The 144,179-nt window shown below is 41.7% G+C and overlaps 2 protein-coding genes across 3 annotated transcripts; one reads left to right on the forward strand and one right to left on the reverse strand.

Moving 5' to 3' along the window:
- Positions 1-27,182: 27,182 nt before the first annotated feature.
- Positions 27,183-107,227, reverse strand: LOC109402639 (chondroitin sulfate synthase 1-like). 2 transcript variants are annotated; one of them, XM_029854820.2, is made up of 9 exons: positions 106,003-107,227; positions 61,705-62,230; positions 37,503-37,691; positions 37,129-37,443; positions 36,955-37,067; positions 29,072-29,384; positions 28,849-28,994; positions 28,391-28,703; positions 27,183-28,335 (listed from the first exon to the last, which is right to left on the reverse strand). In XM_029854820.2, exons 2-9 carry the CDS (start codon positions 61,838-61,840, stop codon positions 27,290-27,292), a joined length of 2,571 nt encoding a protein of 856 aa, XP_029710680.1. In that variant the 5' UTR covers positions 61,841-62,230; positions 106,003-107,227; the 3' UTR covers positions 27,183-27,289. The 2 variants fall into 2 exon arrangements, with proteins under 2 accessions (XP_029710680.1, XP_029710679.1); XM_029854819.2 differs by having other exon boundaries at positions 28,849-29,006; positions 106,003-107,224.
- Positions 107,228-138,124: 30,897 nt separating this feature from the next.
- LOC134284838 (perlucin-like) lies at positions 138,125-138,880 on the forward strand. Its single transcript, XM_062844182.1, has 2 exons — positions 138,125-138,245; positions 138,469-138,880. Exons 1-2 carry the CDS (start codon positions 138,229-138,231, stop codon positions 138,821-138,823), a joined length of 372 nt encoding a protein of 123 aa, XP_062700166.1. The 5' UTR covers positions 138,125-138,228; the 3' UTR covers positions 138,824-138,880.
- Positions 138,881-144,179: the final 5,299 nt, after the last annotated feature.

The raw sequence follows: 144,179 nt of genomic DNA on the forward strand, positions 1-144,179 counted from the left end.
GTATTCGTAACCGCCACCGTAGGAGAAAAAGACACGACAGGCGAAGATTAGCTGTCGACATGTTTGTTAATTTGCATATTAAAGTTTCTCTGTTTCCTAGACGGACGACGGTGGTGGGTTGTACTCGCATAATTTCACTTTAATCTCGCTTCCTAATGATGACATGCAACAGCTCGAGCTCAAGCTCTCCGGATCGTCGGAGTACGACTTGCTACGCGGGGAATGAGTAAAACTTGTTTAACGGTTTGTTTTTGCAAATGTGCTGGAAAATCGCTCGCAACCAGCTAGAGACTCAGAAGACCCACCTCTACTAGGTAGAGAACTAATCGACCGAGTTGTGAAAGCTGCAGCAAGGTGATTTATCTTCCTTTGTTTGGTTTCGTGGATCGCTGTGCTGATATGCGAGAAGGAAGAGGGCTGCGAAAGGGGTGAGTTTTCCAGTTTCTTTCGGCTGGTCCTCCCCCATCCCAGCAGGAAATGCTGGACCACGCCACCGCAAGCTAAGGCAGTTGCAGTTTCCGGTTGCGGTGCGATGAAGCGGTGATTCGACTTTCTTCTGCATCAACACGCCTGGGGTGATGATTAGCAAAATCGGAAGCAGTGCTTCCGGAAATAGTTGGTGAGTTTCGTTGAAACTAAGTAAATTAATCAATTGCAAACTGGCAACACAGCATGTGCTAAATTATGCATCAAAATAATCTAGTCGATGAAACAAGTCCATTGTTGGGTTTGGCCGGGTGTGTGAAAAACTAGGCGTCGTAGCTCCAGTTGGCTGGAAGATAATTTTATGATTTATGGCCTGTGTCAATATGTCATCATAGTTTTACGGTGATTTACGAGCAGCACACTCTCTGTATGCGTCCATTCGACCGTCATATGAACTGTGACCAATGTTAGCTCCGAGTAGTGTGCACTTGTGCATGTAGAAAAGTAATAATGAGGATTTTTTCCGAAAACCTGGAAATCCCAAGATGACGCTCAATAATTCATCGTAATTTACTAATGGTAATTGGCTGTGCAAATAATTTAAATTTATGAACTTGAGCATGTCCACCATAATTTACCACTCTTGAAAAGCACAAAAACCGGACTCCGTTTTCACAGCATCGGTTCAAGTGCTTTCATTGTTTTTCATTTGACAGGCGGCGACTCCCCTCCGACGTTCGATGATAGCACGATACAAGCAAGCAAGGGTTGATGAAGCTGGACGAACGAATTTCATTTCACCAAACGCGCGCGCTAATGGATCTATTATTCCAGGAAGGTTTAATTAATTTCGCAAACCCACCAGCAGCATTTTCCATGGAACTGGATTCAGATGAGACGATGGACTGGACATCCATATACGGAAAGGGCGAGCAATGGTCAAGCTGAATCGGTAGAAGGGGACGAATCGACAGGTTCATGGTTCGACATGTCACACATCTCACAGCGAGATTGGAATCTGGTGAAGGAAAAAAAAAGTATGGTTCTATGGTAGGAGGAAAACGCGAATCGTCAACTACGCGGTCCAAGCTGTGAAGAATGGTCATTTTCATTTTGATGAAATACAGCAATCGCCGTATGGCCATGAGGGCATTGAGTGTTTGTTAATGGTCCACTCGTTGATTAATTAATCATGGCTGACAGAAGGGCAGCTCAGAAGACTTGGAGGATTGTAATTCTTTTTTTTTGCAAATCCCAGTGTCAAGCAATTCTGCAAAATTGCATTTTTGGCCGGTTTTTGACACCCCTTAGCGGACACTTACCTTAGCGGTCAAACTAAGGTCTGAGTGACCTCTGCTGTACATAGGACTCGTCTCCATTCCACTCGGTCCATGGCTGAGTGTCTCCAGTTTCGCACTCTGCAAATGGTTCGCAGATCGTCCTCCACTTGATAGACCCACCTAACTCGGCTCACGAGAACCATTATAGTCGGGTTGCTATCCGACATCTTGATGTGAACCGACCACCGTTGCCTCCCCCGATGGTTGGTTCTCTCAGCAGCAGAGGCAGCTCGTGGTTCATTCGCCTTCTACAAGTCCCGTCTTCCATCTGCACTCCGCCGTAGATGGTACGCAACACCTTCCGTTCGAAAACTCCAAGGGCGCGTTCGCCCTCTGCACGTAGGGTCTGTGCTTCTTGCCCATAGAGGACTGCCGGTCTAATCAGCGTTTTGTAGATAGTTAACTTCGTGTGACGGCGAACTTTGTTCGATCGTAGTGTTCTGCGGAGTCCAAAGCTAGCTCGATTTCCTGCCAAAATGTGTCTCTGAATTTCTCTACTGATGTCGTTGCCGGCGCTCCCACCTTGGATCTGGCAGGGAGTGATGCAGCATTTCTTACTCAGCCGCTGGATGCCAGAACAGATGCTGTTTGAGCCGCACCTCCTTGGTGAACAGACGCTCGGGTCGTACCTCCTCAATCAAGCTGAAGTCAAAAGGACAACAGTGCCCAGGCTGCACTACCAGCTAAGCACATAACTCTGACGGTCTTTGTCATCGGTTGACCCGTGGAAGCATGAGGTAGGGACTTGTGAGGACCAGAGCTATGTTAAACTCTCTCCTGATCGACTCACCGTTTTGCATAGGTAAAGCTATTCAACCAATAATGCGCATAAGAATATATAATAATGACGGAAACTATTGCAACAGTGGGGTACCAGGAGATCTCAGGGGAATTTTCGAGGGTCTGAGAGGGTTTTCGGAGGGGTTTACGGGGGTTTCGGAGCTTCTCAGGTGCGTACCATGGGGAGCGAGGGGGCTTTGGGTCAAAAATGACTCTAATGCTAAAGGAGGGTTGAGGGGGGTTTTGGAGGCATTTCAGAAAGTTTCGGAGCATTTTCGGCGCGATTCAGAAGCGTTTACGGAAGCGTTACGAAGAGTTCTCGGGGGATTCGGAGCTTCTCAGGTGCGTCACATGAGGTGCGACGGGGCTTAAGGAGGATTTTGGAGGCATTTCAGAAAGCTACAGAGCATTTTCGGCGGGATTCAGATGCGTTACAGAAGCGTTACGGAGGAGTTTTTGGTGGTTTCGGAGCGTCTCAGGTACGTTACATGGGGTCCGAGGGGGTTTTGGAGCCTCTCAGGTGCGTTACATGGAGTGCTTAAGGATGAATTTAAAGGTAATTCATAAAATTTTAGAGCATTTTAGGATGGATTCAGAGGCTTTACGAAGAAGTTTGTGGACGTTTCGAACTGTCTCAGTTGCACTACATGGGTTCTGTGGGGGTTTCAGGGGTATCTTGGAAGCATTTCAGGAAGTTTCAGAAGATTTTCGGGAACCCCATCACATATCTTTTAAAACGCCCCTGAAATACTCTTTGGTTTGAAGGTATTCCTGAAACCTCTTGATACGCCCCTAACCTAAAATGCCTCAAACGCCCTCCGTAATCCCATTGAATCGCTCTTGAAAACATAATAATCAATTTGAAATGCCTCTTAAACCCTTTGGCTGCCTTTAATAGGGTCCATAAACCTCTAAAAACGCACCTGAAAACTCCTTAAAACACCCTGAAATGCTATCAAATCCTAAAACCTCTAGGAATGACTAGAAATGTTTCTGAAACACAATAAAACTTTTAAATTACTCTGACATTGACATTGAAATACCTTGAAACGCCCCTCATACCCCTTACAACACCATTTAAAGGCTCCTGAGATCCCTTGAATACCCAACAAACATTTTGTACAAGCGTTGAACAAATTGTTCTTAACCCTCTAATACCCAAATTTTAAATTTGGATCTAAATATCATTTTTCGTCATCTAAAATCGATTTAAACATGTTTTGGAAGATGATTCTTTTCAATTCTCGATTTCGTGAATTTCAGTTTTTGATTTTTTTAATTTTTATTTTTGAACATCCCCACACTTTTATATTTTTCCTGGAAGCCAATTTGGGGAACGGATTTTTTTAGATGAAAACATTTCGAGATTTTATGATTATTGCTGAAATATTATTATTTCAAATTTTTTTCACAGAAAATTTTATTTTCCGTATAATTTTAAGGAAAATAATTGTAGAGTGTATTCGATTCCCTTAAACTATTAAACAAGAATATAATGATTTGGGAAAAAAATAAAATATGTTAGTTGTAGCGATTTAATACAAAATAAACAACGACTTCCAAAAGGTGACTAAAACATCAATTTTTCAATGATTTTTAAAAAATGTAAATACGCTTTAAAATACACCGAAAACCATTTTGAGATATACAGAACAGTCCTAAATATCAGCCAAAAATATAAAAAAAAAAAGATTTTCCACGAAACAAAAATTACAAAAATGCTCAAACTATACCCCGTCTAAAGGCGGGATTGGGTATTAGAGGGTTAACCTTCCGTAACTCGCGCGGTTGACTACCTGCGTCAGCACCACGCTAATGCTGAGTACAAAAAGCGAGATTTTATCAACGTGTTGTACAAACTACAACAGCGCGATCGCGCGAGGGCTAAGCAAACTACAGCTTAAAAAACTGTTGTTCGGCTGCTTCTGTTTCTTGGGTAGCCCTTAAAGCCTCTTGAAACGTACCTGAAAGCCCCTTAATACTATTGAAATACCCCTGAGTTTCCCGTAATCTCATTGAAACGCCAACAAATATTGACAGATAGCTCTTGAAAGCCTCCTCTAATCCCCTGAAACAAGTCCATAACACGCACCTGGAGACCCTTGGAACCCCTTTTTGGGTTCTCTTCTCTGGGAGCTTTCTGAAAACCCCCTTAGCCCCACCTCAAATACCCAGGAGCAAGACCTCTTCTCGCGAAATAGATTCCTCATTGAAGCCCAATCTTAATTTATGCATACATTTCCGTTTTTTATGCCTTTTTTAATTTATGCACATTTTTTATTTATGCAGTCCTATCCATATGCATAAATAAGGGTTCCAGAGTAAATGTAAGGATGCTCCTAGGAAAAATTTCGTTGAGTGTTTTAAAATACTTTCAAAATGATTTGATCAAGTAATTCTTCTCCTTCTTCTTCTTCTCCTCCTCCTTCGTCTATGTGGCTCTACATTTCCACTGGAATTTGGCCTGCCTATTTTCAACTTAGCGTTCTTTGAGCATTTCCTCATTTGGCTTTCTTTGCCTGCCACTGCATGAATTTGTATATTGTAAGTACAAGTACAATGATACACTCTGCGCTGGAAAGTCTAGAAAGTACCCGACCGGAACTGCAACCGAACCCACTGACTGCGGATTGGCGATCCAAAGCCTTACCCACAAGGCTGACGGAAGGTCCCAAGTAATTCTTCAAATATTCATTCAGGATTTTTTTCAATAATCCTTTCAGGAAAATCTCGTAGGATTGATCTGGAAAATCAATCCCATGTTCTTTGAAAGTTCTTTGCAAAAAAATCTCCAAGGATTTTTCGGAAATTTCATCATGGTTTTTGGTTTTATGTTAACGAAAAAATCCGTTTCAATTTCTACTGAGAATAAGTACTCCTTCTACACATTCTCCTGAAATTTCTTCACGATGTCTTCTATGAGATTTTTCTGTTAGGAAACTTTTAAAAATTTCTTCAACGACTTCATCAACTATTCATCTAAAGATCCTCCATGAAATTCTCCAGGGATTCGTCAATGAGTTCCTCCAAAGATTTTTTAAGGATCTTTCCAAAGGTTCACCTAGGCGCTCTTTCAAGTATTTCTTAAGCAATTCTTCTGGTAATTGTTTTGGAAATTTCTCTGAGAATTCCTCCTAGTTTTTACAGAAATATTTCAAAATTCCTTTATAAATTTCATCAAGTATTCTTGTAGGATTTTTACTCAAGATTCCTTCAAGAGTTCCTCCAAACTTACCTTCAGAATCATATAAAAGATGTTTTTCCAAGGAGTCTTCAACGAGTACCTGGATGAAATTTATTAGAAACTGATTCAAATTTTTTTTCGGGAAATTTTCCAAAAATGCTTTCGGAACATCCCCCAAAAACTGCATATTCTCGGAAATATTTCTACGAGAATCTGTAGAAATTCTATGTGGATTGTTTCGCAATTCTCTAAAGAAACTTTTAATAAGTTATTCTTAGAATAGTTTTAATTTGGGAGTTGCTACAAAGATATTAAAAAAAACTTGGGAAGTTTCTCCAAAAATTCTCTCAAGAATTCGTCTAAAGATCCTTTAGGATTTCCTTTAATGATTCGTGTAAGGATTTTTCCAAAATTCCTTCAATAATAAGTTTGGACATTACAGCTAGGGAATCATCAAGGCTTCCTTCAAATATTACTTCAGCAATTGTTCCGGAATATGTTTGAGTATTAATTAAAAACCGTTTATAGTCCTTATAGGTTCCATACAATAATTCAAAGATTCCTGCAGATACTGCTATAAGGAAAACGAGTGAAAATTTTTGCTTCTGGCAAGATTTCTGTTTCTTTCCAGAATCATTACAAGTGTACTATTTAGATTTACACAATAATTTCTGCAAATACACCTTAAGAAGATTTTTAAGGGTATGTCAAATAATTTCTTCAAGAAATCCTTTAAGAATTTCTCTAATAATTATTATGGGAGTTCCTACTACGATTTCTACGAACATTTTATCACATTGTTTTTCTAGAAGTTTATCCACATATTCCGTTAAAAAGTCTTTTCAAGAATTTCCTCCCAAATATCCACAATGGTTCAGTAACTTCATCAACTATTTGCTGATATCACTAAGGATTCATCTATGGGTTCCTTCAAAAATTTTAAGACTTTTTTTTCAAGAATTTCACCACAAATTCCTCAAAGGAATTTCTTCAAGTATTTGTTTCGGAATTTCTTCAGTGCTTCTTCCAGTTCCTTATCCAAGCGTTCCTTCAGACGATCATTTGGAAATCCTTCCAAAGATTATTTCATGAATTTCGTCGAAGATTCCTGGAGGCATTGCTTAAGGAATTGTTTCCAGAATTACAAGAACTCCATATGAAATTGCTTCGACGGGTTTTCCAGGATCTGCTCCAAAGATTCTATCGTTCTGGAGCCGGATTGTTTTGCCTTCGCTGCCGCAACCTCATTGGCCTCGAACATGTTTCTAATGCTTGGCTTGGGTTGATGAAACAACAGTCTGGAGTGTCCCAACCAGTTTAGTTTGAACTACATTTACCGAATTCGAATCGCATATTGGAGACGGTTTTGCCTTTCTCGTACACCAAGGTGTACCGAAAGGCTATATGTTCACTCAAAAACCCAGGTTGATCCACCTAGTGGTGATAGTGCCTTTCTCGTCGAATATGTACTCAACATTTTTTCCGGCCATAAGCCGAAGTGTTCCTGAATCCTGAGAATACTCTAGAACGGAATAAATCTCATTTTCTTCTTTTGTCACAGTGCTCGTTGACTCGTCAATGAGGGGTGGAGTTGATAAATAATAAATGTATTTGATGAAAAAATTCTTTAAAAAATTAAGCAAAACCGCTTAAGGCGAAACTGGAAGCATTTCCTATTTTTTTTGGTTTTTGATTTTTTATAAAATAACGAAGCAATATTTTCAAAATCGGTTTTCGTGCACATGTTGAGTATGGATCAGGGTATATTCTGATTTGGTTACGCGTTTGTTTTTGTTTTTCGTTTTTGCAGAAACCATTTTTTGTGAAATTTTGTTCAAACACAGTTTCTGCAAAAACGAAAAACATTTTATACCGCGTAAAAAATCAGAAGATACCCTGATCCACACTCTAAATGTGCACGAAAACCGATTTTGAAAATATTGCTTCGTTATTTAATAGTACATCAAAAACCAAAAAATGAGGAAAGGCTTCCAGTTTCGCCTTAACTCATCGGTTTTGATAAAAAAAAACTTCTGGAAGACTCTAATTTCACTTTAAAATTGATAAATCTATTGGTTTATTTATTTGTGCACTTCTTCAAGATGTTGAATTCCGACCAAAATTCCCAAGGGGGACCCCTCTGGACTTAAGAGAAAATCAAAATTTGTGTCAGCCTTATTCAGAAAAGCATGAATTTTATCAAAGCCATAATTAAATTTGGAAACTTATTGATGGCTCATATTCCGACGCTATGTTAAACGTATAGGCCGAGCTGAAAAATATCAAATCTCTCAGTTGACTGCTTGACCACCTTCACTAGCACTGGATGCCGATCATTATCAAGACATTTCGGCAATTTTTTTTTTCTGCGCACTTTAGCCTATATTTTATTATCATTAGTTATAAGATTCATGTAAAATTTGACAAAAAAAAGTGCAAGCAAGCGAAATTTCCCCTATTAAAGCCCATTCAAATTTCTACCGTGTTACAGAGCGCGAGGACTCAACCAGTTGCATCAAAATTGATCGCAGTAATTTTAGACGCAGAAGGGGATTGGTGCTATAAAATTTAAATTTTTCCATACAACGTTGACCCATCCTACTATAGAATGACGCCTCAGGAATCTAAAATGATGTAATTTGACAAGATCGCTTAAATTTTTATCAAGATTTTGTTCTTTTACACATATTAATCGCTTGCATCGATTTTGTTCACCTGCGTAATTTCAGCAATGGATCCAACCCTGATTCTGCAACACTGCCGGTAATCTTAAGTGTGGTCAGAGACTATTTTCTTGCTGCTCGTGTAACTGGTTAACGAACATTTTTGATGATTTGATGTTTCGCATGCATGGGTTTAGTTTTGTTTTTTAATTGGTCACTTCCGACGGGACACCTGAAACCGGTTCCGGAACACAACCGGTTTAGATACGGTATGAAACTGTTTTATTGCTTACCGTTCATCTGGTTATCGAAAATCCCCGCTCTTCCATGTGTCACACGCATGGGCTTGGTTCACCTTTTTAATTGACCACTTCCAGCGGGACAGCTGGAACCGGTTTCGGAACACAACCGGTTGAGATATAGTCTGAAACTATTTTCCTGCTTACCGTTCATCTGGTTATCGAAAAAGCCGCTCTTTGATGTGTCGCATGCCTGGGTTTGGTTCACTTTTTTAATTGGCCACTTCCGACAGGACATCCGGAACCGGTTCCGGAACACAATCGGTTCAAACATGGTCTGAAATTATTTTCCTGCTTACCGTTCATCTGGTTATCGAAAAAGCCGCTCTTTGATGTGTCGCATGCCTGGGTTTGGTAAACATTTTTAATTGGCCACTTCCGGCAGGACATCCGGAACCGGTTCCGGAATACTACCGGTTCAAACATGGTCTGAAACTATTTTCTTGTTTACCATTCAACTGGTTATCGAAAAATCCGCTATTTGACGTGTCGCATGCATGGGTTATGTTCACTTTCTTATTTGGCCACTTCCGGCGGGACACCCGGCGCCGGTTCCGGAACACTACCGGTTCAGATATAGTCAGAGACTATTTTCCTTCATCCCGTTCATCAGATAATCGAAAATGCCGTGGTTTGATGGGTCACATGCATGGGTTTGTTGCATTTTCATATCTGGCCCCTTCCTGGGGTACCGGTCCGGAACACCTAAATGGCCATAACTCCGGAACGGCTGGACCGATCTGAACCATTGTCAATAGGAAACAATGGGACAATATACCCCGTCAAATGAACCATCGGTCGTTGAAATCGGTTCATATTTACTATCTAAAAATGAGGTGACCTTTTTGTACACATACACACATACACACGCACACACATACATACACACACATACATACACACAGACATCATCTCAAATCGTCGAGCTGAGTCGATTGGTATATAACACTTGACCCCTCCGGGGGCTCTATCAAATTTTCGTTTTTGGAGTGAACATATAGCCTTTCGGTACACCTTGGTGTACGAGAAAGGCAAAAACGAAAATTTGATAGAGCCCCCGGAGGGGTCAAGTGTTATATACCAATCGACTCAGCTCGACGAGTTGAGATGATGTCTGTGTGTATGTGTGTGTGTGCGTGTGTGTGTGTGTGTGTGTGTGTGTGTGTGTGTGTGTGTGTGTGTGTGTGTGTGTGTGTGTGTGTGTGTGCGTGTGTGTGTGTGTGTGTGTGTGTGTGTGTGTGTATGTGTGTGTGTATGTGTACAAAAAGGTCACCTCATTTTTAGATAGTAAATATGAACCGATTTCAACGACCGATGGTTCATTCGACGAGGTACATTGTCCCATTGTTTCCTATTGAAAATGGTTCAGAGAATAAGTTCAGAGAAATAGAGACGAATGCCCCTTCAGGGTAAAGTCTCTATAAACAAAAAAAAAAAAAAAAATGGTTCAGATCCGTCCAGCCGTTCCGGAGCTATGGCCATTTAGGTGTTCCGGACCGGTATCCCAGGAAGGGGCCATATATGAAAATGCAACAAACCCATGCATGCGATCCATCAAACCACGGCATTTTCGATTATCTGATTAACGAAAAGTAGGAAAATAGTCTCTGACTACATCTGAACCGGTGGTGTTCCGGAACCGGTTCCGGATGTCCCGCCGGAAGTGGCCAAATAAGAAAGTAAACCAAACCCATGCATGCGACACGTCAAATAGCGGCTTTTTCGATAACCAGTTGAATGGTAAGCAGGAAAAGAGTTTCAGACCATTTTTGAACGGGTGGTGTTCCGGAACCGGTTCCGGATGTCCTGTCGGAAGTGGCCAATTAAAAAAGTGAACCAAACCCAGGCATGCGACACATCAAAGAGCGGCTTTTTCGATACCCAGATGAACGGTAAGCAGGAAAATAGTTTCAGACCATGTTTGAACGGGTAGTGTTCTGGAACCGGTTCCGGATGTCCTGTTGGAAGTGGCCATTCAAAAAAAGTGAACCAAACCCAGGCATGCGACACATCAAAGAGCGGCTTTTTCGATAACCAGATGAACGGTAAGCTGGAAAATAGTTTCAGACCATGTTTGATCCGGTTGTGTTCCGGAATCGGTTCCGGATGTCCTGCCGGAAGTGGCCAATTAAAAAAGTGAACCAAACCCAGGCATGTGATACATCAAAGAGCAGCTTTTTCGTAAACCAGATGAACGGTAAGCAAGAAAATAGTTTCAGACCATATCTGAACTAATTGTATTCTGGAACCGGTTCCGGATGTCCTGCCGGAAGTGGCCAATTAAAAAGGTGAACCAAACCCAGGCATGTGACACATCGAAGAGCGGCTTTTTCGATAACCAGATGAACTGTAAGCAGGAAAATAGTTTCATACCGTATCTAAACCGGTTGTGTTCCGGAACCGGTTCCAGGTGTCCCGTCGGAAATGACCAATTAAAAAACTAAACCAAACCCATGCATGTGAAACATCAAATCATCAATAATGTTTGTTAATCAGATAAACGGGCAGCAAGAAAATAGTCTCTGACCACACTTAAGATTACCGGCAGTGTTGCAGAATCAGGATTGAATCCATTGCTGGAATTACGCAGGTGAACAAAATCGATGCAAGCGATTAATATGTGTAAAAGAACAAAATCTTGATAAAAATTTAAGCGATCTTGTCAAATTACACCATTTTAGATTCCTGAGGATTAACGTTGTAGGGAAAAATTTAAATTTTATAGAACCAATCCCATTTTACGTCTAAAATTACTGCGAACAATTTTGATGCAACTGGTTGAACCCACGCGCTCTGTAACACGGTTGAAATTTAAATGGGCTTTAATATGGGAAATTTCGCTTGGCTGCACTTTTTTTGTCAAATTTTACATGAATCTTATAACTAATGATAGTAAAATATAGGCTAAAGTGCGCAGAAAAAAATTGCCAAAATGTCTTGATAATGATCGGCATCCAGTGCTAGTGAAGGTGGTCAAGCAGTCAACTGAGAGATTTGATATTTTTCAGCTCAGTCTATACGTTTAACATAGCGTCGGAATATGAGCCATCAATAAGTTTCCATATTCTATTATGGCTTTGATAAAATTCTGCTTTTCTGAATAAGGCTGACACAAATTTAGATTTACTCTTAAGTCCAGAGGGGCCCCCCCTTGGAAATTTTGGTCGGAATTCAACATTTTGAAGAAGGGCACAAATAAATAAACCAATAAATTTTTCAATTTTAAAGTGAAATTAGAGTCTTCCAGAAGTTTTTTTTTTATCAAAACCGATGAGTTAAGCGGTTTGTTAATTTTTTTAAGAATTTTATTAAATAAATACATTTATTATTTATCAACTCCACCCCCCATTGACGAGTCAACGAGCACTTTGACAAAAAAAGAAAATGAGATTTATTCCGTTCTAGAGTATTCTCAGGATTCAGGAACACTTCGGCTTATGGCCGGTAAAAATGTTGAGTACATATTCGACGAGAAAGGCACTATCACCACTAGGTGGATTAATCTGGTGGAACTTGGCCTGCCTCTCTTCAACTAAGTATTTTTACATCACTTCCACAGTTATTAGTTGAAGGGCTTTCTTTGCCTGCCATTGCATGAATTTGTATATTGTGTGGCAAGAACAATGATACATAATGCCCAGGGAGTCGAGAAAAGTTTCCCGACTGGAACGGGAATCGAACCCGTCGTTTTTGAATTGGCGATCCATAGCCTTAACCACTAGGCTTACTAGAGACACCAGGTTTCCTGTCGCCATACTCTAACTCTCATATACACGTACGTCCCCAACCCCCATTTCGACGAAAATTTCAAAATTCAAATGGCTGGTTCTCAGTCATTTTTCAACGGATTTTAAAAATTTTTGCACCAATCGATCACAAATTCCTTCTAGTTTTAAGAACCGGAGTCCACTTTACGGAAGCGGCCATGGTTCCGGAATTATTCCGGGGAGTCGTGGGGTAACCTCTTTATCGCTCATGGTGGCCACATTGTAACGTTAGCTAAAACCTCACATGCAGCATATCAATCTTCATAATTTGGCAAAACATTAACTCTAAAAGGTATTTCGAGACTTTCTGGATGTATTGGTCTCCATCGGAGATACTCTGGGACCTTGTGCCCCCGGGGAAGTGGCCAGTTCATGATTTTTTCTGAACCCTGTCTTGCGACATATCATTCTTCATGGTTTTGCAAAGCAAGAACTTTATAATGCATTTCGAGACTTTCTGAAGGTAATGGCCACTATCGGAGATACTCCGGGAACCTGGTGCCCCCGGAGAAGTGGCCAGTTCGTGATTTTGCTGAACCCTGTCATGCGACATATCATTCTTCATGATTTTGCAAAACAAGAACTCTCGAAGATATTTTCCGACTTTCTGGAAATATTGGCCACTATCAGAGGGACTCCGGGAACCTGAGCCCCCGAGGAAGTGACCAGTTCATGTTTTTTTTCTGAACCCTGTATTGCGACATATCATTCTTCATGATTTTGCTGAACAAGAATTTTAGAATGCGTTTCGAGACTTTTGGACATATTGGCCACTATCGGAGGTATTCCGGGAACCTGGTGCCCCCGGGAAAGTGGCCAGTTCGTAATTTTTTTTCTAGACCCTTTCTTGCAACACATCATTTTTCATGATTTTGCAAAATATGAACTCTAGAATGCATTTCTAGACTTTCTAGAAATATTGGCCACAATTGAATGTACTGCGGGAACCTGGTGCCCCCGGTGAAGTGGCCAGTTCGTGTTTTTTTTCTGAATACTATCTTCCGACATATAATTTTTCATGATTTTGCAAAACAAGAACTCTAGGATGTATTTCTAAACTTTCTGGACATATTGGCCACTATCGGAGGTACTCCGGGAACCTGGTGCCCCCGAGGAAGTGGTCAAGTAGTGATTTATTTTCTGAATACTGTCTTGCGAGGTATCACCCTTCATGATTTTGCAAAACAAGAACTCTTGAAGATATTTCGAGACTTTTTGAACACTACTTGAGGAATTCCGGGAGCCTGCTGCCCCTGGGTAAATGGCCAGTTCATGATTTTTTTTTGCAGAACCCCGTTTTGCGACATATCATTCTTCATGATTATACAAAATAAGAACTCTGGGAGATATTTCAAGACTTTCTGGACATATTGGCAACTAAAAGAGGTACTCTCTCCGGAACGTGGTTTCCCCTGACCAGTGTTTTTTTTTCTGAAAACGTTCCTGCGACATATCACTTCATAGTTTTGTAAAACAAAAACTCTTGAGAACATTTCGAGACTTTTGGACTTATAGACCATTATTAGAGGTTCTTCGAGAACCTCGTGCGACATCAATCTTCATGATTTTGCAAAACAGAGCAATTTGGTCATATTGGTCACTGCCAGAGGTACACCAGCAACCTGATTCCCTTGGGGAAGTGGACTGTTTGTGTTTTTTTTCTGAACAAATATAGGGTCAGGGATTCTCGTAGGAGTTTCCCGGGAATACGTCCAGGACTTTTTCTTGACGTTTTCATATGATTCTAGAATGTCTTCTCCTGGTCATTCATAAATTTGCAAAACAAGAACTCTAGAAGACATTTCAAGACTTTTTGGTCGATCCGGGATTTTTTTTCTGAACCCTGTCTTGCGACACATTTCATGGGATTATTCTTTGAAACTTTTGGAGATTCCTCTAAAAGTGGTTTGGAGATTACATAAGGAGTTTCTTTTGGAATTGTCCAAACATGTTTCTGGGATTACACCTCAATGGATTTCGCTTTATTATCTTTTAGAATTCGTAAGAAGTATTTTTGTAGGGATTCCTCAAGGAATTACGTATGGGGCTATTTTACCATTTCTTATGGAATTCTTCAATTATATTCTTTGGAATGCTTCCAGAAATACTTTCTGGATTCCTAAACGGGTATTATGGTTTTTTTGTAGGTAGTCTATGTAATGTATGTAATCTATTGATTACTCTTTGGAAAGTACTCGGGGAACCTGTTTCCCCCAGGGAAGTAGTTCAGTTCATGTTTTTTTTTTGAACCCTGTATTGCGACATATCAATCTTCATGGTTTTGCAAAACAGGAACTCTAGAAGGTATTTCGAGACTTTCTAGACATATTGGCCACTATCGGAGATATTCCGGGAACCTGGTGTCCCCGTGGAAGTGACCAGTTCTTGATTTTTCTGAGCCCTATCGTGCGACATATCATCCTTCATGATTTTGAAAAACAAGAACTCTTGAAGATATTTTGAGACTTTCTAGACATATTGGCCACTATCAGAGGGACTCCGGGAACCTGGTGCCCCCGGAGAAGTGGCCAGATCGTGGTTTTTGTATGTCTTGCCACAGAATTGATTTTTGCATATCTTGACCACTATCAAAGGTATTCCAGGAACCTGGTGCCCCCGGGGAAGTGGCCTGTTTGTGATTATTTCTGAAGCCAGTCTGGCGACATATCAATAGAAGACATTTGGAGACTTTTTGGATATACTGGCCACCAGTAGAGGTACACCGAGAACCGGGGTCCCCCGGGGAAACCGCCAGTTCGTGATTTTTTTTTTCAGAACCCGGTCTTGCAACATTTCAATCTTCATAATTTTGCATAATAGGAACTCTAGAAGACATTTCAAGACTTTTTGGAAATATTGGCCACTATCAGAGTTACTTCTGGAACTTGGTTGCCCGAGGAAGTGGCCAATTTTTGATTCCCTCTGAAGCCTGTTTTGCGACATACATATCAATCTTCTTGATTTTGCAAAACAAGAACTGTAGGAAACTTTTGGAGACTTTTTGGATATACAGGCTACTATCAGAGGTGCTCAGAGAACCTGATTATTCCAAGGGAGCCACCAGTTCGTGATTTTGGTCTTGCAACATTTCAATCGTCATAATATTTATTGCAAAACAAGAACTCTAGAAGATATTTCAGGTATTTTTGTCATGTTAACCACAACCAGAAGATACTTCGAGATACTTTTTTGACCCCGGTTTTATGACATATCAATTTTTATCATTTTGCAAAACAACAACTGTTTGGACATATATCCTTCAGGAACCTGTTTTCTGATAAGAGGCCAATTTGTGAAAATTTTCTGATCCTTGTTTTTCGACACATCAATATTCATAATTTTTCCTCCTCTAGCGGTTTACAGATAACACAAATAATTCCTTAGGGAAAAGGTTTGTGGGATCATCTCGTTGGATTTCGCTCGATTATGTTCAGAATTTGTAGGAAGTATTTTTTTAGGGGTTCTTCAAAGAGTTTATCTTTAGGAATTCTTATGAAATTCTTCCAAGAAGTTCGTCAGACTACCTCCAGAAGTACTTTCAAGATACTTCGACGAATGGGATATTTACATGTAGTTTCTTGATATTTCCAGATATCCATTTTCAGATATTCAGATTTCCAGATATTATCCAAATTAGTTTTTTGTCTTCCCTACTGGGTTTCTCCAAGGATTAGGTCATTTTTTGGATTTCGGTGTGAAGTTCTTATTTGGACACCTAAAATAATGTTTGACATCTGTGAATTTTGCAGGAACTGCTTCAAGGATTGACCCAGGTGCCAATTTTTAAATTCCTCCACCCGGAATTGATATTTTTTTTTTCGAAGAACGAACTCTGGGTTTTACTTTCTGAAATTGCTCCAGGAGTTCCTTCTGAAATTCACCCAGATTATTATTTGGATATTCCTATAAGAGTTCCTCCGGCGATTTCTTCAAAAGCTCCTATGATAATTGTTCCTGGATTTTTTTTCTTCAATAATTCCTTTTGAAATTTCTCCATGAGTTCCCACAGAATTTCTGCTTGGGATTTTTTCATAAAAATTTAAATTCTATCCATTTTGAAGTTCCATCTGCGATTCATAGAAGATGTCCTTTTGGTATTCTTCCGAGGAATCTTTCTGAGATTCATCCATGGATTTCTCCAGGAGTTCCTTTTGAGGTTCCGCCAGGATTTTCTGTAAGGATTCCTAGTTTCTTCTGGAGTAGGAGTTCATCCTTGCCCATATTCTTGGATTTCTGCAAATGCTTCTGTTAAATTTCCTCCAAAATCGTCTCTGGAATTTCTCCAAGATTTCCTACTAGGTTTACACCACAAGCTTCTCCCGAGAATCCCAAACGATTCGATTCCATCCAGGTTCACTGACCTCTGATAGTCGCCAATATGTCTAAAAAAATACAAAATGCATTCTACAGTTTTTGTTGTGCAAAATGATAAAGATTGATATGTCGCAAAGGTCCAGAAAAAATCCCGAACTGACCACTTCCCTGGGGGAAACAGGTTCTCCGAGTACTTTCCCAGAGTAATCAATAGATTACATACATTACATAGATTACATACAAAAATCCCATAATACCCGTTTAGGAATCCAGAAAGTATTTCTGGAGGCATTCCAAAGAATAGAAGAATTCCATAAGAAATGGTTAAATAGCCCCATACGTAATTCCTTGAGCAGAGGTTCCCAAACTTTTTGCTATCGCGGCGCCTTTTGAAAAGTTCGAAAATGTCGCGGCGCACCAACAACTTTTAACAAAGATTTTTTATCATTTTAACTCTTTCAGTTCAAAATTTCAAATACAAATCGTAAAAAATCCGTCTATGTTATGTTTTCTTCAAATCTGAAATAAAGGTTCTTAAAATGAATTGTTTTAACGAAAATTACTTGAAGATTCACAGAACTTTACAAACAAAATATTTTGTAGGGATATTTTCAAAATGAAGCAATTTCCTGAAATTTGGAAAAAATGGATATAAAAATAGATTATCTAGAAACTGTCTGGACAACTGACAGCGATAAGTTTTTTTTTCGTTTTAGAATTGCTTTACGATAGTGATTTCAATAAAAATATTGTCCCAAAACGTTTGAAACAGCATGAAGGCCATGATTGACAGTAATAATTCTGGAAAGAACTTCAAAAAGTCCATTAAATATTTAATTTGAATAACATGCTAATGATAAATTCGAAAACCAAGCTGAATAATATATTGTTGTTTAATAATTTCTGAATCTCAAAGAACATTTTTAGAATCCCGCAATTCAAAAACTTGGTAAAAATCCAAAACTTTCATTAGTATATCGCAAGTTCTGTAAAACATTAGAAGACTATGGAATATTTATTTTTTAACGTGAAGATATGACAACGCCAAACCTCAAGTACAAATCTGAAGGTCTGAATGTTGATTTGCGCTGCAAAGTTAATCAATAAGCTATCACCAACAGGAAACTTATCGATCATTTTTTCAGCGCAAACCGAAGTTTTGGTTTTCTAATTTGTGCACTTGAAAATTCAAGGTTTCGTCAAATATTTACCTCAATTAAAATTTTGGAAGAGGAAAACTCCCTTTGCGTGACTTTCTTTTTCGAAGTCTTCCTCAAGAAGACAAGGATTTGGAATTGAATTATAAAAGGTTGGGAGGCGACACTTGTTACCACATCAGCAAGAAATATGGCAACCCGGCCGGCGAATACAAATGTGTGAGATATGCGAATTGTCAGAAGTGAGGCAGATGATGATTAGCTTGTCAAATCAAGTGTCGAATACCATTACTTGCAATTTGTAGAACGTTGTAGAACTGATTAAGTTGCGGTAGATGTTAATTCGTTTTACTGATGATTGTAATATTATAATCTTATACTCTAATACCCATAGTGCCCTGGAAGGTATGAATTGTGAATTAATTATATTTATGGTACATTAGAGTCGGCTTCTTTCACAGGAAATAAGTGCTTAAGAAACCGTAGTTTGTAGATTTGGCCACCCGTGGGAAAACTATTGAATTGAATTCACAGGTGAAATTATATTGTATAATTTGCATCACTTAATAGCTAATCGATTGTTTTAAATAGAAATCTGTTTGCGAACGGTCGCTTGAACACCAAAACGGCTGGGTCATTCACGTATGGTCCCACTGAATTGTAGGTTATATTAGTAGTACTCATAAGCATTACCCGAACTAATTGTTACTCCTTTTTAGCTTTGAAGCATACAATAAAGCAGCTTTCAATATCAGTGAAGTTACCTGGCTCGTTTAAGTTCTCGTTAGCAACAACACTAGTTTTACTAAATAAATCAAAAACATATAAAAGGTGTATCATGTTTTGAAAAATTAGAGTTTGATCTATTGGTTTTGATTCAAGATCCTGCGGCGCACCTGAAGAATGTTCGCGGCGCACAGTTTGGGAAGCACTGTCCTTGAGGAATCCCTACAAAAATACTTCTTACGAATTCTAAAAGATAATAAAGCGAAATCCATTGAGGTGTAATCCCAGAAACATGTTTGGACAATTCCAAAAGAAACTCCTTGTGTAATTTCCAAACCACTTTTAGAGGAATCTCCAAAAGTTTCAAAGAATAATCCCATGAAATGTGTCGCAAGACAGGGTTCAGAAACCCTGACCAGGAGAAGACATTCTAGAATCACATGAAAACGTCAAGAAAAAGTCCTGGACGTATTCCCGGGAAACTCCTATGAGAATCCCTGACCCTATATTTGTTCAGAAAAAAAAAACACAAACAGTCCACTTCCCCAAGGGAATCAGGTTGCTGGTGTACCTCTGGCAGTGACCAATATGACCAAATTGCTCTGTTTTGCAAAATCATGAAGATTGATGTCGCACGAGGTTCTCGAAGAACCTCTAATAATGGTCTATAAGTCCAAAAGTCTCAAAATGTTCTCAAGAGTTCTTGTTTTACAAAATCATGAAGTGATATGTCGCAGGAACGTTTTCAGAAAAAAAAACACTGGTCACGTTCCGGAGAGAGTACCTCTGTTAGTTGCCAATATGCCCAGAAAGTCTTGAAATATCTCCCAGAGTTCTTATTTTGCAAAATCTTGAAGAAATGATATGTCGCAAAACAGGGTTCTGAAAAAAAATAAATCATGAACTGGCCATTTCCCCGGGAGCACCAAGCTCCTGGAATTCCTCCAGTACTGGCCAATATGTTCAAAAAGTCTCGAAATATCTTCAAGAGTTCTTGTTTTGCAAAATCATGAAGAATGATATGTCGGAAGACAGTATTCAGAAAAAAAAACATGAACTGGCCACTTCACCGGGGGCACCCAGGTTCCCGCAATACATTTAATTGTGGCCAATATTTCTAGAAAGTCTAGATATGCATTCTAAAGTTCATGTCACCGCAAGAAAGGGTCTAGAAAAAAAATCACGAACTGGCCACTTTCCCGGGGCACCAGGTTCCCAGAATACCTCCGATAGTGGCCAATATGTCCAAAAGTCTCGAAACACATTCTAAAGTTCTTGTTTCGCAAACTCATGAAGAATGATATGTCGCAATACAGAGTTCAGAAAAAAAACATGAACTGGTCACTTCCTCGGGGGCTCAGGTTCCCAGAGTCCCTCTGATAGTGGCCAATATTTCCAGAAAGTCTCAAAATATCTTCGAGAGTTCTTGTTTTGCAAAATCATGAAGAATGATATGTCGGAAGACAGTATTCAGAAAAAAAAACATGAACTGGCTACTTCCCCGGGGGCACCAGGAGTGAGATTCCTAGTATCACCTATTCATACTGAACGATCGAAAAAACCGAAAATTGGAACAATGGCCCGGTGGAGTGAGTTTTACATCTTTCTTTACTAAAGCTACTAGTACACAGGGTCATATATTAAATGGAGATTAAATTGGACAAATTTTGTCAAAAAAGAAACTCTGGAGCAACATTTGAAAAGGGCCCAAGAGGTCTTGTGTCTTTTTTCGAAAACGCTCCGTAGGGCATAACAGCAGTCCGCCCACGCAAATGAACACCGTTATCCGAGAGATCGATGTTTGCTCTATCTGATAACGGTCTTAGTTTTTATGAATAAGCTGATGGGGGCTCAGGAGCGACGTGTGAAGTCATTGTTTACCAATGCTTGTATGCCCTTTTCAAATGTTGCTCCAGAACTAATGCTCAAACATCTTGTTCGACTCGATCGAATTTTCATTAGTGTCAAACTGATGTTGTTTCTTGAGTTCTTTCCTTGTCAAATATTTGACGCTGTGTACTACAGGCCTACGGTTATAGAACATGAATGAGAATATCTTGTTTCCCCATCTGTATGATTGGCACTAATTTTCTTAATAGTAACATCAATTGTCTGCTGTCGTTTATTTCAACAACAGAATAGCACCCACCGGTGACGACTGGTCGTTCAAACCGTTTACCATCGACAAGATCCGTACAACAGCGCTTTCAAAGCATAGTAGCGAGCACTTGAAACCACTAGTCTCACCACAAATAACACGCTGGAAAGAAATGGAAAGATAAACGAAAACAGATTGAATTGCTGCATCCAGCGAAGCATGAGAATGTTTTTCGCCTCTTTGAGCTGTTGGATATACCAGCAACTCGCTCTTCATTTGCATCAGTTTTATTCATTTAATTTTCCCATTGATTAACTGCCCTTCGCACATGGATGTACTCATAGTTCGCTTACGTACACGTTTAAGGATTATCACGGTCCACTTGGGTCATGAATTAAATTATCCACCATTGCATCACTGGAGAATCCAATGGCGAAGGAAATCCATTCACATCTTCCGAGATACTGTAAATGACCACATCTAAGCACCAACCAGACTTCATGGCAGATTATAACTGCAGCCCTGGGCACTTCTGGGGGACCCCGTGTGTTCTTCGATTGATTAACGCGCGCGCAGGTGGTTTGTAATTAATTTCCAGCCCCGTCAGCAACGCACAGCTCAGAGACCCTTTGGTCGGTTTGCATTCGCATAGCTTAGAAAATAAAACGCAGCAGCTGCAATTGAAAACCAATTAAGAGTACTTAGGAATACGCACTTTTTCCTGCCTTTGGTTCTTTGAAAGGATTTAGCGGCTCTTATCGTCGTTGATGATGGAAAGGATGCAAATCGTTTTGAGCTGTTGGTGCGTAGCCACGATGCTTGGTGTTTGAAAGGAGGGGGTAGAAGGCGAACTCATTAAGAAGTGTGTTTGCTGCGTGAATAGGGTGATTCTCGCAAAACAAGACATGATTTGTAACTTTTGTACATTTGTCCTGATTCAACAGAGTACGAAATTCAAGTAAGAGTTCTATGCTGATCTCCTTTCTGTTCTACTTTTCGATCGATATTCAAATCTTGACATTAATTGGTGTTCCACACTTCTGAACTTCAGGCTCTATGTTCTTCAGGTTATCAAATCTACTAATTTTCTGGAATTCTGATATTGTTTTTCCAACCATCTAATCCTCTTGTCCTTCTTGTCACTCTTGTATCTCTACCCAATCTTGTTTATCTTCTATATTTTGTCTCTGTGTCTCATTTATCTCTCTTGTCTCTTTACTGTATTTAGCCTGCCTTGTATTTCTTGTCTACTTTAACACCCTTGTCCGCCTCTCTCATTTGTAACATTTTCTGTCGTCTGTGTCGTCTCTGTCTTCTCAGTTTCCTCTGTCTTCTCTGTCTAGTATATCTTCTCTGTCTTCTTTGTCTTCTCTGTCTTCTCTGTCTTCTCTGTTTTCTCTGTCTTCTCTGTCTTCTCTGTCTTTTCTGTCTTTTCTGTCTTCTCTGTCTTCTCTGTCTTCTCTGTCTTCTCTGTCTTCTCTGTCTTTCTCTGTCTTCTCTGTCTTCTCTGTCTTCTCTGTCTTCTCTGTCTTCTCTGTCTTCTCTGTCTTCTCTGTCTTTTCTGTCTTTTCTGTCTTCTCTGTCTTCTCTGTCTTCTCTGTCTTCTCTGTCTTCTCTGTCTTCTCTGTCTTCTCTGTCTTCTCTGTCTTCTCTGTCTTCTCTGTCTTCTCTGTCTTCTCTGTCTTCTCTGTCTTCTCTGTCTTCTCTGTCTTCTCTGTCTTCTCTGTCTTCTCTGTCTTCTCTGTCTTCTCTGTCTTCTCTGTCTTCTCTGTCTTCTCTGTCTTCTCTGTCTTCTCTGTCTTCTCTGTCTTCTCTGTCTTCTCTGTCTTCTCTGTCTTCTCTGTCTTCTCTGTCTTCTCTGTCTTCTCTGTCTTCTCTGTCTTCTCTGTCTTCTCTGTCTTCTCTGTCTTCTCTGTCTTCTCTGTCTTCTCTGTCTTCTCTGTCTTCTCTGTCTTCTCTGTCTTCTCTGTCTTCTCTGTCTTCTCTGTCTTCTCTGTCTTCTCTGTCTTCTCTGTCTTCTCTGTCTTCTCTGTCTTCTCTGTCTTCTCTGTCTTCTCTGTCTTCTCTGTCTTCTCTGTCTTCTCTGTCTTCTCTGTCTTCTCTGTCTTCTCTGTCTTCTCTGTCTTCTCTGTCTTCTCTGTCTTCTCTGTCTTCTCTGTCTTCTCTGTCTTCTCTGTCTTCTCTGTCTTCTCTGTCTTCTCTGTCTTCTCTGTCTTCTCTGTCTTCTCTGTCTTCTCTGTCTTCTCTGTCTTCTCTGTCTTCTCTGTCTTCTCTGTCATCTCTGTCATCTCTGTCTTATCTGTTTTTTCTGTCTTCTCTGTCATCTTTGTCATCTCAGTCTTCTCTGTCTTCTTGTCTGTTTAACTGCTGATGTTTAATATAAGGCAACTTTTCTGCAACACCCTACTCTCGATCTTTCTGCCACCCTGTTTGCGTAGGTCCTTCAACGGTATTATTTCTTTTAATCCCCACGCATCGGCAAACACACCGACTCGGAGACAAAGAAATCGATATGCGTGCGTGGAAAACACTAGAAACAGGAGAATTATTAAACTGCACCAAGGCCCCCTACTGCATCCCTCGCAATTACTTCTGAGCTTACGCACAAATGCCCTGCTACCTCGCAGCTTCTTCTCCTTCCGCCTTGCACTGCACCAGGAGAGATTCGAGGTCGTTGCACTTTTCGATGCACTTTCTCCAGTGCGCATTTGTGCGATGGCATAAAGAGCCATCTCAACCTACCTCGAATCGAATCGAAAAGGGAAGAAGTTCAAGGAAAAGTCCCTCTTTATTCGCGGCAGCTAGAAGCAAGGCACGAACTCATTTGCCTAGAAGATTAAAAAATATAATTCTCTGCACATTGGAGGAGGAGAAACACGAGGGGGCCTCAATCAAAAGTCCCCTAGGATCTCCGCAAGGCACACAATCTCGACGGAGATGTGAGGGAATGTGCACATTTGCTCCAATTGCTGCGGATAAAAAAGGGTTCTCCCTCCTCACCACTCTCTATGAGGGGTCCTTTGTGCGAAGGGGTTAGCTCACTGCCGCCATCACCGAGCTGCACTCGGTTACTGGGTAAGTGGGGCAAAAATGGGAAACCGAGTGCTCGTCGGCATATTAATGTTTACATTTTTGTTGTGTTTCACCCGGGTCCATTGTTTGGAAGTGGATTGAGACTGTTGATGATGGTGATGGGTTCCGAGAGATGATTGCCGTTCGGAAATTGCCATCCGGACACCGTGCGTGTGTGTGTGTATGTGTGCCTCGTTGAAGTGCTTTGTTTCAACTTCGAGCCTTCAGCAGGACATCTTGATCTTGGGGCGATGCCGAACGATGACAAGGGTTTGCTTGATATGTACGTGTGACACAGTTTTTTCTCTGAGTTGGAAAGGAGCAGGGGATATGAATTAGAAACGATTCTTCACAAAGCATCAGAGGGGGAATGCAGGTGGATGATATTGAGAATACACGAAAATTTCGAATGCCTCAATTATTTGATGTATACAAAACTCCTCGTTACAAAATCTCGCTGCAATTTGAGGAAGAATCCATGTACAATTCAATGCCGAATCCTCTGGGAATTCGTTACAGAATCCCTCTGGGATTCGTTGCAGAATCCCTCTGGGATTCGTTGCAGAATCCCTCTGGGATTCGTTGCAGAATCCCTCTGGGATTCGTTGCAGAATCCCTCTGGGATTCGTTGCAGAATCCCTCTGGGATTCGTTGCAGAATCCCTCTGGGATTCGTTGCAGAATCCCTCTGGGATTCGTTGCAGAATCCCTCTGGGATTCGTTGCAGAATCCCTCTGGGATTCGTTGCAGAATCCCTCTGGGATTCGTTGCAGAATCCCTCTGGGATTCGTTGCAGAATCCCTCTGGGATTCGTTGCAGAATCCCTCTGGGATTCGTTGCAGAATCCCTCTGGGATTCGTTGCAGAATCCCTCTGGGATTCGTTGCAGAATCCCTCTGGGATTCGTTGCAGAATCCCTCTGGGATTCGTTGCAGAATCCCTCTGGGATTCGTTGCAGAATCCCTCTGGGATTCGTCGCAGAATCCCTCTGGGATTCGTTGCAGAATCCCTCTGGGATTCGTCGCAGAATCCCTCTGGGATTCGTCGCAGAATCCCTCTGGGATTCGTTGCAGAATCCCTCTGGGATTCGTTGCAGAATCCCTCTGGGATTCGTTGCAGAATCCCTCTGGGATTCGTTGCAGAATCCCTCTGGGATTCGTTGCAGAATCCCTCTGGGATTCGTTGCAGAATCCCTCTGGGATTCGTTGCAGAATCCCTCTGGGATTCGTTGCAGAATCCCTCTGGGATTCGTTGCAGAATCCCTCTGGGATTCGTTGCAGAATCCCTCTGGGATTCGTTGCAGAATCCCTCTGGGATTCGTTGCAGAATCCCTCTGGGATTCGTTGCAGAATCCCTCTGGGATTCGTTGCAGAATCCCTCTGGGATTCGTTGCAGAATCCCTCTGGGATTCGTTGCAGAATCCCTCTGGGATTCGTCGCAGAATCCCTCTGGGATTCGTCGCAGAATCCCTCTGGGATTCGTTGCAGAATCCCTCTGGGATTCGTTGCAGAATCCCTCTGGGATTCGTTGCAGAATCCCTCTGGGATTCGTTGCAGAATCCCTCTGGGATTCGTTGCAGAATCCCTCTGGGATTCGTTGCAGAATCCCTCTGGGATTCGTTGCAGAATCCCTCTGGGATTCGTTGCAGAATCCCTCTGGGATTCGTTGCAGAATCCCTCTGGGATTCGATGTAGAACCCCTCTGGGTTTCTATCTCTCGGGGATACGTGGCAGAATCTCTCACCACAATACGAATTCACCAGTTAATTTTCTGTGTAGCAACCATGTCATCACTTTAACTCTTCGACAAACTAGCAGCGTACTGCTGATTAAAGAACCGTATCCAGTTATCAGCAAACCTTGTAACCACCACCACCCCTCACTCTACTGTGCAATGCTCCCCAGGTCGGTCCGGAAAAAGTCACATCTCCGTTTCTTCCAGGACTGGTTTCCCCCCGTTCCAGGCAATAAACAAAAGTGGACAAACATTGCCGCATTCAACCGGGCAATTGATACCGGGTGATATGGTGCTTGGATACGGCTCCAGCAAAACGTATCAAGATTCATACGTTTTGTGTTTAATTTTGTTTCAGTGACGACGATGACAACATGGCAAATAGACGTAGATACTCACCCTCTTTCGCTCCGACTCGACTAATGATGCAAAGAAAGAATGAGCCTAGCTTTTTCATTATTTTCCTCATTCCCTCCAACCTTCTTCGGAAAAGAACTCCAAAGTGTTGATCCCAGATGATATGCTTTATGACGGATCCCGAATCTGCTTCTGGACAACCGCCTCGGTAAAAGGTCTCATAATGATAATTGATCCCGGAGTTCTTCATATGTAATTTCCGTCGTCGCTACTAGTTGTACTTGGAGCAATCAAGACTGACCAACGAACGAAGCAACGGCTGTTCCGAACCATAAAACGGTTACACATTTGTTCCTTCGCATCAAAGAGGATTGGAGGCGGCAGTTCAATAAACCAGAAGTGACGCCTTGATGGATTTACCTCGACCGGACTTGGACGGACGAAGATTGACCAACAACCTGGTCGCAGTCCACAGATGAGATTTATTGTCCAGGATTGACCTGGGGGACGGAGAGAAAAAGTGCACTTTGCTTTATTACTACACACAGGGAGCACCTTCTGCTGTGGCAGCAGCAACCCGGAGGCTAAGAGGTCTTTGTCTTTTATTGACGTGTCGTCCGGCGATGGTCGAAGGATGTCACCAGATGAGATTCGGGGCTTCCGTTCCACTTTGAGTTGGCCTGAAGTTCATCGACAGATTTTATGACGAATAACGACAAACAATTGATGGGTGGATTGGTTGGTCGGTCATCGTGTTGTCGTCGTCAGTGGCACCTGATGCCCTGCTCGGGTTGATTGACGTGCAATTGAAATAAATGTCCGTTACGGTTGAATGGGAAGTGGTGATGAAACTACACATGTGGGGGTGGTGACTGTCGATTGCAGAATATGTAAGAAGGTAACAATTTGTGATTTGAATGGTAAAGACAGCAATTGGTAGTTAGTTGAGTATGTAGAAGAAAGTGATATAGAAAAACATTGAATTTTACTTGATCATTGCAACAAACTTCATGCCTAACAATTAAGCCGATTTGGCAACAAAGTAACTCTATTTCTATGCAGAGCGCCATCTTCGACGGTCTTGAGGGATATTCGTTCGATCGTGCATCGATGCATGAAGTCATCTACCTCTACCTGGCTCCCTGCTGTTTCCTTTTCTCCTCACTCCTCGTGACCATGGAGAGCTACTGGAAGAGTGAGCGTCAAAGCTAGATGCTCTTACGCAGTGGAGGAATTCTCAATATAGTTCAATACAACGATCACCTTAAAAATACTTTAAAATTTATTAATTTCTACTATCTTACACGTAGATAATCCCACATCTATCTAGGCTTATTGACTAAAACTCCCCGATTCCCCCCCATCAAGCTATCGCTATCGGCTCCCCCGGGCCCTCCGCCCGAACAGCAGCAGCTCCCGGTCGTGGACGAAGCGCTCCTCCAGCGTCCGGAAGCTCCCGAGAGTATTGGCTTTCGTTCCGAGGCACATCTTGTACTGTGCTTCTTCGAGGTTTCTATCACAATTGATGGGATGGAAGATGTGCACCAGCGACGGGTCCGGCGCACGGAATACCACCAGCTCCTGCTGCAGCGGTTTGTGCGGATCCTGGAACGGATCCACGCGACCATCGGCCACATCCAGCAGCCGTTGGGTCCCTTTCAGATTGGCAGCGATTATAGTTTCGAGGAATTTCACGTCCTCCAGGCCCCACCCGGTGATGTCGGTGTTGAAGCCGTCGAGGTCGGGCCGGAGGATGTCGGATTTGTAGATGCCGGCTAGGCCGTAACCGAACTGCCGGAAGTATCCGTTGGTGTTGGTTATGGGGTAATTGGATGAGAAGTTTTGATCGTGGGTGGAGAGGAAGAGATGCTCCGTGGTTATGGGTTTCGAGCCTGGGTCTTGGTAGAGTCGGCCGAGCGACTCCGGGTGAGGATCGTACTCGCTGAATACGATCGGAAGGTAGACCTGGCGGTTGCGGATGACGTTGGCTCGTATCCGATCGAGCGTCCGTTGAGTAAAGATCATATCGACATCGATGAAGAACAAGATGTCGTCCTGCTTGCAGAACGGACTCTTGATGGCACGGTCGAGGGCTACTCCGCGTGAGAAGTTCCCTTGAAGTTGCAGATAGTTAATGCGGTTCTGCGGGTACCGGACGCGGAGATGATCGAGGAGGTTGGTTAGGAGAGACGAATCGGACGAATCAACGTAGAGCGAGACGAGAAGATCCGCCCGGAGGTCTTGCTTGAGGGCAACCTGCTCGAAGTTGCGGAGGAATCGCATGAAGGTTTCCGGTCGACCAGCGAGCGGAATAATGAAAACGATGCGATCCTTTGGCATCTCGATCATCGGAGGATTGCTGATGGCGAACGAGTCCGAGAGGCGTTCCCATCCGCTGTTGAGGAACGATCGCATGCGATCTACGGAAAAGAAATGTTAGAATCGTTATACAGAAAGCTTCGAATAGAATATTACCTAATCCAGTGCTGTTGTCGAACGGCCGGGTGCTTCCAACTGGTAGCCGACTGTCCAGGGTCACCGCAAGAGCCGGAACAACGTCCCTGGTGATCTCCCGAACCCGTATGTCCGTGAACGATCGCTGAATGTAGAGATGCCTTCGCACCGGAACGGTCATCTTCTTCCCGCGGTACTTCTTATACACCAGCAGTAAATCCAAGATCAGATCCTGTCCGTAGAGACTGTTGACGCGCATGTACCCATACAGCAGCTCTCGGAACTCGATCACTCGTCCCCGTTGGCGCGAGAAATTGTTGATGTGCTCCATGATCTGCGCGCGCGCATGCAATTATGAAACAGAGGAATCATAATTAGCTTGTTAAGTGCCTACTTGCGAGCTTGAGCCGATAGCCGTAACCGGTTCACTGAGTAAAGTGTGTTTAACAAGCAATTAATTGCCGCGGCTGTTTGCTTACCTCTCGAACGACATCGTTCAGTCCCTCCTTGAGTGACGATTCAATCTTGCGCTTCGGATTCGGATGCATCCCCGAGTAGAGGCTCTTGGCGATGAAATCCCACTCGATGATCTCGTCCAGGTGTGACGGCCGGTGCCGGTTGAGATCTGGCGTCGAACCTTGAAGTAGAATAGTCAATGTTGCGAGGGTGGAACGTCTCGAGATGTCGGTCGTCGTTACTCACCTAAGATGGAATGATCCCCCAGGTAGTCGGCGCTTGTTTCGTCCGACGGGAAGATCGGAACGCCCGGTGCGAGGTTTTTGTTGATCCGAGGGATCTGCAGCAGGGCCGTCATCTGGGCAATGTCCCTGTGCAGCATCAGGGACTGCTGACGGAGTTCCTGGGCCTTGAGCCCTAGAGTGTAGGCGTGCAGTCGGTACATGAAAGCGGGCTTCTTGACCGGATGCAGCGTAATGGCACTGTGGACTTCCTTGTTTTTGAGGTTGCCGGAAAAGGCACGGCTTCCGCTGCTGTTGTGGTGCAGAATGGATTGCATCTGGTGGAAGAAAGAGATCGATTAATGATCATTGTATTTTCATATCTGAGCACATAGATCCATTTCGATGATCTCTTTTTAAGTACATCCATTAGAGTAACATTACTTTAATGGAATTTGAGCAGCTGGGGAGTGTTATGTGAGCTTGGAGGAATGTTTGAAGGAAACGAATAGTATGAGAGCTCATAATAATTAGTTTTCATGCTCACACAGCCTCAAACAGCAATCTTTATCCAAGTTATAAGATAAATAAATTTTTATGGGTCTCCTAGAATTCCTTTAATCACCGAGGTTATCGGTATAACTAGTGATCTAGTAAACTTGATAGCTTCCCAAATTACTCTGAAACCCCTCGAAAACTTTTTAAATCTTCCCTTAAACTTCACAGAACCCCCTGTGACTTCCCAGTGTTCTCCTAAAGCATCTAGAAATGCCTCTAAAAACCAACGTAAAATCCTCTTGAAACTCCTTGTCCGTGCACAGAAAAGGCGACAAGGAAGTTTGGTCAAGGGCGGAGAGGCGCCTAGGATATGGAACATCGGCCATGAGAGGGGTTTAACCCCAAAAACCCTTCCTTTGTGCACGGGTTTTCTTCCTGTAGCCCATCCAAAACCCTCTCTTGAAACTCCTCTGCAATCCTCCTGATTTTTTTAAAGTACCACTGAGACTCCTCTGCCCGCCGCGTAAATCCTTCCTGAAACTAATTTAGTGATCTCCCTGAAACCCTTACTGAAGCCCCAATCAAACTTCCAGGGATCGCTCTGAAACCTTCCGAACTCCTGCAATCCTGCAATCCTCTTGAAACTGTCTGAAACCAAACTTCAAGCCTATTCGTCTAACCTTTCGTGAATCTGTTGACAACCCTCCGAAATTCACCAAAAGTCCATCTGAAACACTTCTCAAACCAAATAAAAGCCTCTTAAATCCCCCGAAAACTTCTATGGAACCCCCTGAAACCTTATAAAACTGCACTGAAGGCTCTCTGACACTTCTTGGAAACCCTTGAAAACAAGCAGATATCCAGAATTCCCCAGAAATCCCCCCGAGGCTCTTGTAAAACATCTTTAAGCCCCTTGAAGTTTTCTAAAATCTCCCTGAACCACCACGGAGTCTTCTCTGAAACACCGATTGTAACCTGAAGTCCGCTTAAAGATTCTCTGAATTCAACTTGGAGCCTCCTTGAAACCCTACCAAAACTCATTTGAAACCAATCAAACTCCCAGAAATGCACCCGAAATCCCTCGCAAATCCTTCTTAAACTTCACTGAAGTTCTTTGAAACCCCTGAAAAATATTAAAATAACCGTACTGAAACTCTACTGAAACCAGGGATGTTTTCGATCATATGACAATCGTTTGACTCATTTGTCCATAACTCAGTTCAGAAACCTAATATTGAAATGTAGTGTTCGGCAAAGTTGTAGATTAGTGTTTTTCCTACAATTATCACCAAGGACGCCATATTATAACTCTAATATTTACCGCGTAAAAGCGTTAGTACCACCTACTCATACTAAACGATCGGATTTTTCGATCGCTTTGTATGAGTAGGTGATACTAGCGCTCAAGCGCCGTATATATAAGAGTTAGAATATGGCGTCTTTGGTAAAATAATTGTAGCAAAACACTAATCTACAATTTTGCCGAACACCACATTTCAATATTAGGTTTCTGAATTGAGTTATGGACAAATGAGTCAAACGATTGCCAGGTGTTCGAAAACATCCTTGGGTTTCATATTGTAACATTTTAAATACCACCATGAAACTCCCTTGTTCCCTGGAACCATATACTGAACAATTGAGATTCTCTGTATTGATCCGAAACTCATTTGAAACACATCTATGGCTCTTGAAAATCCTCTAAAATCCTTTAGAACCTCTCATAAAACCCGCGAAAACCGCCTGAAATTCCTTGAGAGTTTCACTGAACCCCCTTGACACCTCCGAAAGCCTGCTTTACCCGTCAGAAACTCTTCTGAAATCGTTTTTAAACTTTTTAGAAACTCACAGAAACACCCCAGAGTCCATCTGAAACCCTCTAGGATCCCCAGAAAACCTATCTGAAATTCTCCCGAAACTTCTGCAAACACCTTTCAAACCAAACAGAGGCCTCTTATATCCCTCAGAAACTTCTCTATATCCTCTTGAAACCCCCTGCAGCCTTTTGAAACTCCAAGGCCCCTGATAAATCTTTGAAACCCTCTGAAACCTCTTTGCACCCTCTCGAAATCCCCCTGAAATTTCCCGAAAATCCTCCGGAAACTATCATAAAACTTTCTTTTGCATTAGGCCACTTTTTGACCCAAACCGTACACTATTTAAGTGAGCTGTTCCCAACGTAATTCAATAGTTAAACCCTTTAAATCCTCTTTGAAATTCTCTGTAACCTTCCTGAACCACGCATGAAACCTTTCAGAAACCAATCTGAAAACTCCTTGATAATCCTACTGACACTCACTTTACGGTACCAAACTCCTAGGAACTTCCCTGAAACACTCCGAAACCCCTTTATATGTTCACAGAACTCCCTTGAAATTCTTGAGAACCTTGTAATTCTGCTGAAAGCTACCTAAAATTCTCTGAAACTTCTCCGATACCACCTTTGCCCAAAACTCACTCGAACCCTCTTGAACCTCTTCTTCAACCCCTCATGGAACCCTGTAGAAAAAACTGTGAAACCTCTCCATAACTCCCTGATATCCCTCTGAAGGACCTGAAATCTTTTACGTTCCCGTGCAGCTCCCTTTTGAATCCTCTCTGGGGCTATCTATAAACAACGTAAGCCTTATTTTTGGTCATTTGAGAACAACCTACTCCACCCCCCCTCCCCTTTGGATAGGCTAAGGGATGGTCCCATTAAACCTATTCTTCCAAAAAGTTCCTGTAATCTGCCCTGCAATTCCCCAGAACTCCATTGAACCCCCTTGAAACCATTGGAAATCTTTTATATTCTCTTGAATTCCTTTTGAAAAGTAAACATGTTCACCAACTCCCATTTCAACCTCGTTAAACTCACTAAAACTCTCTGAGACACCTTTTTAATTTTTCCTGAAACCCCCTGCCACCCTCCTGATACACCTAAGATGAATTAGCCATAAACTGCGTGGACACATCCTGAAATCCATCGGAAACTTCACTGAACATTTTTAAACCCCCTTGAAATTATTTTTGAAATCTTTCTGACATTCTCATGGAGACTACTTAAAGCTGATGCAACCCCCTCAATACCCTTGAAACCTCACCAAAAACCTTCCGACCAACCCAACAAAACTCTGTGAAAATCCTTGAACTCCTCAGAAACTTCACTGAACCCCCTTAAAACACCCTGAAATTCCGTTGTGGATCTTTAAACCCTTCTGAAGACCTTCTTAAATACTTTCTGAAAGCCTCCTGAAATCATTTTGTAACCCCTTGATACTCTTGAAACCTCCTTTAATCCATCTTCAAGTGGTCCTGAAACCCTCTGGAAGTCTTCTGAAAGCCTCTTATACACCTCTAATATCCATACGAACTATTTTGAACTCTCTCTTAATTCTCTCGGAAACCACCCTGAAAACCCTCTGGAACCTCCCATGAACCCTCCCGGACGTCCGCTTAAGCTTCCTGAATTTCTCCGAGAAACTCGTTTGTAACTTCCCTTATACAATCATGAAATCTCCTTGAAGCATCTCTCAAACTTCCTGGAAACCCTACTAAATCCCCCAAAACAGCACTGTATTCACTTTAAACTTTCCAGAAACCCTTCTGAAATCTTGTTGAAACCTCCGGAAGCTCCCTAGAGCTTCTCCATGAAATCACCTGAATCCTCCTGAAATCCCTATAACATCCCTTGAAAGCTTTATATTTTATCAGAAATCAGCCCGAAACTTTCATTTACCTTCCCGATACCTCTCCGAAACCTCCCGTGAACCCTCCTGGAAGTTTGTCTAAGCCCCCTGAAACCAATATGCATTCCCCTTGACACTTCTCCAGAAACTCATCAGAAACTTCTCTGATACACTCATGAAATCCCATGGGACCACCTCCAGAGAACCACCAGAGAGGTTTTCAATGAGAACGCATTGGAAATTTCCCGGAATCCTGCAACCTCATGAAACTATTCTAAAATCTCCAGAAACCACTTCAAGCCATCCTGAAATCCTCTTTAAACGAGCTGAAGCTCCCGAAAGCTCCCTGAAACCTCTTGAAACCCCTGAAATCACTGACATTCCTCCTGAAACCCCTCGCTGAAACCCCTCAATGTCACTTTTATTAATTTCTCTGCTCTAACCCTAGTGATACACCCACGAGATGCCTAAAACTCTTTAGAAATACTCAATAAAATTTTGCTGGACCTCCTTGAAACAACATTAAACGTCATTGTGAGTCTCTTCAAGCTCAGAGGATGGACAGAGAAAACAGATAAGACATGAAAGACAGAGACGAAAGAGAAGACAGAGTAACCTTTCTAAATCCTACTGAGCATGAGCATGAGCATGATTGACCGCCCGCGGTTGCTCCTCTGTTATTGCAAGGACAACTGCATTTACACAAAGAACCAACAGATGATGCTTGGGATTAGCTTTCTCTTCATTGTGTAAATGCTGCAATCCCAATACTTTTCAATAAGCAATACCAGCGCCGGCCGCGTCCGAATGCAGGTCAATTGAGGATAGGGAAGGAAATGATGACGTGATTCTCGCTTAGGCCAATAACCGAGGAATTCTCTGCGTTACTACGAGAAATCACTAGGAGTTTGGACAGGGGAAATAGAGATGTGTTGAGGATTTCGTCGTACGAATGTAATGTTTTCATTCACGATCAATAATGCGCTCGCGAAGAAATACCCTTCTAAACCTTGGACGACGAACGAGATCTATTGTGCCTCCAAACTCACCCTACATAAGTTATTCATTCGCAACTAAGAAGAACACAATGCTAAACACCGACGCATCAGTAGTTTGCGTTTCCGCGCGAGATAATGCTGAACGCGATCGATTCACAAGTATTAACAAAATAACACGTGATAAATAAATCAGAAAGATCTTACCACATGGTTCGCCGTTTATCTTTTACCGACCCTCTTTTTTCCAAAAATTCATGCAACCTTTATTTGAGTCAAAACATTTATTCATTTGGGCTAAAATATTACAAATGTCGACACCGAAGATGACGAACCATTCAAATTTATGTGTACATGCAAAAAAATGAAAGAAAAATTTTTATTACCAACTAAATGTGCATTTGGAACTAGCGTCGACACATGACGTGACGAACTTTTCAATATTTGTTAGATAAATACACAAAAACCAGAGCAGAATTTTATACATCCTATAGCATTAATTATTGTGATAAAATGGAACGAGCTCACCAATAAACATCCTTCGAAGTGTCCAGTGCGTATGTGCTGCAGCATCTTCCACTAACTGGCCTCGAAATCACACTGAACCGCTACAACAACACACGGGTACGACGATGTGCACATTCAAACTGTCGACGACGACGCGGCCGATCCGGATGAAAAAAAAAAGCGGCACTTCCACTTTTCCTCCAAAAACACACTCAACCGCCCCGTACGAAGATGAGCACGCACGCCTCAAGCCCTACTTAAGCCCTGAAATCCCAAGAAACTCCTCCAAAGTCCCGCTAAATTCACAAATTATTAACCCTTGAAACCCCTCAGAAAATTACTGACCGTATACCTTCCTGCCTGCCTGCCTAAAACCCCCTGAAATAAATCTAGACATCCCTTTCAACCCCTCCTGATAGTCCTCTTATGGACTCATGAATTTCCATTGAAATACATTTCAAGACCCCTGGGACCCTCTAAAATCGCCCGAAAACTCTCACCGAATTTCACAGAATTCCCTTGAAACTACCTGAAGTTTCCATGTAGCGCTACTGAAACCCTTCTGAAATCTTCCTGATATAGCCTGGAGTTCTTCCAAAACCCCAAATATCTAACTCAATCCTCCTATAGCTCCCTGAAACGTTCTGAAGCTCCCCTAAAGCTTCTTGAACTCCACGGAACTCTCTAAAAAACAAGAAACTTCACTGAACCTTCTTAAAACTAAATTAAACGTCATTGTGGCTCTTTTTGTACTATTCTGGAACCTTTTTAAATCCTTCTGAAGCCTTTCAATAAGGTTTCAGGAGACCTTTCTTTAGCCCTTTTGAAGCCTTGCTGAAACATTTTCACTTGAATTTTCCATGCAACCCCCTTGAGGCGCTCATGAAATTCTCCTGATGTCTTCCTTATGCCCCATGAAACCTTCTGAAACGCCTTTAAAACTCCTTGAAATTCCTCCAAAATCGTTTTGTATTTCCTAAAGCCCTTCTGAATCTCTAAAGCTCTTCTGAAACTCTTTGTAAACCCTACTTAAAGCGTTCTGATTTTTTTTTTTTTGAATCATCTGGAACTCTCTGAAATTCCCTGAAAATGTCTTGAATGCTCCTGAACCCTTATAAAAACCATTCATAAGTCCTTTTGAAACCCTTCTATAATTCTCCTGAAACCTTTCTAAAACCCTTTTGAAACCCTTCTGATGTCTTCTTAAAGCCCCATTGTATTTCCAGAAACTACTCTGAAATACCATAAAATCTCTAAAAAGTTCCCATGATTTTCCACAAAAACCACCCTGAAATTCTTCAAAACCCTTTTGGAAACCTGCCTGAAGGCCCGTGAAATCACTATAGACACTCTTAGAAACCTCTCCTGATACTCCTCTTAAACACTCTAGAAATTCTTTTCAAGACCCCTGGGGCTTCTGAAGTCACCCAGTTACTCCCATGAAACTTCACAGAAATTCCTTGGAACTACCTGTAGTTCATTCGTAACCCTGCTGAATTCCTTTTGAATCCTTAGTGAAACCTTTTGAAAATCCCTTGGAGCTCCTCCAAAACCCCCTGAAACCATCTTAATTCTCCTGAAGCCCCTTGAAACCTTCTGGAACTCTCTGAAATGAACTCCTCTAAAATCACTTAAAACTTCTTCAAAATCTCCAGGAATAGAGGGCGCCTTAAACTAGTCTAAACCTCCTGAAATCTCCTTGAAAACTCTGAAACCTCCCGAGACCCATCCCACCCTGAGAGCTTACTCTGTCCCCCCACCCGCAAAATACTGTTACACTCCTTTGTATTCCCCCTTTGTCTAAACTTGGACTCCTTCCCATTGCACCCCCTTTCCTTGAATCCCCTTGAATCCTCTGATATTCCCAGAATATCGTCTGAAATGCCCTGAAACACCTTCGACCTCCTTTTATTTTGGTACCTCCTTTGGCCTCCCTTAAATACCCAGAACACCACTCTCAGCGTTTCCTTCAAATCTTTATAACCCCCTCCAAAATTCCTGCATCTCACCTTTTAATTACTCCTTGAAAACTCCCTGGACTCAACTAAACCACTCCCCTCCTCACATGAAGCATGCACCTCCCCGACACTCAACGTTACTTCCACCCATAACATCCACTAAAACCCTCCTCTTATAATTCCCTAGCAAACACTGATTCCATTTGAGTAAATAATTTATTTAAGTGAAAGGATTCAAATTTTGTGCTCATTACTTAGGTGGAGATTTTGATGTAAACTTACCTCATAGTTCCAGGTACACGGTATTCCCGCAAACTTTTGAACACATCGGCCGACTTCGACGTCTTCGTGGGTACTGTAGAGGTTCTTGAGGCAGGTTGGAATGTGAGGAGCCACTGAAACAAATCCCAATTAAAACTTTAAATCGTCTAGATTTCAACCCCCAGAAAAACTCACCTCTTCGCAGCGTTTCGCGACTCATGATCACTCCGGGTCCACCCATGCAGAAGTTCTCGTCGAACTCCAGCGACAGTAGGCCGAACTCCTCGCTGTTGCCGCGGCCGGCCTGCCCAATGAACTGCGGCTTGGCGCTGTCCACCGAGCGTAGGAACTTTTCCAGCTTGTCCGTCCGGATGAACACGTCGTCGTCGGCCCGGGCAAACCACTCGAACTTGTCGATGTAGTGCTCGTACATGTAGTGCAACATCATGAAGCTCTTCTTCTGGGGTGGGTATCGATCGTCTACGCCCTTGAGGGCTACCAGCGGGAGATCTGTAAGTATCGGAACACTGTAGATTGATGACCTTTGAACAATTTTCCAGCAGTCTCACCATCCGCAACGGATTCCTCCGAGCTGAAGAACGCGATCCGGCCGGGAATGGTCTTGCCCCAGGTATCGTACACCGCCCGGGCCCGGCTCTGGAGGAAATCTTTGGCAGTCATGACGCCCACAAACACCAGATTGCGCTGCGAGTTCTCCGGGGTCTCCGATGGATGCAGGCCGATGATTTCCAGGGCAGCTGCCGAGTGAGAGATGAGAAACAAAAAAAAAAAGATTCCATCATTAGCGCAGAAGAAGAGTGTGGGTTACTCGGCCAGCAACCAAATTCGCGCACGAAAGCGGGCGTGCGCGTGCCGGTTTGTTTGAGTTTTACTTTCTATGAAGTTATTTGCAATCCGTCGTTTGCGAATTGCTTACTAGGGTGGCCCAGGTTTAGTTGGGAAAGGCGGTATTCGATGAAAAACAATGGTTTAGAAGCGAATTTCTGATTATCATATACAAATTTTTAAGGTTTTGCCTTTCTGAGGATTGCAGTATATCTTGAGGCAGTGATGGCAGTTCCATCTTCGAAAAATTTGGCCAATTTTCAAGAGTTTGTCTGGGAACGTCTGAATCGGATTACAATTCCAGGCAAAAATTTTCCTGCATCTTTTGATTGATTTTTGCAAAATCTGAAAAAAATCAGATACTAAGTCGGAAAAGATGCCTCAGCCTTATTCCAAATGAAAAGGTTCAAAATTCCCGATTCAACCAATTTTGACCCACTCTACTGCTCACCTCCACGGGTTGGGGGTTCACAGCCGGTGGTACCGGAGGAGCGTGCGCTTGATTATTTGAAATTTGAACTTGCATTGCAGCGAATAGTCAGTAGCCCGGTAGGTAGTTAATGTATGTGCGGGTGTTGATTGCGATTTGCGAAGAAGCAAATCGCACAAAATCGGTTTATGGTTTATGGTACTGGGTACTAAGTAATATGTATAATGATAAACATGAACACTTGTGAGTGAGGTGGCCTTACCGATCCGGTTCAACACAGTTCTCCGGATAGATAGATCGGTAAACAGCACACACATCACGCAACTATTGACGACGGAAACCTTTTGCTAGGAATTCCGGCAGGTTCAAAGAAAATTATTGCTTAGAATAAATATTGACACTGGTATAGAGTAAATTGCTTGAATCATCCGTCAGTCAGTCGTCGTCCCAGCAGTTACCGGAGAAGGTCTGCTTCTAGGTAATGATTGGGAATCTGATGGGCGATAAGCTCGAGTACGAAACGTTAGGGTAGGTAATGCTATCTTGTAAGTGGCAGAGGTTGTCGAGGCCTGAAGCATACATAGATTATAACATCCAAGCTCCAGAACTGTTTATACGATTTTTCAAAACTCAGCCAATGTATGATAGCACATGATATGCTAATAAATCATGTTTTGGAACTTGGTTTTAAACTCGGACAACTAGGAGTCGCAAAGGATGCACGCATCACATCGGATAGAGTACTACATATTTTAAGTTACTATCGCATACAAACTCTATACAATTTTGTATAGAAGAATACAAACCATATATGAGTTGGTATATGAGTTGGTATGGTAAAAGGTATGATGCATCGCAAAAAAAAACAACACATTACTTATTTGCTTAAGGAGAAACTTCAGAAAATACAAACATGGCTGCCACAATGGACGACTTGGTCCCCTACTCACGTTTTCAAGAGCACCAATCTTGAAAATTTGTAAACAAATGTTCTCGATTCGTAAAAGCTGCCTCTTTTTGGATGTGAGCAAAGCCAGGAAAAACAAGTGCGGCTCTGCTCGATGCTTTGTTCGTCAGATTTGTGCCTCTAAAGTTTGTATGAAAAATTGCAATGGGATTTCTTGATGTTTCACCTTAAGCGGGCGAGTGAACTCACAAAGTGTACAATAAATTCGCTTTACAACAAACTGCGATGATCATACGACTTCACTCGACACTTTATCATATTATGACAGTTTAAATTGTACAGACGCAAGAATAAAAACGCAAGAATGTGAAGATTAATTCGTTAAATTATACATACAAACTCGCATAAGCGTAAGTCGTTTATGTTGTCATACTGCGATTTAATATGTGTACACAATGAAAAAGCTGCTGTTTGACAACGAATGCAGTGCCAAACAGCTCCGAGAAAGCTAACAGCCATCATTGTGGTCAATAAATAATCCTTTTGTTCTCGTAATCCTGATAATCAAAAATGAGTGGCGCAAGTTAGGAAGGTGTGGTGAACACAATGCGGAAAATTGCGCTCTATAGTGTTTAACTACAGATAGTTTGCCAAATTTGCACAGCGTTGGTAAGCCAAGCAAACCGTTAGGTGAGCTGCAATGGAATGTAATAATAATAACTCAGTCTGTGTTGGTACAGGGTGCGGCAGGATATGATGCGAACATATTTTTTCATTTTCAATCTTATTTTCATTCGTTTGACGTTAACCAATGAATGTTTAAACGTCCCATTATATCTATCAGGCTATTTGTTATGAGTTTTATGTGAAGTATTTATAATATTTGCCAAAAGCATACATTAGACAGCGCCTGAAGTAGGAGACAAGCAGCATTTACAAATTGAAAATCAAATTTTAATCAAAATTGCAGATTTGAAAAAAAATCCTGTCGCACCCTGTAGAAGTCAAACACTACTGTACAGCACAAAGTGCTGCTCCAAAGGTCATCAATTCGAAATTGAGGTGACAAAAATTGTTTTTTTGTGAATACTATTCAGTCGTATAAGACACAACCATGCATCGCCATAGTATACACTGTAAATCACATAGGGTATCGCTTCAAGTCATATAGTGTTATTGTTGTCCCACCAATGGACGCATATCGCCTCCACGTATAAGAAACTTTTGGAATATCTTATGCGATGTGCCATGTTCGTATAAGAGTGAATATAACACGATCCTAAACTTCATTATACGTATAAATAAGTTCTCTGGGATTACTTGGGAAGGGAAGACTCGGGGGATGCGGAAAGTACATCTCATGGTACTGCTAGAACATTGATAGGGGATTCCGAGGGCCTCAGGGGGGTTCTACAGAGGTTCGGAATATTCCAGGGTTTCATAGGGCATTGAGATGTTGTTCCATGGAGTTTCAACGCGTTTATGAAAGCTTTCTCAATGGTTTTTAAGGGGTTTTAGAGTAGTACATGAGATATCGGAAAAAGTTCTTAAGCCACCTAAGAATTTCCCACAAAAGTTCAACTCAATGGACGTAGTGGTTCAATTCCCCCAACACCAAGAACACCCTTGAAGCTCTCTGCAAGCTTCTGAAACCCATTCAATGTGGGGAATTATTTCGGGGGAATCATTTCAAGAATTCGTACTGGTTTGTCATCATATAATTTATATGATATTACATAGCTCCTGGAATCAAGCCTGCTGTCAGTTTAGTCTTTTGCAAATTATGAGAATTCTCGGTGCTTGTTTTTTCTCATTTGTGCATGTGTCAGAAAACTGTGTAGGTATTGTACAGACGGTCTGTCCGAAGAAATGCCAATACAATTTTTTATGAAATCTTTATAGGAGATCTTAAACATGCATTATGGAATTCCTGAAGCAAACCCTGCAAGAGTTTCTCGAGGAATCCTGGCAGTAATTCTTTGAAAAATTCCCGTAGGAATCACTGAAGACACTCTGACGGTCATCTCCTAGGGAATTTCTGAAATAACTTCTGATAAAGCATTTTTGTGGGAATCTCAAAGAGGAGTCTTAACTGGAGTTTCTGGAGAAATCAAGAAATCAAGAAGGAAGATTTTTATGAAATTCGGTAATTAAAAATAAAATCCAATCAAACTTTTCGAAAGATTTCTGGCGAATTTTAAATGATTGAAATACAATATTAATCTAATACACTGAAACCTCCTTTTATGCAGGATATTTTCATGTACTTTCAATTTATGCTCTTTTATTTATGACGTACAAAAAAAGAGAGAGCTACTCAGCACCAATATTTTGCACACACTGAACATGAACTCCCGCCTGAAATCGATTGAGAAGCGATACAATTGCGCCACTTTGCGACTCCCAGTCGGAAACCGTATGGTCCACCGACCGTATGATGTCATCCTAAAATTGGATGAAATATGAAATTGTGAAATTGGAATGCCAACCATAACTTTGTTTTCTATCAAAGGATAAACATTTTCATCCCTTCTCTTTTTACGTGTGGTTTTGGCGAAGTCAGGGTACCCCTTTTCAAAAAATTAACATGTCCAAGAAGAGACATGTAAAACTTAGAGATGAACCAGCCTAGGGCTGAAAATCTCTTTAAAAAAGACAAAAAAATGTAAAACTTAGATCGTCAAAAGCGGATGTCAGAGGCGTTACGTTCAGAGGTTTCGAGGGTCTCAGGTGCGGTAAATGTGGGCCGAGTGGGTTTCAGGGGGGTTTGGAAGCATTTCAGGATGTTTTAGAGGATGTTCAAAGACAGCTTTACTAAAATCTTTGAAACACCCCTGAAGTGCCTTGAAACACCTCTGGAACATCTATAACCCCGTTGAAACACTCTCGAAATCCTCATAGTTGAAATGTCCCAGAAAATCTCTTCGATTTAAGGATGTTCCTGAAACCCCGCATGATACGACCCTTACCTAAAAAACTTCGAAACGCCCCTGAAACCTCCGTTATACCTTCGATACGACATTGAAATCATGTTAATGCTCCTGAAACCCTCAAGGGGTTTCAGGGGCATTAACATGATCATAACGTCGATAAAAAAAATCTGGAAACCTTCCTGAGCAGCCTTCTCCCCTACGACATTCTTTGAAATAAATGCCTCTGTAAATCCTTGAATCGCCCCTGAAACCACTTTTAATACAGATACCCCTTAAATCGCACTTAAAGACCCTTGAAGCTTCCCAGAAACCATTAATACTATATATTTAAACGCCCTAAACACCCTAAAACGCCCCTGAAATTCCTTGCAACCCTTAATTGTTTGGCTCTCTGGGAACTTCCAGAAAACCCTCTTGGCCCCATCTTAAACGCCCAGGGTGAACTAAGTTTCCTCATAAGAACCTCTACTTAATCTATACACAAAATTCTGTCTTTTCAAATTTATGCACCCCAGCCAAGTGCATAAGAATTATTAACAACTAGCTGTCCCGGCAAACGTTGTCTTGCCAAGCTATGGTGGTTTGACAACTTTTGAGCTCATAACGTCACCGCACTCTAGATTGAGTTAATTTTGATCATGCTGAATTTGTTCCCGGCTCATATAAAATCAGTATTTTCACAATTTTCATACCTTTTTAAATGATTTTCGTAACTTTTATTGCATATAAACACAGCCACCATGAATACGAACCAAGCCATGCAAGAGTCATCCTGATCGGTCCACCCGTTCGTGAGTTTTGTTGCCTCAAAGGGACTTAAAACTCATTTTTATATATATAGATATATATATATATAGATTTTATTTGGATTAGTTTATAAATCAAGATTGTGGGAATTCCTTGTGCATTTTAAGAAAAAAAATCAAAGATTTTCCTGAATAGAAGATCAATGAATTTCTAGCAGGAATTTCAGACGACATTCACAAATTCCCGTCAAAAACAAATCCTAATAATTTCCAATGAGAATCCTCTATGATTGTGCCCCGAAAAATTCAGCCCTAGGAAACCGGCATTTTTTTACAGGGCCCGGGGGAATATCTCTGAAAAATATAGAGATAGCAAAAGGAAGATTACAGGGGCGTTTCAGGGGTTCTCAGGAGGTGAAGGCTGGTGAAGGGTGTTCCCAGGAGGTTCCAAAGCGCCTCAGGGGTCACTCAAGGGGTCCCAGGGATGTTTTTTGGGCTCCAGAGGCATTTTAATGAATCTCAAGAAATTTCTTTGACATTTCCAACTAAAATGTCCTTTAAAAAGAGATGACATACATAACACTCTAAAAAATCAGGAAAATAATTCAGGGTTCCAATCAATAATTCCACAGACAATTTTGTGGGCTTCGTGGCCGAGCGGTTAGCGGCGTCCGTCGTTTAGGTGTCTCGTAAGCCTCGGAGTGTGGGTTCGATTCCCGCTCCAGTCGGGGAAAACTTTTCGTCAAACGAAAAATTCTCCACTGGGCCACTGGGCGTTTCATGTGTTGTCCGTTGTCTAATGTTAGTTATGTTCAGTCTGTGCGGCCTCTGGCCGAAGACGGTGTAGTGTCTTTAAAAAAAAAATATGACTGTCTTATCCCACATACCACAATCTTAAAACTTGACTTGGATGCCTGTGATATGTGCTTGTGGCGAAGTGAGGTTGATATTTCGCTGCAAATCCTACGGAAAACTGTTTTATCGTTGTTTTCGTGTCCCTGCTGGAGACTATAAGGATGTGGTAAAATTGGTATCGAATCGAGTGGACTGCAACCTCCTGGATTAAATTCCCTTCAATGTTGTACTGAAATGGAAATGGAAATGGAAAGAAGAAGCTCTCCGTTTCTCAACTCAGCCCAATGGAATCGGGTCCCGTGAATTCCGCCGTCGCCAGAACAATATTTGGAAGCCATAATGTAATTGCCTATTAAGTTGCGTCCTATTTTGTCGTCTTAAATGATGTACTATTGCTTTTAATTGTTATGTATGTAATATTTTTAATTCCAAAATGAGGATTTTTTTTATCTGTAATTACGAGATTTTAAGCCCTAGGCTATTTCATCCGTCCCGAAGAAAGAACTCACATTTTGTGAATTTGTCGAGAGTGGGATTCGATGCCATGATTGATTCGTATGCGTTGCGTATTTTGATTAATTTGTCTTTTAGGTTTAGTGAAATTATACAGATTCAGTAAACAGTCTGAACAACTTTACGGGTTAAAGGGGAATGAAAATAACAATTTTTGCTTATGCGTGTTTGTATGTATGCTTTAACGATGCGACATTATGCGATTTTATTCATACGACAATGGAAGTTAAACTGGCATAATAAAATATAGTATCAAGTAAGGTCATAAAATGTTAGTATGTTAGTGTTCGTCGCAAAAAAAAAAACAATGTATGTATTTTATTGCGTTGTAGTTATGTCTTTCATAGCGTGATTTGTGTTCCTTTGTGACATTACCAGTTGTATCGCAAAAAGTTTAAAAATAACATCATATGCGATAAAAGTTATACCTCCACCGCACACATATGCAATAGTAACTTATAATAGTACTTTAAACGATGTAATTCGTGCATCCTTATGCAAGTCCTGATTGTATGGAATGTCAAGTGAATTTCAGGAAATATCGTTGTTCATGTCGAAGTTCACTTCCATTACATGTTATGCAATTCAATATGACTCAGAGTGATGACATGACACATAATACACGTATCGTGTAAACCATTTCGACTAGGTGTTTACATGACTATAGTAAAAATGAAAAGTTCCTCTTTTTTTTTAATCTGTATTTTTTTTCAATTTGATAAGTTAAATATTGAAGGAGTGGGATCAACAATCGACTGAAAGTTGAATGTTCGAAGTAAGCGTTTATTCTTTTATTCTTTTTCTTTTATTCTTCATTCCAAAATGCTAAGTTAGAAAAAAAGAATGACAACACGTTTATTTTTATTAGCGTAGTTCAATGATTGATGTCTTACCATCATTACTCTAGTAGACACGTCAGGCCTGCCCCCGATCATGTTTGCTCTACACTCGAAAGCATGAAAATGAAGATGAACACGGAGAGGGAAACGCAAACGCGTTGCAAGTTCCAAACAGCATCATTGGTCGGTTCTATCCTATGGTCGTACACCTAATATCGCGACCGTTTCGAGCCAACAAATGTACGCAAAGAGCAAAGACCACCACGCGGCTGCCTACGAGACGAAAACAACGCTATATGCGCCGAGATTTGTTTTATTTTTCGGGCGGCGAGTGATCTTCCCGTTCTTTTCTTTTCCCGAAATTTTCAAGTTGTTGGAGGTAGAACGAAGAAGCGCGGAAAAAGCAGCAACCTGTTTAGATCTTCGCTACATTTCGGAGCTCTTTAATTCAGTTTTAAGAGCTCGTAATGAGCTAACTCTGCAAATTACGTTTCGTTTCGGGCACTCGCTGAGGCTGGACCACAGACATACTTAGGCTTCTCGGCTGGGACGCGGGTGGTATGGTGAAGAAGGAGGTGGGGGATAACAGTCTCACTCTTGAGATGTGGCATGTTTCGTGGAAGCAAACCAAGCCGCCAGAATCGAGCGGCAATTTTCTCATCAGCTACAATTTAGCAATCATAAGTGGACCGCTGAATTTGTTTCCAGCGCAGACGAGATTCATACGGAGGGGAAATTGGAGAAAAATGCGCTTGGAAATCGTTTTGAAATCATACTTTAGAAACAGAAAAAAAATAGAAGTGAATGGAATAAATCCGAACCAAAATTTGAAATAGACAGACATGAGGTCTTAGGTCTTTTTACGAAAATGTTCCTGAGGGCCTTACTGCAAACCACACAAGCCACAATCACGAAACGCGACGCGAGATAAGACACGACACTTATGGTTCTTACAATCGTCAAAATAATTTAAAAATTACCTTAATGCCGACCGGTTTCGGGCTCGATGCAGCCCATCTACGGGACAATGTCCGACTGATTGCGCTGTTCCAAGTTGGGAGAGAGAGAGAATGCTACTGCTGCTGGTGTTTTTTTTTTTATCAGAAGGCCGGCTCCAGAGGCACGTTATCCTCCATTTAGGACATTTGTGCCATCGCCATACATATGAGCCTATTTCATCATTTACCTGAGGGAGAATGGGACAAGGGATGGGAATTGGGAAAGGGAAAGGTGATGAAATAGGAAGGGGTGCCCTAGAAGAGGGAATGAACGCATAAGCGCAACGAGAGCTCATAGCTCATACCACAACGGGGTTAATCAGTGCCCTGAAAAGGACACTGTAAAACGCATAAGCGTAAAAAGAGCCTATAGCTCATTGGAGGTAGCTTGCGACGTCATGCGACTTTCAATATGACATAGAAAGGCACGTCATCAAAAGCATCCTCAATATTCAAGAAATCACCCAAGCAAAAACTACGTTTGAGCGAGCGCTTTCTTGAAAACGTATACAACTTTATGTAAAAGAGTCACTGTGGACATCCCAAATTGGGAGACATGTGAGTTCACATGAACAGGCATGTTAGCCAGACGAACATCACAGATGTGATAATAGACAATGCGTTAAAACTGCAGAGTAATTTCATGCCATGAAAATACCCAATAGAAAACTACAAGAGTTCAAAACATGTTTGAAAAACTCAAATCCCTCTGGAGAAAAATAGGATGAAGCCCCATTTGCTAAAGGAGATTTGAAGTAAGCAGAGCTTTTTAGTGCTCACTAAATCGATTATATAGCTACAATCCTCGGGGTAGAAGCTAAAGATTCGTAGCTGTACAAAAGACTGGTTTATCCGAAGATATTTAGAACTTGAACAGGTCCGAGTTCCATTTAGGAATACCTCTTGCGGTCCGCACAGACCGCAGAGGACAAGCTTCTTTCAAAGCAGTAGCTATGGTATACCACAATACTTCATTCATCAGCGATCCTCCCATCATGTCGAGTCTATTCGATCTCGTCGACACGAACCAGCACCAGCAGCAGTAGGATTCTCTCTCTCTCCCAACTTGGAACAGCGCAATCAGTCGTACATTGTCCCGTAGATGGGCTGCATCGAGCCAGAAACCGGTCGGCATTAAGGTAATTTTTTAATTATTTTGACGATTGTAAGAACCATAAGTGTCGTGTCTTATCTCGCGTCGCGTTTCGTGATTGTCGTGTTTGTTCTTACGTTAGCACTAAGTACACAAATTGAAAGTGCCACACAAACCAATTCCCAGATCCGAAAGATTTATGCAAGCTCTTTTTGATAGTAACAGTGGTACATATTACCATCACTGTTTACTATGTTCATAGAGCTTTTCTAAATTCTGGCCCAGAAATTAATAAGAATTGGTGAAACAAGACTGTTGTGATAGTTGAAGTACACGTAATTCATGGTACGGGCGGATGATTGAATCCAAAACTCACAAATATGAGCTTTGCCTTTGGATGGGAAGTAATTCTGTGGGTTGGCTAGCCTAGGGCTATACACTTGTGAACAATATAATGAAGAAGAGAGAAAAAGACTTATTCCAAAACAATTGCAATACCTTTCAAGCATTTTAAATTTTTTCTTGGAGTACACCAAAACTTCCATTTCGGTAACGAGCAGGAACAGCCTAAATAGAGTTTTTACCTAAATGGATTCAGTTCATTACCTAAATAGGTTTGAAGTTTCCAAAGAAGTTTAAGAAGGGCGAGTGACTTGGAGATTTAAAGGGAAGCATGCGGGGTTTTCGGGGGATTTCATGGGAGTTTCAGGGGGGGTGTCAGAGGCGTTGCACCGAGGGGAGGGGGATTTCAGGGGTATTTTTGGGGAGTTTCGAAGGTTCTAAGTTGCGTTACATGGGGTCCGAAGAGGTTTTAAGGGGATTTCGATGGCATTTTAGAAAGCGTCAGATTATTTTTGGCGAGTTTCAGAGGCGTAACTCAGGCGTTACGTAGCAGTTTTCGGGAGTTTTGTAGGGTCTCAGGTGCGTTACATGGTGTCCGAGAGGGTTTCACGGGGATTTCAAAGGCATTTCAGACAGCTTCAGATGATTTTTGGCGAGTTTTAGAGGCGTTACTTAGGCGTTACATAGGCGTTTTTGGGGATTTCAGAGGGTATCAGGTGCATTACATGGTGCCCGAGGGGGTTTTAGGGTGATTTCAAGGGTGTTTTTAGGAAGCTCCAGAGGATTTTTGACGGGTTTCAGAGGCGTTACGCAGGCGTTTTCGGGGGTTTTGGAGAGTCTTATGGGTGTTACAGGGAATTTACAGACTCTGAAAATACATTTTGGATCACAGCTCTTAAGTAAGCTTCAGGGAGATATTAGCGGCGCTTTAAAGCGTTTCTTACACGTTTCAGACGGTTTTAGAAGAGATTCAAGACGTTAAAGACTGTTTACGATTGTAGATCCGATGACCTATACTCAAGAGAACTCTTAGAAATTCTTAAAACAAACATTGAAGTAACCACTTGTCAGCACAACGTTGCATGAGGCTGTGTATGCATGACTTTTATTCAATGATTTAAGCACAGAAGTTATGCAAGTAGATTCGATGACTTATGCTCAAGAAAATTCTTAGGAAATCGTAAATTCCCTTCAACCAACCTTATCCCAAATCTAAAACACTCCAACTGCTCTGATAACAATCAGTTTCCATTTAGGTAACGTTACCAAAATGGGGGAACCCTAATAGATTTTACCTAAATGGATTCGACCTAAATGGAGGTTTGAGTGTACCTAACTTGCGAGATGAACTAGCCTAGGGCTAAAAATATCGTTAATACAGATAAAAAAAATACCTAACTTGAAGCAGAACAACATAGAGATTCTAATATTGAAAATAATACAAATGTTGTAAAGTGATTGATGAAAAATATTAATTTATATATATGTGTAAGTCGTTAACCCATCCAAGGCTAATTTCACACCGTTCTCTTCACCTCACAGACATGGATGGCGTGAGGAGGCACGAATCTTTTAGAACAACAGAAGGAGGCAATTTTCTCATCAAAATCAAGAGCCATGATACCCTCTTAAGTCCAGCAGTGGATTGGACCGCCGCGTCGGTAGCGCTCGAGGGAGTGACTTTTCGAGAGCACCAGCAGTTTAACTTTTAATTGCACTGCAGCCTTGGGATCTATCGTTAGTATAATTTAGGAACTCAAGGTGACTTGATTCAGCGAAAAATGGCGGATGAAGGCCAGACAAGATACATAGCATGATATATATTACTTTGTCTAAGCATTGCGTTCTTGCGTTGGCCTACCATTTCATGTTTGTCAGCCGAATCGCTAAAATTTGCACCTGGGAACACTTATTTCCGGTGCAAAAACAGGGTCAAGCATGAACTTCCGGTTTAACAACTACCCTTACATGAAGTGCAACTCTTCTCATCGATCCTAGTGAAAACGGCTTATTTTTGTTGAGTTGATTCGTATCAAATGAATTTCAGAAGATCTCATTTAACTTTTAAATATCCAGAGATTAGGTTTGAAATTCGATTTTTGTTATATCTTCGGCCACACTACTGCGCTCTCCAAGACAGAAAAAAAGTGCGGGAGCCGTGAACTGATTTTCGAAAACAGCATTCCCACTTTGAACGTTGGTTAGTAGCTTGCAAAAACATGTGGAATGTTTTCGAATTCGCGTGCGTGCTCTCGCTAGCTTCCGATAAACACGAACGGATCAAGCCCCGACGGAGGTCGCGATCTGTTAATTTGTTCTGCCGCATACCAATAATGGCTTCGAGCTTCCCGGGTCCGGGTGTATGCGTGCTTGACTGTTTTTTTTTTTTTTGTTTTTTTTTTCTACTGGGGCGTGACCCAGAGACATTCAATGTTAACCGGTTTGGGTTGTATATTTGTCGTTTACACTAATTAGCCCTGATTTATGGCCAATTGAGCGTTGATCCTCGGTGGCCATTTCGAGCTAGTGCTGGCACTGCTAGGGATGGGAGGGTGAACAAATTACGGTTTGATCAGCTTCAAGATGTGGGAAGCCGAAGACGCGTTTTATTTTCTCTTTTGAATTAAAATTTTATTTATACCGGAGACAGGTTTTATTCTGGTAGTTTTGTTCAATTCGTCATGGGGGTTTTCCCAGATATTTTTGACTCGAAAGTGAGCTTGGAATTCTTTGCATATGTTTATTTTTATGACCGATCTTCAGGAAATGATACCAGTCTCTGAGAGAACTTAGTTGCGTGTGAAAGAAATCAATTTTTGCATGGGAGACGACAGAAAGCAATTATTTGTATGATTCTAAATACTATGTAAAATTTTCAGAAAACTTTTAGATGGAAAATTTCCTTGACTTTCTTGTACAAAGTGTCTTCGTGCGCAAGCTTAACGATATACAATGTCAAAAAGATGCCAAAAGGTAATAACTGTGCAAATAGCTGAGAAGCACACTTTGTCCCAGAATGACGATTACCGCTAAATGAAGAAGAAATAAGCAAATTCCAAACAATATCTTAAAATCCATTTGGTTTTGAGAATATGCTGAAAATGATCGTAAAATTGAGCTTTTTTCAAACCTGTTACTTAAAGTTAATGCATTCTTAAATGTTATTTTCAGTATTTCCCTCAGATTATTTTAGGGTTGTTTACTCTACACGAAAATACTCCAAGAGATTCATGCAATACTTCACAGTTCATTAAATTATCATCTCAAATGGTCCTATCCATTTTGACTCGAGTCGAGTCAAGTACAAGACACTGAAGACGACCTTACAGTTGAGGTCGAAATACGTATCTGTCAAAGGATGCAAATTCTTAGTGGAATTCAAAGGAACTGTACTTAACCCGATTTTCTTTTTACTCACTTAATTTTGCTGGAAAGTATGATATTAATTGAAATTTCTTAGGGATTGTGCGACATTTCCCCGAAAACCAGTTCCCCGAATGAAGTTTCTCCGAAATAGTTATTATACTATTTTTAGTACTGGTTTCTGATCTATTCCATTTCTGATTAATTTCACTATTCGAACTGGAACGAAATAGCGGAAAGTTAGCCTGAGTACAAAGTGTGCTGATATGCAGGCTATAGAAATACTGTTCAATAGTTTTTACCTTTCTATACTTTTTAAATTTCTATGATTCAAGAAAATTTACGAATGGATGAAAACATCAACATCATGGAAACATTCACTCCTCATTGATATTTTGCGTTCCCTCTTATCAAGGATTTTCGCGATAAGATATTTTAATGATGCTTCAACGTGCAAAAAGAGCTCTTCGGCTCCGTAAAGCGTTATACGCGATTGAGCCTCAAATAAATGAACTTCGTTGTTTTCTTTTGTACTGATTGAAAATAATATGGCACACAACTAAGAACACACTCATCATAATCTCCCCTTCTTTTATTCTTTTATTTATGTTCTTTCGTGTTATTTTGAATATTCAATGACTTTAAAACGAGTCATAGTGGTTATGGTAATCTGTTTAAGTTCATTATCAGCATAAAAGTTAAATACTAGATCATGATAATCTAAGGTATGCGTGCCTAGAAAGGAAGTCTATGAGCTCAATTTAAATGTGAGGCTTTGAAACGAAAATTCAATAAAATTTGTTTGACAAAAGATTTTAAGCTAAGCACTCTTCAGATCTTTTTGTAAATGAATGGATTCAAGCTTATCCTGACCGAAGTAACATTTGGAGTTTAAATTTCTGCAGAAAATATCAGACGTTAGACTGTCGACAATATATTAACAACACATTAAAAAACAGTAAATGATGGAAAAAGGGAGAGTTTCTTAATAAGATTTCTACTACATATGTATAACGCCTGCAGATTCAGAACAGTTGGACACAAAAACAAAAACAAAAAACGACGATAAACAAAGCAGCAGTTCAATTACTGATGATAAGTTGAACAGTTCATCTTGAAAGAACAGCCTAAATTTAAAAGATGGGTAATTTTATTATAAGAAATGTTATCAATCAGGTATAAAATGACGGTCATTATTAAGCAGAAGCATGTCAGGCTGAAGTGCGTTTGGCCGAAGTTCATTAGGCCGAAAGTGTTGTTAACACGGATGGGTTATCAGTCCGACTGAGTTTAAAGACATCAACGAGAAATCTACTTGAATGAAGGAACTTTCATGATGGAATAGCTGTTATGAAGGAATGAAAATAAAAATAGATAACCGACAATAAAACCCAATACTCAAAGAAATAACCGACTTCTCAAAGAAGGTAATTCCGTTGTGGGACAGTCAGTAGTCTAATATACTGCTACCGTCAATAAACTATGCAATAGTGCAACTCGAAACAAATGCGCTATCATTATACTTTATACTGATACTTATACATTATACTGATGATGGGAACACTGGCATGGTCCTTAGGTCCATCATTCAATATTTTTCCGGCCAAACGGCATTCGGCCAAACGGCATTCGGCCAAACTGCATTCGGCCAAACGGCATTTGGCCAAATGATCCGAAACTGAAAATTAGGAAGACGATCCACTGACCCATTCGAACTTATGGACTTCAGCTTAATAACCCATTCGGCTTAACATACTTCGGCCTGACGTACTTCGGCTAAGCGTACGTCGGCCTAACGACCGGAACCCCTAGTTGTACATTGGAGTCATTACGGCCCACGTGTACTTCTTCAGCGTGGTAAGCGTCAGTTGATGCACGAAGAATGTTAAATGGCAGTTGCAATACTCTTTTCGGGGAAACGGTACATTCGGGGAAACATTTTTCGGGGAAATTATACATTCGGGGAAAAAACTTTCGGGAAAACTTCAGTCGGGGAACTGGTTTTCGGGGGAAATGTCGTACAATCTTCTTAGGTTCTTTTGTAACACCTAGAGAACCCCTGGAATTCTCCTGAAACCCTCTGAGATGCATCTGAGACTCACTGGAGCTCTCTCGGACCCCTTGAGATCTTCTAAAACGCCACAGACACCACCTAAAACGCCCCTTATCCCTTCTAAAATGCTCCTGAGAACCGTTGGAAGCCCCTCAAAACCCCGTGGAACCCTTTGTAAAGCAAAGACCATCTGAAACCCACATAACAACCCCTTAAACGACCCCGGAGCCCCGTGAAACTGAGACTCTCTAAAAACCCTTCAAGAAATATTCTGGAATTCCCTCAGAACTCCTTGAGATGCACTGAAACGTCTCAGAGGCCACCCTGAACGCTCCCTAGACCTCCAGGTCTTCTATCAAACCCTCTTGGGACATTTTGAGACCTTCTGTGACCCTAATGAAAAACAAAAAAAAAAAAAAACAAACGAGATCGAAGTTTACAATTAGCTTTTGGTAGAAATATACATAAATAGAAATCAAAAAAAAAAAACAAAAGAGATCGCATCAATATAGAGAGATATCGAGATAAGAAGATATTGAGATGTCAATTATATGCAGGTTGACGAGACCGACCAAACCATCGAGACAGAGAGACATATCGAGATATCTAGCATATCGAGAAGTGAAGAATCAACTGTACACCATAAACGTCCCAGAAGCCCCCTGAGCTTCTGATACTCCCTATACGCCCCTGAGACCTCTTAGAAACCCCTGGAACCATTTAAACCCCCAGGAGTGTCGCTAAGACCTATTGGTAGCTCCCTAAAAGCATCTGGGACCATGGAGACCCCTGGAATACGCTTTGAATCTCTTGAGATTCACTGACACGCGTCTGAGGCTACATCGAAAACCCCAGAAATCTCATGGTCCCTAGGCCGTCACTATTTTTGCGAAAGTTGGAAATGTTAATAAAAGATAGAGCGAACGGGGTAAAACGGGCCCAATAGACTGATTTCCAGCATCGTACGGCGAATGACACCCTTCTTATCTGAAACAAAAAAAAAAGATTTTTGCAATTTGGTTCAATAATTCATTTGAATCCATCCACACCGAACCGAACAGAGATATTGAAATTATCCGCGTTGTATACCAATTTTTCCCAATGTGGCACTGGATCAAGTTCTGGATGAGGATAAGAAAGCCTTGAGGGCTGCTGAGAAAGACGAGATTCCCCTGATTTTAAAGCAGCGTACGACTAAGTGAAAAAAAAACTTTGGCAGATAATGTCAGAACATGGTTTTCCGACGAAACTAATTAGATTGACACGCGCGACGAACGTTGCGTTGGATGGATCAAAATAAAGATGGAGGAAGGGTGATGCTCTTTCAAATTTACAGTTCAACATTGCACTCGAAGAAGCGATAAGGTTGTCTGCAGTGCAGAGGAATGGCACCATCATCACACCGGGTCACAAACTCCTTGGCTTTGCGGATATCGATCTCATCGGCATCGATCATAGAGCAGTGGTGGAAGCTTATGCTCCTTCGGAGAAAAAGATAGCGAGGATTGGCTTGACGATTACCTCTACCAAGACGAATTACATGAAAACAGGTAGAGACAGAGGCAGACCTAATGGTGTTCGTTCTGAGATAGTGATTGCTGGGGATGTGTTTGAAGTTTGTGAAGAATTTGTTTATCTAGAAACTTTATGACATGTGACAATGACGTTTCCCGTGAAGTGAAAAGGCGTATTGCAGCTGCGAATATTTTACGGATTCCGTAACTTGCTGACGAAATTCGCTCTATGTAAGTCACTGAATCTTCCGGTTGTCCTCTACGGTCACGAGCGGTAGACGTTAAAGGAAGTAGACCGGAAAGCTTTCGGAGTCTTTGAGTGCAAAGTGCTGCGGGCACGAGAAAACTGTTTTCGAGTTCTTAATAACTGGTATAACAACTTCTTCAAGTTTAAATGGTACTGAAGAGTCTTAGATATTGAAAGATTAATATATTTCTGTTATTAAAGATATGTAACCTCTTACGCTGAGAATTTGATATCACATACAGGTTGGAAGTGTTGGATTATGTATACCTACCTGAATTTTGTATTCTGTAGCGATTTTGTCCTGATTGGGAAATAATCTGCTGCAATGGCAGCGATTACCCAGGTATAATACACGGTATAATCAGGTAGTGGGGCTAGGTGGGAGAATGTTATCTTCCTCATGGTAAACCATCATTCATTACATGCATGCATACAACGAAAACAGAAGCTTCATCTGCTTGCATATTATGTCATAATCTTCGAGTGGCCTTCTTTTTCCATTAATGCATCATAAATGCAGCATAAAACGTTGTAATATCTGTAATGTGGAGAACTAGAAAGACCCCCTACCTCAATCTGTGCCACACACAACCAGTCCATCAGTCAACGTAGATAAGTTAATCGACGCTAACATTCATACCGAGGTTGTTGAAGCTAGACATATGGAAGATTGTTTTTATTTTCTGTTTTTCTTCTCCCCCGCTTGGCTGCAAGCGGTCCAGCTTTCCTGTGCACAGAACCTTTCAAGGGTCTGCCTGCCTGCCTGGCTGCTGGAACCATACTCTCGGATCATATCAATCTAAAAATACGACGAACCATTAGGTACTCTATCCATCGTTTGTCGTCATCGTCGCCGTTCGTTCAGCCAGGGGGATGCGCTGTACGAGCTGCTTTAACCTCGTACTGTCTGAATGGAACTAATTCTATTCCATCTTCGACTGCCTTCAACAATGTGACTTCACGGAGACGTGGAGAATCGCCGGCCGTGTGTTCATCGGATCGAATGAAGTCTCTATTGAATGGCACATATGCGCGATTATCCAATCAACTGGGGTTTGGATTAAGACGACGACAAGTCCGTGGCGGTCGGTCAGTGCATCGCTCGCTGGCTGGTCAGCGTGGCCGTCTCCGTAGGTGTCGTGCACGTTTCAATCAAGATCATGCGAGCGCTGCGCTGCGCTGTCTCGCAATTAACTTGTGACAAACTTGTGCACTCGCTCCGACGTGACGAGGGCAATCAATCAGTGCGTTTATTTTATTGAGCATTTCCCTACTTGATCCTCTTCTCACATAACTACAATGTGTGTTCGGTCGGTCGGTCGGTATGTGCATTCCCACGCAAACGCGACAGAGCTCTAGCCCGCGCAGCACATGTGTTCCCCGTCTTGTCTGGTGGCGGCGGCGCTCTATGACGACTTCTCAGAAGATCGGCTAGCATCTCCCTCTTGAGCCGGCAGCGGCAGCAGCAACGCAACGATCGAATTTCTCGCTCATCTGCTGTGCACCGTCACAGACAAACATGTGCGGGAGGTCCGGGAGTCGTGAACTGTGAATTGATTTTCAGAAAACAACATTCTTCCTTTGCGCTTTCGGTATAGCAAAAAAGCGAAAAGACGTGGAATGTTTTTGAATTCGCGTGCGTGCTCTCACTTGCTTCCGATAAACACGACCCAGGGTTGATTGATATAGATTATTTTGGCTGCAGCATAATAATTCTACGATTCCCGAGAAAATGTGCGTTCAGACCTCTTGTTTTTTTACTGGGACCTGGGACGTGACCCAGAGACATTCAATGCTAATCAGTTAGGGTTGTAAATTTGTCGTTTACACTAATTAGGGCTGATTTACGGCCATTCATTTCATTTCATTTATTTAGTATTACATCAAATTAAAGATAAAACTGAATAACAATATTTCTCCATAATACACGCACAGACAAACAGACGTAACACTTCGAACATTTTCTGAGTCAAATCATAGTCAAGGAAACATGTTCGCCCAATGCTAAAAAGGCTGAGTTTGGCCAACTATCAACTAGATGGCGGTAGTGTGCAAACGTCAAACTCGAACAAAAACGATGCAAGCGCCACGGGTGCGCAGTTAGCCAACTATTAAATTTTCAAATAGACCGTTAAATCGATGTACGATAGAAATTATCAGAGTGTTACGTCTGTTCGTCTGTGATACACGGTTCGTGGCTGCCGCTCTCCATCCTCGGTCGCGCCCAATGCTCGCCAAGTTACGCTCCACCTGGTCCGCCCATCGTGCTCTCTGCGCTCCACGCCTTCTTGTGCCAACCGGATCAGTTGCAAACACCAGCTTTGCAGGGTTGTTGTCCGGCATTCTTGCAACATGCCCTGCCCACCGTATCCTTCCGGCTTTGGCCACCTTATGGATGCTGGGTTCGCCGTAAAGTGCAGCGAGCTCGTGGTTCATCCTTCTCCGCCACACACCGTTCTCCTGCACACCGCCGACGATCGTTCTTAGTACGCGTCGCTCGAAAACTCCGAGTGCTTGCAGGTCCTCCTCGAGCATGGTCCATGTCTCGTGCCCGTAGAGGATTACCGGTCTTATTAGCGTTTTGTACATGGTGCATTTGGTGCGTGGGTGAATCTATTTCGTCCGCAGTTTATTCTGGAGCCCGTAGTAGGCCCGACTTCCGCTGATGATGCGCCTCCGAATTTCACGGCTCACGTTGTTGTCAGCCGTCAGTAAGGATCCGAGGTAGACGAATTCCTCCACCACCTCGAAAGTATCCCCGTCTATCGTAACATTACTACCCAGACGGATCCGGTCGATTTCGGTTCCGCCTACCAGCATGTACTTTGTTTTTGAGGCATTCACCACCCACCAGTCCGACCTTTGCTGCTTCGCGTTTCAGGCGGGTGTACAGCTCTGCCACCGTTCCAAATGTTCTGGCAATAATGTCCATTACGTCCGCAAAGCACACAAATTGACCGGATTTTGTGAAATCGTTCCCCGGCTGTTGAGCCCGGCTCGTCGCATCACACCTTCCAGAGCGATGTTGAAGAGTAGACGTGAGAGTCCGTCACCTTGTCGCAGTCCCCGGCGAGATTCGAATGAACTAGATAGTTCACCCGAAACCCTTACGCAGTTTTGCACACCGTCCATCGTTGCTTTAATCAGTCTAGTCAGCTTCCCAGGAAAGCCGTTTTCGTCCATGATTCTCCATAGCTCTGCGCGTTCGATACTGTCGTATGCCGCTTTGAAGTCGATGAACAGGTGATGCGTTGGGACCTGGTATTCACGACATTTCTGGAGGATTTGCCGTACGGTAAAGATCTGGTCCGTTGTCGACCGGCCGTCGATGAAGCCGGCTTGATAACTTCCCACGAACTCATTTGTTTTAGGTGACAGACGACGGAAGATAATCTGGGACAGCACTTTGTAGGCAGCATTCAAAATAGTGATCGCCCTAAAGTTCTCACATTCCAAATGGTCGCCTTTCTTGTGAATGGGGCAGATTACCCCTTCCTTCCACTCCTCCGGTAGCTGTTCGGTTTCCCAGATCCTGACTATCAGCCGATGCAGACAGGTGGCCAACTTTTCTGGGCCCATCTTGATAAGTTCAGCTGCAATATCATCCTTACCAGCTGCTTTGTTGGTTTTGAGCTGGTGAATGGCATCCTTAACTTCCCTCAGCGTGGGAGTTGGTTCATTTCCGTCCTCCGCTGCACTGGCGTCGTCGTTTCCTCCGTTGCCGTGGGCTCCCGTGCCTACGTTCTCCACGCCGTTCAGGTGCTGATTGAAGTGCTGCTTCCACCTTTCGATCACCTCTCGTCCGTCCGTCAAGAGGCCTCCGTCTTTATCCCTGCATATTTCGGCTCGCGGCACGAAGCCGTTGCGGGAAGCTTTGAGCTTCTGATAGAACTTCCGTGTTTCTTGGGAACGGCACAGCAGTTCCATTTCTTCACACTCCGCTTCTTCCAGGCGGCGCTTTTTCTCCCGAAAGAGGTGGGTCTGCTGATTCCGCTTCTGTTCATAACGTTCCACGTTCTGTCGGGTCCCTTGCTGCAGCATTACCGCCCTCGCTGCATTCTTCTCCTCCAAAACCGTTCTGCACTCTTCGTCGAACCATTCGTTCCGTCGATTCCGTTCCACGTACCCGATGGTGCTCTCGGCTGCGTCGTTGATGGCTGCTTTCACTGTACTTCAGCAGTCCTCTAGAGGGGTCTCATCGAGCTCGCCCTCGTCTGGCAACGCGGCTTCGAGATTCTGCGCGTATTCTGAGGCGACATCCGGTTGCTTCAGTCGCTCTAGGTTGTACCGTGGCGGTCGCCGGTACCGTACATTGTTGATGACGGAGAGTTTTGGGCGCAGCTTGACCATCACCAGATAGTGGTCGGAGTCGATGTTGGCGCCACGATAGGTCCTGTCCGTCAATTAGAACGTGGTCGATTTGAGATTCCGTCTGCTGTGGTGATCTCCAGGTGTAACGATAAGGGAGGCTGTGCTGGAAAAAGGTGCTACGTATGGCCATATTTTTGGAGGCGGCGAAATCAATGAGCCTACGGTTTTCGTTCGTCTGCTGATGGGCGCTGAACTTACCAATCGTCGGTCTGAATTCCTCCTCCTGGCCTACCTGAGCGTTCAAATCACCTATGATGATCTTGACGTCGTGGCTTGGGCAGCGATCGTACTCGCGTTCAAGCTGCGCGTAAAATGCGTCCTTGTCATCATCAGTACTTCCGGAATGTGGGCTGTGCATGTTTATTATGCTGAAGTTGAAGAATCGGCCTTTGATCCTCAACCTGCACATTCATTCGTCGATCGGCCACCAATCGAGCACGCGCCTCTGCATATCACCCATCACGATGAAAGCTGTTCCCAGCTCGCGTGTGTTGCCGCAGCTCTGGTAGATGGTATGATTACATCTAAACGTTCACACCGTGGATCCTGTACAACATACCTCCTGCAGCGCTACGATGCCGAACCCGCGGTCCTTCAGTAGATCGGCGAGTATGCGGGTGCTCCCAATGAAGTTGAGAGATCGGCAGTTCCACGTACCGAGTTTCCAATCGCAAGTCCTTTTTGTTCGCTGGGGTCGTTGCCGTTGGTCTCGGTTCGTATTATTCTGTTGCTGATTTTCCGTTACAATGTTTATTTACGGCTGGCTCGTAGGGCCTGACACCAACGCCCTACTTTCCGGAGGACCATAGGGCACAGTTGAGCCTAGAGTCCTTCCCTGGCACTCGGACGTAAATCAGCCGCCCCTAACATGGGGATCAGACGCTGTTGTGAGCCGCTCCTCCTGGAGAACAAACGCTCAGGTTTACCAAAGCAAACCCCCCCCCCTTCCCTGTCAGCCTACGACCAAAGTTCCCACCGGGGTTGGTTACCCGATCTTCCCTAAGGTTGCTCATAGTTTCCGGCCGGTACCGCGTGGAGGTAGGGATAGGAGTTGCTGGGCAGAGGCTGGTGGATCACAATGGAATCTGAATTGCGCAGCATACCCAGCCTTTACCGTGCCTGATTTACGGCCAATCGATCGTTAATCTCCACTGTTGGCTGTGTGTCTGCATAAGAGAAAAAAAAACAGCTCCCCTACCAATGAAAATGAACTGAGACTAATAACCTGCGCTACATCTAGAAGACAGACGTACACGAAAACGAGAGCAGTTGTTAAAGGAATTCCCAGCTAAAAGAACGAGGATTTCATTATTGAACCGCGAAACAGTATGGAACATAATGATATGCTGAAGTTTTACGAACGGGTCTTCCGTTTCCAATCATGTGTAATGATCGTGAAAGGAAGTAGGGATTCATTCACAAATTTCATAACGCAAAAATTGGCCTTTTTTGATACCCATCCACCCCTTCATTACACTGTTTGCATGGGGAAAAAATATGTTTGTTCGAGCTGTAACACTATTCAGGACACCCACCCACCCCCTCCAGCGTTATGACATTTGTGAACAAGCCCTGGCTGGCAAGCACTTCGGGACTTGGTTGAACGAAGAGAACGTGAGCACGTTGCCGATTATACCTTTTCACTATGGCTCTATGGAACGTCAGTTCCATAAAAGCACTACATCAACATGGAAGGTGAATAGGTATTAAGCAGCGAAACTCCGGGCGCTAGATGAGGTAGAACACGGCTATCAAAGAACTGAAGAACAGTAAGACTGTGAGAAAGAACGAACTATCAGTGGATCTTTTCAAACGTGGTTGTCATCAGCTACACGAAGTACTTCACCATACCACTGAAATAGCACTCCCAAGGCGGCGTTCAAATTCATGTCACGTATTTTGTTCAACATATTCAGACCGTCGTGGGAGTCCTTCTTCGACAAATACCATGCTGGGCCGATCAACAGTGGATCTGCAATAAATTTTAGATAAATTTCGTGAATGCAGCTTGCATATGCACACATATGTACATATGTATGTGTATAATGACTCAAAGGCAGCGTACGGTTCTTTGAATCATCTTCAGACACAAACCTTTCACCTTACGCCTGGCATCCACGCACCAAAGTGTGAACCCTTTGGCAACCATATCCCAGCAACATGAATTTGTGCAAACGCAGAGGTACATACGGTCTGCTGTGGTTACAAACGATTGCAATCATCACTTCCTTTCCCTTCTTCACATTACCGACAACCTGACGTGACAGGTACCATTGTCGCCTAAAATAAAAGATCTTCAACACTCACACACTGAAGATACCTGGTAGTCCTTGGCAGATATCGCATTGGTTCCTTGTATGAATGTAGTTGGTCTGGCGATACTGGAGTATCATCTACTGGCGGTCAATCACGCTCAAGCCCTACATATTCTTGCTTCCATCTGATGAGCAATTGGCAAAGGTATTATTGGCTATTTTCCGTCTGATATGACTAGCACTAGCACTAGCAAAGTAGATTCCTACCATAGTTTATGGACGGGCCTCAATGACTAAAATGTCAAACCATTTTCTCTTTAAATGCGCTAATAGCCCAAACGTGAGATAATCAAATAATGACGTCCAATAGATTATATTGCTTAGATTGCGACAAATCAAAAGTTGTTCTCTTCATACCATAACGAAATTAAGCTTTTCATAAACGTATGCTACCATTTTTACTTACATTTCTGCTTCATGCTGTTGATCGAGTTGCACATGCTGACAATCTCCAGCGTCCGATAGTTCCGGAAGAGAGCCCCGACGCACAGCCCGATGATGATCCCAAACAGCCCGTACAGGATCTTCTTCCGCTGGGACATTATTCTACCTATATTGCTAAGATTAACCTAAACTACACTGCACACTCCCACTGCTCACTACTGGACACACTCTCAACTAAACCGAATCACTTTTGAGTAACAACTAGACACTAGATCACAACCACAACTCGTCACACCTGATCCGTACCGAACGTGCTGCTGCTGTTGCTGCCGGATCGGAATCGGATCTTGATAATCTCTTTGCGGTAGAAGGTTTTTAGCGGACAAAAACTGTAGTAACACTGATGCCGGTGGTAGTTCCATTTGGCACCTGGCGCCTTTGCTGCTGCTGGGGCTGTTGCTGACGGTGGCTGGGGAATCCAGGAGGAAGACAACCACGTTGCTGCTGCTGAACCACGCCGCTGATCGATGGGAAGTATCATGTTAGGTCTGAAATTAGTCGAATCAAGAGAACAGAAGGAAAAAAGACGAATGAGTGTGAGTATTATTTCATTTGGACAGCAGCAGTGGTAAAAAAAAAAAAACGGAGGTGATGAGATTGGAGGCCTTGCCAGGCATCTAACCTAATCGTTTCTAATCACGATTTTAACGACTGAAGCTGGGATCGTTCGGGAATGGGACGAACGTTTGATTGGTCTAAAAATTTTGTTTCAAGTCTTTTTGTCTTTTTATTTTCTGACCTTTTTGTCTTTCAGTCTTCCAGTTTTCTTTCTTGATCTTGATTCTTGATCTATTGATATCCTAATGTTCTAGATTTCGACTCTTTTGGTCTTTAGGTCTTCTGTTTCCTGGTTCTGATTTTCTGATCTTCTAGTCTTTCAGTGTTTTGGTCTAGTTTTCTGGTCTGGTTTTCTTGTTGTCTGGTTTTCTGATTTTCTGGTCTTGTCTGGTCTGGTCTTCAGATATTCTTGGCTTTAAGTCTGTATAATCAGTTTTTTGGTCTGGTTGTTTCCCGCTGTTCTGGTCTGTTGGTCTTATGATCTTCTGGTATTATAATCTTAAGGAAATTTAGCTATAAGTTATCAAAGGCAAATTTTCTCACATGTGACCCATTTCCAACTGGTTCAAGTTTCAAACCAAACCCTACTACCGGAGAGACACCTTTGCCACCGGGACTCAACTCGCACTGGCGGCTAAACTATAATTAAGACTATTTTTCATAATTATGTTTTGTTTTTGCCCGTCCGTCAAACACCTAGCGCGAGCTTGCAGTCTGTAATTGATTCTCAACGGACAGTCACCGACAACGTAACGCTGCGCTGACACGACTAGAATCTCCTCCGATTTGCTACGGGCGCGGGCGACGACGACGGTCCGGCACTCGTTCGAACCAAAGTCACAACTAGTTGTTGGAAAACGTTATGTCATTTGAAATTCAAAGCAATCGCGAGCAAATTGGGTCCACTCTAGGTTAGCTCCTCCACCGATCTCACTCACAACGAACCGGTGTGCGGTGAGTTGAAGTTTGCAACCCATTTTTGCGGCTAAGGTCGAAAACTTTTTGCCTTGATTTGAAGAGTATAGCATTATTGATTCGGCTGTTTGAAGACTACACTGGTCGACAGTATATCACGCACTTTGACCACTTGTTCCATTTCTGATGGATTTTGGTCCGCTGATTCCGAATCTGGCTTCGAAATTGCTGCAACACGTACAGTTTTTGAGAAAAATAGGGTTTTTTTTACAAAATTTCATATTTTCATAAAAAATAAACTATTGTCTTTATATTATTATTTTTTTATCTGCTCATCTCAACCAATATTTATATTCGATAGATTTTGATCCACTGATTTAGAATCTGATCTTAGAATTTCTGTAACACGTACAGTTTTTGAGAAAAATGGGGTTTTATTCACAAAATTTCATATTTTCAGAGAAAATAAAATTATTGTCTTTTTAAATTTGAAGTTTTTATCTACTCATCTTAACCAATATTTTTTATTAAATATATTTTGATCCACTAATTCGTAATCTGACCTAAGACTTACTGTAACACGTAAAATTTTTGAGAAAAAGGGATGTTTATTCACCAAAATTTTATATTTCTATAGAAAATAAAATATTGTCTTTATAGTTTTATTTTTTTATCTGCTAATCTTAACCAGTATTCATATTCAATAGATTCTCGTATACTGATTCGGAATCTGACTTCAGAATTCTGAAACGCATACAGTTTTTGAGCGAAATAGGGGTTTATTCACAAAATTTTATTTTTTCTTAAAAAAATGAAATATTGTCTTTATAATTTAAATTTTTCTCTGCTCATCATAAACAATAATTACTTTTAATGGATTATGATCCATTGATTCGTAATCTGACATAAGGATTTGAGTAAAACGTAATTTTTTTGAGAAAAATTGGGTATAATTCACAAATTTTCATATTATCATAAAAAAATGAAATATTGTCTTTATAACACGTGGCGATTTCAATCAACGTGACGTAGATTTCATATCTGATTCTGAAAATTAATGTATTTTATTACCAGTTGTAGGTGAAAATGAAACGCTACAGTCGATTTTTGAAAAAAAAAACTGCTTGTTTAGGTTTAAACCAAATTAATCATTGACCAATCCAAATTCTTGTGTGGTAGTGGTTTGTGTTCAGATTTCCCGTGTTAATCTATCTGTAAGAACTTTGTAAACATCTTTTGTTCTCACGTATATGGATAGGCTTGCATTAGGTTTCGTGAGACAATTTTTGGACAACTCAATGTGAAAAATCAGCAAAATCGATATCTAGACTTTTAATTAACTAACATCCTTGAGGACTTCTGTGTGGAAGAAGCTCCCCTTCCATTATGTGTGGAAGAAGCTTCCCCTTCCATTATGGGAAAACGAGGTGTTCCATACCGCTATCGAGTATTCCGTTTTTATCCATATGAACGTAAACTCAAATAATTGTGACTATGAGGATGTCTATGATTATAGTAAAGCTAATTATGAAAATATTAGACTTCAACTTACTAGAACTAATTGGCAATCTGTTTTAAGAAATCCAGATGTAGAATATGCTGTTGAGACTTTTTATAGCATTTTGTCGGAAACAATTCATTCGGAAGTTCCACTAAGGAGAAAACGACGAAATAATGGTTCTGAAAATCCAGTCTGGTTCAACAGGCAAATTATTAACTTAAAAATCGGAAACAAAAGGCTCACAAAGTATACCGACGACACCAAAGTCAAGAAAACATTGAAAAGTATTTAAGCATTTGCAATCAACTTAATCTAGCCATATCCACCGCTCTTGAAGAGTACAACAGAAAACCCGAGAATGAAATAAAATCCTGTCCCAGGAACTTTTTCAATTATGCAAAAACTAAGTTGAAGTCGAGCAATTTTCCATCAAAAATGTCGTTAGATGGTAAAGTGGGAGAAAATTCCGATGAAATTTGCAATCTTTTTGCGGCTTATTTTCAAGAGACTTATGGTACATTTTCTGATACCGATCGCGACTATGAATATTTCTCCCACTTTCCTGACTTTACCAGCAACATTGGAATCAATCAAATCATGTTACAGGATATTTTAACCGGTCTAAAAGACTTAGATCCAAACAAAGGTCCAGGGCCAGATGGAATTCCACCGGTTCTTCTGAAAAACCTGGCAACTGAATTTGCGGCTCCATTATTTTGGCTTTACAACATGTTACTTGAAACTGGAAAGTTTCCGAAAGGATGGAAAAAATCTTTCCTTATATCCATCTACAAATCTGGTAAAAAATCCGATGTTCGTAATTATCGTGGGATCGCCATTATCTCATGCATACCAAAACTATTTGAATCTATTAAAGCATTGTCCAGTTAGAATCCGGACGCAGATAATCACTTATATCTCAGAGGTGGAATAACAAACAGAAAAGGTGAAGCCCTCAAAATAAAGATAATTTACTGTAGTTTCATGGAAAAATATCATTAAAATTATTTTATTTAATTTTTAATACATTTTCTCATTTTTTCCGTGATTACTTCCTTAAAAATCTGCACAATGGTAGTAAATTTTAACATCAACCCCTTCGGCGGATTTGTTTAACAATCAGGTCATCTCTGTAGTGTCCTGAGACCCTCTACCAATCTGATTAGGATTCCAAAGAAACTTTGCCAAATATTTCTTTTATTGCGAAATTAAGGGCTATTCAGTGAATTCCAAAGAAGTGAAATTTGAGTGTTTTTTCGTTAATAAACACTATCCAACAGTGATGACACCACTACACATCTCAGGCTGTCGTGATAGCTCACCAAATTAGCTCAAACCTCTACAGATCCCTTGTGTGCATTTTTGAAAAGCAGCACACGATTCTCGAGGTTATCATCTTTGTACACATTTGGTGTCAAAATCGTAATGTGAGAAAACGATGTCCAGAGCTCGAACTTCCTGGCAAATCTTGGAATTCCAAGCAGATTTATCCATGAACATAAACTTCAATCTTCCTTGGGCACTTCCTCATGGCATGGTTAACAACATCTGTGCACATCACACATAATGGTTATGGAGACATTAACATTTTTCGCGACTGTCGTACCTGACCACGCTTAATTTTCAGCGTGTTTGTGCAAGATTTTTTTCCTTCACTTGTCTTCAATCTGAAATAACTTTTCACTCGTAGCAAGAAAATCGATGAAATTTTCACCATCAATAGAGGACTTGTTTATGATCAGACTGCTGTAAAAAAAATATGATTATGATCATTGAGAGCGTCACAATAAATTATCCTTTGCGTCCGGATTCTAACTGGACAATGCTTTATAAACAGATGTGTGTTTAATCAAATCAAACTAAGAATAACAAATGCACAACATGGATTTTTTAAAGGTCGGTCGACTACAACAAACTTGTTAGAATTTGTTAATTACACCTTATGTGCAATAGACAGTGGCAACTATGTTGAATCACTTTACACTGATTTCAGTAAGGCGTTCGACAGACTTGACATTCCAATGTTGATTTTCAAGCTTGATAAAATGGATCGAATCATACTTAACTGACCGATTACAGATAGTAAGATTTGAGGGGAAGAAGTCAGAACCTATCAACGTATCATCAGGAGTCCCCCAAGGCTCACATTTAGGACTTTGCTTTTCATATTGTTTGTAAATGATATCACGTATATTCTTAAACATCTCAAAATCCTTATATACGCTGATGATATGAAACTCTTCAAAGAAATTAAAAATGAAGAAGACAGAGAATGTTTTTTGAGAGAAATACGCATATTTGACCAATGGTGTAGTAAAAGCCTGCTGCAGTTAAACGTGAAAAAAATGTAATTCAATTACGTACAGCAGAAAACATAGTACACCACCATTAATTGTATCTTTAGGAAACCAAGAAGTTGAAAAGTGCAATAGAATTAGAGATTTAGGTGTTATCTTAGACTCCAAATTAACTTTCACCGATCATTATAACGTTATCACTCATAAAGCAACTAATATGTTAGGCTTCATTAAGCGGTTTAGCTACAACTTTCAGGACCCATACACGATTAAAACATTGTACGTCGCTTATGTAATATCAGTTCTAGAATACTGTAGCATAGTATGGTCTCCCTACATGGTAACACATGTAGATCGAATCGAATCGATACAAAAGCAGTTCCTCCTATATGCCTTACGCAAGTTAGGTTGGTCAACATTTCCACTGCCTTCATATGAGGCTAGATGCATGCTTATAGATATTCAAACTTTGAAAGAGCGTCGCGAATTAACCATAGCTAATTCATTTATAAATGATTTAATATCTCAACGCATCGACTCCGTCAACTTACTATCATGTATAAATTTCTATGCTCCTGCTAGACTATTGAGAGTTCGTAATATATTTGCTCTAAACAAACATAGAACAGATTATGCAAAATATGGTCCTTTGAATCGAATGATGAACCTTTATAATCACCACTGTGCATCTATTAGTTTAACCATGTCTAGAACAAATTTAAGGGAATATTTTAGGTCTTTGAGACATAAAAGAATATAGTTATTAAGTGATATAGTTAAGTGAAATTGTAGTCTACGGTATGTTTGACGAAATAAATAAATAAATTCATATTGAATACATTTAGGCGCTGTACAAAGAGTAAGTGCACCCGCCAATTGGAATCGCTCACGTAGTGCCCTAGTGGACAAAAGAGCTGTAAAATAGATTAAGTGGTTATAGAATAAAAAAAAAAATATTTTATATTATCTGTTCATCATGAACAATATTTAAATTTAATGGTTCTTGAGTCACTGATTCGTAATCTGACATAAGAATTTGTGTAACACGTAAACTTTCTAAGAAAAATAGGGTTTTATTCACAAAATTTCTTATTTTCATAGAAAATAAAATCTTGTCTTTATAATTTTAAATAACTGATTCAGAATGTGACTTAAAAATTTGTGTAGCACGTACAATTTTTGAGAAAAATTGAATTTTATTTATAAAATTTCATAGAAAATAAACTATTGTCTTTACAATTTTTATCTGCTAATCTTAAACAATCAATACATTTTTTCTACTGTTTCGGAAACTAACCTAAGAATTTTTGTAACACGTTAAGTTTTTGAGAAAAATGGGGTTTATTTCGCAAAATTTTATATTTTCATAAAAATGAAATACTGTGTTGTTAATATAATTTTTTATCTACTAACCATAACCAATATTTATATTCAAACGATTTTGATTCACTGATTCGGAATCTGACAAGAGATTTTGTGTAACACGTACAGTTTTTGGACTGCGTTCACGAATTAGCGCGGTACGTATCCCCGGCGTGGAAAAAAACCTGACTGTGCAAATACATAAGGCCAATTCGCTGAATTCTTATCATACCGTATAATTTCTGTAGCACGTACAGATTTTGAGAAAAATAGAATTATATTTACAACATCACATATGGTCATTTGAAATAAAATATTGTCTTTATTTTTTCAAATCTTATATATAAAATATTATTTGATAAGCTGATTAAGATTTATTGCTCAGAAACTCTGTAAAACGTACAGTTTTTGTGAAAAACAAGTGAAACACATTTTTTACATAAAAAAAAATGAAATTATGAAAAAAAAAAAAAAATTTCATGAGAATGTGAAATTTTGGTGATAAAACCCAACTTGGAAAAAAAAATGAATGTGTTACAGCAATTCTAAGGTAAGAATAAGGAATAAGTGAATACATTAAATACAATCTATTACGATCTAGTAAAAAGCTGTCCATTAATGACGTAGGGGTTTATGGAGGGAGGGGAGTTTGAGAAATCTTTCGCACCATACAAATAAAAAGTGGGTTCTCATACAAAAAACTGAATGTGGTACAGAAATTCTGAGGTTAGCTTTCGAATAAGCAGATTGAAATTTATTACATACAAATATTTGTTTTGATGAGAGGACCATAAATTAAAACAAAAGTAATATTTTTTCTATGAAAATACTGAATTTTGTGAATAAAACCCTATTTTTCTCAAAAACTTTAAATGTTACTGAAATTCTTAGGTCAGTTTCCGAACCAGTGGACCAAAATCTATTAAGTATAAATATTGGTTAAGATGAGTAGATAAAAAAAATAAAATTATAGAGACCATATTGTAGTTACTTTAAAAATATGAAAATTTGTAAATAAAACCCCATTGTTCTCAAAACTTGTACGTGTTACTGAAATTCGTAGGTCAGATTCTGAATCAGTGGATCAAAATCTTTTGAATATAGATATTAGTTATGATGAGCAGATAAAAAATTTAAAATTATAAAATCATTATTTTATTTCGCAAAATTTCACGTGTTACAGAAGTTTTAAGGTTTGTTTCCAAATCGGTGGATGACAATCTATTAAATATAAATATTGATTAAGATGAGCAGATAAAAAAATTAAAATTATAAAGACAATAGTTTATTTCCTACGAAAATATGAATTTCATGAATAAAACTCCATTTTTTTTCAAAAATTTCACGTGTTACTGAAATTCTTTGTTCAGATTCTGAATCAGTGAATCAAAATCTATTGAAAATAAAAATTGATTATGATCAGAAGATGAAATAAAATATTCTTAGGTTAGATTCTGAATCAGTGGATCAAAATTTATTGAGTATAATTATTAGTTATGATGAGCAGCAGGCCCGGATTTAAGGGGGGGCAATGGGGGCAAGTGCCCCGGGCCCCCCGATTGAGGGGGCCCCCCAAGAATCCCGAAGCACTATATATATTTTGTTCAACGAACTTATATAAAATGTAGTTGTCCTGGAGTAGTTTTAATTGGGTTACCAAAAGTATCGAGATTATTTCATAAACTAACATTTGGCTTGTGAATAAATCGAAATCCAAAACTTCATGATTTTCGGTGCACTGGCACTATTTTTAAAATGGATTAAAAGTTTTTGTGGGATATTTTTTCGATATGAGCTGCCATTCAAAAACCATAAAACGGTTTTGTCAATTTATTCATAAATGCAAAACAATTTTGTCCATCCAATTAAAACTAAAAAAAGAAACATCAACTAAACGATTCAATTGTTTCCCCAGAGAGGCATACAATATTGATTAATTGGATAAAAAGATGTTTCTTGTTAATTTTGGTGCACAAGAGTTACTCTAAAACATCTTGAAAGTTTTTATTGAGTTCTGTTGAACAATTTGGAACGTTTCTTAACAAAACCAAAGCTTACATTTTTCTGAGTAAATTAAAAAATATTTGTGCATCAAGAGAAATGTCATTACATTGATAGTTTAACAATTCAATCACTTGACAATGATTGTGCATGCTTCTGTTGATTATACGATTATATTCTGAAAACACCTGCTCAATACCCATCTGCCTCAGTTCGTTGAGGACAGATGTTTTTATGGGAAAGATATGATAATTATTCCAGGAGATGCTTAGGAAATTCAGATAAATTTTGGAAACCTAGCTTCCAAAAACATCTCGAAGCAGTGGTTTTACATATCTATATTTTGGGTTTCACCGACGTTTTCGAGAATTTTTGCTAAAGTTGCCCCATAAAGACCTAACTTTTTCTCAGTCTAAGTCTTGAAGTATACGAATTACACAACATTGACAAAAAATTAATACATATATGGTTTACATTTTTAAGATCTTGCTTTTGGGGGCCTACTCTATAAAGTTTGCCCCGGGCCCCCCGAAGCCTAAATCCGGCACTGATGAGCAGATGCAAAATTCAAAATTATAAAGACAAGATTTTGTTTTGTATGAAAATATGAAATTTTGTGAATAAAACCCTATTTTTCTCAAAAAAAAAAAATACGTGTTACTGAAATTCTTAGGTCAGATTCCGAGTCAGTATATGAAAATCTAATAAATATTAATATTGCTTAAGATGAGCAGATAAAAAAATTATAAATTGAATATAAATATTAGTTATAATGAGCAGATGAAAAATTTTAAATTAAAATACCAATATTTTATTTTCTATGACATATTAAATTTTGTGAATAAAATCCTATTTTTCTCAAAAACTGTACGTGTTACAGGAATTCTGAAGTCAGATTCGAAATCAGCGGGCCAAATTCCACTAGAAATGGAACAAATAATCAAAGTGCGTGAAAAAAGTTTCAATTTTGTCGACTAGTGCTATTGCACAATGTCGTTTGAACAACCTTACTCATCGATGAGAACTGTGATGGGTTGACTGGACTGACAGACAGACTGCAGTTGTCGATTGTCACATGGTTTCAGGCGGACTTGCAGAGAATGGTATGGAAGTATTAGCGGGTTTTGCTTGCCTCACCCGAAATTTGGTCGGGGCTGTGGTTGACTGATTCGTTGCGTTTTAAGCTTCGACGAACCTTGCTTTTCGAATGCTGGAGAAATTTATTTTATCCGAAATAAACGTATGTCTATCATAACACTTACAACTACAGGCTCTCCTGCAGTTGCAGGCACTTCTGGAAAGTATTCAGAATTAGGACACCAGGGTAGAGTAGATGGTTTTGGAGTAGAAAGTACCCAAGTAACACACATGTCATAGAAGAGTTACGACAGCGCGGATTGTTGTTGTATAGAAGTTAATTTGGCTTAATTCTAGTATTGTGTTAGAATCACGTCAAATTTACTTCTATATAGCCAAAACTTGCGCTGCCCACAATCTTATGTGACATGCGTGTTACTTGGGTAGGGCGAAGAAATGAGATGAGATGAGAAGTGATTTTGTCGAGATACTTTCAGCAAATATTTCCGCAATTTCTTAAGGCATTCTTCTCAAAATTCTTTCAAGGATTCCTGCAAATTTTCCTTCCAGAATTTCTGTAGAGATTCTTGAATCCCTTCTGAGATTTCTGCAAGGGTTTTGTTTAGAAAATTCTTTTAGTATTTTAGTCGGCATATCTTCAGGGATTCCTGCTGGAACTCCTTCGAAGATTACTTCCGGCGTCTAGTAAAGGATTCTTTTAGAGATTCTTGCTGGGATTGTTCCGAAAAGCAATACGAAAGATTATAGATTTTTGTAGAGATTTCTTCAGGCAATCTTGGAGGGATTTTTTTAGATGTTCGAGCCGGGAATCTTGATGGGATACCTGCAAAAATTCTTACCGAGTATTTTCAGCACGTTTTGGTCGTCCACCGTGGACAGAGTAGCGTTGACCTTCCTGTGATACCCAACTTTGGCCATTAAGTTCTCCTCGACCATCGTGACAGACGAACCTTTATGATTTATATTAACCTTTATGGTTTGATATTTTTGGTCGTTGTAATGTTTCGGCAGCTTACTGTCAAAATGTGTGATAAATTATGTCCAGTGCAGTCATGGTGAAATCAGAGCTAGTTAGTCAAGGTTCTCCAGCTTCAGTGCCCCTTCACTAGTTCTTTCCCATGGATGAATTCTTGGAGCAATCTCTGAAGGAACCTTGAGCAATTCCTGAAGAAACTTCTAGAACATTTTTTATAGAATCCGTTGAATAACTTTTGAATAAATCCCTGGTGAAGTTTCTGAAGTAACTCTTGCAATATTGAAGAAGATATTTTCTAAGCGGTCTCTTAAATAAAGACAAATCAATCAATCAAATTTCCTTAGTATTTCTGAATTAATTCCAAAAGAAATAAAAAAGAAAATTCTAAATGAATTCCTGAAACGGTATCAGGCCATTCGGCCGAAGGTCATTAGGCCGAATGGTCAATAGGCCGAATGGTCGACCTTATGACCTTCGGCCTAATGTCCTTCCTCCTAATGACCCTGCATCTGAAACCTCATGGGATGATTTTTGGAAAAAAAAAATGCTTGGAAGAAATTCTGGAGGAATTTCTCAAAAACAGATACATAGAAGAATACCCGGCGAAATGTCTGATGAAGACGTGAAATTCTGCAGGAATCTCTGCAATAGTTTCTTCCAGCATTTCCGTAAGAATCCATATAAAACTCTCTGAAAGACTTTGTAGAAAAATTTCTGAAGAAATCCTTGGCGGATTTTCTATGACTTTCTCAAGAAATCCTCGAAGCAATTTCTGGAAGGGAAATGTATTGAAGGAATATCTAAATGAATGAGAAGAAATCTTGGGAATTTCCTTAATAATCTCTTGCAGAATTTATTAAGCAATAATTGGAGAAAATTATTAAGAAATTTTCTGAGAAAATTTTGAAAGAGTTCTGAAAGTCTGGTTCTTAATGTATCGGTGAATCATTTTCAAAAAAAAAATCCATGGAGTATTTGTGAGCAAGTTCATGGAAGGTTTTCTCGATGAATGCTTTGAAACTTTTCTGATTCCTCCAAGAAAAAAAAATCTGAGAAAATTTGTAGATGAATCTTTGGAACAATCTATCCAAGATTTCTTAAAAGGAATTCTTGCAGTATTCTTGCAAAATTTTTGGAAGCTATCCGTGTAAGACTTTCTTAAGTAGTTCTTGGGATGATTCACTTGAATAATAAAAAAAAAAACAGATTAATCCACCTAGTGGTGATAGTGCCTTTCTCGTCGAATATGTACTCAGAATCTACTCTACGTAAGCCAAAGTGTTCCTGAATCCCGAGAATAGGTACTCTATTTAGAAAAGCAATAATTTTATCAAAGCCATCATCGAATTGGGAAACTTATTGAAGGCACCTAGTCTTGACAAATTGCGAGTTATGTTTAACACATATCAGATCTCTCAGTTGACTGCTTAAACACCTTCACTTGGAGGCCGATCAAGCTAGGATATGACTTTTTTAGCAATCACAGATCACTTTGCAATCTTCGACAATGATTTTTCTGTACAGCAAGTGAAATTCCCCATACTAAATCTCATTCAAATTTCAACTACATTACAGAGTGCGAGAGTGTAACCAGTCGCATCAAAATTTTGCGCAGTAATTTTAGACGCTAAATAGGATTCAATTTTCCATTGCAAAGTTCAACTATCTTACCATTACTGTTACACCTCAGAGATCTAAAATCAATGCAATGTAAGTGAAAAAAATCATGACAAAACTGAAGTGATCTCATAAAATCACACGATGAGATCACTTCAGTTTTGTCATGATTTTATTCACTTACATTGCATTGATTTTGTTCTCTTTCGTCATTCCGTCGAAGATTCTACAACACTAGCGGTAATCTCTAATGTGGTATAAGCCTATTTTCTTGCTAACCGCTCATCATGTTATCAAAATGGGTTGGTTAACTTTTACATATGGCCCAAATTTGATCACTTCCGGCGGATTACCCGAAGCTGGATCCGGATATCTGCCAGTTGTTCCAAATATGGTCTGTGACTAATTTTTTTTTCATTAGGTTATTGAAAAAGCTGCTTATTTGATGTGCATGGGTTTGTTTCACTTTTATATTTGGTCACTTTCGGCAGGACACCCGGAACCAATTCTGGAACACTGCTGGTTGTTTTACATGTGTTCTTGACTTATTTTCTTGTCAATCATTTATCAGGTTATCGAAAAAGCACTGATGCGATGTATCGCATGGATTTGGTTCACGTTTACATTTGACCAATTCCGGCGGGACACCCGGAACTGGTTCCGAAACACAACCGGTTGTCCCAAATATGGTCTGAGACTATTTTCTTACTAAACGTTCATTAGGTTTTCCAAAAAGTTGCTACTTGATGTGCCGCATATATGTATTTGGTGCATTTTTACATTTACCACTTTCGGCAGGACAATCAGAACCGGTTTCGGGACAGTATCGATTGTCCCAAAAATGGACTGCAACTAGTTTCCGGCAAACTGTTCATCTGGTTTCATAAAAAGCCGTGAATGGATGTGTCGCATAGGTGGATGTTGGGGCAGGTTCGTGATTTCCGGTGGAATTTTAGGGTTGAAAATCGGATTCAGGCTGTAGAGTAGCTCTATGCAGCGTGGGTGGCGGTAGGATAGGATAATGAGCTAATTTGTTTTCCACAAAGTTTCGGCTAACTGCAACTAGGAGAACTTCTTCTTCGAAATGGAAATTTCTGGCATTCCAGCAATAACTTTATTCACTTGGAACTTAGATTTAGGAACAATTTAATAGCACTTTATTTCTTGGGAGTTAAATAAGGGATGATTTTATTTTATAATTTATAATTCTAGGAAAGCTAGGTACTTACTATTACTTTCAAATGTTCAATATATGCTACTCTTTTCAAGTACTACTACTACCATCCAGCACTCAATTGCAGTACTAGAACAAAGTGGGTTCGGCGCGAATGTATAGAGAATTTATTGAGAAGAAGTTCATTTTTACATTTCATCAATTCCTGAGGGGCACCGAGAACCGGTTCGGAACACCGCCGGTTCAGATATAGTCTGAGACTATTTTCCTGCTTACCGTTCAACAAGTTATCGAAAAAGCCGCGATTTTAGGTGTCGCGTGCATGGGTTTGGTTCACTTTTATAATTGGCCACTTCCGACGGTACACGCGGAATCGGTTCCGGAGCATTACCGGTTCAGATAAGATCGGAGACTATTTTGCAGCTTTCCGTTCATCAGGATATCGAGAAAGCCGCAGTTTGATGTGTCGCATGTGTGGGTTTGAAGCATTTTCATATTTGGCCTCTTTCTGGGGTACTGGTCCGGAACACCTAAATGGCAATAACTCCGGAACGGCTGGGCCGATCCGACCTATTTTCAATAGGAAACACTGGGACCAGATTCCGCGTCGAATGAATCGTCAATCATTAAAATCGGTTGATGTTTACTGCCAAAAAGTTATGTGTTTTTTGCACACACACACACATACATACACACACAGACATCACCTCAATTCGTCGAGCTGAGTTGATTGGTACCGTAAAATGGGGTAACTTTGATAGTTTTTCAGCGAATTTCCCAAATATTTTTCCATGTAGCAGTATTTCTCCAAGTTTTATATTTTTAAAACAAGTACTGGGGTATCAGTTATCAAGTGCAATTGTAAGATCCGATAATTTCAAATATTTTGGGGGACTTTTAATTTTTCATTTCCGCAAGAATCATATTTTCATTTTGGGGTAACTTTGATAGTGCCCTGAAAAACACATCAAATCCTAAAAAATCATCACAGCTTGAAATCTTAGGAGTATGAACATGATGAAAGAAGCCTTGTGGAATATGATTGATTGAAATTTATAGTAAAATAAGGATTTTTTAACAAAATTCTACATATATGAGTTTGTTGAGTACTGACTGAAAAAAAAAGTGAGTTAAGCTATCAACAATCATTATCATTGTAAAATATATATTTTTAACGGTACATCGACATATGATTACATGCTATTCATGGTAAATTCTCTTTTTTTAGGTTGTTTCTGAACGTTTTATAAGAAAATTTTGAACATAATATAATTTACATAAAATTACAAGGGCATTGCATACTTTTAGGCGTTTATTGGTGTATGGAGATTTATGTCCCAATTTACAAAATTGATTCCAGTTTGTAAAAACACACTTTGTTAAGAGATTCAACGGCAGATTTGGAATCTAAAAATAATGGATCTACCGAAAATAAGCGGCCAATCATTGAAAAAATAGTTGAAACAAAGTCGTACAGCAGATTGTTTGAAGGGGTTGGCAAATAACAAAAATATAAACAATTTTTATTTTTTGCCCAAAAAGTTTAATATAAACTCGGTTTTAATGAAAATACGTTTAAAATAGACTTTCTTATGTGTAGTTTTGATCTACGATTGCCTTTTTCTTAACTGATTGAAGGAATCATAGTTAAAAGATAAACTATACCATGTCTGTCGCACTATCAAAGTTACCCGCATTATCAAAGATACCCCATTTTACGGTATATGTGACTCGACCCTCCGAGCCTTCTATCAAAAAGTCAATTTTGGAGTGAATATATAGCCTTTCCGGTACATTTAGTGTACGAGAAAGGCAAAAATCAAAACTAATTTTTATATTTAAAACTACTAATGTAATTGAAAAAATAAGAAATTTCAAAGTCTAAATGAATCTCTAGAAGATTTTGTGAGAGAATTTGTGACTGAATTTGAGAATCTTTGGTAGATTTTATTCAGGAACTCGTTAAAGAATTTTTAAATAAATCCTAGGATGACTTCTAGTAAGGTTGCAACCTTCAATTCTCAAAAAATCTGTGGAAGTTTTTCCAAAGCTATCCTTGGACAAATTTGTAAAGATATTTTCAAAAGAAATATTAGTCGAATTTATAATAAATGCCACTGGAGATTTTCTGTAAGAATCCGTTGAAAAAAATGTGAAGGAACCCCAAGGGCAATTTCTATAAGAATCCCTGCAGAAAATTCCCGACTGGATCTCACATATTTTTAGGAAGAGTCCCTGGCGGAATTTCTGAAGCAATTTCAGGAAGATTTTCTGACATACATTATGAAACTTCTGGATTCCCTCAAATTTTTGAAGATATTTTTAAAACATTCTCTAAAAAACTGTGGAATAGTTTCTAAAGGCATCGCTGAAAGTTTTATCAAAGAAATCTCTGTATAAATTTCTGAATAAACGTCCAGAGAAATTACTGAAGGAATCTCTTAATGAATTTGCGAAAGAACCTCTGCAGGAATTTTTGCTCAAATTCATGGATAAAAGTGAAGGAATTTAAGAAGTAGATCATGTGAGATACTTTGAATTCTTTGTGGAATTTATAGAATAGGAGGAATTTCTAAACAAATTCCTGAAGAATGTTTCCGGATGAATCCATGGAAGATTTTCTAAAAGAATCCGTGAGGGAATTTGTGGGTTTTGGAAAGGAATCTCAAATACATTATCCAAACGAATGTCTAGAGAAATTTGTGAATAAATTTCCAGTGGAATTTCTGAAGTAAGCTCTACGCGAATTTCTCAAAAAAAAAAAATCATGGAGGAATTGGAATTACTATTCATGGCAGATTTCGTATTTTCCTTCTGGAGGAACACATGGAAGATTTACTGATATAATCTGTAGCATGATGATTTGATTTGAGAAGGGTTCGCTTACTTTTTATTTAACACCGCAAAATTGCAACAATAGACGACCGACAAATACAACACAACCAGTAACCATGCTCTATAAAGTGCTTGTCACGAATCTCTGAATTCCTCTTGAGGAATTTAAGAAGGGATCCCTGGAAGAATTTCTAAAACAATTCGTAAAAGAAATAATAATAATCCTCGGAGACATTTTCAAAGGAATCTCTTAATGAATTTCTGAATTTTTTATTTTTTTTTTTTGGACATTTGTGCAAATAATGTTCATTGCTCAAAATATTGGCTTTTGAATCAACCATACTTTTTCAGGTAAAAGATTTCGATCATAACGAGCTAGATAGATATTGGTTTATTCGTTATTTGACGAGAAATACTTATATATGCCAAAAGTTCCGAGCCTTTTGTCGAAAATTTAGTTTCCATGCAGTTTGTATATGTGTAGATACATTTCGGTATACAATTTAAGTAAAATTAAAATAATAAATTTTGCTTCGATTTAATGTAAAATTCGATTTTATAGACATTTCGAAAATTGAAATGTCTACTAAATCGAGGTATACCTGTAGTTCACTTTTACCGAGTAGGTGATTTTCTGAAGGAATTTTCTACTACAGTTAGTCAAGTCGATCATCGATCCACAAGTTATCTTCATATTGGCGTAACATCTCAACTGATACAAACCCTGCATCTCAGGCAGCCACAGTTATTCACTGAGAGCTGCCTTTATTGAGCTGATGACCATTTTGCATATGTATATCGTGTGACGGGTACACAGATACTCTATGCCTAAGGAAGTAAAGCAATTTTTTATTACGAAAAGTTCTTGAACCGACCGATCTGCGCTATTACCGCATAGACTATGCACATTAAAATTTAGTGAACTTATGGACCCAGTGGTGTCACTCTCGCTGCAAGTGAATCGATCAGCGTCTTATGGACTAGAAACATTGTATTTTCGGCGTATAGCTGCACCTCATTGAACACTCATCAACCAAAAAAAAAAGAGGAAGACATGAAGTAGTTTCCAATTTCATACCTCTACGTCCAGAGTTGACACCGTAACCGGTCGATCACCGCAGCTCTGCCGCCACAAGAGGAAACTACACCACACACTGACTGCGGCTGTCTGTGCCCCGCCTGCTGTCAGCATAATTCCTTTAAATTCCCATTTTTTGTGAGTGCAATCATTTGTCGTTTCACACATTCGATGTCGGTGGAATGAATTTGCGGGCAAATAGCTACCTAGTGGTTGTTTTTACGAGGTACCACCGAAAATATCGTACGATCCATCGCGCGCCCCAGTTCGCGGGTGCCAGATTACCGCTTACGAGGTGCAAATTGAACGCGGCTTGTAAACTCAACCGATTCGGTCAATCCATTTCTCGGGGTGGTTGATTATGAGTGTGAATTCGGTTTCCGGTGTGACGTCGTTGAACAGGGATGGCTTCTGATTGGGATTCATTCATGGCTGCGGTTGGCTCGGCTCGACTCGCCCGCTGCATCGTCTCACTCTCCATTAATCAAGGTTATCCAGCAAGCTGGATGTACAAACATCACCCGAAACCGCACCAGCAGCAACCACTTGAGAGAACGCGGCGAGCTGAACAAATTTCGGTACCGCAGAGTGAGACCGCGGAAAAAATGTTTGCCCATAACTAAAGATAAATGTTGACTTCTAACAACCCACAGCCCGGCAGCCGCAGCGTGCGCGGCAAGTGAGCAAGCAGAACCGTGACGTCTCGAATTCGAGTAATGCCCCGACTATCTTCGCACGGTGCAAGATAATTTCTGCGTAGCAGCGACGTGACGCAATCGAATCGATAACGATGGCCTCCGTTTGAGAGCTTATCGAACATTTTTCAAATATTTTGATACTCGGAGGCTTAGCGTTCCGTCGAACCGACGGAAGTGTTTTTCAGTTTTTCATGGACGTTATGGGATGGAAAGCTCACGTGAAGTATTATATCAGCCAAATATCTACACCATATCCGACACATACATACATACATTCATTTCTTTGTTCAACATCACATTTTAGTACGCCAACAATAGTACACCACAATACTCGGTTTGTGGCTGCCGTTCTCCATCCTCGGTCGCGCCCAATGCTCGCCAGGTCACGCTCCACCTGGTCCGCCCATCGTGCTCTCTGCGCTCCACGCCTTCTTGTGCCAAGCGGATCACTAGCAAATACCAGCTTTGCAGGGTTGTTGTCCGGCATTCTTGCAACGTGCCCTGCCCACCGTATCCCTCCGGCTTTGGCCACCTTCTGGATGCTGGGTTCGCCGTAAAGTGCAGCGAGCTCGTGGTTCATCCTTCTCCGCCACACACCGTTCTCCTGCACACCGCCGAAGATCGTCCTTAGCACGCGTCGATCGAAAACTCCGAGTGCTTGCAGGTCCTCCTCGAGCATGGTCCATGTCTCGTGCCCGTAGAGGACCACCAGTCTTATTAGCGTTTTGTACATGGTGCATTTGGTGCGTTTTTCGACCGCAGTTTCTTCTGGAGCCCGTAGTAGGCCCGACTTCCGCTGATGATGCGCCTCCTAATTTCATGGCTCACGTTGTTGTCAGTAAGGATCCGAGGTAGACGAATTCCTCCACCACCTCGAAAGTATTCCCGTCTATCGTAACATTACTACCCAGACGGATCCGGTCGTGTTCGGTTCCGCCTATCAGCATGTACTTTGTTTTTGAGGCATTCACCACCAGTCCGACCTTTGCTGCTTCACGTTTCAGGCGGGTGTACAGCTCTGCCACGGTGTCAGGCCATTCGGCCGAATGGTCATCAGGCCGAATAGTCATTGGGTCTTCTTCTTGCCGTTACGTCCCCACTGAGACAAAGCCTGCTTCTCAGCTTAGTGTTCTATGAACACTTCCACAGTTATTAACTGAGAGCTTCCTCTGCAAATGACCATTTTGCATGTGTGTATCGTGTGACAGGTACGAAGATACTTAATTGATGCTGAATCAACTGATATTTTACCCATGAATTTTTCCTTCTTTTAAATGTAGGCTGTTCTTTCTAGTATCATTGCTAAAATAGTTTTTGGCGCTGAAACTGCTGATATTCAATTCATAATTTTTTCCTTCTTTAAAACATAGGCTATTCTTTCTAGTTTCATTGTTAAACTAGTTTTTGGCAAAAATTGTTGGAAAAGGTAAAAACATCGGCTAATTTTCAATTCGTCATTGATGACCATTCGGCCTAATGACCCAGCATCCTCTGCCACCGTTCCAAATGTTCTGGCAGTAATGTCCATGTCGTCCGCAAAGCACACAAATTGACCGGATTTTGTGAAAATCGATCCTCGGCTATTGAGCCCGGCTCGTCGCATCACACCTTCCAGAGCGATGTTGAAGAGTAGGCATGAGAGTCTATCACCTTGTCGCAGCCCCCGGCGAGATACGAATGAACTGGATAGTTCACCCGAAACCCTAACGCAGTTTTGCACGCCGTCCATCGTTGTTTTAATCAGTCTAGTCAGCTTCCCAGGAAAGCCGTTTTCGTCCATGATTCTCCATAGCTCTGCGCGGTCGATACTGTCGTATGCCGCTTTGAAGTCGATGAACAAGTGATGCGTTGAGACCTGGTATTCACGGCATTTCTGGAGGATTTGCCGTACGGTAAAGATCTGGTCCGTTGTCGACCGGCCGTCGATGAAGCCGGCTTGATAACTTCCCACGAACTCATTTGTTTTAGGTAACAGACGACGGAAGATGATCTGGGATAGCCTTTTGTTGGCAGCATTCGAAATAGTGATCGCCCTGAAGTTCTCACATTCCAAATGGTCGCCTTTCTTGTGAATGGGGCAGATTACCCCTTCCTTCCACTCCTCCGGTAGCTGTTCGGTTTCCCAGATCCTGACTATCAGCCGATGCAGACAGGTGGCCAACTTTTCTGGGCCCATCTTGATGAGTTCAGCTGCGATACCATCCTTACCAGCTGCTTTGTTGGTTTTGAGCTGGTGAATGGCATCCTTAACTTCCCTCAGCGTGGGAGTTGGTTCGTTTCCGTCCTCCGCTGCACTGGCGTCGTCGTTTCCTCCGTTGCCGTGGGCTCCCGTGCCTACGTTCTCCACGTCATTCAGGTGCTGATCGAAGTGCTGCTTCCACCTTTCGATCACCTCAGATCCGTCCGTCAAGAGGCCTCCGTCTTTATCCCTGCATATTTCGGCTCGCGGCACGAAGCCGTTGCGGGATGCGTTAAGCTTCTGATAGACCTTCCGTGTTTCTTGGGAACGGCACAGCAGTTCCATTTCTTCATACTCCGCTTCTTCCAGGCGGCGCTTTTTCTCCCGAAAGAGGCGGGTGTGCTGTTTCCGCTTCTGTTTATAACGTTCCACGTTCTGTCGAGTCCCTTGCTGCAGCATTACCGCCCTCGCTGCATTCTTCTCCTCCAAAACCGTTCTGCACTCTTCGTCGAACCATTCGTTTCGTCGATTCCGTTCTACGTACCCAATGGTGCTCTCGGCTGCGTCGTTGATGGCTGCTTTCACTGTACTCCAGCAGTCCTCTAGAGGGGCCTCATCTAGCTCGCCCTCGTCTGGCAACGCGGCCTCGAGATTCTGCGCGTATGCTGAGGCGACATCCGGTTGCTTCAGTCGCTCTAGGTTGTACCGTGGCGGTCGCCGGTATCGTACATTGTTGATGACGGAGAGTTTTGGGCGCAATTTGACCATCACCAGATAGTGGTCGGAGTCGATGTTGGCGCCACGATAGGTCCTTACGTCGATAATGTCGGAGAAGTGCCGTCCGTCAATCAGAACGTGGTCGATTTGAGATTCCGTCTGCTGTGGTGATCTCCAGGTGTAACGATAAGGGAGGCTGTGTTGGAAAAAAGTGCTACGTATGGCCATATTTTTGGAGGCGGCGAAATCAATGAGTCGTAGGCCGTTTTCGTTTGTTTGCTGATGGGCGCTGAACTTACCAATCGTCGGTCTGAATTCCTCCTCCTGGCCTACCTGACGGTTCAAATCACCTATGATGATCTTGACGTCGTGGCTTGGGCAGCGATCGTACACGCGTTCGAGCTGCGCGTAAAATGCGTCCTTGTCATCATCAGTACTTCCGGAGTGTGGGCTGTGCACGTTTATTATGCTGAAGTTGAAGAATCGGGCTTTGATCGTCAACCTGCACATTCTTTCGTCGATCGGCCACCAACCGATCACGCGCCTCTGCATATCACCCATCACGATGAAAGCTGTTCCCAGCTCGCGTGTGTTGCCGCAGCTCTGGTAGATGGTATGATTACCTCTAAACGTTCGCACCATGGATCCTGTCCAACACATTTCCTGCAGCGCTACGATGCCGAACCCGCGGTCCTTCAGTAGATCGGCGAGTATGCGGGTGCTCCCAATGAAGTTGAGAGATAGGCAGTTCCACGTACCAAGTTTCCAATCGCAAGTCCTTTTTGTTCGCTGGGGTCGTTGCCGTTGGTCTCGGTTCGTATTATTCTGTTGCTGATTTTCCGTTACAATGTTTTTTTTTACGGCTGGCTCGTAGGGCCTGACACCAACCCCCTACTTTCCGGAGGACCATAGTGCACAGTTGAGCTTAGAGTCCTTCCCTGGCACTCGGACGTAGATCAGCCGCTCCTAACATGGGGATCAGACGCTGTTGTGAGCCGCTCCTCCTGGAGAACAGACGCTCAGGTTTACCGAAGCAAACCCCCTCTTCCCTGTCAGCCTACGACCAAAGTTCCCACCGGGGTTGGTTACGCGATCTTCCCTAAGGTTGCTCATAGTTTCCGGCCGGTACCGCGTGGAGGTAGGGATAGGAGTTGCTGGGCAGAGGCTAGTGGATCACAATGGGATCTGTATTGCGCAGCATACCCAGCCTTTACCGTGCCTTCTGAAACTCACATATTATTTAAAAAGAAAATCTGACAAGCCTGTAACAGATAATTTAAAATTTAAACTACCAGTGTAAAACGGTTTACGAAAACCGATCAAAACACTTGGATAAGCCAGCTTAAGAAAGCGCTCGACATTTGGGTTTTAGACTTCCAATATAAATGTTATATTTTCAATTAGAAAATGGAACTAAACCCTTCGGGACGCGCGTCGTTCTAAAAAGTACAACACCACCAAAAAACCTTGCTCGTCGTATACAAATTCAATGGGCAGTAGTAAACATGACTGGATCTAGACAATTTCAGTGTGTTCTATTACTACCGTGGCATTATACAGGGACAAACGAATGCAAACCAAAACTTCTTCTTCGATGTCTCCGGAATTCAAAAATATGATTTGGGTCCTTTTGGATTTACACTTGAGCGGTAAAGCGACCATCTTCTGTGGTCGACTTAACTACCTACACTAAAACCCCAAATTACGCACCTTTTTTTCAAGCGGCATTTAAAATGGTGATCGCTAGAAAGTTCTCACATATTAATTTGTCGCCTTTCTTGTGAATGGAACAGATTATCCCTTCCATTCATTTCTCCGGTAGCTGTTCGGTTTCCCAGATCCTTACTATCAGCCGGTGTAGACAGGTGACCAATTTATCCGGGCCCAAATTGATGAGTTTTGCTGCAACACCGTCCTTACCGAATGCTTTGTTGGTTTTGAGCTGATGAATGGCATCCTTAACTTCCCTCAGCGTGGGAGTTGGTTCATTTCCGTCCACCGTGGTCTCTTGTGCCTAAGTTCTCCCCGCCATTCAGGTGCTCATCAAAGTTCTGCTTCCACTTTTCGATCACCTCATATCCGTCCGTCAAGAGGCCTCCCTTCGTTATCCCTGCACATTTCGGCTCGCGGCACGAAGCCGTGGCGGGATGCGTTAAGCTTCTGGTAGACCGTGTTTTTTGGGAACGGTACAGCAGTTTCATTTCTTCGCACTCCGCTTCTCCCAGGCGGCGCTTTTAACGCCGAAAGGGTCTGCTGCTTTCGCTTCTATCTGTATCGCTCCACATTCTGTCGAGTTCCATACTGCAGCATTACCGCCCGCGCTGCGTCCTTCTCCTCCAGAACCGCTCTGCACTCCTCGTCGAACCATTCGTTTCGTCGACTCCGTTCTACGTACCCGATAGTGCTGTCGGCTGCGTTGTTGATTGCTGCTTTGACTGAACTCCAGCAGTCCTCCAGAGGGGCCACATCGAGCACACCCTCTTCCGGCACCTCCGTCGTTCTTTTCAGAAATTCCTCAAGGATTCTCCAGAAGATAGATTTTTATGGATTTCTCCTGAAACTTAACCAGGAATTTCTCCAGAGATTTTTGCATTATTACTTTTAGTGCTTCAGGCAGGAATTTCTCGAAAGATTCCTGCAGCTGTTCATACTGAGATTCCTTCATGATTACTTCCAAGTATTCCTCCATTTATAACCTCAGAAATTTATCCGGCAATTCCTCTATAGATAATTCCAATAACTTCTCCACGCAGTCTTTAAGAAATATATTCAAACATATTTCCCACAAATTTCCACGGAAATTATTTTTAAAGAGTTTTTTTTTTAGGAATCTTTACAAGCGCTTATCTATGCGTTTCTCCAGGTATTCCTATGGGATTTTGGTTTTTTAGTTTTTTTTTTGTTTTTATTTCATCAGAAAATCTTCCAAGAATTTTACTAAGGACTGTTTCTTGGAACTTTCCAATAAACTCCTCAATAGTTTTTTTCCTCTTCAACATCGCGCTGGAAGGTGTGATGCGACGAGCCGGGCTCAATAGCCGGGGAACGATTTTCACAAAATCCGGTCAATTTGTGTGCTTTGCGGACGACATGGACATTATCGCTAGAACATTTGGAACGGTGGCAGAACTATAAACCCGCCTGAAACGCGAAGCAGCAAAGGTCGGACTGGTGGTGAATGCCTCAAAAACAAAGTACATGCTGGTAGGCGGAACCGAAAACGACCGGATCCGTCTGGGTAGTAATGTTACAATAGACGGGAATACTTTCGAGGTGGTGGAGGAATTCGTCTACCTCGGATCCTTACTGACGGCTGACAACAACGTGAGCCGAGAAATTCGGAGGCGCATCATCAGCGGAAGTCGGGCCTACTACGGGCTCCAGAAGAAACTGCGGTCGAAAAAGATTCACCCACGCACCCAATGCACCATGTACAAAACGCTAATGAGACCGGTGGTCCTCTACGGGCACGAGACATGGACCATGCTCGAGGAGGACCTACAAGCACTCGGAGATTTCGAGCGACGCGTGCTAAGAACGATCTTCGGTGGTGTGCAGGAGAACGGTGTGTGGCGGAGAAGGATGAACCACGAGCTCGCTGCACTTTACGGCGAACCCAGCATCCAGAAGGTGGCCAAAGCCAGAAGGATACGGTGGGCAGGGCATGTTGCAAGAATGCCGGGCAACAACCCTGCAAAGCTGGTGTTTGCAACGGATCCGGTTGGCACAAGAAGGCGTGGAGCGCAGAGAGCACGATGGGCGGACCAGGTGGAGCGTGACTTGGCGAGCATTGGGCGCGACCGAGGATGGAGAGCGGCAGCCACAAACCGAGTATTGTGGCGTACTATTGTTCATTATGTCTTGTCTTAATGATGTTGAACAAATAAATGTATGTATCTAGTTTTTTTTTTCCAGGAACTATACCAAGGGATTTCCGAAAAGTTTCTCCAGATATTTATCAAAGTAGTTTTTAAGATTCCATAAAAAAATATTCCTGGGATAGATATTTCTTCAGAGATGCATTCAAATGTACTTCCCAATATTTCTACAGGGATTGTACTGAAGATTTCTTCAGAAAGTTTTCAGGGATTCTTTCAGAAATTCATGCTAGCATTGATATTTTTATCATCTTGAAACTAAAGAATTTCTTCAGGGATTTCAGCTTGAGATTTCATCAAAAGTTCTTCCATGAAGTTTCCAGATTTTTTTTTCTGAAAACTTCGTTACAAATCGTACAGGGATTGCTTCGGAAATTCTTCCCAAGGTTTCTCCAAGAATGTTTCGAGAAATTCTTTCGGTGATTCCTATAGAAATTCCTAGAAGAAATTTTTCAGAAATTGATCCTGTGGCTCTATCAGAAATATCTTTTGGGATGTCTTCAGAGATCCCTGCAGATTTTTTTTTCAGATAATCTTTCAGGGATTTTTCAGAGTAATTACAGAAATTGCCAAAAAAGTATTGAAGAATTCTTAAAGGAATCCCTGAAAGAGTTTTTAAGAAATCCCTGAAATATTGTCTCAAGAAATCTCCTGAAAACTCCCGGAAAAATCTTGAAAAACTCCTAGAAGAAAGCCTTGGAAAATTTTTGGAGGGATTCCTGGACAAACATTGCTTCAACAGTTTTCGAAGTTATCTCTGGAGGGTTCAGGAGGAACTATGCGAATAATTCCAAGTAAAAAATGCTTCACCAATTTCTCGAGGGACCCGTTGACTCGAAAACCCGTTGAGGAATTTCTAAAGTAATATCTATTGAAAAATGTCTGCAGAGATCGCAGACAAATGTACTGTTGGAATTCTTTAAGATATCCCTCAAAAAATATCTGGTGGATTCAAGAAATGCTTCGAAGAACTTGTGAGGATACCTCTGATGGAATTTTCAGAAAAAAAAATGTTATGCAATTTCTGAAGGAATTTGTACACAAAAATCGCTATCTTAAGAAAATCCTGCAGGAACAAAAAAAATCCCGAAGAACTACTGAATAAAAAAGAATTTTGGAAGAAATATTTGGAATAATACCTGGAAGAAGTGGACATCCCTCCGCAGGTATTCGTAGAGAAATTTATTTAAAAAATCCTTGAAGAATGCTTTGTTGAGTAGGTTCTGGAGTTATTTCTGCATAATTTGTTGGGAGAATATTTGGAAAAAAATATTCTGAACAGATTCCTAAAAGTAAAACAATTAATAAAAAAACAATGCCTGAAGGAATACCTGAAACTATTGGAGAAACCTCAAGAGAAACTTCCACAAAAATCACTTGAGAATTTTCTAGAGAATTTTCCAAGAGGATTTTTTGAAAGATTCAAAGAATATTTGTAGTAATTTTTTTCCTGTATGCAATTTTTGAAGGAAGCTTTGGAGGAATTCCTAAAACAAAACCCTTTAGCAATTTGTACAAGAAATTTTTTGAGAAATTGTAGAAGAATATTCCGATAAATCCTAAAAAAACCTCCGGGAAAAAATCTGACAATATTTTTTGAGGAATTCCAACAAAGTGTTTGAAGAAATACATGAAGGAATGAACAAGCATGAGCTTATGTAGAAATCCTTAAAAAAATTCGTATGGAATCCCTTAAGGAATCCCAGGAGAAATTTGGAAGAATCCCGTAAGCCAGTTTCAAAATGAAACTTTTAGGAAATCTTTAAGAAACTCCTGAAGAAGTCCCAAAGAAAACTTATAAAAGAATCCCTGGATGAAACCCTGAAGAAATTTTCAATGGAATCAATGGAAGGAGATGCATTCGGAAGCGATACTAAGATAATCTTTAGAGAAATTCTTGCTAAAAGCATTCTGAAAAATCCTGCGATAATCTTCTTTCTGTAAACATTTTAGAACATGATTTGCTACATCCTAAATGAATCCTTTGGAGTTATCCTGGGGAATTTTATAGAAATTCCAAAAAGATTTCTTGCTTACTCTACAGAAAACCTAAAATGATGGTCTATTTCGGAAACCTGGGGTCCATTTGGACCCCAAATTTGATCTTCTGTATCTCATGATCGTAACTTATTGGAAGATCGGTATCTTCAGCAAAGTTGTTGGGTAGATGATGCTGGATCGTTTAATTTGAAATTTCATATATAGGTGGCACTAGTGAGCATGTAAGCATCAAGTATTTGAGCACATATATATAAAAGTCCTGACCATATAGAGAGCAAATTTTATATTAATATATCTCAGGATCCTGATCACCTAGATTCTAGAATGATGGTATCTCCGGTAAAGTTGTTGAGTTGCTCAAGGACTGACAAATGCCGGTCCGTTTGATTCGGAACTTCACACATAGGTGGCACTAGTCATCATGTAAGTATTAAGTTTATGATTACATTTATAACAAGATCTTCACCACACAGAAATTTGGTGTCTTCGGCAAAGTCGTTAATTGGGTCAAGTGTTTTTTAATGATGGATCGTTTGTTTGAAAATTCTACACATGGATGGCGCAACTAGCCGGCAAAGTTGTTGGGTAGGTCAAGGATTTACAGATGATGTACCGTTTGATTTGGAACTCCATGCAAGCCCGTGCACAAGGGGGAGGGGGGGGGGAGCGCGTTTGTTTGTTAAACCCCTCCCTTTATCCCAGTTTCATACACTAGGCGCCCCTCCGCCTTTTATCGAAAATGCCAAAAACCCCTCTCTTTTCGCCTTGTCTGTGCACGGCCCTGACTCCACGTATAGGTGGCGTTACTGAGCACGCATTTTTCATATATCTCATATATCGCTGGATTCTGATCACTTAGAAAGATTAAATTTTTGAAAAAGTTGTTGCGTAGGCCAAGTACTTACCCCAAGCAACACACTTGGACATTAACAAGTTCCTGTAATTTGTATGCAACTGTATTGAAAGTTATGCCATTTGAACCAATCGTCTTATTAACGACTAAATTGCAACCAAAAAAGCGCAAGAGGTGGAGCCAATATAAAACATCCATTCGTGATATAAACGGTTTTAATACGCAATCGAATTATAACCAAGATACAACTTATAGTCGACTTAAAAAATGGTGACTGATTCGACAACTAGTCAGCTAGTCACCACATTCGTCACTGCCAGTTATTATGCATCAACAGTTTCGTTCATGTGAATAATAAATTGTGTGCATAAATATATCGCAAAAAAGGCTGACCGAGACCGTCAATTTGTATGCCGTTCCAAATTTATCGGTAAGTTACGTATTTTAGCTCCGTATTCTCAACGCGCCTCAGTGTACCTATCGTTTTGCGAGTGATAATTTAGGCATTTGTGGTAAAACATAACTCGCCATGTTGCTTTGGCGGATGGCATTTCAGCAGTTTATTTAATGCACCCATAAAATGCTGAAAATTAATTTTACAATTGGGTTGTTTAGTGAATAAAATATTGCTATTTTCTATAGCCTAATCGAAAGAGCTCATTTTTCTGAGTATAACGTGATTTTATTGGATTCCAATACCTTTGTTTTGGTAGTTAAATTAACAAAACAGTTTTCATTTTTGTGGATAGAATGACAGTTCAATCGATAAAGTGACAGTTCGGCCCGAACAAAAAAATTTCCCCATACAAACTTTAAATGCATGTTAAAAATAGTTCCCGGATTCCGAAAATTATGAAATTTTGGATTTCGACTAATTGTAGGGCGGAGAATCCGATTTTGAAATAATCCGGATGCCCCTAAAGAACCCAATTTAGAAAGATACTATTTGCTGAATCATGTCTATGGGAATCCGTATTGACAAAGTACAACAATGCTGCACGTGGTACACGGAACCGCCAAACTACCAAAAATTGGATTCTTTTGACGCAATCCTATAGTTCGGCCCAATAAGCCAACATTTGAGTGAATCGATTTAACTCACGCAAGGTAAATTGCCTTTACCTCCAACTAAAAGTATACTCTAGAGTAGCTTAATTCAACCCATGACCCCCTTCATTCAATCCAAATTTGGGTAAATCTACATTTACCCAAAATGGACTTATTGGCCTCAAGGACCCCCGTTGGATATACGCATCTCTGACCTTCGGTGAGAGGAGAGGAAAAACAACCTAATTTTGGGTAACTAATCAATTTGATATACTCATTTTAGGGTAAAATCGACCCAAAATAAGGTAGTTTGAATTTTCCGTGTAGGAAATAAATAACCAAAAAAGCAGACACTTGGACGTGTACTTCCCATTACGTACCCATATTACGTACCGAAAATTTCACGTTTTTTGTAAAAATTGTAAACCTATTGTAAAACTTTTCGTGGGAAACTTCTAATATTTGTACGTTATATTCAAATCTTCCCCGTGGTAGTGGTAGGTACCAGTCGTTCAGTACTGCGAAAATGAGGCAGAATTATTTTTATTGTGTCAATATTATACTTCCAATCAGATTTTTTTTCTCTATTTTACTACTTTAATTCTATAAAATTTGGAATATGTCGGTAAATTTATGAAGAAAAGGTTTCATTTTATTTGTACATGATATCGTTATTTTTGAAACATTTTGGTTTTTTTTATAGTGCATTTTATATTTTTCGTGATCAAAAAAACATTTTGCCGCACACTTTGGAGCTTCTATCTCTCCTGTCAAAACTGTTCGTTATGTTCTAAATAAGTTCCAGGTGCAACATGTTTATAACAATCAGAATCAATGTTTTGGTTGATTTGGTTTGTAAACGGTTGTATCTAAGATTCGTTGAAACAATCAGATTATACTTCAGTTACAAATTGGTTTCGCAAGTTTCGACTAATGATGACGTTTGTTTTCATTTTGCTAGTTGTTATAAAACTGTTACACCTCAGTTTGGCATTAACAACAGTATTTTAATAGGTTTTTATTTTGTTTGTTTCATGAAAACTCAGTTGCAACATGTTTGCAACGATGATCATTTCCATTTTAGTTGCAGGTGCTACTTGGGACGACCATGGGCCGTTAATTTTGGAAATTCGCCATACGTAGATGGCACTGGTGAGCATGCAAATTGTATATGTCATATATTCCAGGATACTAGCCTCAAAAAAACATGGGTCTTCGGCAAAGTTGTTCAAGGTAGATCAACGACTCACAGGTTACCAATATATGGGGCGCTGAAATGTGAAAATGTTGGGTAACCAGCTCTGATTTTACCATGACAGCACTGTGCAGGAGCGTTTTCAAGGGTTTTTTGAGGGTCTTGGGTGCATTGCACGGAGTGTAACGTGACTAACAACAGACAGTTCGTAATACAAACCAAGCATGTGCCATTATTATAGCTGTTCCTTACACAACCAACAGCCACATGAACTCGCGTACGTTCAGTCGTAGCGAGAATTGTAGCGAGCGAGCGAATGTTTCATCAGTTCATGACCCTTCACCAAATTGACCAACATTTTCACATGGCCTGTTTCTGCTAGGACAGAAGTCTGTTGATGCTTTGAATATGACGATTGATTTTTTGTGTATGTAAGCTGAAGTGGGGATACTGGAAAAGCAACTACTGGCAGTAATCAGGCAGAAGTTCAAGATCAATCCTCTTTAAATCTTATCGGAATCACTTTTGAAACCTTTTACTAAGCTTACCTGTTATTCTACGTTATTTGCACTGCAACTATCAAATCAGAATTTCTGATAGATGATCTGGGATCATCTTGAACCCTCCTTGTGCATTAGGGCAATTTTTGACCCAAATCATATACTACGTCAATAAGCTGCTCCCAATGTGATGCATTAGGAAGGTTGAGCTTCTACAGTATCGTTTCCCAACATTGGTTCTCACGGAGCGGTCTTTTGTTAAGTCTTCGAAAAATAATCGAAGCGCACCTGCATGGGGTTAAAACTGATTGAGAGGTCGCGAAGCGAGGAATGGGAGATTACGTTCAAAAATTTCAAGCATCTTGGTGAGAATGATTTTATTTCCCTTTTCCGGCTACACCAGTCGGCTCCTCTCCTCTCCTCTTCTTGGCGTAACGTCGTCACTGGGACAAAGCCTGCTTCTCAGCTTAGTGTTCAATGAGCACTTCCACAGTTTTTAACTGAGAACTTCCTCTGCCAATGACCATTTTGCATGTGTATATCGTGTGGCAGGCACGAAGATACTCTATGCCCAAGGAAGTCAAGGAAATTTCCTTTACGAAAAGATCCTGGACCGACCGGGAATCGAACCCGTCACCCTCAGCATGGTCATGCTGAATACCCGTGCGTTTACCGCCTCGGCTATATGGGCCCTCGGCTAGTATGTCTGAAATAGACGTAAAAACTTGAAGTATTTTTAGGCAAAGTACGTTTAATTGGCAAATTGAGAGATAAATTTGTGAAAAAAATACTACTTGTTTTTGGTGGGATTCGAACCCACGACTCCGTTATCGCTAGTCCGGCGCTTTAACCAACTAAGCTACAGAACAGCTGCGAAAGAGAGATAAAGTTGTGAAAGACGGACCCGGTTTAGGGTGGTGCTTCGAATCTAGTTTGATTTTCTATTCTGCAGAGTTGTAACTTGTTCTGTAGCTTAGTTGGTTAAAGCGCTGGACTAGCGATAACGGAGTCGTGGGTTCGAATCCCACCAAAACAAGTGGTAATTTTTTCACAAATTTATCTCTCAATTTGCCAATTAAACGTCCTTTGCCTAAAAATACTTCAAGTTTTTACGTCCATCTTGGTGAGACGGCTCTTTTCTGTATACTCTTGATAACATTACAAACTGAAGTTTTTGTACCCTTCGACCGTATATGTACCTTCTAAAGTCGCATGATCTGATTATCGTCAAATCTTGCTTGGGTGGGCTAATCCAAAGCAAATCGCACTGCATCGCAACTACAAAGTACCCAAAAGCAAAGCAAAAACATGCAAATATCGCCTCGAAGCTCATACGGGAATCGATTACCGCGCGGTGCAGTTTGCAACAATTTCGCCGGTATGTATTATGATTCACGGGAGCACCGCACCACTTGTGCGATTACCACCTTGACATTAACCCCAAGGGCAGCCGACGCGGATGGTTTTGCCAATTAATCGAAAAGAAACGTGAATCGGTAGATTACGCCGCCGGCCGCGCCGCGACGACAGTCGCCCGCCGGCAAAGGCGACTATCACCGAGGAGAGCCGCACCACACTTCGCTTCAAAGGTCGATGATTTAGTAGGTGATGGAAGCCAACCGACTAACTGATTTGTGCCGGCGCTAGTTGATTCACACAGTGAAAATTTTCGTCCACTGACTGGCAGTGTCCGTCACGTTCTATATACGATTAGTACTCTACATACTAGCCAGTCGGTGGCAGAATCGATCGATCGTCGGTCGCTTGGTTGGCGGAATTGTTGCAAACCAATTAGCACTATCAGCTCGCACCAGGAAGGCGATAAGAGGGTTTGGTCGAAAGAAGCGTTGCGTTGGTTGGCACCCGCCCGCGGGAACGCTTGGGGGAGATAAGGTTTTTGACCTGTCGGTGTGCGCGGCACAATTTGTGGCGTGTTACGATGGATTTTGCTGTTTGATTCAGACCGGTGAAAGTGTTCTTCGCTGTAAGTTTTTGGTGAACGCTAAATACTTGCTTTCGACTGTATTTCAAATCAGTTTTTGGAATTGGAAACCTAGTTTTGAAATGTAGAAGCAGTACTATGACGAACAGCTGAGTGACGCTGATGCTACCACTTTATACAGCTTGACAGAAACGTATGAAATCTTCCATTATTCCAAGAAACTTCCACTTGGAATGTGATAACACTTGTTGACGTCACTCTAGTGCCAAAAGTTAAAAGCCAGACAAGCATGGTGTGTGACAAATTTCTCCCTCATTTTAATTGCTTTACTCATAGCTGGGCCCACTCCACACGCATCCACTCGAGCTAGTTAGATCATCATTCAACTCATTCAACCTTACAGCCTTTAATTTCAGTCAAGTAAAGACTTCCGCTCTCCGACGATCCGCGAGGTGTATCACTCGCCTTGGATACGTTTTTATACAAATTAACCAAATGTAGCTACTCGGATTCGTTTCTGCTGTGTCACCATATCTGCGTTGGCAACCGTAAGAGCCGGCCGACGACGATTGGCCGGGCTCAGTTCAACCCTTTCGGCGACCTAAATAGCGAGTTGCGCAGAAAATCCTGGCAGCACGTGAATCTCATTCCTGAGAAGTCGTCGTCTAATCTTCATTTGGACATCACAGTCAGGCCGGAATGATTGATGTGTGTTGTCGTCAATTGGGATTACCACCATCCCTAATAATCACACTGTCATGTGACGACATTGATCGCCGGAATCGGTAATCAGTCGACGACCTGGAGGTCGTCGTGTGTGTTTCTGTCACGCGAACCTGCCCATCCGTAAGGCTATGTGGAATCAGACGGCATGGATTCCCGCCAATTGAGATTTATGGAAATGGAGTACTGGGGCAGTAGTGTGCTCTAGCAAGCTTGTTTGCCGAGTGTCGTTTAAGGTTTTTTTTTTGCAAAGAGGCTGGAAATGTGAGATGCATTGAGGTGGCTCCGATTACGGCGACTGACCAACGGACTTGGACTGTTAATCAAGCTAAAGTGTCGCTAATGACAGGAAGTGTCCGGTCGAGTGGGTGGCTCACTACATATCGCGTGGCCTGGAATAAGATACCAGGCAATCAGATGAATGAACTTGTTTTTCATTCATAGTTTTACCTAGATGGATTAGTTTCCGATTTTTCTTCGCTCCGAAGTGAAACAATATTTTTGCACGATCCTCACACGTGTTCACCGTTTCATTCAGCTCAATTGACTCGTTTCCCAAACACATGTATCTCCCGCTAGTCGATCAACTTGACCTATGCTCGCAAAACTCATCCAACGCTAAAATAAATACTTTTAATCCACCCGTTCCATCAGACGCAATTTCTGTCGAAAATAAAAACTGACTAAGCCGAACGCCGCAGCACCGCGCAGCACACAGTCCCCACACTACTGGGCGGTATCCGTCTGCAGAGCACCAGGCCACGCGTGTTTCCATTTGTTTTCTCCGAGTCACTGGTTTTAAGTCTTCGACAGTCGTTCGATTGCGTCCCACCACTCGGCCCCCTCTCCTAGGTAGTGCCACCGGTCGACTTCTGGCTGTAATGATCATGATCGTCATTGTTATATTATTAAGTCACTTTCTGCAAAAAACATTTCCCATCTGCCGGTACAGGGGGCATCTCTTACGAGGTATGTTTTCTTTTCACGGCGCGTTCACAGGCCGCACACAGTATTGTTGGTATAGGTGAGAACATGTATACAATGTAGCCTTCTATATAAACATTTATTTGATACGTTTGTCTCCAGTCAGACCTCCCAATTGAACTCTCACTGTCTTCTAATAAAAAAACGCAGAATAAGTGTTCATATTTCCTAGAAAGTACTACAACATTTTCCAGTGCAACTGATTGATATTCCTTATGAAATCTCGGAGAAGTCTTTGACGACACAAAGACCTAACTGGTAAAATAGCTTGGTTATCAATCCTACCCAACCCTGGTGACGCAGAGTTCCAACCTGATAGATAGCCCACCATCGTCTAGACTTGTTGCAAGGTCAGATTTTCACCATGTCACCATGATCCTCGATTCATAAATATTTTAAGCCGTTAAGTAATCTTCACTGGTACACATCAGGTTTCACTGGAATGGAGTATCACCATTCCTCGTTAACACAGGTAGTACGTTTGGCTTCAAAATCGAATAAAACGAGCTTTTAATAAAAAAGGTAACTCCTGTTCCCTGCAGAAGGTCGAACAAAATATTACCGAAACGTCGAAAAGATCCAAGAAATTGCTATCACGTTTAGAATCCACAGTCTTAAAACCAAACGCGTAAAGTTGGTGGCATCGTGTCAAAGGAGTACCGAGTGTCCCCCTGAGTATCTCATACTCATATTCATTTCCTCTCCCGACGACCATAAGAACGTGGCCAGTGGAAAAGGTATCGCAGATCGGCCGTGTTCTGTTTGGTGGACGACATTTTCGACGGAGGACCTCTCGTGACGCTAACATCGAATCACCAATATCTGGTGAGGGCCAAGCTGTACCCAAAACATTACGACATCAACAATGTGCGGTATTAGCAACCACCACACTACAACCAATAGCGACTGAAGCAACCTTCTTACGCGCAGAATCTGAAGGCAGTGTTGACAGACGAAGGCGAGCTCGATGAAGGACCTCTAGAAACTTCTGGAGTGCAGTGAAAGCAGCCGTCAACGACGCAATCGAGAGCGCCTTCAGGTATGCGGAACAGAGCTGACGGAACGCATGGTTTGTCGAGAACGCAGCGCGGATGGTAATGCTGCAGCATGATACCTGGCAAAACATGCAACGATACAAATAGAAGCGGAATCAGTAGGGAGCAGGCATGAGAATGAGACTTTTTTCTGCTTACCGTTCATCGATACAGGCAGTAAATAAAAACAAAACAACGGCAGCACCAATACCATCAGACGCCGCGCCGACGGCAGTCAAGCAGACGCTTGATGGTTTTCGCTCTCCCACGAAAATATTTATGAGCAGTCATGCTGAGGCGGGTGATAGCGAAAAATGTCAAATATTTTCAACTGCTAATAACTCACTTGTTTTAATAAATAATTTAAATCGATTTGCACAAATAGCTAGAGCACACTCCTAGCTTTGTGATGCATGTAAAGAAGTTTGTCTAGAAGCGGTTTGAAACGCAGAAAAATGCGAAAACGGGAGAGACAGAAATTTTTGTCGTCGTTGTGCTCGAGTACTGGCGCTCTCGCGCTTGAAAACCGTTTCGAGGAAGAAGGCTGCTGGAAAAAAAATGTTATGACATTAATTTTTCGAACAGTTTGAGTTTGGCTGGGCCTGTGATGTTCGTGTGGAAAAATGTCAAATGTACAGCCGGTAATCGTTTTTTCCAGTACATTTCTCATCCCTGGTAGGGAGTAAAAAACGTGGCCTGGAAGAACCGGATCGCGAGGCAACGGAACTTCTGTGCTGTTCTCACGAAAAAAATAAAATAAAAGTTCTACCTGTAGCTCAATACATCCCGTAAAGACATCGTGTTCCGAGCCAAAACTTGCATGAATAACTTGAGCTACTTGACGGACAAGTGTGAGGGGAATGAAAGGTGGGTGCAGCACTTCGATGATGACTAATTTGTTTGAAGAATGAGTAAATCTGCCGATCAGATACCCAAGATATGGGTCCCGTTATGTGCGGGTCGGCCCAATAAAAAAATATTCTCTGTCTTTCTTACCTTCACGGTACGCCCGTTAGGGATGACTTCAGAAAGAGGGGGACCAAACATTTGTACCCTCTATTGGTAAGCGATCCACCAGCTACCGCCTTAAATTATCTTCTCTCCACTGGAAGATTGGATGCTGGCTAGCCCTAGACTACCCGTTGGACTCCAGCTCCCGGAAGGAGGGAGGGTAAGGTATTGCAACTCAACTTGCAGTTGTTCCCCCCCCCCCCACGTGTCTACGTGGTTTATGAACAGCCCCATACGTGTCTTCCGAATTTCAGCAGTCGTTCATGACCCCAATTTGCTTCAGTAAGCGCTTGGAGTTGATCGTGCACCCACCTGTGGTGACCACTGCTTGTTGTTCAGTTCAGACTTGCGGTTGTTTGCCACCATCACCTCCGTTTTGTGGTGCGCGAGTGTCAATTGTCTCGACTTCATCCAGTCCTCTACTGTGCCAATTGGGTGCGTTGCTGTCAATTCCACTTCCTCTATCGACTCGCTTTATACCACGAGGGTAGTGGAAGTTTGAGCCCAAATGCGCCATCACACGTCGTGTTCCATAGTACCAGACCCTAGATGGATCCTTGAGGTACCCCCGCGGTGATGTTGTAGCTCCTCTCGCCATCCTCGGTGTCATAGATTAGCACCCTATTCTGGAAGTAGCTCTCCATTATCCACTATCTCGGCCGTTTTGGTTACAGCCCTAATAGCGTACACTGCTGCCCGATCGACCCTTCCGGAAGCTGAACTGGGTATCCGAGAGGCCAGAGTCATCGGGTTTCTCGGTATAGGCCATCACCTTTGACAGAATGATCCGTTCCAATTGTGTTCCGGCGGTGTCTAGGAGGCAGATAGGTCTGTATGCCGACGGGTCACCATGTGACTTCCCGGGTTTGGGCTGTAGAACCTTTGTCTTTTCCTCCTCTCTGGAAATTCGCCTCTGCCTAGGCACATCTGCATAGCCATTCTGACGTCCAGATCCGGAAACTTGTTCAACTTAAGCGACTTCACTATACCGATTAGCTCGTCGTTCATTATCATTCACCTCGCTTTGGTTGGTTTGGTCATAAGGAACGGGGGCCCATGGTCTTGTATCGTGACGCGGGAAGAACGTTTCCACGACCTTCTGCAGCATCTCGGGGGAACGTCCTGGGGATGCTGACGCGCCCTTCGTTTTGACCATGACCCCCTGTAGGCATCACCCGGGGTCGGTTGGTTGGTTGGTAGAGATTTTCGAAGCACGCCCACTTACGTGCTTTAATTTCCTTGTTCAGTGCCAGTTTAGCAGACCTGTAGGCCTCATTTCGTTCCATTCTACCCTCATAGGTTCCGAGCTCTTTGCATCCTCCTTCTTGCTCTTAGGCAGAATAAGCGGAGTTCTGCGATGTCTGGACACCACCAATATACCGGTTTCTGGATAAGAATCGCTTTGAATTGCGGCGTCCCATGCACGATGACGGTCGATGATCCACGGCTGTGGCCGTCTTTCTCCGTGTTCAAACCTGTATCGAATCGCCAGATGGTCACTGTCCGTGTATCCATCGTCGACTCTCCAGTCCGAGCTAGGGTTTAGACCCGGGCTTCAGATGGTCACATCAATGATGGACTCTGCACCTTTCCTACAGTATGCTTTTGTCACCAACTTTCTTGAGGAATCGACTGTTGATCTTATGTTTTGAGGTTATGGCTTTCAGTCTTGGAAGAAAAACTCAAAAATGGATTGTTAAATTTTCATCCGACGTTTCGGTCACTATATTGTGCCTTTCTCAAGGAATCTGTGAACAATGATTTTCTTATGTTGAGTTTATGATTTTTATGTGTATGTTACTCATTAACTATGCTCCGTTCTCTCGTAACATAGGCCCACAGCATAGGCCAAATTTGTCCCAGACGAACGTATCGTCTGCCGCCTGCGGCGGTGGTTCGGTAGAGGGAAATTCCGAAAACGATCCGGGTCGCAGAGCTACGATGCAGTTGCCTGTTTGGCGCCACTTTTACTCTGATTGTATTGATTCTTGTTGTAACGATTCGTCTGTCTGTCGGACAGCCTCGCTTCGTGTATTGTTTCTCAGTGTGTGCGTGCAGTACGCCAGCATACGTATTGCTGAGGTTGTCTGTTGACTGTGTTGTGTGTGTTTACAATATGGCATGTTTCGAGTATGTGTAGGTTCTGTTCCTTAAAACTAGAATCCACTATTCGTGTACGATCGAATGCGAACACATGATGGTTGGCTGCCAAGTGGTCTAGCAGCGCCGTCCGTTCTCGCAGCTGTGCAACCTCCACGTCCTCCGTCGTCTTGCCCTGCTCCCATAAGCTTTGTAGCCGGTTGAAACAGGACCGGTGACTAGAGATCCTCGTTTGCAGCTTGTTCGTCGTCATACCTACGTAACATGCAGGACAGTCTGCGCATGGGATATTATATATCACGTTCGATCTACTGTTTTTATCCTCGACGTCTTTCATCGGAGGCAGCATGTTGCCGAGGATTTTGGCATTTTTTGAGCTAATGGTCACATTTGGGTAGTCTTTCCTCAGGATTTTCTGAATGTTTCCGGAAAACTGTCCAACCTGTACCATGGAACGGTAGATCGTTTCCTCGCTGTCTGTGACGTCTTCGTTGGTAGGGTTAATCTGTCGTTCTCTCGATCGATCGATGAGGCGGTTGATCATCGTGGTGGGGTAATCGTTCAGTTTGAGCTGGGTGGTGATGATGTCACGTGTTGTGGCTGGATCGATTGTAGCTACTTCCGGTTCAAGGGACAGTTCTATCGACAAGTTTTCGGCACAGCGATGGGTAATCCACTATCACCCACCATCGCGGATCAAGTGATGGAGGCATTACTAGACAACGTCGTTGCGAGAATCGATTTTCCGTTCCCCGTGTTGAAGAAGTATGTGGACGACCTGATGCTGGCAGTCCCCAAGGACAAGATCGAAGAGGTGAGGAAAATCTTCAATGAATACAACGAGAAAATTCAGTTCACAGTGGAGGTTGAAGAAAACGGGAAAATTCCCTTTCTCGACCTGCTACTGGTTCGACAACCCGACCAAACGATCAAAACCGAGTGGTACATGAAGCCAATCGCCTCAGGACGGTTCCTGAATTACCACTCGGCGCTCAGCATCAAGCAGAAGGTAAACGTGGCGAACAATTTCATCCGCCGGGTCCAAACCTTCTCAACCAACGTTGATCCAGCCACAACACGTGACATCATCACCACCCAGCTCAAACTGAACGATTACCCCACCACGATGATCAACTGCCTCATCGATCGATCGAGTTGCAACTGTTGTGCGACTTCACAGTGGTTCAGGTTACGCTGTGTAACCTGCATTACCGTCGGTTTGTTCGACCTCCTCGCTTGCCTGGACATTAAGGCCCGCCCGTCGTGTGACCCTTGTTCTTCTGTTTTGTGATACGCTATCTGCAGCATTATTCGATTGACTCTGACACCAGCAATCTCAATTCTTGCATCGTCTACGAGGCCATCCGAATGTTACCACACCACGTCCCAAGTAACACACATGTCATATAAGAGTTACGACAGCGCAAGTTTTGGTTGAAAATAAGTAAATTTGACGCAATTTTAACATTATGTTAGAACAACGTCAAAATTACGTCTAAACAACCAAAACTTGCGCTGTCGTAACTCTTATATGACATGTGTGTTGCTTGGGGTAGCGCCTGTCGGGTATGCAAACAAGAAGAAGATGGCCCGAAAGTGTGGGTGTGAGGAAAATACTTTGTCACGTCTTAGGGCCGGGTGCTCAGTGCTCAGGCTTTTCTGATGTAACCTAGTTGTCTACCTGACCCTAAATAACTGTAGATAAGTGTATGGCGTATGGTAGGCTCGTCCTCGTGAGCATTGGACGTAGATGTTCCGACACTACGGAGCGATTCGAGTAAGTGTATGGGGCACCTCACTGTCTTAATCAATTCCAGTGACTGTGATTAGGTAAGTTACTGATCTACATTTTGATACTCAAGTTTGCACTGGGACGATCGGCAGAGGACGAGGCAGAGTGAGTCTCGTAAGAATTTGTTCCAATGTTGTTCATGAGGTGCATGCAGTGTTCGTGGGCCCTACCAAAAAATAAACTTGTGATCGGATCGACTGCTTTCTTCATGGAGACAGGCAGCTGTAGGAAGTACGTTCTCACTTACATGTGGGACCATCTGAACTGCGGTGCCAGCTTTGGCCGTTTGTTGGTATGAAATTGAAAAGTTCTTGATGTCTTCCTCTTCCTTCCAGCCTGTTGAGGAAGGAAATAGGAAGTGTCAGCATGATTAGAAGGAACTTCTAACTATCCAGAAGTTTTCTGAGCGTACCAAACAGAGATCGGCCTGTAAGATGCTGGATCTCCCGTCTGCTTTCCTGGTTTTGCCAGTAGCGCTAGTTTTTGGACTTTTCATATATCCGGAAAGTTACCTTCCGGCAGGCATTTCAGCAACACTGACCTGAACATATAGATACTCCATTAACGCCACGTTAGGGATTCCATCCGTAAGTCTTCTTCACATTCAATGTTTTTGCCACGGTAACGAGCTCGTCATTGGAGATCAGTCGATGTACGGTGAACTCCGCATCGCCCTCGCTCTACGGCGATGGTAGCCACTTTGTTGTATCGTTTCTCGGAAATAGACCCTTCACGATACCCTCCAGTTTGTCTGGACACATTACAACTGGTGTCATTGGGCCAGTTTTGCCATTACGATGCGATAGGCATTTCCCCAGAGGTTAGCGTCGGCTTTCTATCATAGCTCCTTGTAACAGTTCGCCTTGCTCTGCTTGATACCTCGTTTGAAGGCAGCTCTAGCTTCATGGAACGCAACCTTGTGCTTTTCTTTGGCGGCATGAATAGATTTTTGTGACCGCAACGTTCACCGCGTTCCAGCTGACCACATATTCTAGTCACGATGTTGTCGGCACCGCAAATTGTTATCATCACGCTGCGGCTCATAGAAACGTGGGCATTCGAAGACGAGATGTTGTCGTGATCCTTCGACATCTCCGCACCTATCGTTGTTACGTAGTTTCTTTGCGGCTGAAGTAACAGCTGTCTGGATGGCATCTATTGTTGACTTCCTCCTTCGAAATCCGTCCAACAGATCCTGCTCTTCTTCTGAAAAAGCCATTAGCCTAGCGAAGACGGCTCTTTCCAGCAGTTTGTCAAGCGTACCCAGCAAGTACAATGGCCGGAATGAACCTAATTACCAGGAAGCTTGCCCGGTTTCTGTAGCAGCACCAGTTTTTGTCTTTTCCACTGAGACGGAAAACGTCCCTCATCTAGGCAGATTTACAGGAATGTCCGAAATACATCTGGGTTGGCCTCGATAGCTGTTGGGGATACCTCCCGGACGGGTGCTTTCTTCACCTTCATTTTCTTGGCGAGCTGCCTTTGAAGATGCTCACTCCCTCCTTGCCTGCATGGCCGTATGATAACAGCCGTAGGGTCGTACGGAGGAAACAACTCATCGGCGTTCATTTTCACCTTCCCTGGGCATGTTTCAACAGGTGCCACTGATCCTCTGATTTTTACCATCGCCACTCCCCACAGGTTTGCATCAGCCTCATGACACAACCCCTTGAAGCTTGTTTTCGTGCTCAGCTTGACCATCTCTTTCAAAGCAACTTTCACGGCTTGCAGCACTACTTTTCGTTCTTCTCACTCGCCGTCTGGTGTAATGCTTTGCATTCGTCTTCTGGCTTTCAGGCATTCTTCTCTCCTGAGATCTTCGATGAAAGGCTCCTTGTTGAATTGCTTACCCTTCCACATTCACCTGGAAGATCATGTTTCCCTCGAACACGGGAGTATAGAAGGTGATGCCAATTACAGGTTTTCGACCACTAGATGCTAGACCGGTAGATGCTGGTGCTTTCTTCGTTAGCCAAGTTCACGTCGAGCTTTGCTGGAACTTCTAGCAGCACACGCTCTTTTGGGTTAGTGAGGTGGCTGCCCCATTCAACCGCTCAGGCATTGAAGTCACCGGCGATTAAGACCGGTCTCCGGTTGGCGCTTATCTAGCATCTGGTTGAACTGCTCTATAGTTCAGCGAGAGGGTGCGTAGCTGCTACAAAAGACTGTCCATAAATGACGTACAATTAAAGAGGGACAGGGGAGTCCCGGAAAATGCTACGAGTCATGTATTTGGTATGAGAAAATAGGTTACGAGGGGGAGGGGTGTTGAAAAATTACCAAAAAGACGACGTCATTTGTGGATGCACCCAAGCAAAATCTTCAATAATGTTGACGATCACGAAGCCTTTGTTTGCTTGAAACACTGCTTCCTAGGTGAGGTACTCCCAATCGTCCAAATAGCAACTGTCTTTACCTTATCCGCGATTCAGTTACCGTCCCTTGCTGGTATGCGATACGGCTCAGAAAGGTTGGCTGGACATATCCCACTTCGACTTCGATACGGATTATCACAGCAATATTTGTGTGCTTAGCATCTTTTTTTTTTAGTCCTTTTTTAACTCGAAGATCGTATCTCCTGCTTAGGTGCGTCTGATCTTCTGGACGTCGGCACCAATCTCGCTGAGCTGCGGATCCGTTCTCATGACCCGAAAGACTTCAGCATACGACATCGTCTATGAAGTCCTAGATGATGACTCCTTCCGGGAGCTTCTCTTCTCACAAACCATTGGGCATTGCTTTCTAGAGTATTGGGCCAACTATCAAACCCTGTTGAACACCTGTCGTTACTTTAGAGGACCTCCGTAAAACCTACGGAGATAGCTTTAAAACTGGCACTGCTGATCGCGTTCTAATGTCTATCGTTACCACGGTGTAATACTGATCTCTTCCACGCTTCTGCTTGAATGCCTTCTCAGATTCCTCAATGACTGTCCAAATCGCATCCATCTTCTATTTTTCTTCGAGGAAGCTGAACTGTATTGTAGACAGTCCTCTCTCATATTCGGCACATTCGGTCAGCCTGTTAAGGATGATTCTCAGCAGAAGCGTTCCAAGTGTATCCAACTGACAACTACTGCTTTCTTGGATGTGGCAGTAGCATCAGATGTTGAGCTTTTCATGTATCCGAGTGGCTACCTTTCTCCAGGTATTCCTGCAAAAGTTGCCTGAACATATCTGAATATTCCAAAATTGTCGCCTTAAATGCCTCGTAAGGGATTTCATCAGAACCGGGATCGTCCTCTCCGTTAATGCTTTAATTGCAATAACGACCAAGTCATTGCAGACGAGTCTATTCAAGAAAGCCTATGAATCGCTCTCGCTGGTATAGGCGGTAACGTAGTTGTATCGTGTCTCTGGAATAGACCCTCCAGGGATATCCGTAGGGTAGATGTAAAGCGACACGAGTACCAGTTGAATTTAGTTTAAGGGTAAAGCGAATGAGAAGAAACCGGCACTTATAGCAGTGCAGTAGACTTTGTGCAGAGTTGTGTGTCACGTTCATTGAGTAAATACATTTTAAGTGGAGGCTATAGTCGACCCCTTGTATGCTGCCCTACCGATACTTCAAAGTCCACGCTTGCCTTCGATGTCACCAAAAGTGAATAGCTACTGGAATCCAGCAGTACAACGCAGTAGAGGTAGGCCTAAAGGCTAATAACGACGTAGTCTTAAGAACCAGGTATTTTATGGTTGTTCAGTCATTTTTAACAACGGGACGCATTTTCAGCCATATACGTTTAATGGTTCTTTAAAACAGTGCTCCAGAAATTGTGACCCATGTACTTCACATTCCTGGTCCTTAATAAGCAAATGAAAACTATTGACGAAACTTTGACCTAGCAACAGGTCAAGGTTTCGCGACAATTCTCTGTATCACCAGGGGTATGTAGTTAAGAAGATGCTCAATTGCTTAGCCTCCAAGACCAATAGTTCGACTATTATAATGAATCTGAAAAGGGAAGATCTGAGAGCTATTCTGACGCAATGGGAAACACTTCTTTGAATTTGAGTTTTTCTTCCTATTGACTGTTTCATCGCTATTGGAAGCAATTACAATTTTACCATTACTCCGTAAATTTCGCATTGCCTTCGTAACGATCATCATGAACCTTCCTGTGCTCCATCACCATGCTGCTGCTGCAGCCTGAAAGAGTCAATAAATCGGGCCACGTAAGTGAAATTGAAACTTACCTCCTGCATAGCTCACTGCTGGAAATGCCTCGCCGTGGATGCCGGTTTTTCCATGGCTCATATTCCGCCTAATCGCCTCTTTGCGCCCCGTGCAGTGTGTAGTGCTGAAGGAACCCCGTCGATACAGTAGATAGACACAAGTAAAAAAAAGCAATAATCACACTTCTCGTCGATGCCGGGCCCCAGGTCGGTAATTTTCCGAAAGGCAAGCAAAACTTCAACTGCACACCACTCTGTATTGCGTCTTTTGCTGGTGCTGCTGCTGCTGCTGCATTGATGGCGCTGACTACGTAATTCGGCTCACACCTTGAGCGAGTGACGCGTAAGCCCCCGATTTTCGTGCGACCCTCAGATAACGAATCCCGGGACTTTAGCCTCCCCTGATTCCTAATGCCAAACTTTTTTTTTTTTTTGTTTTCGACGCACCTGACGCGGCCTTATCACTCACCGACCGACCAACCGATACGCTGCTGTCGCACACACACTCGCGCTAGCGCTTCTTCAGAGGAGCCGCATGCATGCGCACTTTGCGCTTCCAATAATATGCGTTTTCACCCAAAAAAGCCACCGTCGTCGCGCGCTTGACCGAGTTTTTATCCGTCGAAGATGTACCGTCGTCATTCGGTAAAGTGTCACACTCACGGGAGAAGCTGACCGTCGTCGTCACACAACCGGTCCTTCAGTACGCTTAGCCTCCTGTCGACTGCCGCCGCCGCCGCAGTGACCACCCGTTGCATTCCGACATTCTTTCAGCAGCGGAGAGAAGATACCTTGAACACTCACACTGCACAATCTTCACTTCCTTTTCAACTGGCCGCGTTCAATTATTCACTTATTTTCATTTGAAGCGCAACTTAAACCTGACCGACCGACGCAGAGACGGCGACTTCTTCCAACATCCGACGACGACGACGACGACCAAGATCAAGTGCTCCGGTCCGGCGCGGCGTCTGAGACTGAGATGATCTTCTGCTTTGTGCGCTTGGGGGATCGATCGTTCGACTTGTGTGCCACCACCACCGCAGAATGCGCAACAAGCCGGCCGCTCGCTGGCTGAGCGAGCAGTTGAGAGAAATGAGAGTCGATGCGAGGGAGAGAAACCTTTGGGAAAGAATTTCCCCACGAGGAGGAGACAACCGCGCGCGTTCCGGTGGTGCGTGTTTACAAACCGGTTTCTTCGGCAGAACTGATTCATATGGGGCAGTTGCTTCGCTTGTCTGTCCGGCCGGTCGGGCCTTCTGCTTGCGCTGCTGAGTCGTCCCCAAGCAGTTGTTGTTGACTCTGGTTTGGTTGGGCTTCGCTCAGAGATGTTGAGTCGGATTAGATAGCAATACCCAGGCTCAAGCGTGGAAGCGAGCGTGAGTAAGTTCCTCAAGCGTTGACGCGATTTCTCACTTGCCGGCTGTGTCGTACGAGGGGTCCACGAATGTAGGATGAAAAAATTAGAAATGAAAATATTTTTCATTAAATTTTAGTCGTAAATCGTAAAACAACTGTCGACCCCGGGAGTCCCAAATTCAACGGCATAAGCACCAAACTGCAACGGCAGCTTTTGGGTTGAGCTTACAAGGCCTCTTTTGCCTCCCGGGTCCTAAGGCGTTTCGAAAGGGAGAGTGTGCTGAACACGGATCACGTCTGGCGTGTCGCCGGCAGGTTAACCTGAGAGAGTTATCAGGAGGGCGACAGGGTTGCACCGTCCTTCCGCGTCCTAGGTGGCACGGTCGTCTTGAGAACCGACACAAGTCGGGACGTCCGGAGATTTCCCGATGGTGGCCGGATAGCGGCCGATGGAACAGAAATCTTCTGCGGTACCAGTCGGAGGTGGCGCGCGATCGATCGTTGTTCGGAATTGATCTGGCAGTTTAGTGAGACGGTCAACGATAGAACGAGGAGCGGTGTGGCCGACAAGTCGTAGTGGTTCGGCGTAGAGGTTTCCACGTGTCTTCCGATACAGGGGTGTTTGTCGGTAGTTTGGCAAGACGGCCAACGACAAGACGGTCGAAGAGCGACGCAGCTAGCAGGCCATAGAAGTTCATTGGGATGGCGGTCCACGTGGCCCCAGGCTGTCATCCGCCACGAGTTGTCCGTCATGGTGCAGCGGCTGATGAATTCTAACCGAACGAGTGGACAGAGAGGCGAGTAGTGAAGAAAGCCCGACGACGACTATGGGCTAGGGGTTTTGTAGAGGCTTGCAATGTGTGGTCTTCAGGTGGGGCCTTGATATCGGCGGGACTCGACCCCGAGGATCGCTCATCACCTGTCTAGCAGAGCCGTCGCTCAATTTTCTCTCCGTTTTCTAATCATTATTGGTGTTTTCGTCCACATTGCCACCCACAAAGCCGTCACGTTTTCATTGCGTGGTACAATTGAGAGCAAGAAATCTTCCACCCTTTGCACTTCTCGTTGAACCAACCGTTCCGTTATCCACGTAATATGCAGTGCTATCGGCTGCGTCGTTGATGGCTGTTTTAACTGCACCTTTTCAATTGTCGATGACTTCCTGATATTGACCTAACTGAGCGATTAGATCTCTCATGATTATCTTGATCGAGGCTTCAGCAGCGGTTATCGCATTCGAGCTGCACGAAAAATGTACTTTCAACATCATCGGTGCTTCCGGAACATGGCGATACTGAGTCCACTCATCGTGGATTTGACGGCAGCCCCTTGTACAATATGTGATCCGACTAGTTGATGGTCGGCTGTGAAGGATGTTCGGAAAGGTTCCACATCCGTTGCGAGGATATCGTGTTACCCTCACTCCCATGAGCTCTAACTCTCTGCTTCGGCCCTCAAGACACTCTTTCAGGGTCGGCTCGGTTACTGATCGGGAATACAAACACGAGGTATCTCTTAACTATCGGTCGTTTATTGTGGGTACTTACAATATTCGTGTAGGTGTGTGTGTGAGTGTGGACAGTGGCCGGCCGGCGTGGGGATCTCTGCTGCGACGGTGACTTCGTAGGATGCGAACTGACGATGGGCGGTGGGGCAATGCCGGGACTGCGACGTAGCAGCGACGGGGACGTCGGATCGGGCGAGTTACCACGCGGTCGATCGGGCTTGGGGTTGCTACGACCTCGCTGGCGAAGACCTCAAGGCGGCAAGTGACGGAGAGGGCGGAATGGACGCTCGGTCTTTCCTGCTGGTTTCTGACCACGTCTTCTCCTTGGGTGGTACTCATCCGACACCGGATGGAACTCGCTGTTCACGCAAAGATGCGTTTGCTTTTGGCACGGGGTGGGCACGTGCTCAGCAGCCCTTCAATCCACACTATACAGCGGGTGGATTAATTGAGGGAAAACCGCCTCAATTTTGGTAGTTAATACCAATGGGTCCTAACGGGAAAATAGGGAAATGGGGTCCAATGAGGACTATGGACGAGAACAGCTTTCCCGGGAAGCTGACTAGACTGATAAGAGCAACGATGGACGGTGTGCAGAACAGCGTAAGGATTTCGGGTGAACTATCCAGTTCATTCGAATCTCGACGGGGACTACGACAAGGTGATGGACTTTCCTGCCTACTATTCAACATCGCCCTGGAAGGTGTTATGCGACGAGCCGGGCTCAACAGCCGGGGTACGATCTTCACGAAATCCAGCCAATTTGTATGTTTTGCGGATGACATGGATATTATTGCTAGGACATTTGGAACGGTGGCAGAACAGTACACCCGCCTGAAACGTGAAGCAGCAAAGGTTGGACTGGTGGTGAATGCGGCTAAGACAAAGTACATGCTGGTAGGTGGGACTGAGCGAGACAGGACAAGCCTTGGCAGCAATGTTACGATAGACGGGGATACTTTCGAGGTGGTAGAAGAATTCGTCTACCTCGGTTCCTTGCTAACGGCTGGCAATAACGTGAGCCGTGAAATACGAAGGCGCATCATCAGTGGAAGTCGTGCCTACTATGGGCTCCAGAAGAAACTGCGGTCAAAAAAGATTCACCCCCGCACCAAATGTACCATGTACAAGACGTTAATAAGACCGGTGGTTCTCTACGGGCACGAGACGTGGACGATGCTCGAGGAGGACATGCAAGCACTCGGAGTTTTCGAGCGACGGGTGCTAAGGACGATCTTCGGCGGCGTGCAGGAGAACGGTGTGTGGCGGAGAAGGATGAACCACGAGCTCGCTGCACTTTATGGCGAACCCAGCATCCAGAAGGTAGCCAAAGCCGGAAGGATACGGTGGGCAGGGCATGTTGCAAGAATGCCGGACAACAACCCTGCAAAGTTGGTGTTTGCTAACCATCCGGTTGGTACAAGAAGGCGTGGAGCGCAGAGAGCACGATGGGCGGACCAAGTGGAGCGTGATCTGGCGAGTGTTGGGCGTGACCGACGTTGGAGAGCTGCAGCTGCAAATCGAGTATTATGGCGGCAAATTGTTGATTCAGTATTATCATGAATTTGATGTTAACTAAATAAATGAAAAAAATGAAAATGAGGACTATGCTAACCGGTCCACTTTTTCTCAACAATTTACCTGATTCTTCAGTATTCAGCTCAGGAGTAACTTCTCCACTTAAATCAACTTCACTTGAGCACTAACGTGATACTCCACGTTTTATAATAATTTCCTCTGACTTTTGGAACACCTGTTAACTGCTTGGTGGTTGGAGTGGAAAAGATCGGATCTTCCCGATCGGACCGGTAGCTGACCCCAAATTTCCCTTTCCCATTCCATGTCCCAAATGTCCCATTTTCCTTTCTTATCCATTATCCATTGCATTGCCCAAATTTCCCATTACTCCATGATCCCCTTTGGTGGGCGTTGTTTGGTGTATGTCAAGTGTAATTTGTGTATTCAATCTGACCGTTCATACTGGAGTGTTCACATTCATTTTACCTATCTCCTATGCTCTGTATTACCTTAAGGTCATTCAATATGATATCGCTAATATTTTAATCAAATATTTCTGATTGGAATCTTTATTTTGTGTTTAATTTTGTGTTTATCATTATATTTATTTTTAATCCTATGGCACTCATGAGGCATTCCAAGAAGCAGCACGAATCGATATTGATCGATGTTTTTTTATATACTTGATATTTTTTTATGCTATTCCTTTTTATGTGAGAAACCATTTTTTCATATCAAAAGTCCATATTATGTCTCGACTAACATTCCAATAGGGCCTATGAAAAAATGGAACACATGCAAATAAAAAAATGTATCACGAAAACGGCTTGTTTGATCGGAAAGGTGTCTTCAGCAAAGTTGTAGAATGATAAATGGCGGCTCTCAGAAAAATACACATTGAAAAATTAATTTTGTTTTTCCCCTAAAAAAAGTGAATTTCGTTACTAAAAATTAAATATCTCAAAAAGTTATTTTTTTACCTTCGTGATTTTTTGTGAGAATAAAGCTTATTTTATTAGCTATCATCTGTAAAAATTTCATAATGGTAAAAAAATGTACAAAAAAGTTATGACACTTTGAACATTTTTGGTTTTGTGTAACATATTTTTTTTAGAGTGTATGACGCCAACTCGTCTTCGGGGTTGACAGCACCCTCTCAGAATCCAATGAAACTTTGTGGGTATGAAGACTATGTATTTCAAAGCAACTTTGCATACTTTGATTTCACAAAATTCATCTAGACTAATATTTGAAAAGGGCTAAAGTTTTTGGACCGATTTTTTTTTAAATCAGTGTAACTCAAAAATTACAAGATCAACAATAAAGTGATGTATGGGAGACTTTGAAGAAATTTGGTGAACTTTTGTGTAAAAATTTTAAGAATTGATTCCTACACGCTAAAAATAAAGTATTTAAAAATTTTAAGTTAATTTGCAAAACATACCCACTTTTTACTAAAGTCTCTTACCTATTTTGGCAACACCCGTTTTTGTCCATTCCCGATTTTGGAAACACCCGTTTTTGGCAACAATTTCTTACCGATTTGGGCAACACCCGTTTTTAGCAACATTTTTTTTACCGATTTTGGCAACCATTTTTACCGATTTTGGCAACACAAATTTTGACAAACAATTTTTACCGATAAATCGTTTCAAATAGATATTATTAGCCTTACCTTTCCTAAAGAGCAAAAAAATCACTAGGTTTTCCAAAAATGACAATTTTACAAATCATGACATAATTTATAAACGCCACCTAAGGGAAGCGTTTCATGGCTTGGGAATAGTCCATATTTGTAATATAAGCCAAAATAAAGCGTAAAAGTTGGAAATAAATCACAATTTTTTTTACCGATTTTGGCAACACCCCATTTTGGCAACATAAAATTCACCTCGTGTTGCCAAAATCGGTAAGACACTTTATAACGAAATTGTATCTGAAGGAAGTCAATACAATTATCTTTAAGTTCCCCATATATCGTAGGACTGTCTAGGTGTAGTAGTGATCATCTAACTATTATTTCCTATAGCCGTTCAAGGCCAGGACGTTAGGCAAGAGATCGTCGTTGTGATTGTGTTGGTTAACAATGGCCCTTTGTTGATTTCAATTTCTGTTAAATTTCTCTTATCGCTCACTTGCGTATCTATCCACCGTATTCATTCATTACTTTCCTCACACCCTCTTACTTCGAGTAGTATTAATGTCAGCGAAAGAAGTCAATTAAAGTTAATTATGATATGCCGTGACCTAAGCAGTGATCAAACCTAGAAAGTAAAAATTTGTGAGTTTTCATTAACACAAATAGAACATCGAATTTTAATTTCATATGACATCGTGCACACTTAAAAAAATATTCGCGGGCTCGGCTTTCCGCGCACAGCCGACTACTCAGCAAAATCAAAAACTGATATCTCAGTTAAAACTGCATATGTTAGCTGATTCTCAGCAAAACAGTTGCCGACCCTCAGAAATGAACTGTCAAAGTTGCTGAGATCTCGGTTATGTTGTTGTTTGCCGAGCGCTCGGCTGTGCGGATCTCGGCGAAAGTTTGAGAAAATGCTGAGATCCCGGCATTTCAAATTAAGTGTGTGTCTTACCCATTAAAAATAAAAAATGAAAGAACAAAGCCCAAAAACTTGTTTTACTCAAAAAAAATTTTTTTTGTTGTGTTAGATTCATATAAAGGTAATTGAATGACTGAACGTTTTCAAATGATGCCCTAGATTTTTTTTTATTGCAAAAATATCCAATAATTCTAATTAATCATTCCCGTTTAATTTGATTGAATTCTGAAAGGATGCTGGAACCATTACTCTATGAATTTTCAAGAAACACGCTTAAACAAAATAATGGAAAATTTGATGTTAGGGACTGTCCATTAATGATGTGTAGCATTTTAGGAGGGAGTCTATGATATTGGTACGAGCCATGTATTCGTTATGGGAAAATAGGCTACGAGAGGGGAGGTGATGTCAAAAATTGGCCAATAATGCTTCGCCATTTATAGATGCTCCCTTAGAAAAAACTTTTTTCCTTAAAAGTGCCAATATTTCGAAATATGGCGAACTTTTAGACATTTGTATTGTCTTTCTTCGGAAAATATTCATTAAATTAATAAAAATTAATAAAATGAGCTGGGGGGGTCACACTAGTTTTCCCAAGCTGAAATATCCCAAAAAAAAGCCGAAAAAAGATGAAAAAACACGCTATAACCCGCAAAAACTTTTGCAGGTTTTAGCGGTTTTTTTTACATCACTTTGTTGTAGGTCGTGCCATTTTTGAGTTACACTGATTTAAAAAAAATCGGTCAAAAAACTTAAGCCCTTTTCAAATATTAGTCTAGATAAATTTTGTGAAATCAAAGTATGCAAAGTTGCTTTGAAATACATAGTCTTCATACCCACAAAGTTTCATTGGATTCTGAGAGGGTGCTGTCAACCCCGAAGACGAGTTGGCGTCATACACTCTAAAAAAAACTATGTTACACAAAACCGAAAATGTTCAAAGTGTCTTAACTTTTTTGTACATTTTTTTACCATTATGAAATTTTTACAGTTGATAGCTAATAAAATAAACTTTATTCTCACAAAAAATCACGAAGGTAAAAAAATAACTTTTTGAGATATTTAGTTTTTAGTAACGAAATTCACTTTTTTAGGAGAAAAACAAAATTAATTTTTCAATGTGTATTTTTCTGAGAGCCGCCATTTATTATTCTACAACTTTGCTGAAGACACCTTTCCGATCAAACAAGCCGTTTTCGTGACATATTTTTTTATTTGCATGTGTTCCATTTTTTCATAGGCCCTATTGGAATGTTAGTCGTGACTCGATAAAAAGTTATTGTATGAAAAAATGGTTATTCGTATTAATTAGAACACCTGTGCAAAATCGTAGGAAAATCAAAAATGCAAAATTAAAAAAATTGCATATTTTTCGTGTTGCTTCGTGGAATACCTCTCATGCTCTTCTTGCCGAACAGCAGTATACTGCTGGTCTGTTCTCTCATCCGGTTTAATGTGAGAGTGCCACTCTCGCTCTGTTAGGGCTTATCTCTTAGGGTAAAAGTACCTAAACGGTAACAATCGAAGAGCGCGAATTGCCGATGAGTGGCACGGTCAAAGCAAAACATGTCAGTGGAAGTCCTAGGTGTACCAGCAGGAGCAGAAAGACGTCAAGAAGCAGGTTCGCACAACGGCAACGAGCATAGGCGAAACTACCGTCAACTTTCGTTTAGCGTGGAAGCAAATGTGCGAATGCATTACGAGCAGCTGGGGACGAAGATGAAACTGTGGACAAAGAAATCGGAGATGCAGCGTGCGCTCGAGCAGCATAAGATGGAGTTGGAACTGCAGATGCACGCTGAAGTAGAAGAGGAGCAAAAATTTAGGGCAGGTCAGATTTCAAACATGCAAAAAAAAAAAAATCAGAGCTCCCGTATCGTCATTGCAATCCTTGGTGCAGACCTAAAGTCCGGTCAAGTTTTCAGCCATTTCGATGGTGATACAATGGCTACAAAACAGGTTTATATGGTAATTACTATGGAGAATATACAAAAAAAGTTCTCCACGTTGCGGAGTATTAACACGGAGATGAAGTCTTAGAGTCAAAGTCAAATTGAATTCTTCAGATCTCAATGATCAATATTGCCGAAGACCGGAACTTATTTTGACAATCTTCAAATAAGTTATTGAATAAATTCTCACTTGCATGCTGCGTATCTTTATACACGATGTCCTGCAAGGTGTGCAAAAAGGTAGTGCGCATACCACATATGATTGCGTTCAAGCGTGTCGATCGATCTTCCAGTCTTCTGTTCAAGCATGCATGGATGAATATTGATTGATAACTCCTGTCTCGTGAGTCGAAACGAGTTGCGGTCTTGATGGCCCGTTTACATATGTGATAATAATACGTGACAATATTCTGTCGGACAATTTATTCCACGCTAGTATCGTTTACATTGCTGCTAAAAATTTAACTGCTAAATCTGGGACAATAAATTGTCCGACTGTGTTGGTACCAAACTATCGTAATGTAAACACTTCCCTATCTGCCAATAAAATTGGCGTGATGGCATAATTAGCTGACAATTCGTCTAGCAGACCGTTTACATGATGCTAATTGTGTCGGACAATCTAATATCCTCATTATTGTCCACTAGTTTTAGCACCGAATTCAGAAGCTTCTGATTTTGTCATGCTAAATTTATTGTCTGCTAAAAAGTGTTTACATTGCGCTAAATTGACGCCAATACTGCTCGAAAATGAACTGTCGCGTAGAATTAGCAAATATGTAAACGAGCCATGAACAACACCCAGTCAACCAGTGATCGTATAAGATGTTGCATAAGATGTTAAAATGGAGGCGATATGCGTACATTTTACATGCGCCTAAATGGAGGCATGCATGCATAATAGGCCTGTTCACCTTTTCAAAAATGTTCTCTGATTATCAAGTCCACCGCCATATTTTGATTGGCATCCAAAAAGAAGTAACTGGTCAAAATTTCAGCCAAATCCATTGAAATTAAGAGGTGCATCAAATCAATTTTGTGTTTTTCGACTATTTTTGAACTTTAAAAAATCATAACTACACTAAAACATGTCAAAACTTAATTCTCTCGGCAGAAATAGAAAGCTGCACTTGTTTACTACAACTTTTTCGAACAACGTGTGCCAATAAAATTGAAGGAAACATGTGTAATTATCACATTTGTGATCAGAAAATCCTTAAAAAGTTGACTTTTTGATAGATTTTGTTCTGGAACACCCTAATCAACGTAATAAGTTTGATATTTTAAAACGGCATCATATTCTCTCATATTTTTTGGTTATTTGCTTCTTTGACACCAACTGTTGAGCAAAAAATATTAAAATTCGAGAAAGCCAAATGTGGCCTAAAAACTAGCAATCACGCTGTGGCGCGAAATTGTACTGAACGCAGTAGCTTTGCTTCCTTGTAGTTTGCCTTGGCTACCCCCTACCACAAGTGATAACAAACAAGCGTGATGACAGGTTTTGGCTATCATATCAGTGCTGACGCGATGCCACTTTTTGCGCGCCAAAGCGTGAGTGCACCCCAAAAGCTAGTTTTTAGGCCACATTTGGCTTTCACGAATTTTAGTAATTTTTGCTCAACTCCTACAGCTTTGGTGTCAAAGAAGCAAATAACCACAAAACATTGGAGAATATGATGCCGTTTTGAAAAATCCAACTTATTACGTATTTTAGGGTGTTCCAGAACGAAGTCTATCAAAAAATCAACTTTTTAGGGTTTTTCTGATTACAAATGTGATAATTACACATTTTTCCTACAATTTCATTGGCACACATAGTTCGGAGAACTTGTAGCAAACAAGTATAGCTTTCAATTTCTGCCGAAAGAATTAAGTTTTGACAAGTTTTAGTGTAGTTATGATTTTTTGAAGTTCAAAAATAGTCGAAAAACACAAAATTGATTTGATGCACCTTTTAATTTCAATGGATTTGGCTGAAATTTTGACCTGTTACTTCTTTTAGGATGCCAATCAAAATATGGGGGTGGACATGAGAATCAGAGAACATTTTTGAAAAGGTGGACAGGCCTAATGCATATGGCCTCCACTTTATCATCTTATGCAACATCTTATACGATTATTGGTTGTCTGGGCATTCATCATTGAGATCTGAAGAATTCAATTTGAATTTGACCCTATGACTTCATCCATGTGTGAACGCTCTACAACGCGCAGAACCTTTATTCTCCATAGTAATTCCCATATAAACCTTATTTGCTTTTGAACCACCATTAAATATCCACCGAAATAGATGAAAATTTGAATTAACATATTGGAGCATTGAATTTTTAACATGTTTGACATCTGAACTACCCTCAGCAAGATGCATGGAAGCCGGATCCTTCCGACAAAGTCAACTCGAACGTGTTGAATCTGAACAAGAAGAACGCGGGGAATCTAAAGCGAGAGTACGAGAGCACCCAAAAACCCACAAGGAGGATGAAAATTTCAACGAATTCGATCTACTATGCCAGATTTCAGATTCATCCATGGAAGTGAGGGCAAGGAAAAGTGTAATCAGAAGAACGTCCAAAGGGAGAAGTATTAGTCATACGGGCTGGCACAGAGAACAGACATCAAGGCTAGAACAAATTTCGTTCAGGAACTTGTGTAAGGATTTCAATCCTTACTTGAGTAAGGTTGCAAACCAATATACGTCGAAAGCACTAGCGCCGGCAAACGTCATATTGCCACAGTCAGTGGTGAATTGAAACATTTCAAGTGGTGAATAAATTTAGTATGAGAAACTCGCCGATTGCAGCGCCACCAGATTGCCACTTGTGTTGCCGATGAAATAATTCTTTACACACAATTCAGATTGCACTTGGATGTCTGTTCTCTGTGGGGCTGGGGCACAAACAGACCGGACCGACGAAATCCTAGCAGGATGTGAAGAAGAGATTCATATATTCAAACTTTCAAAATTATCTGGTAAACAAGCACGGCATTCATTGTTCTATGCGACCCTGGCCTACAATGCCCTAGGTTATATGAACGACGAAAACTTGATGCAACTTATGCGCTGGTAGGGGGCATCCGGGCAGTGCCTTCTTCTCGAATCCACCCCGCATATCATCGAGAAGCCGCATTGGTATTACCGCAAACTGGTTCAAAGCCTGCTGGACAAAGTAGAAGAGAGGAAGCTGAAACCGTGCATGATGTGTCAATCCACGGACTATCGTCTGCGGCATTACGCTCATTGTGCTCGAGGGCTTGAAGCTGATGACGAGTGAAAAGTTCTGTCAAGTTTGCCTCAACAGGCATGAGGGGCAAAGCAAATCAATAATTCGTTGCTGAACGGGCGACTGCCAAGAGTTAAACAATACGCTTATGCATCCACCGTCAGAATGAGTGCAAAAACTACGCGGTCTATTTCCAGATCGGTCCGGTATAGCTGCACTGTGGAGAAAGAATGAAAGAAGCAGCTGAAGAAGTGACTCGATACGCCCCCGAAGCTGATGAAGAAGGGCTGCATGCAAATCGAACATCATCCTCCAACCATCATCCATGGTACATTCCAGTTAAAGTCGTCAAAAACTCCAAGGAGTCTGTAAAGGTTTGTCTTGCCCGGGGTTCCACAGTGACCCCATTTCATGAATTCCAGCAACCTACAGGCGCGGAAATGAGTACCAACCAAGAACAATAGCAAGCAATGTTTCGTCTTCCAAAAATACTGCCTGGGTTCTATGTTATAATTGTACATAGCGATATTTCGGTTGACGAGAAACCTGTACAATTTGCCAAGAACCGATACATCGGTGAGTTTGCCGCTCAATACCCCGTAGCGTCGGTGGTCATGAATCGTTGACAGAATGACGATGAGTACTTTGACAGTGTCGGTTGAAGAGGAGGCAAGTAAGCTAACACAGGCTAGACTTCCTGTCCACAAGAAAGGTTGCTTCGGAATCCAAATCTGGATGACCAACTTGCCGTGAATTCTGCGAACCCTGGGAGAGGCGAAATAGAAAGCGAAGTGGGGATGATCTTGGGTTCAAACGTGGACCAGTGCACACTTTCTACGATGCACTACGAGGAGTTGATGCCGTACTTGTACTACGAGGGACAGCAACTAATGAAAACAAGTGGTGTCATCGGACACTTCGATCCCCTCGGTTTACTGTAACTGTTTACCATGACATTAACTGCCAGAGTCCGGTGGACAATCCGTACACGCATGTTGATGGATGAGATCCTGTTAACCACAGTAATGGATGCGACCCCTAAGCACTACCCAAGCAACACACATGGTTACAAAACAATGACGGCAGCGTATGTAAGGGTTGCGCAGTAAGTCACAGTGACCTCTGTGCAACCCTTACATACGCTGCCGTCACTTTTTTGTTAACATATAGTTTGCTTGGGTAATCTGTACCTGCTGCAGAACTTCACTGAAACCGCATGAACAGTGGCTGATGTGTACGTAAAAATGGATCGTAAAGCGACTCTCGTAGAATCTCAACGGAATCTCTACAACCGTTACTGGAACAGAATTCAGCATCAAGAGAGTAGAAGTGGACATTCCTGGAATTCGAAGACCTAAACACTGAATGTCAGATTAAAATTAATTCCGAAGTCTTAAGGGCGGAGCGAGAAAGAACATTACATCAACTTGCCCAGGATAGACTGTGTTTGGCGTGCACCGATCTTCTCGAGATGTGCAAGTAATGGTTCATGAAAACAGCGATTCAGATCAAAACGTGCACTCAGAAATCTTCACGAAACAACTGTGTGAACGGTGATTGGCAGATTCAAAACTGGTCTACTACAGAGAAGCGATAATGTAGAATTTCCAAAAGCTTCCCAATGGCAGAGCGCAGATTGAAGTGTTTGGAACGTCATTTGAGGAATGATCTGAAGAAAGTTGTGAAAGGCGCGTTTGGTATCTGTCGTTAAGAATCGTTTGCAATCCACGAAAGTATGATAAGGTGCCAGTTGCCTGAAACGTTTCAGAAAAAGCTGGAGACGTTTCGTTGAATTCCGCGTTGCTCAAGGGACTAGACCTTCTGATGTAGTCCCCCTGCAGTTATTTGCAGATTCCGACAGCGATAATATACCATCGCTGGTGACGTCAAGCAAATGTTCCACTAGCTTCAAATAAGGAGGAAGACCGCAAAGCGCAGGGGTTCTTGCATTGGGCAGATCCAGCGAGTCCTCTGACTACTTATGTAGTGAACGCCGCTAGCTTTGGAGCTGTGTGCTCCCCATGCTCTGCACAATATTTGAAGAATATGAACGTAAAATCTATCTAGATACATTTCTAGAGGCCACCCAAGCGATTATTGAAAATGCGTATATACACTCCCGTTCAAAAGTTTGGGGTCACCCCTCAAAAACATGTCATTTTTTTAGGCCCATATCTCCGCCAATTTGCGTCCAATTTCAAACCCCTAGTTTTCATTCAAAAGATAATAAGTCAAAGAAACTTTGAACATGATTTAAAAGAAACTTTTTCAAAAAAATTGAATGTAAACTTAACCCAAAGTTACCAAATTTTCTAAAAAATGAATATAAACTTACGGCAGTGTCGCTGGAAGTTGGGTCGTTCAAATTTTAAGATGAGAGCGGTAATATGACCCATTTTCTATTAGCTTTCAACTGCTTTTTACAGAACTTAGCTATAAAATTTAGAAAAAAAGTTAGAAAAAAAGTGAATTAATCCTTGATGTCATCCACCAAAAGTTTGGGGTCACCCCTCAAAATGCTATATCGGCCAAAAGTTTGGGGCCACTTTCGTAAAACATGGAAAAGTGATTTGGTGATATCTTCGTCATCTAGGGGCTGTCCATAAACCACGTGGTCATGAGGGGGGGGGGGGGGGGTTCGGCCGATGACCATTTTGTATGGACGAATAAAAAATTTTGTATGGACTAATGACCACGCGGGGGGGGGGGGGGGGGTTAAGAAGTCCCAAAAAAATGACCACGTGGTTTATGGACAGCCCCCTATAGTTCAATTTTAATTATTTTTGGCTCATTTCAAAGATAATTAACTAAATTTACGTTTGATGTCTTCAACTTAACGTATTTAACGATTTTTGTATATAAAAATGTTATGTAAAGTTAGCACATTTTACCACGCTTCAAAAAATGAGGCAACTTTACGTTAAACTTTAGTATGTAAATTTCAACAAATATGTGTGGTTCAATGTCTATGCAGTAAGTATCATTCATTTTGTTTCAAATAAGCCAAGAAGAATTAAAATTCAATGAAAAATGACAAAGATATCAACAAATCATTTTTCCATGTTTTACGATAGTGACCCCAAACTTTTGGCCGATACAGCATTTTGAGGGGTGACCCCAAACTTTTGGTCGATGACATCAAGGATTAATTTACTTAATAACTTTTTTTCTAGATTTTTTAGCTAAGTTCTGTAAAAAGCAGTTGAATGCTAATAGAAAATGGGTCATATTACCGCTCTCATCCTAAAATTTGGTCGACCCAACTTCCAGCGACACTGCCGTAAGTTTATATTCATTTTTTAGAAAATTTGGCAACTTTGGGTTAAGTTTACATACAACATTTTTTGAAAAAGTTTCTTTTAAATCATGTTCAAAGTTTCTTTGACTTATTATCTTTTGAATGAAACCTAGGGTTTTGAAATCGGACGCAAATTGGCGGAGATATGGGCCTAAAAACATGCCATGTTTTTGAGGAGCTGACCCCAAACTTTTGAACGGGAGTGTAGGTGACTTTATGGACAGTCGAGATACAGTGGAATAAGCTGCTCAGTTGGTGATTGATGATCGTGAAGGCTTCAGCAAAGCATGCTTCGAAATCCGAAATAGACAATTAAACTCTGTGGATATTTTGAGATGTGTCGGGGAAGTAAATCCAGAATCGGTGTTTTGGGAAAACCTTGGATGCCTGAAGCAGATATATTCATTTTCAACCTTCAAGTTCGTGACAATCTTCAGCATTTGTTATCAGGATATAAGTTATACCAACTAAGCGTTTCGTATACGTGTATACACTGAGTGGTAATAAGTGTTTTTGATCCACTGGGATTCATTGCTACAAAAACCATCCACGGCTAACTCTTAATCCAAGACATCTGGCAGTCTGGAGTCGGATGGGCGATAAAATCATTCCCAGAGACTACGTCAACTGACAGCGGTGGATGAAGTTGTCTGCGGAATTGAATAAAGTGCGTATTACGAGGTGCTATTTTCTTGTTTATGCTCTGGAGAGTCTTGGCGTGGCAAAGCCTGGTTTTTGCGATGTTTTGTATTAGAAATTTGAAAAATCGTCAATTATTGGTTGGGGGTGGGGGGGTGTGGCAAAACCATGTTTGCCCCCTACGTTGACTTTAACCAAATAAGAACTTTGCAAAAATAGCAGCTTCAACTTTCTCCAAATGTCTGTGCTGGACGACCGCGCGAATTATGTAATTGTAATTGCTTATGGCAGATAAGTGTAACACAATTTATGAAAATTCTTGTTTCTATTCATAATTCTGATCAACCCATTCATGATATTATGAATCATATTCATGATATTATGACTTGGCAGACATCATAAGAACATGATTTTTTATTCATGATGAGGGGAATGGATTTTTTTCCGTGCACATTACTAACCTATTCCAAGTGTGTGATATCGTGACTACGATCCGACCCGTGAAAGTATTGACAAAATGTATCATTCCAGATTACAGAAATCCTGCAATCAAGTCAACTTTCAGAGTGGACATGGACCACGAAATGAGGAAAGTGTGGACCATTTCTTGACCCTTGCAGTGAGTTTTTAATTCCGCTCCTAGTTCCTATTCCATTCAGTAACTAGTCGGCCCAAAGAAACCCCGAATCCAAGTGAGACTGTATCAGAACTGAAGGAAGTAGGGTCTTGTACCATTTGGGCAGGTGTACCTATTTTGGGCACTTGCTGCTATAACTAAGTCAATTACAAAACGATTGATAAATTTTGTATAGTTTTAGGCACGTACAATATCTAACCACAGACAAACAGACGTAACACTCTGATAATTCGCATCGTTCATCGATTTAACGATCTTCTTAAAATTTGATAGTTGGCCAACTGCCCAACCGTGGCGCTCGCATAGTTTTTGTTCGAGTTTGACGTTTACTCACTACCGCCATCTCGCCGACACGAATGCACCCTTCAGGTGTAAAGTGTCGTACATACATTAACAAACAAACAACTACCGCCATCTAGTTGGTGCTCGGCCAAACATAGTCCTTTTAGCATTGGGCGAATATGTTTCCGTGACTATGATTGGAATCGAAAAATGTTCGAAGTGTTATGTCTGTTTGTCTGTGATCTAACTCTATACAAAAATTCAAATCAATCGGTTTGAAATTTACTTAGTTATAGCAGCAAGTGCCCAAAATAGATACACCTGCCCAAATGGTACAAGACCCTATTCAACTACCACGAGACTGCGGCCAGTTCTGTTGTGAAGTTTGAAAACTTTTACACTTTCCGAGGTCTACTCCGATGAATTGCGATTCTGTATCAATTTTTCCATCGATGTCAACACTCAAAAACGCCTGTCAGCACCTGTCGAAATTCTGACGCAGAGGGAGCTGCAATTGCTGTGAATAAATGATATAATAAAATCTCATTGAAATCGCTTTTAGGTATCAAAATATAGTTCTTAAAAATATGAAAACCTAGCTGCTCTGTTGTATAAAATTACAACATCAATACTTTTTTTTTGAAAATTTGAAAAAATAAATTGGCTACTCTGAAAGTTTTGGTAATACAAAGTTATTTCAAAAAACGTCAAATTAGCAGTTACCTAGTTTAAGTAAGGGATAATATTTATTCTCAAATTTTTATTTATTTTATTTATTTTCACCGTCTTCAGCTGGGCTGCACAGAATTCATAATTCCTTCGATGGACCCCTCCACCGTACATTAAATCACACCACGTCTTCGCGTTTGCATATTGCTTTGTCTGCGTATGTTGCTTCTCACTTGGTTTTTCGCTTTTTGTTGGTTTGTCCTCCCCGGGTCTTCTAACCACAGCACGTTAGGTTTCTCACGTTCCTCTCCGGAGACATCGAACTCGCATCAGAGCGGGCGGCGGCGCGACAGCACCAGAGAGATAAGATACTTCTTTAAAACCGACTTAAGCCGAACCGGTTCGCTGGGACAGAGCTGAGCACGGGAAGGTTTACTTGAACCGATTCAAGAGCTGTTGCGCGAACTGCGAGATTGTTTGAGAGTGAGAGTTTCATAAGCGAATTTTCCACGCCGATGATGAGCCATGGCGGCGAAGACGCCGCGCCGCCGTGCCGGTCGACGCCGCCGGCAACACATGTTTTTCGGGAATGGCTACAAATTGCTTTACGACGACTGGCTGACTGCAGACATAATGCCTCATAAACAGAGAGTGCATGGCTGGCGAAAGTATAAAGCATAATAAAGCATTCGTGGGAAGTCGACGCGGTTGGGCCGAAGAATGGAGCACTTTTATGGACTCGAATCGTGAGCGAGTTTTGTGCGTATTGTGCTGTGAGGAGATGAAGGGAGGTTTGCGAATCGTTGATGCCGTGAATAGTGTGCGTGTGAGGAGATGATCATAATGCCATTAGATATGCCTAAAGCCTAGGAACTAACTTCTGAATGGTGAGTCTACCAAGCTTGGTCGGTTGGAAATGTTGTCAAACAGTGCATCTACGCGACGCGACTCGGCGGATGGTTCAAGTTGAAGATCGTTGGCTGGGGTCCAATTTAATACCAAAAAGAAAGAGAGAACCCTTGCCAGAGGCGCCAAACGAATGCACACATCTAACAAGCTGGTCACGATCATGCTAAACAATTTCGTCACGACCGAGCTAGCTTAGAACTCTTGCGGACAGTTCATGTCCGCTTGGTCACCCGCACCCGCCGCATTTTTCTCTGTTCTTTCATCTTATCTTCTGGGTGTAAAGTTAACCAAAAGCCACAACAATTTATCGCTTTCTTCCGGTTTTGCACCGTCGTTTTCGACGGTCCGCTGTTGGGAATTAACTTTTGCGGAAACTTCTCCCGGAGCAATATGCTCGCTCCTCTTATGAAGGTTTATGTAAAATATGTGTACACATGTTATTTTTCCATCTCCGGGAGTTGTGCATTCGAAGGGACACGACGTTGAAACAGCACTCGAACTAACTTTGTAGTAACTCGTTTTCCCGGGACGACGTTGTGGACGGCGAACAGACAGAAACACTGTTGTAGCAGCACTTATGATAATAAAACAGCTTTAGTCCCCATACATGGACGACCGGGATGACGACGGACGAAACGTTTTACGACCGACCAGTCGGAATTGGCCAAGTAGGGACTGGACTGCCAAGGTTTCGGTGCTTGCAGCATCCTCATCGTCGGTGCAGTGCTCATCTTGTTCTCGGGCAATAAGAGCATATTATGTTTATTTTCTTAACTTTCGTATTGGCACATTTGGTCTGGAAGAAGTTGGTCTTCCTGCCGGCAAGTCAATTGATGCTGCGGTCAATTTCGATTTCAAAAGCCGAAATTGGTTTATGCAGAAATGATGTTTGTTTTTCGTTTTTTCTGCTGGATCTCAATCTAACATACTTTTGTCGGCTGTTCGAGCCCGTATGAAGTTGATCATCAATATTAACTTCTTTTCTCGATCAGCCTAGATAGCTGTGTAGTGTCGGTAGCGGTTGCCTCAATTGGCTAAGAATAACACTACGGATCACCTGTTCCGGTGGTAAGAGTCCACCAACAGGTGACCCCTAATTCATGGTGTGATGCGGCTATATGCTTACCGTGTCTAGGCATGAATGGCTAATTCCCTGGATGTGTGGATATCATCTTCGGATGAACCTGATGCCTTGTAGTTATGATTCTTTAGCTTCGGCTCGGAGTATTGTAACTATAGAATCGATTGAGTGGGCTCTCAATAGCTTTGCTCCTTTCAAATCTCCTGGGGCACATGGGATTTATCCTATTTTGTTTCAGAAGGGATTTGATTATTTCAAGCATGTTTTGAAAAATCCAGTTGATTGCAGCTTTGCTACAGGGTATATTTCCAAATCCGGGAGGGATATTATTGTTAAGTTTATTCCGAAAGTGGGTCGTGCGTCGTATGAAGAAGCAAAGAGTTTCAGACCTATCAGTTTGACCTAGGGTAAGTGTACCAATTATGGCTATTGTACCAATTATTCGCCATAGTAGATTTTTCACTCTTTAACGATGTAAATCAACAAGAAAAAAACTGTGAACAACAGATCACTTTCACAAAAGATGGTTACACTCATTTATATTCCACATTTTGCTCCAGTTATGATAGAAAAAAAAAATTTACTAAAAATTTCGGCTTCCTTGCACCCTTTTTCGCCATAGTGTACCAGTTATGGCTAATCCCATAAGGATTGCATGCAAATAGTGCGAAAAAGAACCGAAGTTAAAAATATGGCCATAATTGGTACAGGGTTCCTATCATTGGAACACGCTATAATAAATACTAAAAGTAGTTTTGGCTCCGTTTCTATATTTTTCCTGTATAGTATGGATACTAAGCTATCTTTTAACATATTGATGACATTCGTTGGTCTTGTCGTTATTTTTGTACAAATAGTTTTCCTTAAGTAGTGCCATAATTGGTACAGGTACCCTATTTTCTTCTGAAATGCCTATCAATCTGGTAAGTCCACTGTGACTCTTTTACACAAGGTTGTTTACGATATCGAGAAGGCATTTGCTCAAAAGCAATCCTGCTTGAGTGTTAGATATCGAGGGTGCCTTTGACAACGTGCCTTTCGATGCCATATTGGAAGCCGCACGGGGTCATGGTATATCACCAATGATTTCCAATTGGATTCACCAAATGCTCAAAAACCGACATCTCTTCTCGACATTGCGTCTAGCAGCGATTAGGAAATTGAGTGTCTGTGGATGCCCCCAAGGGGGAGTCTTACCACCATTTTTGTGTAATCTCGTAGCAGATACGCTATTGGGGCAACTCAATAATAGCGGTTTTCCTACTTATGGTTTTGCCGACGACTACCTAACATTGTTAGTTGGTATGTGCATCAGCACCCTTTTCGACCTGATGCAAAGCACCCTTCAGGTAGTTGAGGGTTGGTGTCGTCAATTTGGCCTTTCGGGCAATCCGAGTAAAACATCTATTGTTCTTTTCACGGAAAGGCGAAACCGTAATGGCGTTCGACCTTTGCGTCTCTTTGATTTTGAAATCGATGTGACTGAACAGGTAAAGTACGTTGGAGTCATTCTTGATTCCAAGCTTTCCTGGACACCTCACATTGAGTTCAGAATCAAGAAAACTTGTATGGCCTTTGGGCAATACCGGCGAACCTTTGGTACAACTTGGGGTCTAAAACCCAAGTATATCAAATGAATCTACACAACTGTTGTTCGGCCAATATTGGCTTATGGATGTCTTGTGGCAAAAAGGCGAAAGGAGAACGGTCCAATCAAAGTTAGGCCATCTCCAAAGGATGTGATTAATGGCGATGTCTGGAGCGTTCTCTTCAATTCCTACGGCAGCGCTCGAAATTCTCTTTGACGTTGCCCCACTACACATTCATCTCAAACAAGAAGCACTTTCTTGCACTTACCGGTTACGGGTACTCGGTCTACTAGTATTGGGACAAAATTGTCCTTGCTCAAAGTGATCTTACAATTGCTTGTAATATTCCATAAAGGACATTTTCCACGAAATTCCCTTCCCGGGAAGAGTGGACATCTGGTTATTAGAGTGGGTCATCGTTTATATGGAAAAATGAAAAATTCAATGGTATCCCATCAGATCAAAGCTTTTTTGATCCCATTTCAGGACCCAAATAAGTGTGCAAAATTTGGACAGGATCGGTTGTGTCTACGTTTTGCGCATCGCGTTTGAAGTTTGTATGGGGTTTTACATGGGAAAACACACTTTTTTGCATTTCTCTCATAACAAGCTCGAATTTTTGTAAAACCATGTAAGCGATAAAGTGAAAACATAGCCTAGGGTGTCCTGAAAAACTTTGTCGAAGACCGTGAAGTGAGCTGATGCTTATGAAAAACGTTATAGCGTTGGCATTACCTGGCGAAACAGCATTATATTGTTGCTATTGTTATTCCTTTACATGTTAAAACATAAACACATGCATGCGGTTCGTTGGTTATAACTATTTTCACAAGCATCGGATTGCTTTGCGGTCTTCAACAAAGTTTTTCAGAACATCCTAGGCTATCATTTTACAGTATCAGTTAAAAAGTTTCAGACAAACTTTTTCAACTTATGACAAAAATGCAAAAAAGTATGTATTTCCATATAAAATCCCATACAAATTTCAATTGAAATGCGCAAAGTGTAGACGCTACAGATCTTGCTCAAATTTTACACAGATACTCAGGACCCGACACGGAACCAAAAGAGCTTTGATTTAAGAAAACGGTTCCGATGACCCACGCTACTGGTTATCTGGAAAGAAGTATTTCAGACGGCATCGTATGTTACACTGATGGCTCTCTTCTCGAAGGTCGAGCAGCTGCTGGTGTTTATTCTCGTGAGCTAAGGCTGTATCAGTCTTACTCACTTGGTAGACACTGCACCGTTTTTCAGGCCGAAATCTTTGCTCTTATGTGCGGAGTGCAATCAGCACTTCAGCAGCACGTAATGGGCAAAGTAATATACTTCTGTTCAGATAGCCAGGCTGCTATTAAAGCACTTGCTTCGGCCAACTCTAGGTCGAAGATAGTTATCGCTTGTCGAACTCAAATCGAGGAGCTGAATTCAGCAAACGCTGTTCACCTTATATTGGTGCATGGTCATTCTTCCATCGCCGGAAATTAATTGGCTGGTGAGTTAGCTTGCACTGGAGCATCACATGACTTCATTGGCCCTGAGCCAGCTATTCCGATATCGAAGTGTTGGATTAAGCTTCAGATTCACACCTGGGCTGTCACTCAACACAGACAATATTGGAATAATTTGGCGTCATGTCGTCAAACCAAATTGTATAGTGCTGAGCCATCTCTACGGGTGGCGAAGTATCTAACTAATCTGTCTAAGCAGAATTGCAGCATGCTGGTCAAAGCATTGACTGGCCACTGCCGACTCAGCTATCACATGGTGAATATTCAGCAAGCTACTTCATTTGCCTGTGATAGCTGTGAATCCGATTATGGAACTTCGTATCATTTGATATGTAACTGTCCAGTTTTTGCGCAACTGCGTTTTCGAGTATTCGGTAAACCTAAACACTTAATAAGTAAAACTGACTTCTTCAGGATATTCTGTTGTTCTTAACCCGCTGTGGTAAAGAGCTATATGCTCTCTTTCGCTTTTTGCGTTATTACAGTGCCCTTTTCAGGGCGCTGGTTGAACCCATTATGGTACGCTTATGCGTTAGTACCCTCTTCCAGGTCGTTTTTTTTTTTTTCTATTTCCCTACCTGTCCTTATACCCATCCTTATCCTTATTTCCTTCCTTTTCCCTCAGGTAGATGATGAAATAGTCTATTATTTTGGCGATGGCACAAATGTCCCAAATGGAGAATAACGTGCCTCTGGAGCCGGCCTTCTGATACCTGATACCATCCGATTGGTACAAGAAGGCGCTGAGCACAGAGAGCACGATGGGCGGAACAGGTGGAGCGTAATCTGGCGATCATTGGGCGTGACCGACGTTGGAGAACTGCAGCTGCAAATCGAGTATTATGGGGACTTATTGTTGGGTCAGTGTTATCATGAATTTGATTTTGAACTAAATAAATTAAATGAATGAATGGCGTCTGTTTCTCTGTGATAATATCAGGAGGAATTCGTGAAGTAATCCCAGATAAATTATATTTAGAAAACATCCCGAAAGGAATTATTGAAGAAATTCCTGCTATAACTCGTTAATTTTTTTAAGAATTTTCATCAGGAGTTCCGGCATGGATACCTAGCATAATCCTTCCAGGTTTTCTGAGGATCTGTACAGAAATCTATATTCTTTCATAATCATTTTCAGCAGGAATCCCTGAAAGATCTCAGCAGTGATCCTTTATGAAATTCATGAAACAATCTATGAAGGAATTCCAGCAGGAATGCCGACTAGACTAGAATATCTAAAAGAATCCTTTCAGGGTTTTCTAAAGCAATCCCTGCAGAAAGCCCCAAAAGGATGCCAGGAGGAATTCCTGAAGATATCTCGAGAAAATCTCTTATCATCTCCCTAACTTTCTACTTTACCGTCTTAGGTGAACCAGCCTGTGGCTGAAAGCATCACTAATAAATAAATATTAATAATACTTTACCCTTCACTCTATCCTTTACCTTACCAGCTTACCTGCGCTCTGTCCAGATCCTAAGATACTGGTAGAAGTTGTGGAAGAGGCAAAGAAGAGCTTTATGTAGAATTCGGTAAAGTTCCGAATAGGTTTCATGGGTGATTCAAGAAATTTCAGTGAGTACTTTTATTGGGAAGGATTACAGCTTACATCTTATAAGAAGCAGTGCAAAATCAGCAATAGGAGGTTTGGAAGACGCTTATCTGTTACAGGTACACGAAACTGAAATGTAACTATAAATACCACAATATACCACATTGTACAACTGCATTAGTTTATATTCTTGTGTGTTATGTCTAGTCATGCACTGCTGATTCAACTAATAACTTGTACAAACAAGTGCCGGGTTGTCATCCTCCAAAATCTAGCTTCAAATTATCATACAACCTATCTGCGGACAGCTCAATTTATGCAAATCTGATTGTATTCCATCGACAAGCCGTTATTCATCCATGCATCTCTTATCTTAATCCTTTTTACATGTCTGCACTCTCTAGCTAGATTAACATACGCATGTTTTCTCACTGAACAATGTAGCAGCAGGCACCTAACTGAGATTTAAGAAAACCCACCACGACCAACTTACCCACTCGGTGGATATTCCATTCACAAGTCGCCCCCTTCGAGCGAGCACCGTAAGCTAGTTCCAACTTAATCTTCGCTTCGTGGTTTAAGCCGTTTTCGCTTCAAAGTCATCGCGTTCGCGTGTAGTATGAATTCAGGGGAAAGCACATGCTCGAAAAATCACACTTGCGCTGACGAACGCCTATGCATACAAGCTTCAACACAGCTGGTCAAGTGGCAGGGCAAGAGAACAGTCCGTAAATCACAGTTATTGCCTTTATGGATTAGTACGCTTCATCGGTTCATATGGCGGTTAGGACTCACGGCATAATTCGGGTGCAATTCAAAATGAATAATCTACATGTGCTTTCAGGGTGCTGGCCGGGTAATTGACCTGGAAGAGAAGTAAGGGGAAATTCGTATTGAATGCGCCCTCGAGTAGAATTTGTCCACTACGATGACACTCTGTGGATGCCCACCTAAGCTATAGTTTGAAGTCCAATTAGGGTTGGGGAGGTTTTGAGAACCGCTATAAATCCGAAATGATAAAAAGTTGGTCTATGATGGTTTCAAAAACCTCCTTGAGTCTATTGTTACTTAGGATGGAAGTCAAGAATATTTTAACCTTTCAGAAAATGCGCCCAAGTATTTAACCTAAAACTGCACCGCGCTAGCGCTGTTTACGACAAGCGATTAATTACGGAATAATTACGAAATATTCCGGCTATTCGGGTTCGTTTGGAAGTTGACCATCAATGTTAACTTCTTTTCCCGATCAGCCTAGATAGCTGAGTAGTGTCGGTAGCGGTTGTCTCAATTGGCTAAGAATAACACTACGGACCGCCTGATCCAGTGGTAAGAGTCCACTAAACAGGTGACCCCTAATTCATGGTGTTATGCGGCTTTATGCTTACCGTGCCAAAGAATGAATGGTTAGGGGGGTCTAATAGAAACCTAACCACAAACGGAGCCTGTGGAGAATTAGGGCATCCTTCACAGTATTACGCCCTTACTGCGCTAACCGGAGCAATGGTGCAGTAAAACTTACGTTTCTCAGTTGCCCTTCTTAAGTCTCAAATTTGAGGCTAAATAAGGGCGGGGTTATTCAAATGTTGTTAATTAGCTTACATTACTACCTACCTGGGTTCGTTTAATGCGTTTTCGCCATTGGCGTTTTTCAATTGACACCGATTTGGTTCGTCGTTGATGTTTCCTTTTTGTGCTGTGATTGTGAAGAGTGTAATCCTGTCTAGTTTGGGTAGTGGCTACGGCAAGGAAACCTCAGATCAATTTTCAGCGTAAAAAGCGTATGTAGCCCAAGTGTTCATTTTCGTAGGGTAACTTCTGTTTAGGTTACCTTGGGAACCCAGCTTTGCTTTTTTTTCATTATAGATGAACTGTCGTGCCTCGAGCATGCTCTATTTTAGAATAACGTTAACAGTATGGATGGGGGAGAATCGACTGTATTCTGTGCAACTCGGATTTTGACGGCTACGCAGACTTGTTAAATCAAAACGAGTTGTTATCTAACCCGACCATCCAAAGTGTCGAAACGTCGGGTTAGATAACAACTCGTTTTGATTTAACAAGACTGCGTAGCCGTCAAAATCCGAGTTAACAGTATGTTTCAACCTTTCCTTATGGATGCCTTCAAGCAAGCTCTTGTTTTCAGCATCTTTTCGCTGATATTTGGCATCTGAAGTATGTAAGTTTGATGGAATACTTAGGTAGTACAGTTCATGGCTAACTTAACATAGAATTGCACCTAACCCAACTCTGCATGAGCAGAATTTGTCATGAGTTGACTGATTGGCATGTGTCAGATAAGGACTCTCCATTTGACCTTTTTGCACTTTGGAGTGTTCCTTCGCAAACTTTGCGTATTCAGGTGTCCCTGCTCAACAAGCTAGGGAACCTGTAATAACTGGTTGCGATCACATTTTATGGAAAACTCGCTTCCATTGCTACTCCAAGAGAGTTTCATTATGGTTTTGTTATTACAACGCCCTTCATTGTGGTATACCATAGCTACTGCTTTAAAAGAAGCTTGTCCTCTGCGGTCTGTGCGGACCTCAAGAGGTATTCCTGAATGGAACTCGGACCTGTTCAAGTTCTAAATATCTTCGGATAAACCAGTCTTTTGTATAGCTACGAATCTTTAGCTTCTACCCCGAGGATTGTAGCTATAGAATCGATTTAGTGAGCACTAAAAAGCTATGCTTACTTCAAATCTCCTGGAGCAAATGGGGCTTTATCCTATTTTTCTCCAGAGGGATTTGAGTTTTTCAAACATGTTTTGAACTCTTGTAGTTTTCTATTGGGTATTTTCATGGCATGAAATTACTCTGTAGTTTTATCCCGAAAGGGTGCGTGCGTTGTAAAAAGGAGGAATAAGTTCCAGATTTATCTGGTTACGTCGTTCTTTCTGAAATGCTCGAAACGCATTGTCGATTATCCCATCTGTGATGTTCGTCTGGCTAACATGCCTGTTCATGTGAACGCACATGTCTCCCAATTTGGGATGTCCACAGTGACTCTTTTACATAAAGTTGTATACGTTTTCAAGAAAGCACTCGCTCAAACGTAGTTTTTGCTTGGGTGATTTCTTGAATATTGAGGATGCTTTTGATGACGTGCCTTTCTATGTCATATTGAAAGTCGCATGACGTCGCAAGCTACCTCCAATGAGCTATAGGCTCTTTTTACGCTTACGCGTTTTACAGTGTCCTTTTCAGGGCACTGATTAACCCCGTTGTGGTATGAACTATGAGCTCTCGTTGCGCTTATGCGCTCATTCCCTCTTCTAGGGCACCCCTTCCTATTTCATCACCTTTCCCTTTCCCAATTCCCATCCCTTGTCCCATTCTCCCTCAGGTAAATGATGAAATAGGCTCATATGTATGGCGATGGCACAAATGTCCCAAATGGAGGATAACGTGCCTCTGGAGCCGGCCTTCTGATACCTGATACCTGATGATGGTTTCAAAAACCTCCTTGAGTCTATTGTTACTTAGGATGGAAGTCAAGAATATTTTAACCTTTCAGAAAATGCGCCCAAGTATTTAACCTAAAACTGCACCGCGCTAGCGCTGTTTACGACAAGCGATTAATTACGGAATAATTACGAAATAGTATTGCTGACTGCACTCTAAATTAGACTGACAAAATAGTGTGCGCACACCTTCAAAGTGTGATTGTAGCTGACCACGTCAAATCAAGTCGAGGTATTCGGTGCATTTATTCTTTGTTAACTAAGAAATAATAGTGCACCGAAGATGTCGAGTTGATCCGAGGCAAATGTGAACTTTCATAACTCTTCTTAGGAGTACCAAAAAACAGTGTGATAGTCCAATTTGGGATGAAATCTGCAACTGTAGCAGGCGTATTACATCAGGTACTCCAACAACATTTTTCTCTAGAATTCCTCCAAAGATTTCTTTGAGTTCTGCTAGGTCACATTTCATCCCGCTCTCCCGCTCTTTCTTCCTACGCGATAAAAACAATGCCATGATGAGGGTGGTGGTCGTCGTCGGTCGCCGATAGCTATTCGGCGATGGTGAAATTATGGTAAATCAATAAATAATAATATCCCATTGAGAAAGAGAAACACATTGGAGTGTCCAAAAGTGTCGCTTTGTGTTTATTTACGGACACCACGCCGCCGTCGTCATCGGATGCGTTTTTCCTTTATACATAGTGGGGGTTGCACAAGGATAGTGGTTCGACGTGATGGTCATTGACTGTGGAATGGATAGTTTCGAGTGTGTTTGATGATGCATAAAAGATGCGGGTTTCGAGACCATTTTCATAATTTATGGAGTGCGCGGGAAGGGCCCATTCGTTCTCGCGGGTGTCGGGATGATACTTCGGCGCGCTTCCAGATGGGTGTTTTTGCGGGGCAAGTGTGATGATGAATTTCCTGCTGCGTTGGAAATGGGGGAGGGGGAAGTAATTGACATTGTGACATGTGTTACAAATAGGTTGGTTGAACTGGACGCGGAACACCTGAATGTGGTTAAACAAAGAGGTTAATGGCTGACGTCATGTGGTCATGTGTTTACTCTTATTATGATAGCAAATTCAGAAGGCAATTTTCCGGAGAACTTTTCGGTTTCGAGGAAAATCTTTCCAAGATTTCGAAGGAAATCCTTTCAGAATTTCGAAGCAGATATCCTTTCAGGATATCGAGGGAAATCCTTCCAGGACTTCAATGCAGATATCCTTCCAGGATTTCGAAGGAAATCTTTTCAAGATTTTGGGGGAAATCCTTTCAGGATTTCGGGGGAAATCCTTTCAGGATTTCGGGGGAAATCCTTTCAGGATTTCGGGGGAAATCCTTTCAGGATTTCGGGGGGAAACCTTTCAGGATTTCGGGAGAAATCCTTTCAGGATTTCGGGGGGAAACCTTTCAGGATTTCGGGGGAAATCCTTTCAGGATTTCGGGGGAAATCCTTTCAGGATTTTGGGGGAAATCCTTTCAGGATTTCGGGGGAAATTCTTTCAGGATTTCGGGGGAAATCCTTCCAGAATTTCGCGGGAAATCCTTTCAGGATTTCGGGGGAAATCCTTTCAGGATTTCGGGGGAAATCCTTTCAGGATTTCGGGGGAAATCCTTTCAGGATTTCGGGGGGAAACCTTTCAGGATTTCGGGGGAAATCCTTTCAGGATTTTGGGGGAAATCCTTTCAGGATTTCGGGAGAAATTCTTTCAGAATTTCGGGGGAAATCCTTCCAGAATTTCGGGGGAAATCCTTTCAGGATTTCGGGGGAAATCCTTTCAGGATTTCGGGGGAAATCCTTTCAGGATTTCGGGGGAAATCCTTTCAGGATTTCGGGGGAAATCCTTTCAGGATTTCGGGGGAAATCCTTTCAGGATTTCGGGGGAAATCCTTTCAGGATTTCGGGGGAAATCCTTTCAGGATTTCGGGGGAAATCCTTTCAGGATTTCGGGGGAAATCCTTTCAGGATTTCGGGGGGAAACCTTTCAGGATTTCGGGGGGACACCTTTCAGGATTTCGGGGGAAATCCTTTCAGGATTTCGGGGGAAATCCTTTCAGGATTTCGGGGGAAATCCTTTCAGGATTTCGGGGGAAATCCTTTCAGGATTTCGGGGGAAATCCTTTCAGGATTTCGGGGAAAACCCTTTCAGGATTTCGGGGGAAATCCTTTCAGGATTTCGGGGGAAATCCTTTCAGGATTTCGGGGGAAATCCTTTTAGGATTTCGGGGGAAATCCTTTCAGGATTTCGGGGGAAATCCTTTCAGGATTTCGGGGGAAATCCTTTCAGGATTTCGGGGGAAATCCTTTCAGGATTTCGGGGACAACCCTTTCAGGATTTCGGGGGAAATCCTTTCAGGATTTCGGGGGAAATCCTTTCAGGATTTCGGGGGAAATCCTTTCAGGATTTCGGGGGAAATCGTTTCAGGATTTCGGGGGAAATCCTTCCAGGATTTCGGGGGAAATCCTTCCAGGATTTCGGGGGAAATCCTTCCAGGATTTCGGGGGAAATCCTTCCAGGATTTCGGGGGAAATCCTTCCAGGATTTCGGGGGAAATCCTTCCAGGATTTCGGGGGAAATCCTTCCAGGATTTCGGGGGAAATCCTTCCAGGATTTCGGGGGAAATCCTTCCAGGATTTCGGGGGAAATCCTTCCAGGATTTCGGGGGAAATCCTTCCAGGATTTCGGGGGAAATCCTTCCAGGATTTCGGGGGAAATCCTTCCAGGATTTCGGAGGAAGTCCTTCCAGGATTTCGGGGGAAATCCTTCCAGGTTTTCGGGGGAAATCCTTCCAGGTTTTCGGGGGAAATCCTTCCAGGATTTCGGGGGAAATCCTTCCAGGATTTCGAGGGAAAACCTTCCAGGATTTCGGGGGAAATCCTTTCAGGATTTCGGGGGAAATCCTTCCAGGATTTCGGGGGAAATCCTTCCAGGATTTCGGGGGAAATCCTTTCAGGATTTCGGGGGAAATCCTTCCAGGATTTCGGGGGAAATCCTTCCAGGATTTCGGGGGAAATCCTTCCAGGATTTCGGGGGAAATCCTTCCAGGATTTCGGGGGAAATCCTTCCAGGATTTCGGGGGAAATCCTTCCAGGATTTCGGGGGAAATCCTTCCAGGATTTCGGGGGAAGTCCTTCCAGGATTTCGGGGGAAGTCCTTCCAGGATTTCGGGGGAAATCCTTCCAGGTTTTCGGGGGAAATCCTTCCAGGTTTTCGGGGGAAATCCTTCCAGGATTTCGGGGGAAATCCTTCCAGGATTTCGGGGGAAATCCTTCCAGGATTTCGGGGGAAATCCTTCCAGGATTTCGGGGGAAATCCTTCCAGGATTTCGGGGGAAATCCTTCCAGGATTTCGGGGGAAATCCTTCCAGGATTTCGGGGGAAATCCTTCCAGGATTTCGGGGGAAATCCTTCCAGGATTTCGGGGGAAATCCTTCCAGGATTTCGGGGGAAATCCTTCCAGGATTTCGGGGGAAATCCTTCCAGGATTTCGGGGGAAATCCTTCCAGGATTTCGGGGGAAATCCTTCCAGGATTTCGGGGGAAATCCTTCCAGGATTTCGGGGGAAATCCTTCCAGGATTTCGGGGGAAATCCTTCCAGGATTTCGGGGGAAATCCTTCCAGGATTTCGGGGGAAATCCTTCCAGGATTTCGGGGGAAATCCTTCCAGGATTTCGGGGGAAATCCTTCCAGGATTTCGGGGGAAATCCTTCCAGGATTTCGGGGGAAATCCTTCCAGGATTTCGGGGGAAATCCTTCCAGGAATTCGAGGGAAATCCTTCCAGGATTTCGAGGGAAATCCTTCCAGGTTTTCGAGGCAAAACCTCCCAGGATTTCGAGGCAAATCCTTCCAGGATTTCGAGGCAAATCCTTCCAAGATTTCGAGGGAAATCCTTATAGGATCTTGATAAAAAATTTTCAGTATTACGAGGGTAACTCTTACAGATTTTTAAAGGAAATCCTCCCGGGATATTCAGGGAATACTCCAGGGATTTCCAGGGAAATTCTCCAGGGATTTAAAGGGAGATCCTTTCGGGATATCCAGGGAAATCCTCTAACAAATTTCAGAAAAAAAACCTTTCGAGATTTCCAGGGAAATATTCTCTTGGTTCTTTCAAAATTCACGATTTTCTTTACAGTTGGCTGGCGATTATTGTTTGAAAGGAGTTGAAAATATATACACTGTGACAAATAAAAGCAGAATCTTAACCAACCAATTCAGAAATAAACATTGAAGCTTGAACATGCAGCTCCATTCGTCAAGAGTGTTGAACATGGAAATAGTAATAAAATACCGATAAAATTCGATACACCACTGAGTTATCAGCTCGAACTTAAGATATTTATAGGCAATGCTGGCGCTTCTGATAATCATTCAACTTTGGAAGCTAAAACGTGGTTTTGTAAACGAAAAGCTAGCTATGACATTCTATATAGCAACAAGCTTAGTCACCCTTACAGTTTTTACTACAGTAATGGGTATCAATTATTATGTGCCCCGAACAAAGGTAAACTATCTCATGCAATTTAGTGTTCATGATTTGGATACTGTTGATTTTTTTCAAACGAGAAGAATATTTTTCACAATTACTTTGAATTGCATAACATTGCTAACAATTCTTCGATGATGAACAAAGACAACAATATGTATCTTTGAGAAATTTTCTTTCTCAGCGACACATTCAACCTTTTGTTTTGTTTATTTTTTAATTATTCAATCACTTATTAGAGAAATTGGACCGAAGCGGTGGAAAGATGCGACTGTTACGCAATGCAACTGGCGATAGTGGACACGGCGGAAAAACACGACGCTGTTGCTCAAGCCATATACTCTTCCGCTGTGTTCAGCCAGTGGTGGACCGACGTGTGGATTGGAGCCAGCGATATTAGTGACGAGGGATTGTTTCGGTGGCAAGCTACTGGTGAAACTCTAAACTACACGAACTGGAAGGCCGGACAGCCGAACAACTACGACGGGGAGGAACACTGTGTGCATCTGCAGTACATATCCAAGGTGGGTTTTAAGTGGAATGATGACCAGTGTTCTAAGAAGAAGTATTTTATTTGTGAGAAGGTTTGTGACTAAATTGGGATACTAAAAGTGTGTTTAAATTAAAATGAGAGGATAATACGAGTAAATACGTATCTTATACCTCTTTATATTTTTTGAAGAATATCTCATATTCATCAACCACTGCACATTGTCATTGGAAATCACTCCATTGTTTCAAAACTCTATGATCAAGCTCGGTTGCAACTGGTTCCGCTCGACGCCACAGAAAACGGCTTTTGCACACGTGCGATTTCCTATCATCCTGCAATGCCCTAAATCCAGCTCCGTCTAAGTGGATCACTGCCACCACACTGACTGACTGCACTGCGACGTCTGTCAATTTGTGAACATAACCTCAAACAAAGCGACACGTGACCGCTTCCCTTGCGTTTGGCGACCAGTGTCGTCTTGAAGCTGCCTATAGGTACACTTCAATCGACGTTTGTCGTTTTCGATTCGCCATCAAACATTCGTCTGGAGCGACAACAATAGTGTCCTCATCCACCATTATTGTCCCAAAAGCCTTTTCATTAGCGTAAATTTACAAAATAAATACACTTACCTCGGACGGATGGCAGAGAACGAAAAAAAATCCAATTGCAATCCCAGAACAAGTAGCGGTAAACACGTGTGTCAAAAATTAAATATCGATTGACGGCTGCCGCAGTCCATTGTTTCGATCACGTCCGATGTCCTCAAAGCAAAAGCAAAGCCCTTTATTACGGTGTGGAGTTGTTTGTGTTCTTTTCCACGGTTGTTTTGAAGACCCCCTTTGACAGCACAGTAATGATGCCCGATGCCTAATAATGATGATGGGATTTTGATTTTTCTCTTGAAAAACCCTCGAAGGCCAGTGGGAGGGAGGATAACAAAAACAAAAGCGAAAGGGTTGAACTTGCATGTAGCAAGGTACGTGTCTGTAAGGTACTGTAAGAAACGCAACATTCTTTACGTCCCATTACAGGTGTTAGCCCAGTCAACCAGTGACCGTATAAGATGTTGCATAAGATGATAAAGTGGAGGTGATATGCGTACATTTTACATGCGCCTAAATGGAGACATGCACGCATATAACCTACACTTTATCATCGTATGCAACATCTTATACGATTACTGGCTGTCTGGGAGGGCCCGTGGCGTAGCTGGCTGCACACTCGCTTGTTAGCGGGTGGTCATGACTTTGAATCCCACAATCAGAATGTTAGGCTTCGTAACCTTTGGGTCACAGGTTTCAAGTTTTGAGTGTTTGGCGATATTTTCCATTTTCCAGTCTCACGCCAACCATCCTCAATTGACACTAACCCTAACAAAATTAAACGACCCAGAGTTGGGGATTTCTCGCACTACTTCTGGTTTAAAACAAAACTCACTTAGACCTACTAACGCTTTATTTACTTACTGCACGATGCTGAAAGAGGGCGAACCGCGCTGCTGGTTCGCTTATATTAAGTATTTTTTTCTTACCCTAGTACATTCTTTACCTTAGTAACCGATTGGTTCGTCGCATGGTCTAATGCACCCCTAAGTGCGCCTTCCTGAGCTACCATTGGCCAATCTACCCAGCAGGTTTTTCCTAATGCAAATTACAAATAGGCTTCCTTTCTGATTAATCCAAAACACTTCCATCAGCTCTGTTTTTTCATTATTTTTTTTTTAACAAGGAATTGCAGTTTTCAAGCAAATCTCTATTGATATTCTGTAACTTGCGCGGTTGGCCACCACCGTCAGCATCACGCTAATGCTGAATTCAAAAAGCGAGATTTGATCAATGTGTTGTACAAAATACAACAGCGCGATTGCTCGAAGAGTAATTTTAAAATGTGAAACAGGATTAACCCGTAGGCTACGGGGCTTACACTCATAGCACAATTATGGGTCACACACAATTATTAGTCACTTTTCACTTTAATAGACAAATACTAATTAATTGCAAGCTTTTGTTAGCTATTATTATTTTTCGCTCATAAGTTGATTTGTTTTGTGTCACTATACGTATCGCACACGGGCTTATACATCAAAACATACATATTATCAATATTTTTTTGTTCAGCGCAAAACCAGCTGTCAAAGTAACGCTTCGATTGTGAATATCGGACAGTGCGTGCGCTGCTTTCGTAAGCTCTGTAAAAGCGAGATTAAGTGATTTTAAAGTGCGAAACGGTATCGTCACCAGAACAAAGGTATAATTTACATTCTAAATGTAGAAATTCATGTGACTGTAGCTAATTAAAGCTTATTTCAGGCAAAATTTAAGTGACTCATTATTGTGCCAAGGAACACCGAAAATCGCACAATTATGGGTCACTTTTTGTGAAGCATAATATTGACAGTTCTGCGTACATGGGCATTGCATACTTTTAGGCGTTTATCGGTGGTTGTGTTGGAGAATTTGTCCCAATTTTGAAAAATTAATTTCAAATCGTGAAAACACGCTTCGTTAAGAGGTTTGAGACCAGTTTTGGATTCTACTATAGTTGATCTATCGAGAATAAGTGATCATTCATTAAAAAAATAGACAAAACATTATTTTTGAGCCGATTCCTCTTGAGTGACCCATAATAGGCAACAAATTGACCCATAATTGTTACACTGCCAATTTTGACCCATTATTGTGGTTTTCATTATTCACCAACATTTTAGTAATTTTCACCGCCTAAAGTGAATTTTACAAGCAGATTTTAATTTAAAACAATAAAGAGGGGTTTCAATGAAGAGAATATAAAATAAAAATAATGAAAGTGTTATTTTTGTATGAAAAACGATTCATATTATGAAATGGTTGTTCCTTGAGTGACCCATAATTGTGCAATGAGTGTACAACAAAATTTCAAACCGCTACCCAAGACGCAAACATCAATATTTTTCAATGAAATTTTGGGGTTCACTTCACTGTTAGTTGTAGTTTCAGTTATGCTGGGAGCCACAATAATTGCAGCCACGAGGACAGTTTTATTCCGGTGGACGTCTGGGTCAGGAGGGGTAAAAATTGCATAACCTTCCTTTTAGCAAGGTCCCATTAGTTGGAATGCAAATGAATTCATCTGAAAAGTTGTTAGTTCTACAGGGGATGGCCAAAATGTTTGGGATAGGCAACTTTTTTTCTCCCACAAAAAAAATTCAACATGCTGTAACTTTTCATAGAGTGCATCAAAAAATCTCAAATTTTGACTGTTTGTCAACGTATTATATGTGCATCATTGGTACAAATTTGGGCTCGATTGATAAATTTTTCGCGAAGTTAGAACCGTTGGGGTAAACCACTATTTTTTAGACAACTAATTTTTGAACTGTCTTATCTCGGAAACCAGTGAACCGAATTGAGTGATTTTTTTAATGTTTATCAACAATATATTGATACTTGATACGACGTTATAAAATATAATATTTTCTCACGACGAATTAAGTTATACCAGGTTGAAATTTTTACCCACATAGAGGAGAATAAGTAAAATTTACAATACCACGCAAAAAATACTAAATGTGTTCTTCCTTCAATCTAAATAGGCTCCAATACATCTGATTAGAGATAATTTGAAAACAGAAGGGGAAAATCTTTGGATATCACCACTAAAATTTATTGACATTGATGTAAAAAAATTACATTTTTTCGAGAAAAAGCCAAAAAGTGTCAATCCATGATAACTTTTTTCAAAGTTTGAAAAGTACCTATGTTTTAATAGTTTGTGAAGCATTTACATATTGTTAGTGTGCGTTCAAAATTTTATTCAATTCGGTTTACTGGTTTCCGAGATATGACAGCTCAAAAATGAGTTGTCAAAAAATAGTGTTTTACTCGAACGGTTCTAACTTTGCGAAATATTAATCAATCGAGCCCAAATTTGTACCAATGATGCACATACGGTAGGTTGACAAACAGTCAAAATTTCAGATTTTTTGATGCGCTCTATGAAAAGTTAAAGCATGTTAAACTTTTTTGTGAGAGAAAAAAAAGTTGCCTATCCCAAACATTTTGGCCATCCCCTGTATGTATTATTGTATATTACGTCAGGCCTGGGGGTTAAGAAGTATATAGGTGGTGTAGAACTTTTTCCAGGCCTCCAAAATATTTTCAATTTTGAGTCTAATTTCTATGCGCTTGTAAAAGATTTTGAGGCACGCATGAAGTAGATTTTTCTTTCCTAAGGGAGGTTTTAAGCATATTGAATTTAATTATTAGTAAAACTTGATGGTAACATACTGTTTTTGTTAGAAAAATCATGTTTTCCACGCAAGTAAGACGATTTTACAAGAAATTACATGCTTTTAGGCGATAACTGCGGTACCTTTTGTGAAACATTAAACGCCTAAAAGTAGGCAATTTCTTGTAAAATCGTGATACTTTTGTGAAAAACATGATTTTTCCAACGAAAACAGTATGTTCCCATCAAGTTTTACTTACAGTTTAATTCAATATGCTTAAAACCTTGCTTAGGACAGAAAAATCTACTTCTTGCGTGCCTCAAAATCTTTTACAAGCGCTTAGAAATTAGACTCAAAATTAAAAATATTTTGGAGGCCTGGAAAAAGTTCTACACCTCCTATATACTTCCTAACCCCCAGGCCTGACGTAATATACAATAATACATAGAACTAACAACTTTTCAGATGAATTCATTTGAATTCCAACTAATGGGGCCTTGCTAAAAGGAAGGTTATGCAATTTTTACACCTCCTGACCCAGACGTCCACCGGAATAAAACTGTCCTCGTGGCTGCAATTATTGCATAACTGAAACTACAACTAATAGTGAAGTGAACCTCGAAATTTCATTGAATAATATTGATGTTTGCGTCTTTGGCAGCGGTTTGAAATTTTGTTGTAAGCCCCGTAGCCTACGGGTTAATTAGCGCAGCATGACTGGTAAAGGGTCCTTCATTTTTAATGTAATAGGCATGTAATTATTAGGCACGAAAAATTGAAAATAATTTCAAATTCCGGATTTTATGTTCTTTAATGGTTTTTTAACAGGTCTCGAAACGATTTGCTCGTTATCCTGAATCTTCAGGTACTTCGGATTACTTAGGAGATCATGCATGAAATTTTGAAAGCATTCTCCCATAAATGTATTTGAAAAACTTGTAATTATAATGCACGATATGTTGCTAATTGACAAATTGAGAGATGCAATTTGTGAAAAAATCGCGTTATGGTGGGATTCGATCGGCGCTTCAACCAACCAAGCCACAGAACACACTCAAAAAAATAACCATAAGGAATTCTTAAAAACGCATAATGAAATTTAGCCATAACTTAAACATACGATATTCGTAAGTACTCATTATGAAACACGTGGAAACGGAACAGATTCTGGCCGGTATCCTTAAAACTGCTTTATGAAACCATAGACAAGCCCATATGAATTCATTATGTCACATTACGAAACTCATAA

This window comes from Aedes albopictus, chromosome 1, assembly GCF_035046485.1.
Source record: "Aedes albopictus strain Foshan chromosome 1, AalbF5, whole genome shotgun sequence".
NCBI classification, from domain to species: domain Eukaryota; kingdom Metazoa; phylum Arthropoda; class Insecta; order Diptera; family Culicidae; genus Aedes; species Aedes albopictus.

Bases quoted from the DNA above. Each gene is read 5' to 3' on its own strand.
- LOC109402639 (XM_029854819.2), bottom strand. From the start codon at position 61,840: ATGTCCCAGCGGAAGAAGATCCTGTACGGGCTGTTTGGGATCATCATC. The intron at 37,692-61,704 runs GTAAGTAAAAAT...CTCACTCGGCAG, and splicing joins CAACAGCATGAAGCAGAAAT to CTGCCCTGGAAATCATCGGC. The intron at 28,336-28,390 runs GTAATATTCTAT...TCTTTTCCGTAG, and splicing joins CGACAACAGCACTGGATTAG to ATCGCATGCGATCGTTCCTC.